General features: G+C 34.8%; 4 protein-coding genes across 14 annotated transcripts; 2 read left to right on the forward strand and 2 right to left on the reverse strand.

Annotated features, from left to right (window-relative positions):
* The first annotated feature begins 1,151 nt into the window (after positions 1 to 1,151).
* Positions 1,152 to 4,112, forward strand: Zw (glucose-6-phosphate 1-dehydrogenase Zw). Its single transcript, XM_089651472.1, has one exon. The coding sequence runs from the start codon at positions 1,467 to 1,469 to the stop codon at positions 2,970 to 2,972; it is 1,506 nt and encodes a 501-aa protein (XP_089507598.1). The 5' UTR covers positions 1,152 to 1,466; the 3' UTR covers positions 2,973 to 4,112.
* A 5,568-nt stretch (positions 4,113 to 9,680) lies between these two features.
* Positions 9,681 to 58,294, reverse strand: LOC149424348 (uncharacterized). Its single transcript, XM_089631061.1, has 20 exons — positions 58,067 to 58,294; positions 57,557 to 57,692; positions 56,360 to 56,537; positions 55,900 to 56,065; positions 55,115 to 55,211; positions 51,883 to 52,020; positions 51,093 to 51,235; positions 40,337 to 40,572; positions 29,436 to 29,571; positions 22,594 to 22,652; positions 16,919 to 17,112; positions 16,144 to 16,424; positions 15,281 to 15,314; positions 15,097 to 15,160; positions 14,322 to 14,413; positions 13,335 to 13,376; positions 12,701 to 12,921; positions 12,222 to 12,293; positions 10,998 to 12,025; positions 9,681 to 10,007 (listed from the first exon to the last, which is right to left on the reverse strand). Exons 1-20 carry the CDS (start codon positions 58,213 to 58,215, stop codon positions 9,829 to 9,831), a joined length of 3,645 nt encoding a protein of 1,214 aa, XP_089487187.1. The 5' UTR covers positions 58,216 to 58,294; the 3' UTR covers positions 9,681 to 9,828.
* A 1,541-nt stretch (positions 58,295 to 59,835) lies between these two features.
* On the forward strand, positions 59,836 to 93,937 carry usp (retinoid X receptor ultraspiracle). Of its 11 annotated transcripts, none has more exons than XM_089651476.1 (7): positions 80,506 to 80,751; positions 83,643 to 83,946; positions 86,697 to 87,436; positions 89,049 to 89,142; positions 89,805 to 89,954; positions 90,135 to 90,184; positions 90,270 to 93,937. In XM_089651476.1, exons 2-7 carry the CDS (start codon positions 83,844 to 83,846, stop codon positions 90,474 to 90,476), a joined length of 1,344 nt encoding a protein of 447 aa, XP_089507602.1. In that variant the 5' UTR covers positions 80,506 to 80,751; positions 83,643 to 83,843; the 3' UTR covers positions 90,477 to 93,937. The 11 variants fall into 11 exon arrangements, with proteins under 11 accessions (XP_089507611.1, XP_089507602.1, XP_089507600.1 ...); XM_089651474.1 differs by having other exon boundaries at positions 83,673 to 83,946; XM_089651475.1 differs by having other exon boundaries at positions 83,676 to 83,946.
* LOC149424350 (uncharacterized protein C05D11.1-like) lies at positions 93,933 to 119,426 on the reverse strand. The gene is made up of 15 exons (XM_089651473.1): positions 119,224 to 119,426; positions 115,239 to 115,687; positions 114,888 to 115,010; positions 112,407 to 112,667; positions 108,588 to 108,857; positions 105,613 to 105,755; positions 105,412 to 105,520; positions 105,122 to 105,292; positions 101,289 to 101,525; positions 100,362 to 100,542; positions 98,617 to 98,842; positions 97,682 to 98,021; positions 97,253 to 97,413; positions 96,693 to 96,845; positions 93,933 to 94,263 (listed from the first exon to the last, which is right to left on the reverse strand). The coding sequence occupies exons 1-15, from the start codon at positions 119,360 to 119,362 to the stop codon at positions 94,155 to 94,157; spliced, it is 3,072 nt and encodes a 1,023-aa protein (XP_089507599.1). The 5' UTR covers positions 119,363 to 119,426; the 3' UTR covers positions 93,933 to 94,154.
* Between the last annotated feature and the right edge of the window lie 305 nt (positions 119,427 to 119,731).

Consider the following 119,731-nt stretch of genomic DNA (forward strand, 5'->3'; position numbering starts at 1 on the left):
TTGAACCCAGGACCAAAGCCTAGCAAGGCCTCACCTCAGGATGTTTTATTCCAAGATTGATGAAATTTTGCACACTTCAAAACAAGAGGAAGATGACTGTCACCAACGTCGCCAGGCGTGACGTTGGTGACAGTGACAGCGACGCGCCGCCGAATTGACGAATAAAAACGATCATATCGTTTAGGCGGCAAATAGAAAATAGCACATTTTAAATCGAATGGCAAATTTATTCGTCAATATAAAAAAAATCCTTCCTTAATTTTTTTCGAGAATTAAAAAAAAAACATGAAAATACCATACTATTAATTATGGTTGTAATTAATATTGGAAATCTCTGACCGTCCCAAGATTTTAAATTAAAGGCACCTTATCTTTATCTCATTATTGCTTTTCTGTGCATGTTTCGCAACGTTCTTGTTTTTCAGTGTCACCATTAGGTTGACGTAAAACACGATACACTCACGATCTGATAATCAGTATCTAGATGAGGCGATACCAGCGTTAAAAAAACTTTTGATGTAAGTATTAGGTATGCAGGGGCGGCCCTGAGCCAAACGGCGCCAGACGCGCGAAAATTTTGGCGCCCCTTGTCAAGACCAGTTAACGCCTAGACCCTATATAATCAAAAATAGTCGGATGATGTATGTTTTTGTGTAGCGTTGTTTTAATAAAAAATAATCTAAAGGGCGGTGTGTTAGAACTGTTAGGTGTTAGGTATTATCAGCGCCATTAGGGCCGGCCCTGTAAGTATGGTATAAGCAGGTACCTACCCGAGGATCTCCACCGCAATAGATAAACACACGCGGAATATGTATTTCCAAGTATTTTTATTCCCTCCAGTAGGTCTTTTATGATATTAGTATGATTATTATTTTTTTACAAAATATATAGGTATGTTTTTGTCGAAATCATATAAAATGGAAAAAATTCTTTATTCTCACACTTTGAAGGACGATTTACGAAGCGCGCAAAGTTTGCACACATCATGCTGTAAGTAGGTACTATGCAAGTACATACCCATAAGGTGGAATGCGCGTCACACATCTAATATCACGAGGTACGAATTTATAATAGTTATAAACAGGTAGGTCCAGGTAGTTCCCAATCCCTACACCATTCTTAGGTGTACCTTATCGTCCTTATCTATTTAATTTAGTCGATACGTACTTCAAAACAGTAAATAATGTGGATAACGATAATGGGCAATGACACGATTAGATGAGAGAGTGTGACTTGTAATTTTCAAGGCTGGGTTGTATTTGGTTGTATTGGAGTTGAAGTTAAATTATTATTGAGTCGTTGAGTGGAGTTGTTGAGTCAAGTGTTCGGCCATGCTCGTTCGCCTCGAATGCTCGTGTCCTCTGACAGTTCGTTAAGTGAATCGGCTTTTCACGTTTTCAGTTGACTTTTGGCCGTGGTGGACTGTGTTTCTGACGTACATTTTTTGTTGTTTTTTTTTGTTTACGATGGAAAGTGTACCGCAAGTTTTAGATGCGAAACATCCACACACGTTTGTTATACTCGGAGCTTCGGGAGATTTAGCGCGAAAAAAAATATACCCCACTCTTTGGTACCTGTATCGCGACAATCACCTACCTCCAGAGACGGCCTTCGTAGGTTATGCTCGCAGTAATCTCTCCATTAATGAGCTCAGGAATAAATGCAGGGTGCATCTCAAACTGAGGCCAGGGGAAGATGAAAAGTTTGATAGGTTCTGGCATAAACACAGTTATATCGCAGGAAGCTACGATAGTCAAAGTGATTTCGAGAAATTAAATCAGGAAATATCTAAACATGAGCATGGGCCGGTCGCAAACCGCCTGTTCTACCTCGCGCTCCCTCCATCTGTCTTTGAGAAGGCCACAGTGAACATCCGCACCGTCTGCATGGGTCAGAAAGGATGGACGAGGGTCATCATCGAAAAGCCCTTTGGCCGGGATGCAGAATCCTCGCAGCGCCTCAGTGACCACCTCGCCAAGCTCTTCAGCGAGGAACAGATGTACCGTATTGACCACTATCTCGGTAAAGAGATGGTGCAAAATCTCATGACTATTCGCTTTGGCAACCGACTGTTTGGACCCTCCTGGAATAGGGAGAACATCGCCTCCGTTCTAATCACCTTCAAGGAGCCCTTTGGCACTCAGGGCCGAGGTGGCTACTTCGACGACTTCGGCATCATCAGAGACGTGATGCAAAATCACATCCTGCAGATTCTGTGCCTTGTGGCCATGGAGAAACCCACCTCTATCGACCCCGATGACATCCGAGATGAAAAAGTGAAGGTGTTACGCTGCATCAATCCTCTAGAGCTCGACGATACGGTGCTGGGTCAATACGTGGGAGATCCGGCGGGACGGGGAGATGCCACCGAGGGTTATCTCGATGACCACACGGTGCCCCCGGGCTCCATCACTCCTACCTATGCCATGGCCGTGATGAAGATTAATAATGAACGTTGGGACGGAGTGCCGTTCATCCTGCGCTGCGGGAAGGCCCTCAACGAGCGAAAGGCCGAGGTGCGCATCCAGTACCACGATGTGGCAGGAGACATCTTCAGCGGACAGGCCAAGCGCAATGAGCTGGTGATCCGCGTACAGCCTGGGGAGGCTCTCTATGTAAAGATGATGTGCAAGACCCCGGGCAGGACCTTCGACCTCGTGGAAACAGAGTTAGATCTCACCTACAGTTCGCGCTACCACGCAGTGGCCCTACCTGACGCCTATGAGAGACTCATCCAGGATGTGTTCATGGGCTCACAGATGAACTTCGTCCGCAGTGATGAACTTCGTGAGGCCTGGAGGATCTTCACTCCCCTTCTGCAGCGCATGGAGACTGAGAAAGTAGCACCTGTACCCTACCTATACGGTACACGAGGTCCCAAGGAAGCTGACGACAAATTGGTTAAAAACAATTTCAAATATTCAGGTTCTTATAAGTGGCATAACCATAAGGCAAATCATGCAATTCACTAATTATTAAGAGCCAGTTTTATTTGTCGATATGCCCCCTTTGCGCCAAATCAAACTTGTTTCAGTAACTCCATTATTTTAGTGACACTACTATTTCAGCCAATTGAAATTTTCTGCTTTACAAAAAGCAGAATGGTGTCAAACCGGGAGTGGTGAATAAAGAATGAACACTGGTTAAACGTTAAACCAATCAGAAGAAAAAACTAACAACTAATCCATGGGGGCTAACCCGAGGGACCAAATATTATTTCTTATCATTTATTTCAATAATATTTTGTAATTTTTTATTCTATTTTAATGACGGGCCTTATGTTAATAGTATATCTCCCAAATCAGTTACTTTACCAGAGTGAATATTGTTTAATTTTGTAGAAAACTTCATATATTGTTTATAAAGTAAGAGATTTGCAGATAAACTACGTTATACATGCTCGTCAATATATTATTATCTATCAATAGACACATTTTCTAAAGATGGGTTCGTATAGACGCATTTGCTCTATAAACTGTGACAAAACTTTATGTTGAATGAATGTCTACCGTCCTTAAGAATAGCGTCTTCTTATTAGGATAAAATGAAATTTTTTTAACTGTCGAACAAAGAATATTAAAAATATGCAAGAACAATCATTTTAGAATAAGATGTGATTCTTGTTGGATTTGTACACTTATCAGAATCAAGAGTTCTAATAGGAGTAGTATTATGTGCAGTCTTCAATTCTATCACATTTCAAGCACGTTCCGTATGTGCCAAGTTTTGTTATTTGTTAAATATTTGGTACTTACCTCTTTTGGGTATTTGGTTTTAATTCTTTATATGGGTTAGACATGGTTTTATGGTGAAAATTAACAATAATTGTTATAAATTAAGGTACCTATTTAATATTAGTGATGTGCAATTTGTAAAGTGTATTACAAATTCCAACCTACTCAATTTATTATGATGAAATTGTTAAAAAATGTAAAACATTTGACTATTAAATGATGAATTTAATTATTTTCTACAACAAAGTATACTGTATATATTATTATATACCCGCAGCACAGACGAAGGGATCAATGCTTGCTCACCATTCCGTACTCATTATTGACTAAGGTTTTGTGATATTTGCTTTTTTATATATCTTTACAATTAAATTGTTTATTAAAGAAAATACTTTACTTGATTGTTTTCTTTTCCCTCCGATGTTTATTATACACACATTTCCTATAATCACATGTGCTTGAGGTTATCAAGTGCTATTTGCATTAGAGAATATGTACCAAATAGGTTACATATATTTATATATTATGCATATACTCAAGTTCATAGGACTTTTTGTAGGGGAATCTATTTAAAAATATCCTTATCTTTTTTCCCATCATGCGTTTTTATCTTTTATTTATATTTATGTTGCACTATTACTGAAATCCTGATATTGGGAAACATTGTGATATGAACGGAATGTCTAAATGGAAAATGAAGCTTGAGAGAATCTAGCAATTCAAATCTGATAAAACAACAGCCATAAGGAATGTTTGAATGCAAAATGCTAGTTAATGATGATAATACAGAATTCACTATTTCATTTGGAGATTCTGATTTACGCTAAACAGAAGTAATATGAAGAATATTTTGGAGTGCCTAGCTAGCTTTGATCACCACCATAGACATCTAAATTGATAGACTTGCCCTAACATGAAATCTGGGTATCGTTTCGACGAGCTGGAGGCAAACCATGTGACCATATTTTTGGCGCAAGGAGGGTTAGAGAATGCTTTGAATAATCTACGACATCAGTCGTACGTTGAAATAACCAGACCCTGTGCAGAAAAGTACAGCCAACACTGCAGCGCAGTCCATTGTGTTAAATTTTCGAAATGGTTAAAAAACCAAACCGTCTTCAAATCGAGTTGCGAAGCGATGCTATAAATCAGTGCTCCGCAACCGGTGTGCCGTGGCACACTGGTGTGCCGTGAGCCCGACACAGGTGTGCCGCGGGAAAATTCAATGTATTTGACATTTTACAATATTTCATTATGTATTTAATACACAATGACAAAATATTTTTCATAATATTGTCTATTTTTCATTGTCTGCAGATACTGTTAAAAGACGTATTCACAATATATTATAAACACTGATTAGAAAACTGTTATTGGCTGCACTTCAGATCAACGAAACAACCGATATTAAAAATAAAGCACAGTTGATAGCTATTGTACTTTTAGTTGACGAGGACATTATTAAAGAACATTATTTATTTTGTAAGGAGGTTCCAGAGCAAACTACCAGTGAAGAATTTTTTTAAGTAACCGATGATTTCTTCAAAATATATAATATTAAATGCAGCAATTGCATTGTTGTTTGCACGGATGGCGCTGCGGCAATAACGGGTAGTAAAAAGGGTTTTGTCTCTTGTGTAAAACAAAAAAATCCAACGTTAAAATTTACACACTGCTGCATACATCGAGAAGCATTGATGGTCAAAAATTTACCGGATGAACTTTTAAACACGATGAATGAATGCATTAAAATTGTAAACATAATTAAATCAACAGCCCTAAACTCGCGAATCTACTGGAATACTCTGTGCAGAAATGGGAGCCGAATATGAATCCTTATTGTTTTATACTTAAATTCGTTGGCTATCCCGAGGCAAACTTTTGGCTAGATTGTTTGAGCTTCGTCACGAGGTGTCTGAGTTTCTTTTAAATCAAAATATTCCCAAACTATATCAGCACCTAGATGATAATTACTGGATAGCCAAACTTGCATACAAGGCTGATATATTCGAGCATTTGAATGAACTTAATAACGAACTTTGGCAGAAAGAGCTGCAAAAAGGATGTTTGGAAATGTACCAAAGGATCAATCATAGTACAATTGAAAACAAACAATTTACTGTGGATCTGGCCCAACTACATTTAAGTATGCTTCAGCAGAAATTTGGTCAGTATTTTTATTCCATTAATTACAAGAACTTCGGGTTGCGCTGTCAAAAATCGAGCCGAATATAAAACTTGTGTTCATTGAAACAAGCGCAGGATAATTTAACAATTAATCGCTCATTAATTTATTATTATTTTATAATAATTATTAAGATTGCGTAAAAATAAATATGTAATATTTATATGTATGTATGTATACTTTTCAAATAAAAAACAAGAAATTATTGTAAAATTTGTGTATCAACTCAATATCTAATTTTAGCTTTTGGTGTGCCGCGGAATTCTAGGAAGCAATTTGGTGTGTCGTAGGTGAGAAAAGGTTGCGGAGCACTGCTATAAATGACTGAGGTGGGTAAATTAAAAAACTTTTGTAAAAGTGTCTAAATAAATAGAGTAACAAAATATTCAGTTTTGGAAACACGCCCAAACTTTTACTATCCGAATTAAGGATTTGTAGTTAAGTTTTTTACGCAGTCAGAAATTTGCGCTCCATTGTATAAAGGACTAGTAATTCTTAAGCAGATTTTATTTTCTTGGACTAAATGGTTATATTACCATGCGAGTTGCCTACATACTGTCAGATTCATTTATTGACAAATTACAGAAAGGGAGACGGTCACGCTCCCTCCGCGAATTTAGTTTTTTCCCCTTTCACATAAAATTCTACATGTACTACGCATTTTTGTGCTGCAAATGGAATCAAACCTACAATATAATATCCAAGGAAATTGCACTAACTTCGGGATGATAGTACAATTAAAAAAGATAAATAACTTTTAAATTACAACATTTTAAGTTAGTGTTTAGGTTAAAAAGTTGAATTATTTGTATGGAAATATAAATATTTTCTTTAAAAAAAAAATGGAAAAAAAAAACGTAACGTAACGTTATTTATCTTTTCTTCTACCCTCATGTAGAATCCTGGACACCCTGTAGTTGTAATTTCCTTAACCTTTTAAATGCCAGTAGGTAGAAGTGTAGCTGTGCACAGCAGGCCGTGAATTTTTAATCAAAATAAATCATTTTTAAATCTCATTTTTATAAATTAAAAACATTACACCTTGAAAGGATATTTAAATGACTTACCAAATTTATTCAATATTCGACGTTTTTGGTTCCCTTCACTTAGATAAACATATTTAAAAAAAAACGGGACATAATATGTATGATACAGAGGCTCAAAGAAGAGCGAGTAAACTCGCTATTTTTCTATGGCTGGCCTGCTGGGCACGGCCAAGAATGCGAGTAAACTCGCTCTTGGCACAGAAGCGGTTAATAAGAGCCATCCTAGGCAAATGTAAATGAATTTACGAAAACTATTATCTAAAAAATATTAAGCCCAAAGCATAACAAAAAAAATATAATAGAGTGTTACAATAGGTACTATCCCGATGACAGGCATTTTGTTTATCTGCCAAAGATAAAGATTTTATATCAGATAAAAGATTAAAAAAAAATGACATAAACAAACAATGATGACATAAAACCCACGATACAAAAACCTTTTTTTGCTACGCTTCTTTAATAGCTTTAGTTTCTTTTGACAGGTGACTGTTTTTTTCCCCCTTTTCTTCAGTATCATAGTTTTTACGCATTTAAATGTTGCTTATATGAAATTTATAAAATTCTGATAGAAAACATTCAAATTGAACTCAAATAAACAATTTGCAAATAGACAGCCTTGCTAAAAAACATGGCGTAAATATTATGCGGCACATAAGGTCAAAACAGTGAAAAACTTGACTTATTTCTATGGTGTTTGTTTGGTTAAAACTGTCTTAAATCAGGCTCGACGCCGGCATTACCACACCAACATTGAACGGGCGTGTAAGAATTTAATTAGTAAGACTGAATATTTAAAAAGTAAATACTACACTGTTTTTTAATATGATAGCTATTAATGATAACTCATTATGTTTACAAGAGCGGCCCTGTCTGTACAGTGGAGAAACAATAGAATTAGAATTTTTTATTTCAATACCGCATAAGAGTCCCAACTGCCAGTGAGACTATGGCATCCCTGATTAGGGTATGTTGTGAGGCTGATGGTAGTGGGGAGGAGTAGGAGATGAGGAAGAGAAAGATGGCGAAGTACCTGGCTATTCAGGACTGATCGTCAAACATGCTAACGCCATCTAATCAACATTTCAATTCAGAATGGTGGACCAGGGCAATACTGAGAATATCTTCCGCTCTGGGGCGTGCCACAAATACATTATTTTAAAATGAATTAATTATGAAACAACGCAAATTAATCAGATAAAATTTACTTGCGCAAACCAGGATTTGAACCAGCGACCTCCGGATACTCGACCCTTGCTTTATGGCTCCTTGAAAATTAAGATTAATTAAAAATGAAACAGTAGTGGCAGGCTTCCAGAGAATTTATGGGAAATTTGAAAGCATTTCTACAATAGGAAAAATATTATAATTATAAGTAATGTTTTCATGGAAAATGCGGATCTCTTTGCAAAAGGATGCATTAGTAAAAAAGTTTAACTTGTTTGTTGCTGCCATTAAACAAATAATTACTTAGTAAACTATGTCCCAAAACTCCTACTGTGAATCTTCATCACTTAGGACGGGTTATTTCGGAGAATTTGAACAATTCTTCAAATTTCAAAGTTAATTTTCAAGTTCTGTGAAAGTTCTTTTTAAGTTCTGTTATTATTTCAGTTTTGTCAAGCAACTAGCCTATAATGATACAATAACAGAATTTGAATAGGACTTTCACAGAAATCGAAAATGAAGGTTGAAATTGTTCAAATTCTCCGAAACAACCCGTCCTTAGAGAACTTCCTTTTTTATAATCTGAGCATATAACATATTTTTTAAATTTTTTTCAGCAATCTAAATATATACATAGACCTGGGAAAAGAAAAAATATATATTTCATGAAATATTAAAAAATTTGTTTTACAGAAATTTACAGTAAGATAGGTTTTATTAATTTATTTAAATTATTCAAATTTCAACGTTCATTTGCGAATTCTGTGCATCTCCTATTCATTTTCTGTTATTATATCATTATGTATAAGCCAGTTACTTGATAGAACTGAAATAATAACAGACGAATTGAACAATTCATCAAATTTCAAAGTTGATTTCCAAGTTCTGTGAAGGTTCTATTCAAGTTCTGTTATTATTTCAGTTTTGTGAAACAACTGGCCGATAATGATATACTAACAGAACTTAAATAGAACCTTAACAGAACTTGAAAATGAACATCGAAATTTGAGGAATTGTTCAAATTCTCTGAAACAACCCATCGTTAATGATTAACCTTTTCGGTAACTGGACAAATCAGAACACATTTGAAAAGTGATGGGAAAGTGTGTGTTCTGATTTGTCATAGAACCAACCAGTCATATATCAGATATGCTGTATTTTCATGCACCAGAGGAATGCAAAGACTTCTTCGCTATTTTCACAGCATCATGTTTTGGTTGGTATTGTGCAGAATTTTTTTTTCACATTTTTCATGGGAAAAGTCACCACTCCATTGCCACACATTCGTTACGAGCCCATAATAATGTTTTTTTTATGAAATGTGGTGGAAACTGATCTTTGAGCTTGAACCACTATGCTACCATGTCTAATATTCAATAATATTTTTGTTATTACTGTAGTGAGATCATTTCAAAACTTAACGAAGCAATATTCAGAAAATGGACATTGATTAGTTATGAAAATTGATATTCAATAAAGTATAATGTCCAGATATTTTCAAAAGATAGTTTAATTATTTATTTACATGGTAATATTATAAATAATGTTAAATAAACCGAAATATTATTTTATGAAAAATGCAGTTTTAATTATGTACATAATTTATTAATAAAATCGTATAAAAATAAAATATAAATTTAAAAGGTGATGGTGGTTGGATGGTTGTGTGATCAGTTGGTTGGTGGCATATCTAGTACTACTACTGAGTGATGTTGCCGCGCACCTGGCGCAGGAGCGAGGCTGTCTTGTGGATCTGGTGGCAGATGGCGCGCTCCTGGTGACCCTGGTAACTCCGGTTGGCTTGTATGCGTGCCATGGCCAATTTCAGCTGCGCCTCCACGCAAGTCAGGCGCTTGCACAAGAATGCGTTCTCTTCCCCTGGAAAGAGATCATGTGATAATGAGATATTTAGGAGGGTCACAGTGTCTCTGGCAAAATAATATTAAACTTGGAAACCTACAGTTTTATTTATTATCTTCCATTAAAAATACATTTTGGTACCTATGGGGTAGTGAACCAAAAATGGCTTAAGCCATTTCAAGCAATGTTTCAATTCTGAATGGTAGTCTTACACCAGGGCGATACTGAGAGTATCTTCCACTCTGGAACGTGCCACAAGTATACTACATATTATTTTAAATTCCCAAAAATGAATAAATAAATGAATAAATTATGAAATTACACAAATACATAGTAGATAGCGTCTAATGATTACTAAATACATACTAATATTAACCCCTTAACTGTTATCCATTACATGTAGTTTGAGGTTTTTTGTTTACAATTACTGCAATAACAAATTATACAATAACAATATTAACTGTCAGTTTGACAGCGATTAAAAAAAAAGATGTAATCTTTGTTGCTGCTACTGCTGCTGTGTAGAAAGTGTAAAATTACAGAAAGGTTTCCAAGAGAAGCAAGAAGATGAACTTATAGATCATAAAACATTTTTACGCAAGCCAAAACAATTGTATAACTTTCACAGGAAGCCATAAATTTGTAGTTAGGCATAATAATAATAATGTGAATAAAATACTTTTCGAACTTCACTTATTGAATATATAAACCAACCGGTTTCGGTTCAGCCTGAACCTTCCGCAGGGTCGTATAAATGTGTACATATGTACTGTATTTAAACGAAACATAGGAGTTGAAATTTAGAAGAGGGGGAGAGAACATCACTTGATGAGATAGGAGAAAGAGAGAAGGCAAACTAAAAATTTTAAGGATGCAAACAAAAGAAATTGGTAAAATTGATTATGACAAAAAAAGGAATATTTTTGTCAAACAATGACTAACTGATGGATAAATGGAAACATGTGGCAGTACAAATAGTTTCATTAAGTAAATTAGTTATGTACTTACTGAGTGACATTGGTTGGGAATGGTCCAGGCTTGAAAGGCGGTCACTGTCGATTCCTTGGTCTGGAGATGCACAGCGCTGTAGTTGTGCTCCCTGACCCTCCTCCTCCTCTTGTAGCCCTGCATCTCCGGCAGCCAGTTGTTGCTCCTGCCACTCCAACAACTCCAACCGCTGTCTTTGTTCCTCTTCTATTACCTTTGTCATTTCCGAAATGCGAATTTCAGACTTTTCTACTTCCTGCTTTAGTAAACTTTTGTCCATCTCCAACCTCTCAATATCTTTTTGATTCCTTGCTGCAGACTCGCACGAGTCTGCTTTCATTTCTTTAATGGTTTTAGTGAGGGCGCTAATTTCACCTTGCTGTTCTTTTATTTTTACCATGTACTGGCTTATGTTGGATTCCAAATCTTTCTGCAGCTGTAGAATGCGAGCTTTAGAATCTTCTAGGAGAGATTGCAACCTTTGCTTCTCCCGTGCGAGGTGATGAATAGTGGAGTCTTCCTGAGAGGGGCAGGACATGCGCGCCAGGGACACGCTGCGGTCGGGCTCCGACCAGCCCTCAGATTCTTCCACAGATTGCTCCCCATTGCCTCCTTGAGAACCTCGGATGGACTTTTTCTTCGAGTGTAACTTGATTAAATCTGAGGATTTTTTATCACTCAGGGTTAACTTATCCAAATCCTCGGTAGAAGAACTCAGACATATGCAGCGAGTGTGGTAATTCTTTAACTGATTTTTGAGTTGCTCAATGAGTATCTCTTGTTGTTGTACAGTATCTGACTGGCTAAGTTTCCTTTCGGGCTTCTTCCTAGGCTGAGGAAGGGTGGTGTCATGGTGGCCTAGGAGAGTGGTGATGTCCTCGAGACGGAAGGTGTGCGAAAGGCGAGACAGGCCGCCGAAGGACTGGTCCATGAATGAGTCTTCTAAGAGACGTGATGCTGAAGGGTCGAACTTTAACCCGACAGGTAATTCCAGTGATTGTTCCAATAAATGTTCCACTTTTTTGCGTTTCTCTTCTCCCAGTATACACCTAAAAATAAAATTAAAAAATTGTTAACGATATCTCAATGAATGATGTTATGAAAATGCTTGAAAATAACAAATAGTACCCAACAGATCTACAGTAACCACCCAGAAATAATTTTAATCAGGTTTAAAAACATTAAAACAGTTCTATTTACAGCATGTGCTAATATTTTAAGCAATATTTTTATAGAATTATATACCTGTGAGAGAGCAGGGAATCCAAAAAATAAGCCATCTCTTGAAGTCGACTAGAGAGCATCTCTTCAATGTTTCTGAAAATAAAATATTAATGTGGTTAGTATCAGGTACACAGATAAAAAGTAATAAACATTGATTGAAGGTTGTAACAGTATACAAATTACCAAAGATAGCATTGAGACATTACCGAGATTTGAGAAAAACATATGCTATTCACCCAATATTACATAAATAGATTATTTTATAAATATTTCCAAAAATATGTTTATTTCTAATAATAAAATACGAAAGCATTTTCATCATTTTACAAAAACAGTTTTATTTTTCGGATACATTTAGAAATATTCCATTTATTTGGAATTTATTGCAAAACAGAAATACTCCGCCATCACACCTTCTGACAAGGCTGAAGCTTGAAGAGTATGTAGGTATGGACTCATAGAGCTTGAAATGTTCACCGTTTATAGATAATGGTACATACTTGTTGTCCTGATTGCCATTCGCCACCGACTCCTTAAAGCTGGTCAACTTATTACAAAGGTGTACTTTGGAATAGTTCAACTCATTATCTGTGACCCTACTCGAACTCCTATCCTTTTGGCTGGTTAAATTCACAACTTCCTCTTCCAAGTCCTTAATTTGGCTGTCTTTGGTTTCCAAAATCTGCTTGAGCTGCTGCACCAGTAGATCGGATCCTTTTTGCTGAAAATAGATTTATGTAAACAACACGCACAAAACATAGCTTTAATAAATTGATATTACATATATATAGATACAATTTTATTTCTTGATAAAAAATAAAATTGTTGTAATTGCCAATGATAAGGTGTTTACTCAGTCAATGACCACCCTGTTATTGAATGTTGAGTGTTTTGAAAGGAGTGATAACCACTTGACACGAGAGAACAATAAAATGTCAGGTCGTGGCACACAGATAAAACTCCTGACAGGAGTTATTGTTAGAAAGTCTCATTATATCTATTAAATTAAAAATGACATCAGAGCCATCTATTTAATTATTACAATAATTATATTTTTTTATTGTTGTGAAAAAATAAATTTTATTGATAAAAAATATAATGGTAGATTTTACAACAGAATTATAAGATATTTACCTCAGTCTGAGCTAGCTGTTGTTCGGCTTGTCTCACGTGACACTAAAAATAATAAAAAGCCATTAAAATTATATAATTAAAAATAATAAACACTTTGTTTTAACAACTTAAGTTGTATACCGCAGGTTCATATTACGGGGATTTATTGCTTTTCATGTCAGTGAGGAATTGCAGTCCTTTTTATTTTTTTTTTATCAATAATGGCCTTCTAACCTAAATACCTCATATTTTTTACTGTTGTAGTTACTTTTAGTAGTTAAAATAATTTTGAAGTTTTAATTTTTCGGGTCTCCAAAAAACAGATAGAATCTATGGACTTTACCCGTGATGTCACCGATGACTAGTCTTAAAAAGCCTTTGCATGAGAGTTGAGATGTTTTTTATTCCAAAGATTACCCGCTTTTAATATCAAAGAAAACTAGGAAACAGTGAAAAAATGCATCCACGACTGCACCTGATAAACAATTCAAATGTGAATGTGGACCAGAGTTGCCAATGCATATGTTCTAAAATACCCACACGAGATGAAGAAATTTTTAAATTCCCCACAATTTCCTTTACCTCCAAAATGAAATAAAATTCTATTTAAATTATTAGTAATAACCATGTCGAACAAGACAAGTTTTTACCACAAATATTTACTTTGAGTGAGATTAGATGGTTTGCAAACATTTCGTGATAGATTTACAATTTATTGAAAACTGACCATTTATAAACAGTTAAGTTACACTTTTTTTTAAATATTTGATTAAACTGAGTAAGAGAGAGGATGCATTGATCTAATATTTTTTTGTTAGTGCTTTATTATTTTTATGTGACGATTTATAAATTCTAAATATAATAATATGCGATAAAACTTCTACATTCAGAATCAGCATTTGTTGATTTGAATATATATTTTTTTTAAGCTGTAATATTTTTCGATGCAGTTCCTTATTTCAAGAATTTTTTTAATTGAGAAATAAATACAGTATTAAAATAAATTACCTGTAGTTTGGCAACTCTCTCTTCCTTCCTTTGCAAACTGGCCCTTAATTTTTCATTGTCTTTTTCCATTTGCGATATACGCTTCAAGCAGCCTGTAATAAGAAATAATTATTTAAATCAAAATTAGTTTTTGAGTCAATAAATATCTGGTCTTTTCATTAACCCTTCCCTTGCGGTGCTAGAAACTCCTTCGAGCTCCAGTGCTACACCGGGTACACATTTAGAATATTGTAATTTTTACGTTTAGTAAAAATGATTTTAATTTACATTTATTACCTATCTAAAATATGTTATTAATAGTTTGTATGGACATAGGCTTAAGTTAAATATTATTAATTAGTGCTGAAAATGAGGTAAATAACATTGGTCATGCATAAAACGCATGATACGTCTATTACAGCCGTCTGGCAGATCGCCGGCTGCTACTGACAATTACGCATCGTGGCAAGGAGAGCAGAACCCCATACCTCTCCCACTGCATGCACCCACCAAGTTATCAAACTTATATATTTGTATTTATTTATAAATACTTACATATTTTAATTATTTTATCTAATACATTATGTACCTAAAGGTTTGCTTCATTGCTTTCACATTAATTTGTTGCTCGGCTGCATAAAATATGAATTCTCTGTTTAATATGTATACAGAGATGAGTTAAATAATAATTATAGACAGTCAAATTACATGTCAAATCAGACGACAGCACCGACAAGGAAGGGTTAAATAAACAATGGCTGCAATAATCCAAAAGCATTTCGTAATATATACAAACCTTGAACCATCTGGCAAGCTTTGGTGTTTTCATTTTTCAGTTGTTCCAATTGTAGCTTTTCTTCCTGAAATTACAAAATAGAATAAGTTTTCATTGGTCACTTTGACTGGTTTGTCGCTGCAGGTAATTAAAATGTAAAGTATAAGTTAATATTTGAAAAACAATTTATAAGAAATATACTTACAGATGCTATCTCGGATTTTTTATCATCGCATAGGCTAGAAAAAAAAAACAATATTAATTTATTATAAACGAAACACTTAATTTTTAGAAAAAAAAATAAAAATGCTGAACAGTTTGTTTGCAAACGCAACATCTCAAAGGCAAGAAAAAATAAAAAATGTAATAAATATTTTGACAGCCGCCGAATGGAATGAAATTTAAAATTTTTTTAGAAAAACTGAATCTGTTCTAAATATTTTTTTATAACATGATATTTTAAAATTAAGTACTAACTCAAAAAATTATTATATCCTAAAATTATCCCTGTAGACATTACGTTTGCATCAAAACTAGTCGGCAAAATAAATTATTTCAAAATATTAAAAAAAAAAATAAAAACACTTTTACATCATTTTTACTTGTACATTTTTTTGCTTTAACAAGTTAGTATTTAATTTATAATGATAAAAAATTATTACACACATAAAAATATCCTAGTAGGTACATAATTGAAATTTAATTGGCTCCGATGCAAAGTCATTCAATACAACTAATGAAGAGCTATGTGCATTATTTTTCATAATTGTTATGAAATCAATTTAGTATCTATGTGAGCTGAATGGATGCCAGAGGACTTGCCTTGATCTTTGTTGCGATTTTCGCAATTTTCTAAATTAGAAAGTTCTTGGATTGGTATTTAAATGAGCCCAAACATTTTAAGGGGTTAAAAAATCTTCTTTCTGAGAGAATAAAAAAATATCTTTACGCAGATGTTTTAACCAATTTTTAAAAATATTGATTTTCAAATCGTTTTTCGTATTTGTCGAAATTTGTAGATTTAAAATTTAGCTCTCCATGATGGGATGTCACCTGAAGAAAATATACCTAGTTGAGTATTCATGAGGATCAGCGAGAACGGCAGCCACCTCAGGTTTCTTAGGAGGGGGCGGCAGATTGAAGGCAGCAGCGTAAAGAGCCACGCTGTCTTCTCCCGGTGCGATGGACTCCTCGGGGTAATGGCTTCCACGCTGCAGGGCTTCCACCTGCGCTAGGAGCTCAGCCTCGCGCTTGGCGGCGGCAGTCTCAACCAGCTCCAGGGCACTGGCGGCTATGCAGAGCAGCTCCTTGCGCTCTGTGACCTCTCGACGCAGATTTTCATTGCTCACCTGGGGGCGAATAAAATTGGTTTAAAAAAAGGACAATGATCTACAGATTTTAGATATAAGCTTTTAAAGAGTATATATACCAACAGAAAAAGAAAATCTATATACAGTGGATGCGTGTTACAATATGAGATTTGGCAGTTTAGCTCTTTTAGGCGATTAGCTCTTTTAAAAATATTACTTAATTAATCTTAAATAACAATCTTAACAAATAAATCAAGCTAGTGCAAGTATTTTTAAATGAGTAGGTACAGCTAATATGTAAATATTTAATGAAATCGAAATAAAAAAAAAATTTCATTACAATGGTAACACTGAGTAACAGCAACATTAGAACAAATAATAGTAGATTCAAATGTGACTATGATTGACTCACAAAAATTACATTGACAAGAAAAATTGCATAATTGTTAAAAATGCTTGTTTCTTCTGCAAAGTTTGAAATTTTGATTTAAATGGCTTCTTCAATGTGAAATTACAAAAATGAAGGTAGGTACCTTGAGTTCAATATTCTGCATGGTCAGGTTCTGCTGCGTCTGGGTGCTGTGCGGAGCGGAGGCCTCCAGGCGCTCCTCGAGGAAGTAGACGCGCAGCTTCAGGTTGAAGTTGTCCTTGCGCAGAGCGGCCACCTGCTCCTCATACTCCTTCATGGTGCGGGAGCTGGAGGGCACCACGCCAGGGTCAGACCTACCTGGTAATATAAGTACATCTTTAGAATGGTTGGAAGAAACTCATGAAAATAAAGTCATTTCTGTTTTTACACCTCTTTTGAAATGACATGATCCAAAGAGTATTGGTAGAGACACCCATTCATAGCATTAACAATATTATCGCGAATTAAAGCGATAAATGTATTATAAATGGCTTGCACCAACATAGCATTAACAATATTATCGCGAATTAAAGCGATAAATGTCTTATAAATGGCTTGCACCAACATAGCATTAACAATATTATCGCGAATTAAAGCGATATATGTCTTATAAATGGCTTGCACCAACATCCAAATCTGTTGATGACAGTAAATTCCTGGAAGTTAACAGCTAATTCAAAAACAGCTTGTACAGCAAGTGAGGGATGGAGTCACTGTAGACATAATTTAGCTACTCTTTGCTGTAAAGCTCTGTTGTTCACAGAGAATTTGCTGAGGCAGCTCTGATGACTGTGGGCCCCTGTGAATAGTGCCATAATCTTGTATTGACAGATCGTAGAACGAATATGACACACTCTACTGTAGAAACATGTGCCATGTTTAATTTCAATCAATAATACAATAAACATATTTCGAGTGATTTTGCTAATTTAATTGTTTTCCCCTCTTGGCGACTCCCATTCCTCGATGTTGTCTTATTTAGATATAAACGCTATGAAAACACGAAATTAAAGCTATAAAAGCTATTTTTTCAATAATTAAAGCTACATTTCTTAAAAATTAAAGCTATGAATGGGTGTCTCTAAGTATTGGTAATATGTATCCGTCCTTAGAAGTGAGTAAGAATAGAATTAAATCGAGTTAAAATAATTTCACAAATGATTTTATTGTAAGACAGTGAAATAAAGATTATTCAATAGAACTTATCTCTAATTTTCAAATACATAATGTAGTTAGTGTCTTTTTTTCCACAGTATTCTGTGTGCCTACTCGAGTAAAAATAGATATAGTAAGACATTTACGGAAACTGACACTGATTTTGTTTTTTTATTGTTTCTTCACATGGTATGTACATATCATTGTTTACATTTCGATTTTTAACCTCTCTAGGAGTAGCCTGTGTTGAGGTTAATAATTTTATAAAATAACACAAAGTAAAATATTGAAAAAATATTTTTAAAATTTTAATTAGTTATACACTAACTGATGTGTACCTGGCGTTACTCGACTTCTCTCTACTTTCTATATATATAATATGCAAGTATTATATTTATAAACCTTCCGGAAGAAATTCTCTAAATGATAGTGAAAACCCTATGTGAACTAAGCGCACAAACAGACAGGTGCGGATAGCAACTCTGTTTTATACTATTTAAAGATAATAAACATATAAAGTGAAGCGAAAGAGAAAAAAACGAATATGAATAACTAATACACTAAATAATAGTATTTGAAAAGTAATGTGACATAAAGTGATGCTAATAATTAGATTTATTTATTTATTTATTTAAGGAACATAAACAGTCTTAGTAATACAATATGCATAAGAGGATAACAAAAAAACAGACCAATTATTAATGTTCACAGATAGATATTCAGAAACATAAAACTAACCTGTAAACTGGAATATTTAATAAACATAGAAAAAAAAACAGAATAAAGCATCAAATAAGAAAAATAATAATACGAATGTAAATTCAACAAACGATAAACCTGTAATATGCCTACAATAAACAGCAATAAAATAAATGTGATTATAATTATACTTAAATAGACTTGGGTTGGAACGGGAAATGGGAGGAGAGGGATAAGGAAAAGTTGCCACGCAAGTAATATTAAAATATTAGGTACAATCAATTTAACAGTCGTGAATATGAGTTAGAATGTGATACAATGAAATTCTGTAGTGATAGTAACTAGCAGTGAATATGTCAGCACGAGTGTCTATATTTGCAAATTTATTATTATAGTAGTTACATGTCCTTTGCATATTGCTTTGGTATTGCATTTATCAATGTAGAAAAGGATATTTTGTCTGCTATATCGAATTGGCGCATACATATATAAATTATTTAAGGTAATATTATTTATTTTATTTTTATATTTATTATAATCGGGTTCTAATCTCAGCTCTGCCGCTAGTTGATTAAACCACACCACTCTAGTGTATGTTTATGTATAGTATTGTTGTGCAAAAATAGTTTGCACTAATGGAGTGATTAATTGCAAGTTAAATTAATTAATTGCACTTCGCCAGGATTTGACCATGCAATATCTGCAGAGCCATTGCTCTTACCACCCTGCCACAGAGCTTGTTGCTTTTTTATGCGAGTACCTCATATAATCCCTACTGCTCCCAACCGTCTTCAGATGGCTCCAGCCAGTGAGACTAGCATCCCCAATTGGGGTATTTTGTGGGGCTGAATGTAATGAGGGGAAGAAGACGAGGCAGAGGAAGAAGAAAAATTAAATAGATTCAGCTATTTTGGAAAATTAGATCTAATTAGGCAGATATTTCCCAGCCTAACCGTTTCACTCTCTTCCACAATTTTGAAGATGCCATAGGCCCAGTGGCTTTGGAGAGGGAAACTGTTGTGTTTCATAAAAATATATAGCACCTTTGTAAACTTCCGCTTTTTAATTTAAATATGTATTTTTATATTGTATCCTGTCCCATAATATGTCCAACTAACAATAAATACCATTCAATTATTGCAAAAATATTCTATGTTTTTATGGTCATATTAGCCCCGAATGGAGGGCAAGCTGCAAACCTAAATCAGACTTGAAAAGTAACTTAAAATTTTTATTTATTAATTTTTTTTTTCTATTTTTTAATAATTATTACTACAACAAAATAAATAATGATAAACTTGTCGAATTCCGCTACACGCTTAATAGCACTTGGTTTCAACGTCATTACTACAAAAAATAACTATTTATGTGGTGAGAGATGGTAAAAAATGCAATAAAGTTCCATTTCTTCTCAATCAAAGTTATGTTTTAAGTTTAGGAAATAAGCAAAAAATTAATATTAAATAACCCTAAAAACCTATTTAGTGCATGTGCGACTCAAACCCCCGACTTAAATAGTCTTAGTCTCTAGTCTCTATTAGATATTTAAGTTAAAATCAAGTGTTGTTTAAGTTAAAATCAAGAGCCTTTGCATGCAGACGAATTCGACAAATTTACCTAAGATTTAATATCTTGTGTTTACGAGGTAGAGCAGTTTTGCATTGTCAAACTGACATTAACAACCGAAATAAATATATTGTTTAGTATTATATCAAATAATAAACAATGATTAAATCAAATAATAAACTATTGAGATACAAAGATGGGAAAAATTGTAAAAAGTAACCCTTTACAAACAACCGTATCATATTTTTATGGTAGATTAAGAAATAGAATAAAAAATTAAAATAGCACCCAACCAACCGGCCATTCAACTTTCTACTGAATATGCTTCTTTCAACACTGTCAACCTAACTCCGAAACACAGTCATTGACACAACTTCCGAAAAATGTGTTTCCGGACTTCGAAAGACGCGGAACGAAAGTAAAGGGCAGAGGACGCCGAGAGGAAGCGTCGCGACGAAGCGTCGCGACTAGGACGCCGGCACGTGACTGCGTCTATCGCGATTGTGCGATGTCAGAACCGGTGAATCATGGTTTCCTGTGGGTGTTCCCTTCGCTCCCTCCCGCTGTCGGGAGGAGGAACTAGTGACACTCAACTCCAGCTGACGTACCTAAAGACGAGCTGCTCGAGAAGTCTGAGAGTCCAGAACTGGACGCTCTGAAGGCATTCATACCACCACCCTAGTAGCAAGGCACCACCGATGTTTACACTATTTGCCAACTGATTTCCACTCACTGTATCAACTAATTTCAAATTAAATCACCCCCAAATACGAAAGAAAACAGTTTTAAACCCATCGTCATTGCATCACTCAAAACAATAGCGCAAATTACTGACACTGAGTTAATTTAAAAATAGAATTTTCCGCATCAAATGCCGTTCTATTCCGTTGCGGACCTCGTGCTGGCCACTATGAGTCTGGCCACTGAGCTACTACCTGCCAGTGACGCGCCAACTACTGCGTATGTTTGTAGAATGAATGCGTTAAATAAAGATTCGTCCTCGGCCCTAATTCCCGAGTTTCCTCTAAAGGAATATTTGAAAGTTTAAATAAATACCAAGCTTCCAATTCATTTGTGGCGGAGGCGAACGCAATTGCAAATACGCGAAGATCCTAAAAAGATAACTGTGGCCCTGACTTGCAAAATTATGGAATATGAACGAATTTGTTACCCCAATGTTTGCGCCAGCTCCCTAGAACCGGCCCGGAAGAAAATAACACAGAACTGCGACATCAATAGGTCATAGTCATAATAAGATTTAGTAATGGTTGAATGGCGCACGATCGACCGATATAATGCTCGCATCAAACATGAAACGGGCCACGCTCGGGTGAAGGCACTCCCATATTCCCAGGAGCGGTTTGCGCTACTCAAGGTTCTTCTGCCATAAGTCATCATTCAAACTTCCTCAAATCATAAAATGTATCATGTACTGCGATCCTGCGATGCACCCGGCCCTGTTCCCGTGATATTAGTAATAGTTTTACTATAAGTACGTATTGTAATACTGATTTATTTTTAATACCTACTAATAGTTTATAGTAGGTATTAAAAAATTACCCTGTTTATACTTATTTGATTATACTATTATGCTGCGTATAGACTTGAGAAAAAACGCGAGAGCCGAACCACGAATAATGTCTAAGACACATTACGGTATACGCGCCAACACTTATTTGGGCGTGGCCTATACAGATTATAAGTTAGGGTGTCACACTTAATTATATGTTGAGATGTCACACATATATGTTGAGGTGTCACACATATATGTTGAGATGTCACACATATATGTTGAGATGTCACATATATATATGTTGAGATGTCGCACATATATGTCGAGGTGTCACAGATTGTATGTTGAGGTGTCACAGAAGAAAATTATGCGAAAAAATACAGTATTCATCATGGATGCACTATGGATTCTAGAATAACAAATAGGTTTGAAAACGGCCAAACTTATTCTGATGCCCGAATAGAACGTACAATAGAATCGGACAATAACAAAAAATAGCTTACACTGTGCATCTAGCTTACAGTATATAATTGAGTGCCTACCTGGAAGTCGGAATGCATGCTCTGGATTCTGAAGTAACGAATTGGTCAGAATATTTTTTTGGAGTCCGCTAAACTGATTCTGGTGCCAAAACAGAAAAGAAATACCTAAAGTACTAACAAATACTTAGTCGTAAGTGGTACAAAATAAAATTAGCTTGCAATGTTCGTGTAAGATAGTGTTACATGGATATCAGAAAGCATTCTCTGGATTCTGGGGTGACGAATGGGAAACCATTAGCCATTCGACCATGGTGCACTCAGGGACAAAATAGAAATAAGAATATTATTATATTATGTAGTAATTTATAGTCGAGACGGACTTACTTGTTAAATCCGCGAAGCAATGGTCCATGGTCAACTGCTGCAGTTGACTCGGGCTGGTGCTGTAAAAGGAATTAAAAAATCAGTTGATTGAACTAATTTATCGACGTAAACAATAAACTAGTGTCTGCTGTCTGTGGATTGAAACAATTAATTGGGATATTTTACGCGATCTATTAGTACCTACCTAAATTATTATTATTTTACAAAGAAAAGCGCAGCTTTGTGACGCTTTCATTTTAGGCAGATTTGAAAAACTGCCAGATTGCACATTACGAGTGAAGTGTGGATTTCCTTTAAAATATTGATTTAATTGACATGACGGCATTGTTATCTTTTGGTTCTGATTTTTCGACATAATTATATTATGTCAATTACATAACTTTACAACTTTAAATCTTAAGTTTACCGAGATAGATACAGTACATCATTGGAGTAAAGTGTCGATTTTCTTTGATCATGAATTATAATTTATATAAATTGTTTAGTTCTAACAAAGTCTTGATAAAATAAGATAAGTCTCTGTCGTCAACACGTGATAGAAGGCAGATTTAAATTGATATGAAAATGTTATGAATGCGGCTATTTAAGAATTTAATTGCCTGCGGGGACTTCACAAAAAAGTATGAAAAGCGCGGTCCGGTCAAGGGCCCGTTTTCCAAAGCAAACATAATGAAAATGACAATTACATTGCTAAAAAGCCAAACAGGATGAAAATATGAAAAATACGATTTTATATTTTAAAATTCCTGTAACTTCTCAGTTCCACGTAATAGTTTTTTTTTGGCATATGCATCTAAATGATAATTTATAAATGAAAAGTTATAAATGAAAATTTAAAAGTGAAAAGTTATAAATGATAATTTATAAGTGAAAAATTATAAATGATAATTTATAAGTGAAAAATTATAAATGATAATTTATAAGTGAAAAATTATAAATGATAATTTATAAGTGAAGAGATATAAATGATAATTTATAAGTGAAAAATTATAAATGATAATTTGCGCTTTGATCCAGAGTTGAATATCAATAATATGTATATTGCTAATCACTGAAGAGTAAACCGATATAAATGTGATGTCAGTATGTCCGGAGCAAGCTATTTTTTTCCGTACTTTTAATGTAATTGATCAAACATATACAAATACATGTATATTTCTTATGTAAATCTTTGACAAAAGTTCTTTCAAATCGGTAGATATAAAGGGAGAAAAATGTGTATTGCTAATTTATTTATTACGAATCTCCTCAAATTATTTCTGGCCGTTTCCTGAAAAACTTTTAGTGAATTCGTAATAATATCGAAACATGCGTTCATGCACCTACGTCTTGATTATATATGAGGCCGAAATGCGAAAATGTTTATGAACACGTGTTCCGACATCGTGATAACACATTGGTATTTTATTAAAAATTTAACAGGAAACTTATCAATTCACTATTTAAGGGACTGCAATCATGTTTTTAACCGGATAACGAATAATTTGAAGAAATTCTACATAAATTATGAATATTTTTTTATCAGTAATTTTTCCCCGTGTAAATAAATACTTCCAGGGATTCTCAATTTGTTTAGTAACATCGATAGCATAAAGTAAAAATAATTATATTACGATGTCATATTGTTGACATTGTTTAGTAACATCATTAGTGAACATGCACTAAGTGTGTTTTTAGGATGTTAGTTTGGGTTATTTTAATAATTTATGCGTATTTCCTAACTCTCAAACTTAACTTCGATTGAGAAAAATGGAATTTGAATGCATCTTTTACCATCTCCCCCGACATAAATAGTTATTTCTTGTAGAATTAAGTTGAAACCAAGTGCTATTTATATTTTTTTCGTATTATGTATTATTATTTAGTAAAACATTGACAGCGTAAAGTAAAAATAATTATATTATGCCATATTACAATATAACTTTTCCTAAAGTCTATGGATGTAACACTATTTAGTAACATCGATTCCTAGCGTAAAGTGAAAATTACAATATTATTGTAGAAAGCAATCACTTTGTGGTTTGACATATTTAATAAAATAAAATACTTTTTTGTTTTAAAACCACGATATTGTGTTTCTAAATATCGTGGTTTTAAAACAAAAAAGTATTTTATTTTATTGAAAATTACAATATAATTGACTTCATTAATAATTTCAAATTCACTTTGTGGCGTCATTTTAAATAAAATAAATAACTCGTTGGCTCCCTTACTGTTGTGGTGAGAAATATGATCTAAACGGCGTTAGAAAGAGAATACACCACGCTTTGTATTCAAATCTAGACGATAACCACAGAAGAATTAAAATGTGCACCTTTATGAAACCAAAGGTTCCGACTGCAATTAGAAAAAAAAGAGACTTGTGATTTTTTTTATAAATTATTTTTATATTAAACAACAAAAAGTGAGATGACATTAACAAAAAACATTAATAAAATAAAAGTACGTTTTTATATATTTTTGCATTAAAGGTAATTTTTATTACAAAAAATGTTAAGTGGGCCATTTTAATTTTATGTTCGCATTCAAAATTTAAATAAAACAAATATATATTTTTATTTATAATGATACAATTTGAAAGCATATTTTATCACCTTTCAAAATCGGTTTTTAGTTTTTGGATAAGTTCAGAAATATTCCATTATTTGATTTTATTGCAAAACGGAAATACTATGACATTCTGACAATACCCCCGAGGCCTCAAAACCAATCAATGGTTTCTTCGTCAGGATAAACCTAAAATGATAATTAACAAATGTAAGAACTAAGAATAGACAAACATATTAAAATGAGCGGTGATTAATAAAACAATTATATAATATTATAATTAATTAGATAATTCATTATACGTCTAATCTTATATTTGTTAACTTTCATTATTATACATTTATCCTCTCGAACAAACCATTGTTTTGTGGTGTACCTGTACAAAGTTATTTATTTAATTTAAATATAATATTAAGTTCAGATGACCGAAGAGCGGGCTGCGTTGAAGAGTTTATACTGCAGCCGTTAATCAAGGTGATTAGTGATTACGCTATATTGCCGGCTACATGTATGATCCTGCCGGCAATAGCTCCATTATGACCTCCCTTTCTGTTACATGCGATGATCACTAGAAAGACGGAGAAGTTACAAGCTATCAGCGGCGCACAGTGGGCTGAAAATCGCCTTTCATGGACATAGAGACTTGAATTTTTAAGGGTATTTTTTGGCTAGAAATGGATTCTGCTGATCATTACTATGCTATAAAATTTCTATGAAGCAATTGCGTGTATAAATGAAGGAGTTATCATTTTTTTAAGAAAAAAATGTATGGCACTGACATTAATAATGAGGCTATCTCTGGAATCATAAGGTTGGCCATTATATCCTTACACACAGATATACTACTATTTATTTGTATTTTTTGACATACTTCGTATTGTGGCGCAACTTGCGATTTTTTTTAAATCACTTTTATATAAAAATCTACACTATCTATATATATATATATATATAAAGTGTAGATTTTATATATATCTTCACTAACCCAATGAGGTCATTAACTATTAACTAATGATGATAATGACGAGGACTTGACCATTAGAAGAGATTACATTCAAAAGTGAATTCATAATTACCAAGTCATTTAAATTTAGTAAAACTAACTTTTAAATGAGTCATAGCAGTAACGTCATTATAAATCCATTAAAAAACCCTAACATTTAGTGTTGGGGGAAAAGATTCTGAACCCCACATAATAACTCACTGAATTAGTGTCCTTGCAAATCGGTTTAACCGGTAATAAATTCAATTTAGATACTATTGACATTTAAAATCCTATAATCGTCTGATTGTTGCTTAACCACAGTTTGAGAATGACCTTACAAGTCGAAACAGCTGTAACTAAAATACAAAATAAAATACTTGCAGAACTTGAAAATAACTTATTAGTATTAATTTTAATTAAATTTTTCAAAAATAAATGGAGTTCTACGAATTAAACACAAAAACAATAAATAAAAAAACTAACTTTTGTGATTTCTTAAACTGTTTTGGCTTGCAGTGTAAATAAAATATTGTAAACTAGACAAAGCATACTCATATTTAAAGCATTTAAGCATTAAAATGAATCATCAACATAAAAAGTTTTTTTTTCAACTTTGAGGATTTAAAAAAAAATCGCAAGTTGCGCCACAATACGAAGTATGTCAAAAAAATACAAATAAATAGTAGTATATCTGTGTGTAAGGATATAATGGCCAACCTTATGATTCCAGAGATAGCCTCATTATTAATGTCAGTGCCATACATTTTTTTTCCATTCACACGAAATTTTATAGCATAGTAATGATCGGCAATATCCATTTCTAGCCCAAAAAAAGACCCTTGAAAATTCAAGTCTCTATATCTATGAAAGGCGATTTTCAGCCCACTGTGCGGCGTACCTCTTACGTCGCAGCTTGTAGCTATGCAAGGGAGCTTTGGCCAGTACAATCATTTGATTAAACTACCATTAAAACCTTGGAAGAATATATTATTCCTCCAAGAGTAAACCAGTGGCATTAAAACCACCTCGACCCAGGCCAGGACACTGAATCAAATCTGCCTCTTATTAACTGAGCGTAGCGAAGTTCTGTTTTAACTCGTCTGTCTGGTTAATCCTGTCAAGATGGTGGTAGCCGTGTTGGATAGTACCTTTTAGTGCGTCAGAGTTCGCGTAAGCGTTACGAGCTGTCAAATCGGAATAATCAACATTACGCGATGTCTACTGTTCACATAACTACTAGTTTATATAAGATCCTCGAATATTATTAAAGCCATTCGGCATTGTATAACTATAATAGTTATCAGTTAGAATAGCGTATAACATAATAATTAACTCCAGACCATTATGTTAATTTCTTTCCGATTTTAAAATCAATATTGAAAAAAAATACATGGTAATTATTACATTACAAGCCATTTTATTCGAACTGATATAAACACAACTATACTGCCGCGTGTGAAACTCTCGAGGAAGACACTGTGTTTTTACTTACCGCGGCAGTAGTTATATAAGTTGGAATGGCTTATCTTATGACAATCGTAAATTTGAGATAATCTAATTATAAATAAGAGGCAGATTAGTAAAACCATTTATAGGCGGTTCGATTCTAAATATTCGCTATAAAAGAGACTAATTATAAATTAATTTATTACATAATATCTAAATAAAGCGGTCACAGTATCTGCACATTCTTGTAAAAGAGTAAAGTAACGTAGAAGAGAAAATTGAAGTATCTAGATTTAACGTATATTTCAAAGCCCCATAGTTAATGGTGATAATGTAGTTGCGAACTGAAAATAGTAAACCCAGAAAATAGAGAGAAAAGACTAAGAAGACGAGAAACGACTAGATTTATTCGCGGGTTCAAATCCTGACGCGTGCAAGATTGTTTTTAAATTATTTAATATTTGTATTTTTAACAATAAATATACAATGTTTATATGTCATTTGATTAATTCGCATTATTTCACGGTATATACTAAAAATTATATATATAGAGTGGAAGATACTATTATCGCCCTGGTGTAAAATGACCATTCAGATATGAAATGTTGCTTGCAATGGCTTTGGCCGTGTTTGGTGACCAGATCTGATTAGCCAGGTACTTCCCGACCTCCTTTCCCTCCCCACTATCTTAAACCTCACAATATATCCAATCGGGGATGACATAGTCTCACAGGTTCCAGATGGTTGGGAGCAGTTGGGACTTGTGCTTTTTCACATAAAAGTAAAATAAATCATAAGATAGGCGGCCGAACAAACTGATGATATAATATTGTGTGCAAGATGCGAGCATCCATATGATTGGCTATCATTATCGCGTGAACCTTGACCCTTGAAGTTCATTTAAGTGGGAGCTGCGGACGAGATTCTCCTGTTGAGTGTTCCATAAATATTGTCCAGACAGATATTCAGACGAATCTCCCTTCTTCCGTTTTCGTACAACAAAATAAATATTCTTGCGACGCCAAGAATAGACGCTGCTCAAATGCAAACAGATTATAAAATAGGCGCCGCGCAGACATTTTTACAAAATCATTAGACGGTGGTGATTAGAAGGTGCGTTGTTCTATATCAGTGTTCGCAACCTTTAATGTAATGTTTTGTAGTGTCAAGTTGTGTACGGCGATGTAAAAGGGGGGCAATCTATAAATAGAGCGCATCCCGGATGGACCACAACTCTCATTGAGACGATAGTTGCATAACCATGAATTACTTACTGAATGCAAATATAATCATTTAGTTTACTCGCCGGTGTATAAATCTAAAGTACGAATACTGCGGTTTGTATATGTGCGCTTATGCAGTATGCACGGGCGGCCGTTGCAACGTTGTATGACAACGCGGGTCAAGAGTTAACCACAGGTCCGAAACGGGAATCGAAAATGCTTAAATCCCAAGTAACTAAACTAACATTCAATAACAATATAAGCAAATTATTTTATTTAAACCGATCGATCAATCAATTAAAAAACTTCAAATAACTTCCCCGCAAGGGTGGTTAAAAGATACGAGTGGTATTTGAAAGCGCAATTAACCCACTTACAGTAGCGGTAAATAATACTCGTTGCATTCCCCTAACGAAGCTAAGCACAAAAGATAACACCACACGATAATAATTCAGAAGTGGTGATGCCACCACCCACAACGGGAAGATACGGCACCAATGTTTACAAACAGAACTGCATAGTGTTAATCAGATATCAACTGGTGTTTAGGACAGGTTGGGGGCAGATAAATGGGGTTCAGAGAGAACAATAAAATATCAGCTGGTGTTAGGGACAGGTAGATATAGGTGTTTTGGTGAGACCTGAAGGCCTGCGTGGGCCCGCCGTGGTGCCGGGGCCTGGGGGGCGTGCGCCACCCGTGGGACGCCACTTTGGACCAGGAGAGGAGACGCGGCTCGTAGCACCGGCGGCGAACGACTGCTTCTCCCGCGGGAACATCTGACAATAATAAAATAATGCTCTCATTTCGTCGCTCACCAACTCACGGTGCAGCTGCTACTGCTACTTTGTGGAGCGGGAACCAACTAAATGTAGGTACCTAGACAATTTCGTTAGTGTATCAACTTTTTATTGGGTTCTCGGTAAAAATAATGTATGCATAATTGTAGCAGCTTATGAGTATTTCTCAAAATAAATGTACGTAACGAAAATGTAGTTACGAAATAGTGTTACGAAATAGTCATAATACGTAACTAAATAGTAAACATAAGGCTTGTTTACACAATGGCAAATTTTATTTTACTTTTTTTATTATTTATTCAATTTAATTAGTTGTCGTCTTTTTTAAATGTAAGTAATTATCCTTTACTTTTTTATTTATTGTACATACTACAAACATACATAAACTCACGACCCAAATATTTGTATTTTGTTATACCAAAGGGGTTTAAAAAAAAACAAGGGAGTATAAATAAATGTTTTTTAATCAAATTATCAGCTCCCAAATTGAAGTACCTAACACAACATACAACAAATCTTAAGAAATTAAAGAACAGGCACTGTTTAAACTATTAAAAATTTAATAACATACAATTATTTAGTTTGAATCACTATCCATTAGCGTTTTATAAATTTCTTCCTCATCTTTATAATAATTGAAATCTTTCCGAGACAAATTTGGTCAGTTTTTCAGTCTTTGGTTTATCACTCCGCTTTGGCGCATGAATATAGTCATTTAGTGATAGAAATTTAGAGATAAGGCCCTTACAAACCACTTTCTTTTTTGTATGTATATTTTCCAGTTTTTCGTTTTTAAGATAGTCACTCCACATGGTTTATCTTTGATTTTGTTAGAATCTTCATTTTCACTATTCATATTTTCAATATCAGTGTTATTTTCTATGGCATTATTATTTACTATTATAACATCTCCGATTTATTATATAATCCAGTTTCAATGGGAATAGCATCATTATTAGTCTTAGTTTGTTTATGCAATAATATTTTCAGAATATTCACTTGCCTTTTCATCCGATTACAGCACTGTCTTAAATTCTTATTTCGACTTTTTAATCGAGTATTTTCTTCAGTCAGCTTTTGTAGTCTTTCCTTTAGGATTTTTTTATTATTTTTTCTACGTTAAAATGTATTATTGTCTTGTGTCGTAGGATTAGCCTATTTCTTTCTTTCAGCTTTTTTATCATTGGCTTGTCTCCACTTTGCCCGTAGCTCTTCTTTTTCTTCTTCTGTAAGAATTTCTTTTTTTATTTTTGATATTTTCTATAACTTTTTTTAAATGTTTAATTCGGATTTCCTCATATTTATTTGTATTTTCCCTTTTCAGTCTTTCTCTGTAAGCGTTTTGCCTTTTGGCATTGGTTTTTGGGGGCATTCCTAAAAAAAAATTATGCTGTAGTTATGGTTTTATCAGAGTAAATAAAAATAAATTTATATTTAAAAAAGCTTTTATAAAAAACTTAAGGCACTTATAAATATTGTATAGAGCGCCTGTAGAAAGGATAGTGTGTATGAGTGCCTCAAGCTTATTTAAAATAAAACCAGTATTGGACGGCTCAGCTTGATCTTCAAGTACTTGTCATTATGTATAATGCCATATAATCGCGATGATAAAACATACAAGTCCGACGACACCTGCTCTGCCATTGACCATCAGGAATTTCCAGCGCATCCTATGTATTACAACCTACCTATTTTCCAGCGCCATCAACAGATCTGCTCTATGGTATAATAAATTTTATGTTTTTCCTATTATATCTAAATACATATGTATATTTGTGCATTGTGCATAATATATTACATTATTACTAAACTTACATAAGACTTTCATAAAAATGCTAGACACACTTACAATATACTTACTTTTCTTAATCACGTTGTAACTGTGTACACTCAGCTTTACATTGAACTTTTTCGTTACGTTACGAAATTCATAACAAACGTTACGAAATTGTAATAAGAATTTATGTTATAAAAAGTCAATGGTTTGATAAAATTTAAAAGTGTTAATATGTAAGCTTAGCAATGTTCGTACCGCACATGTTACAAAAAGATAAGTAGAAAAAGACTTACCGTTTTGTGAAAAAAGGCTAAAATATTTTCTGTTACGAAATAGTGGTCCCACTAAAGAAACACGTTATTACTGATTTTAACAATTAATGTTATGGCGGAGAAGTCAGACCAACAATTAATCAGAAAGAGGCTAGTGTTGCCCATGTTAAATTTTACAAATGGGTTAAAAAATTACGGTGGAAGTACTAATAAAACGTAACTAAAGAGTAGTTACTAAAAAGTAAATGGTGATGTCTCACTTTGTTTTTTGTGCATAAATTATTAATTTATTATGAAACCCCATAGAAAATTACCCTTTTACAGAAACTACATTTAATTAAGACCCTAAAACTTACAAAAAATCACATATTATAACGTTATTATCGCATTTTATGAAGTATAAACAAATGAGGTGGGTAGGGTGGCAATTTTATTTTGTATGGAAGGTAAAAATCGATATTTAAAAAAAAATTAAAATATTTGTGAATTAATACGATTGTAATGTTTATTTTTCGATATTTTAAAGCCTAATATTTATTCTACAAAATGGTGCATATTTTTTTTGTATGATTAATTAAAAACATGTGAAATTTTTGAACTGTTTGTAGGCACACTTTATTTTTCCAAAATGTACACTTTTTTTGAGAAATACTCTTATACGCCCTTCACAAGTCAAGTCAAATTAAAGAATATGTTTTTATTAGGCGTTTATTTTTTTTGTAATTAATTTTACGTCCGTAGGGCTATTTGTCATTATAATTTATTTCGTTTGGGTCAAAAGTACTCCGGATTGGCTGATGGTGACACGTTAATATTTACTCTATACGAGCAACAATCAAAAAATTGAGCATAAATACTCAATTTATTATACACACAACCCAATTTAGTAAGAAAAAATATAACATTTGACTTGTTTAATTTTCAGCGACATTTCCATAATCAAAATATTATCGAGGATATAATGGTAAGCATACATACGCGAGCCGAACTGCCGAACTGAACCTCAACTTATGGGAAAGGAACAAAGCAACCGCAAGGGGCGCGAAACGCCGCTTGCAGTTGCTCCGTTCCTTTCCCGTAATTCGTTGCTCGGTTCGTTCGCATGTTTACATGCCATGTTTTTTGCAGAAAGAAATTCATAATATACCACGTAAGTAAGTTACCGCGTTTTAAAACTTTTCCTACTAAAAAGACATTTTTGTTGTGTATCTTTTCGTCTTAAAGACGCTCGATTGCGAGATGAATTGTGTTTTTAAAATTCGCGTCGAATACATGTTAACATGCGAGTTCGTAAATTTAAAAACAAAAACAAAAAATCCAAACTAACATTTGCTTAAATTTATTTTATTCCTAAGTATCTTTAAATCAAAGGCGTTGAAAGTTATCTACACAAGCGAGGCTTTTTCTCAAAACACACAGTTCAGTGTTCACACGGACCACTTTACTAGACCTCAAACAACTCAATAGGAAAATACTATTGTGAGAGATAAAAAGTTATGGTGAAAAAGTTACTGGCTAAAAAATTAATAAAATGGCTCCCGAACACATTAAATTTACAGGGACTTAACATGCAAGTATGTATCACAAACATAATAATAAATTAAAATTATCCAAAACGAATTAAAAGTGGGTATATACCTTGAGAAGAATAAGAATTCATTTGAAAGAACTTTGAAGATTTTACTCTGTCACAGATATAAATACCCTCCAAAATTGTAACTTTGATTATAATATTCTAATAAATAACAACTTCACAAAAACACACGATGCACTACGTAAGGAACGAAGTTCACAGGCGAGCGTTCTAAACCAGACTGAAGTCTACTGAAAATATTAGGGGTTGATCGGTTGCAAATTATTTTACTAATTTGCTAAAGCTATTAAAATGTTTTCCAAATATTAATTGCCATACTTATGAGTCATGATAATAATTAGTTGTAATGCAAATGTCATTGTCGTTAGGGTGATTCCAAGAATCAGGGATTATACCTTATACCTGATGTGTCTTTAGTTCGGGATCGGGATTTCCAGGATTAGGCCATTAAATTACTCAAGACGGTGTAAAAAGGGAAAGTTTCGATAAGCACGTAGCAACACCGCATTATGCGTTAAATGCCTCTAATCATCAGAAATATATTTTTTTTGATTCCATAGTTCAGCTGATGAGAGGAATGGCAGGAGTCACAAAATGGGATAGTGAGAAAAAATAAAATGTTAGAAGTTGCCCTTTGCTGTTGCTTCGTTCCTTTCCCATAATTCGAAGCTCGGTTCGCGTTCCGGATCGGATATGTATACGCAGCATTATAGAGGCGACGCCCCCCGACCCGTAACGGACAAGATAACAAAAATAACAATAGGAAAAACTAGAAATATTTAAATGTATTTTGAATTTTAATGTTTTCTTAATTTAATTTTGTGGACAATGAATAGTACTAAATTACAAAGCATAAACAATACGCTACATGATGGTATCGCGATATTCATAATATTATCTTCCTTTGTGAAGCCCTCCCCATACCTTCAGCCTCACAACATGCCATAATCTCACTGGCTCCGATTAGCAGGGAGTAGTTGGAAGTTGGGACTAGCAGTGCGGTATTTACACACAAATAAAAATATAATATCTATTTTACGACAAAACCTAAAAAAGTTTGTCGACCCCTGTTCTAGTACCTACCTATGATGTTCCAATCGGACGCTCGAGCGTCACGATGATTTTTTCATGGAACTGATTATTAAATAATCACTTTATTATTAATTTCATTTATAAATTACTAACAAAACTTATTTTCGATTTTCAAGAACCGAATGTTCGATTTTTTAGTTGAAAATGACAATGAAATACGTAATATTAATAGCCATCAATTTGATTTCTTTGGAAAATGTGGCCCTTGAATAAATCTGGACGGGGTAACAAATGTGACACAAGAGTCCCAACTGTCCGACGCTGGTGGGATTATGGTATCTGGCATCCCAATTGGAGTATGTTATGTTGCGAGTCCGAAGAGAGTGGGGAGGGGAAGTAGATGGGGTAGAGAATGGTGGGATTCAGATCTGGTCACCAAGCACAGCGAAAGCCATTTAAAGCAAGTCTTTTCCAGGGATACACTAGAATTTCTGCCACGCTCACTGGTGATTATTGTACATCCTAAAATAATAAGTTGTAATCATAGATTACCTATTTAAATTTAGTAGTAGGATAGATTCCTGAAAAAAATGTACAGCCACCTTGGGGTGATTTTAAAATTTCTGTACAAATCATCAAAATATTATTATTATCAAATAGTAGAATCGTCTGTTTCAAATCGGTGAAAGAAAACGTATTTTTTGGATTAAAAAAATAATATGTACCTATAATGTTATATATAATGGGGCTGACATACTTGCGCTACATTCTCTACATTCCCAATGGGAAATATGCTGAAAAAGGCCAAGCCACGAGAATATAGCGCGCATATACATGGCGCGGTCTGTCACACACATTATGTTTTCGAATGACCGATTTTTACTAAACCATTTTTTTAAAAACGTAAATTGGCCTGCTCTTAATCGATAAAGTCTAAATCCACATTTAATTAGAAAAACAATATGTTGACTGGTAATTAATAGTTATCAACTATTTGACGACACACCTCAAATGCAAACAAATAAGTTTAATAAATAAATGCAATGAGTTTACATATTCACTCGAGTCACTCAATCATCCACACTTACAACCTGAACCATGTTCCTCTTCAAAGAGTGTAGAATAAATAAGAGACCTTGGAGTATTACTTGACTCTAAATTAGGTACTATTTAAAGAACATATTGAACGCATCTTAGAAAAGCCTACAAACAAATGGGCTTCATTCTACGCACCACAAAACCATTCAATAAACCTTGTACACGTGAACTCTATATATATATGGCGTACGTAAGATCTCATCTCGAATTTGCATCTGTCATTTGGAATCCTCAATACCAAACTTATATTGCCCAATTGAAAATATTCAAACAAATTTTGTGAAGCACCTGTCGTATCGTTTTGAAAATCATCAGTGTAACCCTATTACTCTTTACAGACATAGACATTGTTTTGATATACCGTTTCTGTATAAGCTTATTACTGCCTTATTGAGTCACCAACTGTATAAGAAATGATTGTACAGGGTTTTTCAATCAGAGGTGTTATTTTGATATTCAATCGTAAAAGATCAATGGTTTCGTTGCTTGTGTGGCACGTAGCGCCGTCTTGTTGAAAGTAAACGTTGTCCAGATCAATACCATCCAATTCCGGCCATAAAAAATCATTAATCATCTCTCGATAGCGCAATCCATTCACCGTAACTGTTGCTCCAGCCTCATTTTCGAAAAAGTAAGGTCCAATGACTTGCTTGTCGACGAAGCCACCGAGGTGGAAATGGGCCTCATCACTCAAGATGATTTGCATTTGATTCACTCAAGTGAATTTTAATAATTTCAATGCGTTGTTGAAGCGTGTATCGTTCCATTTTTATTAATGGCGTAGTTTCTACTTGTCAAATGTCAAAAAATGACAGCTTCAAAAGTAACATCTATCGAAATAGCGGGCTATTCAAAATAACACCTCATATTGGAAAACCCTGTATTTCGTTCCCTGAACAACATGTTGTCAATTATTTAACCAAAAACTTTCTGAACAAAGCAAAAATCTAACTAGGAATATATTGGTAATGTTTACTTCCGTAAAAATATTTATACAATTTATTTGCCTTGATAAATCTTCACACTTGTTTATATACTATTGCCGCCTATTAAAATATTATTCAATATGGGTGATTTGAACGTAGATTTTGACACCTCTGAAATCGCTTATGAACGCACACAAAGTTTTGAGAACTGGATTATCAAAAAACATGTTTCGGGAAATAATAATTTAACTGCAATCAACTTAAACATTCGATCCTTATCAAAATATTGGGATACGTTTCTTGTCGTTATCTCTAGCTCTCTAACTAATATTGATATAATCACGCTTTGTGAAACGTCGATTAATGAAAATAATATACATCTATACAAAATATTGGGTTTTACTTCTCATTACTTTTGTCGAAAAAACAAATCGGGAGGCGGGATTATTTTATATGTGAAAGATCACCTAACGTTTGAACAAATTAACATAATGCCAACTAAATTTGAATGTGTCTACGGAACTATTTCGGTCAAAAAACATAAACGTCTACATATATTGGCAATATACAGACCACCTAATTCAAATAAAAAAATATTTCTCGAAGAGCTAGATGTAATATTGGGAAATATTGAAATTAAAGAATCCGTTATGGTACTTGGGGATACGAACATAAACTTATTAAATTATCAGGAACCAATTGTAATGCAATACGAAAACATTATGGCTAAATTTGGATTTTTAAAATGTATTAATGACGTTACCCGTGAAGCCATACTGACTAACTATGTAACGGCTACATGTCTAGACCATATCTATGTAAGAGAGAGAGAGACAAATGAAATCAGCTCATGTGTATGTGAAACTATAATAGCGGATCACTACCTTATTGCAACAACGATGCGTTTCTCTACCTATGAGGCAGGTACCACCAATAAATCGCACCATACAAAATATACTGTAATATCGGAAAAAAAAGTCGACCTACTTATTGAAATCACTGATTGGAATGAAATACTAAACATAACGGAACCTTACTTAATTTATGAAGAAATTAAATCGAAATTCAAATATATTTACGAAAAAAGTACTGAAACAAAATCAAATACAAATAAACAGCGTAATAACCAAAAGGGCTGGATAAATTATAATCTCATTGAAAATATACAACTACGTGACACATTATGGAGGAAATGGAAAAACACGCCTAACAATAAAATATATGAAATCGAATTCAAGAAATACAGAAATAAACTAAATAAAAAAATATTAAACACAAAAAAAATATACTATAATAACAAATTTAAACATTGTTTCAAGGACATTAAAAAAACATGGAATGAAGTAAATCAAGTATTGGGTAGGAAAAATAAATCCGATTGTGATGAAGTAATATCTAAATATTTCTTAAATTCCCAAACTGCGGATGTGGTGGCAGAAAACTTTGCAAAATTCTTTGACGAAGGTGTAAATCAGTTATTGCACGAATGCAATGTTCGAGCGTCTGAGTTGAAGCAAGAACATTTGCAACATTCAATGTACCTACCAAGAGCTAATACAGAACAAACTGAATGCATTATCGGAAGAATGAAAAATTCAAAGACACCGGGCGTCGATCTAATTCGCATGTATGATCTAAAAAAACATGTTAAATTATTTAGTCCTATAATTACTCACCTAATTAACAGAATTATTGACACAAGTCACATTCCAGCTGAACTAAAATGCAGCATCATAAGGCCCATTTTTAAAAATGGAGATCACACCGTAATAAATAATTATAGGCCTATTTCCTTATTACCCGCATTAGAAAAAATATTAGAAAAATATATATCTATAAATTTGGATAAATATTTAAATAATTTGGGCATTATTGATGAATGTCAGTATGGCTTCCAAAAACAAAAAAGCTGTGATAAACTGCTCGAAAAATTTTCCAATTATATAAATTCAGAGCTTAACTCAAAAAAACATGTACTAGTATTATTTATTGATTTCTCAAAAGCTTTCGATACACTCAGCCATACACAATTAATCAAGGTACTCGAAATCATAGGAATCCGTGGTAAACTCCTATCATTTTTCAAAAACTATTTAACAAATAGAAAAATGTATGTAAAGATTTTGAATGTAATGAGTAATTTTAGATTTATTAAATCAGGGGTGCCACAAGGGTCAATTTTAGGACCAAAATTATACATTATATATGTAATTGCCATGTCTAAACTTTTTAAAATAGCCCGTAGATTTATTTTTGCTGATGATACTGCACTAGTTGTCTCTAATGAAAACCCTGAAATAGCTATTCAAGAATTACAAATTGACTTTAACGAGCTACTTAAATGGTCTCATGATGTAGGATTAATTATTAATGTCAAAAAAACTAAATGCATGTATATAAGATCACCGAGCTTGAAAATGTGGAACTTACCTAAAATAACTGCACATAATTTTGATTGTATACATAAAAAAATGGATAATATTTGCTGCTGTGAAAAAATTGATTTTGCAAACGAATATACTTACCTTGGCATAATCGTAGACAATAACTTTAAATGGGACAAAAGTGTGATCAAAATTTGTAACCAGCTCCGATGTTTGGCGAGTAATTTTTATAAATTAATATTTGTATTGCCTAGATGTACTCTCAAACTTATATATCATTCTATGGTCGAATCAATACTTAGATATGGAATTCGAACTTGGGGACACTCGAGTAATATTAATATTAAATACATTCAAAATCTACAAACTGCTATAATTAAAAAAATTGTTAAACCTAGCATTTACAAACAAAGAAACAACTTAAAATTACTGTATGGCTCTGAGGGCCTACTCCCAATTAAAGGGCTTCTCTGGTTTATTATAATTATGGATAATGCGGGAGAAAATGCGTACAAAAAGCCATTGGTGCATAGTCACAAAACAAGATTTACTGAAAAAAAAGGCCTAAAAATTCCACTAATATCAAATAAGTATGGTAGCAGAACACTTGACTATTTGATACCTGTGATTTATAACAAATTTAACGAAAACTTTAACTTGAAAAATAATGAGGAACCTTGCCCTAAACTGACAAAAAAGTGGTTAATAAATGAACAAAACGTTTATCTATCCTAAACATTATATTTGGTATTTATATTTAAACTTAAGCTAATGTGTATTATGTTATAACATTAAATGGTAGAACCTACAGACAAGCTGATTGTCACAGCTTTGTGGGACTACCCATATCTTATATTGTATAAAATGTAACTATATTAAATTTAATAAAAAAATAAAAATAAAAACGCGATTCCAGATGTACTATTTCTGTATAAAGCTGCTGCCACACGCAAAGCTCACATCAACAGATAATATAAAGCACAATAGCGCTCGCCATACAATCCCATACAGACCCGACACACGTAAAAAGATAACGCGCTATAAGTGTGGTTCTGAACTTCGCTAACCGAATTTATTTTACGTAACCGCTCCCGACGCGATATTTGAAAAGTTATGCGTCCCCCTCTCCGCCGTAAAAAGGAGAGGGGGTCATTTTAATTGCGGAGCTACCGACTAAGTTCCGTGTTCCCTTTGACAGCCATGACATAAGCAGCCTAATAATGCATTTCTTATTTATTATGTTAGCTCATATCGTCATGTGTGCTAGTAAATTTAGAAACATAAAAAAAACTTTATTTGGCAAATATACTTAACATATACAGTGGTGCCTCACACAACGAACTTAATTCGTTCCAGGAGCAAGTTCGTTATGCGAAAAGTTCGTTATGTGAAACGCGTTTTCCCATAACAATACATGTTAAAAAAAAATAATTCGTTCTGTAGCATAAAATATGGTAAGATGACATAAAAAAAAGATAAATTTTTTGTTATTATTTTTATTTAGATACATCTAAAAACATAATGAAAAAAACACACATTTTTTAATTTTAAGAAATAATCGAATCTTGCACATCTTCATCCATTTTCCGCCGATGGTGCAGTGAAAAACCTGTCCAAAGTCGTTTGTTTCTCTCTTTTCTTCAACATCTGCCGGAAATAACGGACAAGAGTATCGGAGTACAGGTCGTTGATCCTGTTTGCTTCAGCGGAATCCGGATAGTGGGCATTGGTAAACTCCTGAACTGCTTTCCATTTGACCAGGATGTTCTTGATGTCAGCAGTTGGAATTGGTTGATTGTTTGATTGTTGCTCCTCGTTATCAGATGACGCTTCCCTTTGAGCATTGTCCTGTTGTTGGGCCAGAAGTGTTTGGAACTCTTCTGCTCTTTGCGCTGTCCTTAATCCAAATCGCTAATAGCCTCTCCATTTCCTCGTGGATTGAAGATCTATGTTTTTAATTAAATAGTTTTGATACTCCTTTGGCTACTTTGGCTGATTTTATTGCATCCTTGTTTTTCAAAATGGTGGTCTTGTTGAGGCCAAACTCTTTGACGAGGTCACACTGTTTTACCCCACATTCACTCCTTCTAATTATTTCCTGTTTCATTTCAAGAGAAATCACCTTCCTGCTTTTTTTAGAACCCATCATATAAAAAAAATGTTGAGTTTATCTTAAAAGGACGACTGCCGTGATACGTGTGCGATTTAATTCGTAATGAAGAACGATTGCTGCGATACGTGCGTAAGTTAAGCGTACTACGCAGTGACTAACGAGTCTAACGACTGCCTGCGCGGGAGGATGCAATTAATCGGCAGTGATCGTAGAAGATCGGGCGACTTCGTTGTGTGAAGCGAAGTTCGTTGTATGAATCGTGAAATGAACGAAAAGGAAGTTCGTTGTGTGCAGCATTCGCTGTGCGAGGCGTTCGTTGTGTGAGGCACCACTGTATTTAAAATATAAATATAATCAATATTAGAATTTGAAGTAAACAAATTTTCGCCCTTTCAAAATTAATCATATTTTTAACTCAGTATGTTTATATGGTAATATCATTCGGTTTTTTGATAAAGTTGGGCGGCCTGATACCTACATAGAGAAGCTTCTAGTTTGTTCGTTTGTTGATTGTTTTCAATTGTTTTCAATTGTTTTCCTGGGTAATCTGGTTTGCTCTCGTCAGCTCTCGTGCTCTCTTCTCGTTCCCTGCCCTGGTGTTGGTCCTTGCCGCCTTTGCCTTCGACATTTTTGGAAATCGACTTGAGCTTATTTTACAATAATTTATTATATGTCGCTTTGACGGAGAGGTTATGTCAGGTTATGTGAAAATGCGCTATTTACGCGCAGATTGTTTAAAATCTAAAAAGTTTATAAATAGCATTTATAATTATATAGTTGGCGGCATCATCATCTGAGGATGAGCTGTCCAACAGATCCAGCAATAGGCGACAAGTATCATCCATTTCGAAAACGTGCTCAAGCTGTCAGTAAGTAAAGTTGTCACTTTGACAGATGAAATTATGTTCCTCGGCCGCTCTCGAATTCAACTGACCCCCTCTCCTACCATAGGAAGAAATATTTGATAGCGTCGTGTGTCGGTAGAAAAGATGATGCGCTGTACATTAACTTTTGATGTGAGCTTTGCGTGTGGCAGCAGCTTAAGATTGTTACTGCCTTATTGACTCGCCAGATCTGTTACAAATGATTGCATTTCATTGCTCTGAACCAAAGATATTAGAAGAACAAGATATGCTATGTTGGCCGCCGGAACGTAGGCGGAGTACTACCTAATTAGGGTACTTTGAACGGTATCGGGACGTGTACGCACAGAAATCTGTTCTATGTATTAGTGCGGATACCTTAGCGTAAGCGAAGGTTTGCAGTAGTATTGGTGAACAAAACCGGCGACACTGGGCAAAACAATTCCACACAGTATGAACTGCTCACAGCACATCTCGTTCTTCTAATATCTTTGCTCTGAACGCAATACCAGATGTACTGTTTCTGTATAATATTGTTACTGCCTTATTGACTCACCAGCTCTGTTAGAGAGGATTGCATTTCGTTGCTCAGAACACAATACCAGATGTACTGTTTCTGTATAAGATTGTTACTGACTTATGGACTTGCCAGCTCTATTAGAAAGAATTGCATTTCTTTGCTCTGAACGTGCTCTGAACGCAATACCAGATCGAATACTTTTATATGTATAATAACTAGAGGATCTCGCAATGCTTCGATATTGCTGTATTTCTCGGGCGCCTCCGACTTCTTTCACCATTTACTACTGTATACCACAATGTTACTGTTAAACAACTACATTACATAGGGTTGCCATCTCTAAAATTTGGCAACCAGGACAAGAGGCGTGAAAACCCCGGATTTTAGAGCCCATAACCCGGACATTTCAACAGGTTTTTTTAAGCACAATCAGTGTAATAAAAACAGTTTAAAATGTCATAAATCACCTTTTTATTTATTTTCAGACCTTAAAATTGAATTTTGTCATCTTTTATCATCATTTTAAATGTACCTATCAAAAAAGAATCTTATTACAGTTTGTTACACATTGTTTTCACAATCAGTTAGAATTTTTTCATTCTTAAAATAAAACAAAAATTATTAATATACTGTAATGAAAACTAAGCCTTATTAAAATATTAAACTTAACAAAATTCAATTAAATTTTTAAACAAAAATCATAAAAATATTGAGATCATTTTAGTATTCAGTCTTACAATTTTTGAGGTAACTCTTTTAACTGAATAATAATTATCTTCTTTAAATTTGTATCAGCAGCCATTTACACAACAAAATACCTCTTAACATAATATGAACTAAATTCAGTCTTCTTAAATCTTAAGTAACAAAACTGACCCTTTTTAGAGTTTAGACTTACTGGAATGTAAGTTACATTGTTAATTATTTAAAACATATAATATCCAAAACTATTCTCATTTATATCACCTTAAATTTTAATCAACAGCCATATTACCTTAACACGGGCATTAGCCTAGTATGGTTGTAAAAAAAACATAACAATTGTAATTTCAAGAAATCTATGAAATAATAAAAAATTAAAATTCTACATTTCTTTTACGTAATAAAAACAATCATTACTTTAACTACAAAAATGAATAGAAATTATAGCACTTGTAAGTACATTATTTGATTATCCAGCTATTAAAGATTTTTCCTCAGCCTCTTGCCTTTTTACTTTTCAGTTTTTTTGTATTTATCACTCTTTCCGATAGCTTTTAGAATATCTCCCCTTTTTAAAAGGAATTTGTAAAAATCAATGCAGCTGTATTCTTGGAAATTGAATTTAATTTTAATTACTGGCGAGATTGTTTCTACGTTTAGTAAATTTCTTTCTTAGGTCCATTGTTGTGAAATCAATGAGAATATTCTCTCCACGTTGGCAAACCATTGGCAAACCCGGACTACAAATGAAACCCCGCCCGGACGCTCCCCGGACGCCTTCTAAACTAGAACAAATCCGGGGAAACCCGGACGGATGGCAACCCTAACATTACATCGACTTTAATTCCACTCCGTATCTCATTCCGGCGCAGAGATATTGCGTTAAGTATTTCTCGGGCGTCCCCAACTCCTTCTACCATTTAAACATCTCTAAACAGTCGGCACTAATAACAAATTTAAAAAAATTCAGCGATATCGGTAGACTACTTTTCGAGTTTTGCGAGCACAAATATGCGCAGGGTGATTTTTTAATATATTAAGATTAGAAACCAGTTAGAATTTTACTAAACCACAATATAAGACGTTTCCTGCCACAGACCGCCTTCTATATAGGGAAGTTAAAATCTGTGGTTTAATGTATTTTTTGTATGAAAAAACTGGAATTTTTATTTTTTTATTTATTTTTTTATTTATTTTTTAGATCTCGACAACAACGCCACTTATCGGGTCCAAAACTATCCCATATTTCAAGCTGGAACCCACCATACATATTCACAAAATTTCATTGAAATCGGTTGGGCGGTTTCGGAGATTAGCGTGTACGAACACAGTGACACGTGATTTAAAGATAAAAATATAAGTGTTTTATTAACTTCCTTTTTGTAACAAATAGACAAATATATCCTCACTGGGATCTCCCGTGCTGAGGATTTCATTTACATATTATATAATTTAGTAATTTCTGATCTCCCTATGTTTTGTATCCAGCTTTTTATTTGAAATAAATGCTAAATATTGTTGTGCATTTTGAATGAGAGTGGGATATTGTTGTAGAGTTTAGTTTAGTAGTTTGAGAAGCTTTTTTGCCCAAATGTTGTATGTTGTAGTTGCTTGTTGGATATGTTTTTGACCAAGAGATCTAGTGTTTCTAATATATGTGTTAGTTGTATAATTATTTACAACATTACGCACAAAACTCTTTACTCTGACGTATCGGCAAATCTTATAATACCCTAACATTGATTTTTCCACTGTAGGTACCCTTAAAATGTTAAAAATTTAAATAACCATACAATGTACTTAAATCAAAACTAGTATTTCTTTATCGTTTGTTTATTATTTTTTGCTTATACTATGTAAAATTATAACTTTTAATAGCTACTTTCTTCTTAATCTGTAACCATAACAAAAATTATTGTAAATGGAACTTTAACAGTTTTTTTTATATTCACCATTAAATATTGTATATAATTAATGTAAATAAATTAAATATAATTGAATGTTTCCTGAATAAACCTTAATAAATAAAAATAAAAACATTAAAAATATATATATTTCTTTTTTATTATATATATATATATATATATATATATTTTTTTTTGTATTACAAGCATTACAAATGATAACAATACGCAGACTTATATTTTTTTTTCGTTATTATTCTACTACTCCATAAGTTGAGCTTCAGGAGCTCTTGTTTATGGGAGGAGTAATTTACCTTTAAAGTAAAATAATGTTCTAATGTATATACATGATGTCCGGAAACTCGTAGTACAAGCGGGAAACTATTTCTCATAATAAATCATAAAATATTTCTGCTCTGCAGGGTTAAAACATCTGTTGTTCAACCCTAAACACCAGAAAAAACTTTAACCCTAAAATAGCCGAAAAATATATTTTTTTGGTTTTTTTTTTTTTTTTTGTGAAAATGCTCAAATCAAAAAACTTTATGTTTATTTGGGTTCCCCGTGTGGTGTAGATTCTCCAGTTTCCCGCTTGTACTACGAGTTTCCGGACACCGTATATATATGTAAGTACTATGTAAGATACAAGGCTACAAAGATTTACCAAATTTAAAAAGATAAAAATTGCAGGCGGTGGTGGAAATCGAGTCAATGAAGCGGGACTCTTTCAAGACTCAAAAGGATTTCTCTTTTGAATCTCTCCTCACTGATGCAAAATGTGTCTATATCAGAAATTTTGTTCGGGAGCAATATACTCCTCCCTATAGGAGGTACCACTGGCAAGTTGGTCCTACAGGCAGGATGACACTGTTTTAGATAACTCATTAGCTAAACCACAAGAATGTGTTAAAAAATAATATTCTTAGTAGGGGTTAACCTGTTGTAGGATGTTGTCAGAACCAAAAGTATAGTAATACGTGGTGATGGCCTCAGTAATGGTCCATTTAATTGACATTGTGGATTGTTTGATTCACAGCGCAGCTAAACAGTACATTGGCTAAGATTTTTTCTGATGATTATTTGGACGGTCCCGAAGCACAACGTTGGATGTGAAAATTTGTAGTTTTGCAGTAGACCTATTTAAAGTTTTGTTTCTGCGTTTTCAATGTTTTTGAGATCAAGAAATACAGTGATGTTTTACATTTTTCACTGACACCTATTTATTTAATTAAAGAAATATACTATCAAAAACAGTAAAAATGCAAAAAAACAAACCGTTGAACAGCTCTACTGCAAAACTACAAAACTGCACATCCGACATTGTTCTTCAGGACCGTCGATATTATGTGGGCTCCTGTCATTCTAGGTGTGGGGAAGTTTTTGAATGCTGATGGCCCTTACAAAATTTGCTTTATAGCTTTTGAGATGTAATCACCACTGAGAATAATTCAGTTAATTTATTTCATTTTGGCATATCTTGGTGACGGAGTGTTATAATAAAAAAATTGTATATTCTCATATAAATAATTAGAAAAAGAGAAGAAAAAAATCCTAATTGAAATCAGCAAAATAGGTAAAGCATATAATATTTATATAGTTAATTTTGTGAAACAATACAAAGAGCCCCAGTGGCCAAAGCCAGTATCTGCGAGATATGAGTAAATGGGGAAAAAGGAGATTGGTGGGCCTCTGGTTATTTGTATTTCAGATCTGATATCTAAACACAGCAAAGGCCATTTTAAACAATATTTCAATTCTGAGTGAAGGTTCCTCACAAGGCAAAGCATAATATGAATTATGGATTGTCAATCAACTCAAAGAGAATTTTACTCGGGGAAATGATAAGAGGAAACCATCAATAAAATATCATGTGAGGAACATGTTAACATTGTGTCAAAATTTCAGAAAATATCAGCTTTTACTAATTGTACCCTTTTGACTGTTGTCAGATGGTATTTATGCAATTACTAATGCAATTAACTAAATAAAAAATGTGCCTATTTAACACATAAAATTAATATTAAACATAGTAAATCTCTACTATTTAGTTGGGAATTTGATAGTTTTTAGTAAAAAGGAAAAGCTACTCTCTTAAAAACTCTCCGTTAACTTAGCACAATTTGTATGTTGAAAAAAACTGATAAAAATTGAGGGTTTTTTGTAAATTTCTAACCTAAACGATTGTCAACGGATGACATCATTTCAACGTAAACATAAAACTAGCTTTATTATAATTTATAAAGAAACAAAAACACTAATATTTTGGAACTAAAATCTACCGACCGACATAATGTTATTGTTGATAATTGCAATAATATGAAAACATAAATGCATTACCGAGGTAGAATTTAGCGTATCAACACAGAGCAGCTGTATTTATAATAGAGATAAAGGGGTTTACTTACGGGTCGCCACATTTCTCAGCCACATCAAGACTAAAATCGCTACGATTCTCCATTTCAACGTTCAGCCTGGTGAACTATTTGTTTAGGTCAGTAATGCACTCACAGTAATCTAAAGAGTTATAGTTATTAATATCGCCAACCCGCGAACGGTAAGTTTTAAATATTTTCGATGGAATCCCGATTTCCGTTGACTTTGAAAAAACTGACATTTGAAAACTTACGAGCGGCTCGAACTTTCAACAGCTCTGGCGTGTGTGCACGTGTGTGTATCACATAAATAAACCATAATGTTAAATGTTAACAGTACTTACTTAATGTATGTAAATGTTTTCTGTTTGATAATTTCTTTAAAACGCTCGATTAGTGAATGTAAATATTTTTTTTCTATTTGATAATTTCTTTAAAACGCTCCACAAACCAATCTTTAAAAATTGATAAAATATTATCGGCGATGCACTACGTCGTGTAATATTTTAAATTGAGCCGCTATCAATAATAACCCTTAATTAAATGGCGATAAGGTTTAAATTCCCGCATAATACCATCCGCTTGTTTTGATTTGTGCAAGAAAAAAACATGGCCAAAAGTGCCTTTTATTTTATTTTGTGGATATTCATTGTTCAGGCATAAATATTTAATTTTTTTTCAATCATTTTATAAATAACTTAATTTGCCACATTATACAATAAAATCATAACCGAAAATGGGTTCGTAAGTAGGAGATTTTGAACTTTAAAGCGGTTTTCATAGGACTTATACCTACATTATTTTTTCTTGGCTTATAAAAAGACTTATCTAAAAAATACTCGATTTTTTTCAAAGGCCAAGATGTATTCTACTCGCAGTATGTAATTGAAACATTTCTAGGCGACCAAATTTTCAAACCAAAAATACATGATTTTGCATTACCACATATGGCATCGCCTTAATGTGTTATCCGAGTCTCAAGGCTTGCATTGACAAATCCTTTCCTCTAGGCCTCCAGCCATAAATAAATGCCTCACATCACGTTTCCCAGTAAGGCTTGCATTGACAAATCCTTTCCTCCAGGCCTCCAGCCATAAATAAATGCCACACATTACGTTTCCCAGTATATAATTATTGGTTGGTTCGTGAATGGGTTTTTTATGATCGGTTCCATGATAACTCAACACAGTGACAATTTAACACACCTAAAAAGAGATATAAAATCATTAAAAGCGATGAAAAAAACTGACATATAAACCTTACCTACGTGAACTTTTTAACCCCTGTTTTTGTTTCAGTACTTTTCATGACTTAATATCTTTTTTTAAAGGTGGGTTGAATTGTCATTTTGATGAGTTGTGCGGTCAACTTATTAGTCATGAACCTTAAGAGCCCTTTTTAGGTTCATGCGATTAGTTCCCCGTATATAGGTCAGTGCAATTAGCACAAAAAATGGGTTGTGATCGTAATTATTCAGGTAGTTCCAATTTTTTAATATGTTTTACAGACTGGTTCCCTGATGTAAAATCCAAGTTTCCGACCTTGGCGCACCTGTGCTATCGCCGTCATTTTGAAAAACCAGCCCAATTTGCGCCAAAATCTAGTTTGTCCCAATATCTCGTTTCCATTGCAAATTTCGGCTAAAATGAATGAACAAATTCAGAAGAATATTATATTGGATATTGAGCGACAGAGAAGATCACTGTGCATCAGAGCAAACATGATTTTTAGACAATTTGATAAGTGTAGCCCAAAACCAAAAAGGCAACTTTTTAACACATACTGCACGAGCCTATATACCTCGGAGCTGTGGACGAACTTCAACAAAGCAACCCTAAAAAGAATGGAAGTATAGTACAACAATTCATACCGAATACTTTTTGGGCTGTCCAGTACGTAGTGCCACTGAGATGTTTGTAGAAGGGCATGCTACCGGATTCCTAGCACTAATGAAAAAACGGATCACCAGATTTCCAACGCGACTAGCTACTAGCTGCTCTTGTGATGGCAGCACTGCATTTCTGGCAGGGACCTATTTACAAGCGACGGAGCCAATTCCTCATGTCATAGATTAAAAAAATATGTACATATATATTTTTTCTTTTTAAAAAACTTTAGTCTCATTATGTTTTTTGTATTATTATTATTTTATTTTGTTTTCGTTTTGTGTATGTATTATCTTACAATATATTTTTTTATATTTACTTCATAAAATTGATTCCAGTGCAATTTTGTGAAAAATTTACTGTTATAAAAATAGAATGAAATATATATATGTTATGGAAACAATATACTAAAAAAAAAACCAAACCTAAGCTAACATCACTCCCTTTTTTCCGCAGGGGTAGGCAGAGAGGACGGACCGCCAAACAACTCGGTCTTGGCACACACTCCTTGCCTCATTCACATTCATATATCGTCTCATACATACTCTTCTATTCTGACTCTTGACATGGCCCGACTCAAGTATCTGATTCACTTGGTCGTGCCATGTCTTCCTCGGACGTCCCCGACTTCTGCTACCATTCACATTTGCATTGTATATTCTCCTTACACTTCTTTCTTCGCTCATTCGTTCTACATGCCCAAACCATCTAAGCGTCCCTTTCTTGATCATACTCATTACGCTTACATCAGCCTTGCACTCTTTGCGGATCTCCACATTTCTCACCAAAAACCAAACCTAATCGTGCAATTTACTTCTTTTGTAAACTTATACACATTTTTACGACTTTATATCTCGACACTTATTAGAGATAGAAGAAAATTGTTTGAACACAAGTTGGAGAAAATTTTATGTTCTACTAAATTTGCTTTGCTACTTTTGCCAAAATTTTCATTAAAAACGAGGTATTTCAGCTGTTTTTTTTTCTTCAAAATAGCGGCGTTAACACAGGGGAACAGTCTCTGAAACAAAATGGGGTGACCGGATAATTACGATCACGGATGACTAATTGCACTGGCCTAATAATAGACAGTGCAAAACGACGTGAATGGTATATCTATTGTCTTTGTATAAACTGGACAAAATTTTCCGCGAGCCAAGCTACGAATTACAGGAAAGCCACGAATTATGGGCGTGTCGCGTCTTTTGCGGTTGCTTCGTTCCATTCCCATAATTCACAGTTTGGCTTGCAGAAATTTTGATCAGTTTATATGCAGCGTATGGCCTGTACATGCATTGTAGACAGGGGTGCTGTGAGTGATTTATTCATGGGGGCGCTCTTGTGAAATGTCACATAAACCAGATAAATATATTTGATTACTCTTTATTATCATGCACTTACAACTGTTATTTTAATGTTGTTCTTCCATTAAGTTTTTATGGGTTAGGAAAATTATTGTTATACACTTGGATAATATTATTTCAAAGCTTATTTCCTGGATGCATGGGGCTCATTTAATTATTCTTATGTAGCTGTTCAAGTTTTTCTTTAATTAAGGTTTTCAAAAATAAAACATTTTTAATAGACTTAATAATTTATTTATTTGAAAAGTACAAAACATTTACTTCATATTTTTATAGGCCTATTGCATTCTAATTAATGACGATCATAATAAAAAAAAACCTAAGTTAATATCCCTTTTTATTATTTATAAGCTATTCAGCTTATCGGTGGTCGAACTATATTTGTGATTGTACACATTTTCCATCATTACCAGCAGCATTTTTCTTTCCACGATTGTCAAAATTTGTTGGACTGTTTAAAAATAAAAAATTAATTTAGTTTTACACAAAATGCAGGTTTCCAATGTAAAGAATAATTTTATATGATCAGTATTGATGTTACCATTAATAAAATTAAAAAATATATGATCAATATTGGCGTTAACATTAATTACAATAAAAAATATATAATCAGTATTGATGTTAACATTAATTGCATTAAAAATATATTTTTTGATTTAACATGTTCTAGGTTTGAATAATGAAACCACTCACACTACAGACCACGGGGAAGGTTGACTGGCTATGCTCAACTGACGAGGTGGGATATTATCACACAATAAGTAGTCACAACTCTGGCCCAGGAGAGAAGGTATCTGACTCTTTAAGTCATTCATGAAGTTATCAATTATGCGTTTCTGAGGACATAAAAATTAAGTAAATATTTTAAAATAATACTATGTACTAAGGTAATTTTAATTTTGTACTATAATTCACACAAACGGCAAATAAGGCTAACTAACTAACATCACACCTTTCTCAATTCGGGTTGGCTCAGAGGATAGACCAATATACAACTATGTCTCGACAAACACTCCTTGCATCAGTCACATTCATATATGTAGGTATTCCTCTGTTATTCCGGCTTTTTTTACCTATAACGTTCTTTTAACACTCTAACGACGAAAGACCGGAAACTACCGAATCCGGTCCCAGTGCATGATATTTCGCGTGCTAACAGTGGAACACATTTTATGCAACAGCGCCTCTTATTGTATCTCTGTCTTCCTCTTTTGAGGCAATGATATTATGTATTATACTTTGGGCCTCAACAGCGGTATAATTTGTTTAAACATATGCGTTATGTATTAGCAGATCCCTGCAGGTGTGAAAGGTTCTTTAGTTAGCTGAAGGTACCAGCAGTAATCCCAGGCCAAATTGAAATATCTAACTAACTAACGATCACGCCGTTTCCCCACAGGGGGGAAGGCATAGAGGACGGACCGCCAAATAACTCTGTCTCGGCACTCTTAAAAAATTGTTGGATTATGGGGGCAGTATTTACCTGATCCGGTGGAAGGGTTAGAAGGGGCTCATGAGGACGCAGGCAGCACATGGGGTATGTGTAGAGGTGGGCCTGGGGTCGGAAGTGGATCTCGCAGTACAGCTGCCCTTCGCCATTCTCAGGGATACGATAACCATACTACCACAAATGTTACATTATTTTCTATACATGGTTTTGTTACTGGCAGTTCAACCATAACCAATCTTCTATTATTATTTTTTTATTTTTTTTATTCAAGAAATAAGGTAACTACATATAAAATAGTATTTACATTGTGTTTGTGCATATTATGAAATTTGAATACATACTACTCTTCCATGGAAGTGTTAGCTTGTGGTTGGAAGGGGAGTGTACAGTACATAACTGTAGTTATTTATAAGTAATTAATAATATGGTAAGTACATGTATTTTGAGATGTACTTAGTACATTACAGTGAAATAGTAAAAAATAATTATATTACATATTTGTTAAATGTGATATAAATGTAGGTAGCTAAAACGCATCTAAAATAATGTAAATATCAATAAAAATATTACTCACTTAAATATTGGTACTGTTTTCACTTAAATATTGGTACTTGTCTTTTTATTTTATGAATTGAACTATTGAATTTTTAATATATAGATTTTTAAAAGAAGATAGTCAAAATTCTTCGAAAAAGCGATCTGTTGGATAGTCGTTGGATTTTTTGAATATGATTTTAATTATTATTCTCTGTACGAATCCTATTGGAATAAGGTGAGTTTTAAATGCGGATCCCCAACCAATCATAGCATATTGTCAAGTTGAATTAATTTTCAATTTTTTTTTAATACTGACATATTTGTTCTTGCCATTTCAGATGTTTATCGATAATTACTCCTAGATATTTGATTGTGTTTGATGTTTTAAATATTTTGCAGATTGAGAAAAAGTGTTGAATGTATTCAGCGGCTGTTTAATGTTTTCCCAAGACTATTTTTTTATTATTAGCACTGTATCGTTGGCGTATGAAGTAATTTGTCTATGTAGTGATTGAAAGAAAATGTCGTTAAAACCACTGGAGCGTTCTGCTATGTAATCAATTTCATCTTTGAGCACTCCGAAATTTTTAAGTGTTTTTACAAATTTTGAATTTTAATATGGAGACATATAAAGTGCATAAAGTGCTAGAGAACCATTGAATGCACCTACATTGGATTATTTAGTGCATATTTTTAGGATTCATGAAAAAGTTATTGAAAAATTGTTAAATTAATGAAGCGTGAATTGTGCTTATTATTTACTTTAAAATTGCCGTTTTTATTACCTACTTCGAGCAATATTAAATATTATGACTTATGTATGTTGTCTATGGCTTAGTTGACAAACACTGCTATAAGTTTAAATTCTAACATGCTTTTTTTATATATAACACATGATCAATGATTTGTGATAAATAATATTTCAATAATTTCAGTTCGTCGAGTGTCTATTAACAAATAAGTCGGAAGAGATTTTTATTTTTAATTTTATTTATTAATTTTTCGGGAAATCGACAGTTTACATTAAATCAGTTTGTACATAAGTATTATATGACCAAAATAAAACCAAATATGGATTTCCTCCTTGTGACTTTACCTCTACTGAGACAGCATGCGAGACATCTTTTGTTAGAGTGTGAAACTACTAAGTTAGCTTTATGATTAATCGAAGATTCCAACGCGCTGGAATAATTCCAATCATTTTTTTAAATATCTCTTCAAATTGCCCACATTTTGGCCAGTGTGAGATCGCGGGCGTTTACAAATTGGCTAAAATGCGGCCAAATAGGGTCCAGTGGTTAACATATTATATGGAAAAAGAATTGGTCCAAACACTGTACCTTGTGGGATTCCAAAGTTTGACATTTCTTTAACGCTATTAACCTGAATGATTTTTACTACTTGCGGGGGATTTTTTAAGTAGTTGGAAATCCATTTAATCGTGTTGTCTTTAATGTCAATATTATTCAATTTTCTCAGTAGAATTTCACGAAATATGCTATCATAATCCATTCTGAGATCAATAAATAAACCTGCACATTTTTTTCCCTTATCTAATGACTCGTCAATGTGTGACGTTACATTAGCAATAGCATCTTGTGAACAGTATATTTGTCTAGCTTCCATGTTTGTTACACAAGTAGATTCAAAGTACACTGATTTCTCAAAAGCCTTTGACAAAGTAAATATGTACTAAAATTCCTTCTCGCGAAACTAAAAGCTCTTGGTATACATGGATCATTACTAAACTGGCTGAATAGTTACCTCTGTAACCCCGAACTCATGGTAAAAATGAATGATAACATTTCGGTATAAGTACTTAAATTTAAAGTAACATCCGGAGTGCCTCAGGGCTCTCATTGGGGCCCACTACTTTTCATTATATTTATTATATTATAATATTTTAAACTCATTTTACCTTATAATGTTCGACATGTATTATTTTGTAAAAGCCCTATCGGGGGCTTAGGATCACAGGTGTCTAACTACAAAAAACTGGTGTTTTGAGTTAAGCTTGATTTCGGTAATGGGGCCGTTCAAGTATTACGTGAGCAGATTTATTACAATTATTTACCCCCTCTTCCCCCTTGTCACCAAAAGTAAGCAAAGCTCTTACCCCCCCCCCCCCCCCTCCCATGCTTATGTAAAAATTGGTACCTATATGCATTTTTCTGTTAATGTATTCTGTTTTTTAAGCGAGTACCTAAATGTATTAATTATTTGTGGGAATCCCCGAATATGTATTCGGTTTTCAAACATAGACAATGTGTGGGTTGCCAATGTGTAAAAAATAAATAACTACTGCTGAGCAGTGCTGACGTAATCACTATCTCGACCCACCCACCCCCCCATGTCATCAAAAATAAGCAAAGCAAAGACCCCCCTGCCCCCCTATAGTGCTTACATAATACTTGAACGGCCCCAATGCCATAATCATATTTATAAGTGACATGAAGCTCTATCTCATACATATAGCCATTTAAGAGATACAGTTGGGCATATGAGCATGACAATCTCTGTTTGCGTTTATCTCAAAACTATGGTTTTTGTAGAAACAAAATCCCTGTGATCCTAAACCCCCTCTACGTGCATTCAACATACAAAAAAAAAATAATTCATAATATATTATGTAAGTTGGATGATTACAACCATGATTTGTATAATACATCAATGCCTGGTGAGCAACATGTTAGAAACTGCATAAAGTACCTACAAATAAATAACTTACAATGTTTTTCCAGTGTCTCCTCAAGTCTTTATATGAGTTGAAAGCTGAAGACTTTGGCATCTTCTTGTGTATATTTATGATGCGTCCTCTTTTTAAACTGTAGATTTAGAGGAATATGCCATAAGTTCAATGAAGATATTCATAATACAAATATATGTAATGTTGCATAAGATTTCATAGCATTTCATCGCCAGCCGAGGGTCCTACTTACCAAACTATCAACCAACTCATTGTGAACAAATGCCCGTAGTCAGTATGACACCTCTAACACATTTTGAGCAAAGTTGTAAGGTAGAAATAAATCATGTGGGAAAATGAAGGTTGGTAGAATCTGGTCTATAAATATTATATATACTGAAAGTTGGTGAAAGTGTAAATGTTTTATGGAGGTATCAAACTTTACACATCTTACTAATTATATTCTTCTTACACGCCGGTCCAACTGGTGTGGTAAACTGTTGTTCGAACTGGTTCGGTTGGTGGGGTAAAGCCGGCCTTGAGCCTGGTTTAAGACCGTTTTAACCAAACAAACGCCATGGTAATAAGTCAAGTTTTTCACTGTTCTGACCTTACGAGCTGCATAATATTTACATCGCGTTTATAAGGAATATGTTATGAATAGCGTTATGAATAACCCCCTTAACCCCCTGATCGGCTAGTGTTATTTGAAAATAGTCAAGTGCAATAGTAACCCCATGATGTATTAATAAGTTTCATATATTAAGGTGTGAAAAATGTCAGATTGAGGTTCAAATGTGAAAAAAAATATCATGATGAAAAAATACCTTGGTAGAACATGAAGCCATTGATCAAGCAAGGAGGTCTCTGTGAGAATTGCATCATGAGTATTGGTGAAGTCTTCCAGGACCTTGGGAGACAGTCCCAGGTCCCCCAAGTGGATGACGCCCAGACGGGCCTTGTGACACTTTATATCCAATGTTATAACATCATCTACAAACGGAAAATATAGAATTGTTTTAAAAATTATGTATGTATGGCAACGATGGAAAGGATACTAACCAATATTTTAACTGCAATCCCGTCACAGCAGGGATAGGCAGAACCACTTTACAACTATGTAGGTAAGGACTTCTTGCTTCATTCACATTCATACATATTCTAGTGTGTTTTACCACTTAGTGAATTGTGATATTGGAACATGATCTATCCGAAACTAGGTTCTATTTATTAGTAGTAGAGCATAAATCAATAATTCAGTGTATCAATCAGTTGGAGAATACTTACCAGCCACGTGTACGCCAAAGGTGACAGCGTCAATTGGAACATCTGCTGTGAGGAAGTTCCTCCCGGCCAGCAGAGTGTTTGTTCCCACCAAGTTCCACTGCGGGGCGAGACGAGCGCCCAGACTATACTTGTAGCAAGCCTCTAGGCTGGCCGCACTAGTTTCTTTGGAACGTAGTACCTAAAGGAACGAAACTAATGAGATTGGTAATATGTTATAATGGCAGTGGTTTGTGAAAAATTAATTTCATCCCCATTCAATTAAAAGTCACCCCCCCACAACCACTTTTGAGATATTTCCCAGGCGCACAAGTGCAACTTTAGTTGTGGCGACTGTTTGCAATTATTTCAAAAACCATACAAATTCAAACAAGTTTTCGTAGTATCGCATTGCCTTGTATGCAACTTTCCGTAATATACCGTAATGGATTTTGATGCATGCAACTGTTGTGACACAACTATTGCCGCAACTATAGTTGCTCAACATGTGAGTGGTTTATTTATGCTCAACATTCACATTTCGATACGTCAAAACTTATGTTAGGACGGGTTGTTTCGGAGTATTTGAACAATTCATCAAATTTCAACGTTCATTTTCAAGTTCTGTGAAAGATTTTTTCAAGTTCTGTTTTTATTTCAGTTTTGTCAAGCAACTAGCCTATAATGATATAATAACAGAACTTGAATTGGACTTTCACAGATCCCAGAAATGAACGTTGAAATTTGATGAATTGTTCAAATACTCCGAAACAACCCGTTCTTAGTGATTTAGTCTATTCCGAAATTCAAAAAAGTCTCCCAACTAAAGTCTTTGTGTACGCACATCCAAATATTGTAATTGTTTTTATGCCCGCAACTGTCTCAACATCTTTCTAAAGCAGGGCGCAATTGGAGCAGTCCATTCCGGGCACCGAACTGCCAAGACGTCAACAGTCCTAACACATCATCTTTGAGACTATTTTTTTACAATAACGGTGATACAAAAATACAAATCATCCGAATATTATTGATTACAGTGATCTAATAGCCCAGCCGTCTAATAGTTTTGACAAGGGGTGACAAAATTTTACTTGCACCAGGCGCTGTTTGCCTCAAGGCCGGCCCTGCTCTAAGGTAAAGTGAATGTATATACCTGAATCGTGAAAATGATGCAATTATGATTCTTGCATAAATATATCACTTGAAATTTTTGATAGATACCTTTACGTTGAATTTCTGCAGTGTTGTGCGAAATTTTTGGATATCCAAATCTGTCTTTTGAAAGAGAATATTTATCTGACTGCTATCATGCGCATCGGGAGAAACTAATAATTGGGGCACCGAGAATATGAGCATTCTGAAAGAAATCAAAAGAAATGTAAGCAAATTAAAAAGTTTGAACAGTTAAATTTTTTTTTATTATAACAATTCTAGAAATATTCTTCGGAAAAAAGTTATTTCATCCGAATCATCTTTTTTAGAGTGATTTTTAAAAATGTAGACACAGAAGACCGAAATAAGAATGAAAGTGGAAAACTTACTATCAAAAAAGACTATATTTTTTTAATGATTTTTCTTGAAAACATATGAACTGAAATTTTCTTTTACCTTTAAAACTATAAACGATATCAACACCTTCATGTGACGGATAACAGGATTAATCATGGTAATGCATCCCTGAGGAAGACATTGAAAGAGTTTTTAAATATTGTTCATAAATTTCAATTTTACCTGCACTTCAATATTTGCAAATGAAAGTCAGAAATGGCACTGATATCCTGATTTACATTTCTATTTAGCGAGCAAACTAAATAAGTAAGGTTTCGGAGCGGAGGAGTGCTCAAATAAATAATGTGCCGGCCCTGGTGCCGTGACGCCATTGAAATATTATTTAGTAAATTTCGAACAAGCAAGTCACAAACTACAACTTTAACAAGGTGTTGTGCATAAATATAATATGGTTTTGTGTTTTTACACTTTCCCGCCCAGAAAAGTATCATAGAGAAAATTGTGCCATCAGCAAGGGCTGTTTTCGCATGAATTTTTGCAGCCAGGTGCCGCAATTTTCATCCGGGCTCTTTGGTGATAGGAATTTCTAAAATTTACAAGAATTGTGTTTTTGCGGGTAGAACCTATTTGTGAGGAAAGTGCGGAGATTTTAGGCATTTCTAAACTACCCAACCATATTGAAAAATAATATACAATATTAAAAAGAAAAAAAATATATAAATAAGGTACTATATTTTGTTTTCTTTCGCAGAAATGATAAAAAATACTATTTTAAAGCCTGAACGAAAAAAAAATCCTTAAAAAATAAATGCTAATTTTAATAGAGTTTTGTTTCATTTTGTAGGTAAAGGAACTTGTGGGGATTTGAGGGGAATTTTGACATCTCTTCATCTCTAGTTGGTATTTTAGAACATATTATGCTTGGAAACACTAATGCACATTCTCATTTCAAAAGATAAAAATGTTGTAATGCATGATCTCAAATTCCCTGTAAGTAGTGTTTTTCAACGTTAAAATTTATTTGACGCGTTTTCGGGAGACCCGAAAAATTATAAATTTGAAAATTATTTTGACCATTTAAACTATATATTTCATTTATGTAAGAATGTCATTATAGATTAAACACTGTTCCTCATTCTATCTGATGTAACCATTAGGCTGTTTCAACGTATAGGTAGGTAGTTGGGAGGAACCACCAACAACCTTGTTGGTATTGTCTCACACTCTTTGCTACATTAACATTCGTATACATAACTGACTTCGGTTGTAATCCGTGTTCTCTAATTTTCATTTTGTTACGAAATTCTTAAAATGATAATTTCTTTATGCTAGTCGTATTTAGTTATCAAAAAGACGAGAGGTTGCCATAGGCGCCCGCAGAAAATTTTCTAGGGGGGCAAAATATTTTAAGTAATGTTTTAATGTAGTTTTAATTTATTGTAGCGTATTTGTGTGGTAGTAATGAAGGGCATTCTGTAGCTTTTTTTACTAACAAATTAATAAAAGTAACATTATTTGACTATTTTCAATCAATCCAGGGAGGGGCAAGTACCCCCCTTGCCCCCCCCCCCTGTAGGCGCCCATGGAGGGAGCAAACTAAATTTTTACCGCAATACTTTTCAACATTTATTTTGTATGCGCGCTGATTGAAAATAATTCCCACTACCCGATGGTAATGAGGGAAATATCTCTGTCGATGTACGATCCAAAAAATGATATATTATATACATACATTGATTTGCAATTTTTTTTTTGTTATTATTTTTTTTAATCTGTATATTGTTTCACATAAATTGTAAAGTTGCTCGTCTCGATATACGAATGCCCTAGTGAGATGAGTGGTTTGTATTTTTGGTTTCTTTTTCTGTACAATTTCGTGAAAAAATAATTAAATACAGAAAATTTCTTCATTTTATGTTGGTAAGATATTTTGTCTTTGGTTTTCCATACTCACTGCAAACTGCAAGTTTTCTATTAGTTTTCTATGTTGATGTCCGAGTTTGTTGTCTTTGAAATTTTATTTCTGTTGTATAGATTCAATTTATAAATGAAAGAATATCTGACATTGTGCAAAACGTGAAGTTCTTCGTAATTATCAATAGTTTATTTATGTTTTACGTGCTGTCTGTGAAGTTTCATTAGGCCTAAAGAGTTTCTCTCTCGGCATCAGTTTTGTCAGTTCAATGACCTTGGTACTGTCAGTTGTACGGCCATATTTGAGGTGATGTGGGTGAACGGTTTATATTCTAAATACTATTTGCCGAATTATCAATGTTTACAGTATTAGATTAACTATAGTAGTTTCTTAATCTACGTAAAATGGATTCTGGAGACCGGGGTGAGTCAAAATGTAAGCTAAACCTTTTATTATTTCGTGACCTGTTTAACAATGAATGTGTTTTGTTTGCTAGCTGATGCACTATTGAATTGTCTATTACTGGTAGAATATGTGAAATCAGGGAAATATTAAGTTCTATCTTGTGTACTTTAGTTGTGCATTATTGTATCCACATATATTTCTCACTTCCTGGTTGTACGTTTCCCAGATGCCATTTTTTCTAACCAAACATTAGCTACATAATAAAATATATTCCTATATAATTACATGTTCTATGATCCATTTCTGTATGGTTTTAGCTGAAGTGAACTTCGATGTTGAAGTTATATATTTACAATAATAAGAATTAATAAAGTTTTTGTTTTCATCTAAGTGGGCTGACTTATCTGTCAACATAATAAACATCTCAGTAGTCCCCCCTATGTCGTAAGACTGGACTGATACTCTCTTACCTCAAGTAATTGCTCATTTGATGTAGTTCCATCAATATTGTTACTTGATTTGTTTTGATTATAGCTATAATATTTATGTGCCCCATGCAAAGTACTATATCTGACAATCTGAAACATTACAGGAACGAATCTAGATTTTTTTTATAGATTTGACATAAATTATCATTAAACTAGTATTGCTGGTGGTAAAAATGGTATAATATATTTTTTATTAAATTTAACCGGCAGTAAATGAAATCTCCAAGGTGTATTTGTAGTAAAACTTTGTATGACCGTGTTAAAAAATGTAGAGGTCCGGAAAGAATGCAAGACTGAAAATACTGACTGTAAGAGTAATAGTTAAGATTAAGAAAGGGACACATACATAGTTTGGGCATGCATATCGAATGAATGAAGAAAAAGGTATAAAGAGAATATATGACCTGGAAGTTAATGGAAGAATTAGGGGACATTAGAGAAAGTCATGGCACCATCAAGTGAATCTAGTACTAGAGTCGGGTCATGTTAAGAGTCGGAATAACAGAAGAGTATGAAATGATATGTGGATGTGAATAAAGCAATAGGTGTGTACCGAGTCACAGTTTTGTGGCCTGTCTATCCTCTATCACTCTATGAGAACCCCACAAAAAAACTTCTCATCTTGAGTGAAGTATTCGGATACCTATATAAGATATTGTAAATTTAGTAATAAAGCCTCAACAAAATGATATACACCTTTTTATACTCTTCGTTATCTAAGTAGGTTCTTTATTTTGATCTGTCAAAAGTTGACATTTTGTCACAGGTAAGAATGAATTGCAATAAACTGCAATGCATCATGGCAATTTATTTAGCAACAGTGCAAAATGGACATTTTTTATAAAGTAATTCTTATTTTTATGTACTGGAAAAATGACTATAGTCGTAATCTATACTATTGTATTATGTATCTTAAAATGTAAACACTTTACTTATAACAACTAAAAAATATATATATTTTTTTAAATTATATTTATTCAATAAAAAAAATTACAATGTGTGATATACATATATACATATATTTCACTAGTAATAAGATAAAAGATATTATGGTATGATTAATATTTATTATTTTTCAATGTTCTCCCATAATATAATGCAATCATATACATTATGCTATTATATTATATAAATATTATGTTATTATATTTTTATATTCTACTGTATTCTTCCATACTTCCTTTTACATTATTTTATGTTCTTAAATATTACATTTACATTATTTTATGTTCTTAAATATTCTTTACTTTTAAGCTGTCGTACCGTTAAATTAAATATACCTTCCAATCCTAAGAGAAAGTCCAGTTATATTCAATTTTTCAATTAAGTCCTAAATCCTGTATCTAAATTTCGCCAATAAACAATTAGATAATGTTAATTAAGTGTTAATCTCAAGTGACCTACCAGGTAAGTATTGTACTGTATATTTTCTCCATAAATAGTTAAGTAATAACATAGATCACTGTAGAAATGTATTATAAGTTTGTACAGCGCCCTTGAGGTGTTTTTGCACAAAAACGGCGCTATACAAGTCATCTAAGTATTATTATTATTATTAATAATATGTTATTTTATATTCTCTCACATTCTTTATGTTAATGTATAGAAAATCGACCACCATAACACGGGCATGTGCCTAGCATGGTGGTCGAAAAATTCCTCAATAACTAATAATTTCATTGAATAAAGAAAACAGGATTTAACACCTGGCTCCCGTAGTGTAACATAATAGGTATTACAATTATTCAGAAATGATGGGACGATTGGCAGAGTGGGTTAAGGCCTGCATTAATCACAAAACCTCTTTTAACCCTGACCCGACACTGAATGCCAAACAATGCAGGCAGTTAGATTCAAATATCTCTGTGAATTGGGCGAATACTAAGGATTCTTCTGTTTTTGTTTAAGAGATTACTTTCAAAAGTTATGTATATAAGTGTTCCATCTACTTTAGTACATGAAGCTAGTATGTATGTACTATATCATACCCAGAGATGTGCAAAATGGGTACCCAAAACCATTTGAAATGCAAAATGGAAATGGGTCAAAACTTTTCCATTTGAAAATGCAAAATGCAAAATGGTTTTTAGAAAAGCATTTCAAATGCAAAATACCCATTTTCAAAATGCATTGAAAATGCAAAATGGTTTCTCAGGTCAAACAATTAAAATAATTATAGAATTTTTAAACAATTTTTTCATTTAATAATGGACATCAATGTAAAACAAACATATTACATGATGGTTAATCCAAAAACACCACGACTACAGATTATGAAACCACAAAAAAATTGCGAGGGACTAATGTTGCCAACTTAAAAACATAGAAACTGCTATCTAACATTTAATATTACAGCGTCATGGCCCCATGTTCAGTACCTATTTTAATCAGTATTTTTGTAATGGTATCACTCAATTGCAGTGGCGGCCAGCTAATATGTGCTCCCGAGCGCCGAACAACCAACAAGATTTCCGACATGGCTAATCACAATACGAAACTCGGTTCGGTTATAATATCTCATTCAAAAGGTACCTACTTATTAAGCGCGCTTAACTTGCAGACCGACTTTGACTTGTGCCTATGTTCGTAGCAGTTCGTTTTCGATTGCGATCCAAAATTTAACTGCTTTGTCGCATATTCTGTGGAACAGTCGAAAGCGTGGGTCCATACCATTACATACTATTCTTTGCAAATAATACCATATCAAGAACGGCGTTCGGAGTTTTACCACCACATCAGAAGGAACGGTTTATTCAGTAGAAAGTTAAACTAAAACGCGTATGTTTGATATTATTGTCGATATCGTTGTTTCAATTTACCATCTGCTATTTTTCAGCGAATGTTACGCTTCTTCGATACAAGCATACAGGATAAAACTTGTCATTAAGAGATAAGTGATGGTCAGATTACTTATTATCAGTTCAGTCAGTACTCGCCGTTGCCAGGCATTGTCTCTTGAATTTAAAACTTTTCTTACTCTGAGAAAGTTTTGAAGTTTAATTGCAGGTTATATCGATCTTGTATATCAATTATTAATAAGGCATATCAATTGCATGTTATACTAATTTATGATTACTTTTGTGTTTGTTCAACGTATAAATTAAGAATGAGTTTGAATGTGGAATACATTAAGAATAATAGGTCGAGTTTTGAAAACAAAGTGATAATAAAAAATGCCGGTCCACCTAAAACCTGAACTGATAATAAAATAAGAGTGCAAATCTGGATCGAAGAAGTTTACTCGATCATTTAACAAAACAATGTATAACAAAGCTTGTAGCTCTGTGCATGTGATCAATTGAATAGTTTATTTTGTTTTACGTGTTTAATTTACGATGTTGATTCAGTTTGGACAATCAGCGGTGTTACTGATGTAACTCACCTTTCTGAAAAAATCAAAAAACATAATTCTTATCATTTACATTTACAAAAAGTTTTGAGCTTAAAGGTTTTAGGAAAAGTTGACATCAGAATGCAATTGGATTCAGGCTACCGTGCCTAAGGTAAACACCATAATGAGCTATTTAATAAAAATCGATACAGGTCAAATTTCCCAGAACATGATTTCAATGTGACGCTTAAAACGTATGACTTCCTAAATAAAGTTCAGTACCTAAAAGGTAAACTCTGTGCAATTTACGCCCGCGACGATTTTTCAAAAGCTAACGGCGCTTTATCAATTTTACAACTTTTTTATAGTACTTGTTTATTAGAAGACTTTCCCGAGACTGTGAAATTACTAAAACTTTTGTGCACCATTCGTGACCTTTGGAATGACCTCAGTTGAAAGCTAAAGATGTTTCTCAACGTTAAAAAGAATACAATCTTTTAACACGTTGAGCCAGGACAGACTGAACGCACTATCAGTGTTAAGCATTGATAGAGGTCTTTGCTAAACAAAATGAACAGAGAATAGAACTTCTTTATAAATAGGTATGTACCTTTATTTAATTTATTTTATGACTTAATGTTGTAATCCGGTGAACCCCCACATATTTTGACCACCGGCCGCCACTGCTCAATTGCCAGGGCTTCTACCAGGGAGCAACTTGACAAATGTAAATTATCTCTCATAGCGAGGTTGAGGACCGACTGATATTTGGGGCTTATGAAAAAAAGATGAGTGGAGATAGTAGGAAGAATGTTGCAAAAAAGCGTTTAAAATGGAAAATGCATTGAGAAAAGCATTTAAAATGCAAAATGGTTTTTAGAAAAGCATTTAAAATGCAAAATGGAAAATACCCATTTTGCATTTTGCATTTGCATTTGAAATGGATTTATTTGAAATAAAGCACATCTCTGATCATACCATATAAGAGACTTAAGTTACGTTGTAGGATGACTTGATAGATTTCTCTATTCTGTTTCAAACAGCTACAATATGGAAGTAGCTGTTTTTTTTAAATATTTTATGTTGGTCATTTTATAGTTTTACATATTTTAATAATTTGCTTTGATTTTTTTTATTTTTTTTATTAATAAAAAAAGATACACGAATTAAATTACACAATATAATAAAGTTTTTAATTACAAAATATAATATAAGTATTTGGTGTACCCCCATAAATAAGCAAGGCTTTTGTGTGTATGGGGGTGATATTTGAACACTATAAATTCAAAATGGGCTTTTGAATTTTTATGTTTTTTTAATACCATTCATTTTTTTTACTTCAATTATTTACTTTCTTTGACTTATCACAGTTTTGGCAAAAAAAATCTCTTAAATATTTTTTTTTCCAGTTCCCTTAGTTTTTATAAAAAATCATATACCTATGTGTTTTCATAAAAAGATTGTTTTTCAATTTCCCTTGGATAAAAGCCTATTTTCAATGCATAAGATTTTTACTATAATGTGTATACCTAAAAAGTTTACTATAATACATCTCAAAAGTTTTGACTAAGTATTGAACCTTCCCACCCAGGAATTCGATTTGACTACTCAACTTTGCCAAATGCTGATCACATTGATGTATTGTACGCTGATCAGGTAGAACCGACATTTATTTTGTATATTAACCGCTGTAATGTCTTTCTATCTCAGAGAAATGCATATATATCCGCATTTATATGCATGATTGCCACCAAAAATTGATAGAATATCGACAACGAATCTATGTACCGAGTTTCAGCTCGATCGAATGTCGGGAAGTGGGTTAATTTCCGATTTAACGTTTTAATTTAATTTAAAATGCCAAGATTTGCATTCATTCATTTCCGTAAACAAAAGTGATATTCAAATAGGTAGATAGATGTATTGAAAAATGAACATTATCAACGCTCCGAATGAAAATTCTCATTTACTTATTATTGTGCAAAAAATGCATTTCGTTTTAAAATTTATGCTCTTTTCTATAATTAAGACGGTTAATCACAGATGTCGTCAATGTCGAATATTCCTTTTTTAAAATAGTGAAAATTTTAGGCTAGTTTTGTTTTCACAACTTTTAATGACTATCACTTTTCAAAAGTGTTCTTATTTGACATGGAACCTTCAAAATATAAGCACTCTCGCCTCGTATTCATGTGTCATAAAAAAATGTTTTTCATTTCGCTCTCCTGCGACCATTTCCACAAACATTAACCACAAATGGGGGCGTGGCCGTTCACATTTTTGTTTGCAGACGCAATGTTTGTGCTTTCCGTGGCTGATGGAAAACATTCGGGGAAGGCAGGGAAGGGATCATTTCATTTTTTGACGACCACCGCGTGGTGCATTCAATCACGCAGCATAATTCTCACTAGTTTTAAGGTTATGTGCACTAAGCGAGCTAATTATAAGTCGTTTAAGTATAATAATTGTACTTTTGAGATTCTTAAATGGTACATTTAGCTCGTCCACGAATGGCTAGTTGCCATACATCGTATGCCATTTGCGTTTGCGCGTGTCGTACAGAGATGTGCAAAATGGGTACCCAAACCAATTTGAAATGCAAAATGGAAATGGGTCAAAACTTTTCCATTTGAAAATGCAAAATGGTTTTTAGAAAAGCATTTCAAATGCAAAATGCAAAATACCTATTTTCAAAATGCATTAAAAATGCAAAATGGTTTCTCAGGTCAAACAATCAAAATAATTATAGAATTTTTAAACAGTTTTGTCATTTAATAATGGACATCAATGTAGAACAAACATATTACATGATGGTAAATCAAAAAATGCCACGACTACGGATTATGAACCACAAAAAATTTGCGCGGGACAAATGTTGCCAACGTAAAAACATAGAAACTGCTATCTAACATTTAATATTACAGCGTCATGGCCCCATGTTCAGTATTTGAATCAGTATTTTTTGTAATGGTAACACTCAATTGCCAGGGCTCCTACCAGGGAGCAACGTGATAAATGTAAATTATCTCTCATAGCGAGGTTGAGGACCGACTGATATTTGGAGCTTATGAAAAAAAGATGAGTGGAGATAGTAAGAAGAATGTTGCAAAAAAGCATTTAAAATGGAAATGCATTGAGAAAAGCATTTAAAATGCAAAATGGAAAATACCCATTTGGCATTTTGCATTTCCATTTGAAATGGATTTATTTGAAATAAAGTACATCTCTGGTGTCGTATAATTAAAAAATCGGTTTTAGAGACACGGAAGAAATTGCCCAGTACAAATCGGTATTATATTTTTAATTCTTTAAACCTAAAAAAAAATCGAGGTAGTAAGTACGGTCTAACTCTAAATCTGTGTTTTCTCTCTGATGTAGCGTCTACAATCTTATCGCTAAAACCATAAGCATCTCTTTCTCATCGTAAGCATCTACCCGATCGGCATTTGGTGTGGTTGGTAGAATTGTCGACTTCAGTCTCTAGGAAGGAACGTTAAATCCACTGTCAAACAAAAAAAATCTTTAAAATTTCCTACTTGCCGGATCAAGAGATGGCGCAACGAGGTCGAAATTGAAAATAGATGTTTTATAGTAAAAAAAACTCTTTTTAATAATAATTAATAATAAGTGTTGCTACATCAAATATTTCTACGGTTCACTGTTTCTGTTTAGGTACCTACTTGATATTACACAATGAAATAATTGGAATGCAGAAGCTGTGTTCTTGGGAAACGGGAGCAAGGCAATGTGTGTTGGGTTAGGGGCGCCCTTGACACGAATCCTTCCCGGACCTATCCCAGGTCCCTAGGATAAGGCTGTAAAACCTTGCAATGTATGCAATAGAAATACAAATATTATGCAATAAAATTATCAAGACTATGTTAGGCGTTTGCTTCTGATGTGTTTTTATAAATAAAAATAATGTGACGCCATAACTACTGGCTCCGATGATTCAGACTTCCTAGGTGAGGATTAGCGATGGGCATCGGCAAAACGAAATCTGAAACATTTGAACAATTACTGTTTCGAATTGTTCTATTGTTAAGGTTCCTCTCGACGAAAATTTCAAATTATATTTTATTTATTTTAAAGCATCAGAATCAATGGCCTAAGAAAATCTTATAATATTTCCAATGCATATATTTACAAGGTTTTACACAGTCTTATCCTAGGGAAACGAAATATGAAACAGAAAAAAATCGTTTAGATTTATTAATATTATCTTCTGGGTGGGGAACCTTTTCGCCGTCTTTAATTAAAACTACCTACATCCAAAACACAAAAATGGTTTCCTGGAAAATGGAAAATAGTTTGCAGACGCTAAATATTGGAGGAAATTAAAAACAAAAAATTGCATCCGGCTGAGCGTAAAACCAATAAAAACAAAAAATCCCGTTACTGCAACTAGAATTTTATTTTATTTTATTTTATTTTTTTATTACAAAATGATCACAAAGTAATAATGTATTATTCCCAATGAGTTTATAAAACTCATTTCGGGAAAGACAACATTAGAAAGGACAAGGCAAATAAATAAAATACATTAAAATAAATAAACACAGATGTTATTATGGAGTTCCAGAGAAAGATTTTGTTAGTCATTAATGAAACTGCTAAGGAAATAGCTTTTATGAGCTTTTGTCAATGTTTTTTTGTTCGTTGCCGAAAGTTTTAAATTACTAGGTAATGCGTTATATTGTTTATGTGCAATGTATTGTAAGGAGTTAATTCCAAATTTGGTCGTGTAAGTAGATGACGATAAATGTATTTGATTTTGTGATCGTGTTTTGTGCTGGTGTATGTCAGAATTAAAGACTGGTTTAGTGTTGGTGCGTGAGGAGTGTTGAATTATTTTTAGAATGGCAGTTGTGATGTTATACTTTGGCAGGACTGTAAAAGGAAGTATTTGTGTCTGTGAGTATATATCTTTGACATGTGTATCCCATGGCAGATTATATATATTACGTACGGCTCTATTTTGAATTACTTGTATTTCGGAACTTTTTTTTTTGGTAATGGTGCCCCAGATACTAACTAGATAACTCAGGTGGGAATGGATCATAGCATAATATGTTGCACGCAGTAAAGATGTGGGGAGCACACCTTGGAGTCGATAAAGTGCACCGGTTATCGGGGAAAATTTGGATTTTACATTCTCAACATGGGAGTTCCACGAGAGGTTAGAGTCTATGAGTAACCCCAAATATTTCGTTACTTGAACATGTTGTAGCTTTTCATTTCCAAGAATGATATTCATACCCATGTTATCTTTTTTTTCCGAAAGTAAGGTAATGGGTTTTTTTTAACATTGAGGCTTAATTTGTTTAATCGAAGCCATTTAGCCAGCTTTGCGAGATCTTTATTCATTAGAGCTTCAAGTTCCTTCAGATTTTTACAATGGTAGTAAATCACAGTATCATCAGCGTAAAGTTGAAGTTTTCCCGAGATGCCACATTTAGTTATATCATTGATGTATAGTAAGAAAAGTAGAGGTCCAAGAATCGAGCCCTGTGGCACTCCACATGTGATTTTTCCAACGCCGCTTAGGTTCCCTCCGTTATCGACAAGGCAAAATCTATCAGCTAGGTAACTTCGGAGCAAATTTAAAGATTTCCCGACTATTCCCAAATGTTCCATTTTTTGTAGAAGTATTTCATGATCTACCCATCGAAGGCTTTTTTTCAGATCTATAAATATAGCTGCCACGTATTCGCCCTGGTCTATGTACTGCTGAATGTTAGAAATGAAATCGAAGGTGGCACATTGGGTATTGGAGTTTTTCCGAAAGCCATATTGCTGTGGTGTTAGGATATCGTTGCTAGAGATGTATTTTATCAGTCTATCCTTGATAATTGACTCGAACACCTTTGAAAATACCGATAAAATCGATATTGGACGATAGTTAGAAATACACTTCTTTAAAAATTGGTAAAATTTTTGCTAGCTTTAACTGGTTTGGAAATATTCCCGAGCCTATGGAGAAGTTGATAAGTTGGGTTAGGTGCCCCGCTAGTTCTTCTTTACAGGTTTTAAGAATGCACGGTGTTACTCCATCGATTCCTGCCGCTGCATTCGACCTAAGTTTCGAGATGACCTTTATTACCTCATCCTTATTCGTCCTAGTCATATATAAGGATTGTCGTGCCTTTGGTTCTACAATTATTGTATTACAGTCATCCGGGAATGATGGAATGGCAGCTGCCAATTTTTCTCCAACTGACAGGAAAAACTCATTAAATGCCAACGCTATTTCACGGGGTTCCCTAATTTCACAATTATTTACGATGAGAGATTCAATTGTGTTGGTGGGTTTATGTACACGGTTAGACAGAATTGAGTTAATGGTTTTCCAAGTTTTTCTTGGGTTAGTTAGGCTTTGTTGAAAGCTATTGATGTAATATTTGTTTTTCAGACTTATCCTATAATTAGTTATTATGTTTCTTAGTTTATTTTTACGTGTTGCAAGAGTAATATTACCTGGGTCTTGTTTCCACTGCTTGTGAAGCTGGTTTCGTTCCTTGATTAGAAAATTCAGTTTAGAATCAAACCAAGGTGTATTTAGATGTTGCCGCCTTCCTGTTTTTACGTTTGGTGTAGTTTTACCTGCTTCTAATGCATTTTTGACATAATCATTAAAATCTTTGTAACCGTCTTCGGGTTTGGTTGAGTTGATAGCAAATTTGTTAGTCGCAATATAAGATTTTACCGCCATACTGTTGATGATAGGTTTAGTAAAGCGTGGTTTAGTTCTATTATTAAACCATTTTTTTAAAATTATTCTTAAAGTCAACAATTAGTATATTATGGTCACTAAGCGGGTCATCTATATTCGATATGGTTGTTAAAATGTTTTGTCTGTTTGATATAACGTGATCTATAATAGTGCTGCTTGTATCAGTGACTCTCGTGGGATATGATTTATTTTTACATCTGAAAATTCTGACAGTCACAGACATATATATATATATATAATGGAGTTATGCTTGTTAGTGCGATCATCTACAGACAAGTTCCCACTAAAAAACTCAACACATAAATACGCTACAAGGCTCACAGAAAACTTACTTATACCAAAAGCAAACAAAACAATATTCCAAAAAGGACCATACTACATGGCCATTAAAGTATATATATAACAACCTTCCACATAACATTAAACAAATACAAGATACACACAAATTCAAATCGTTACTAAACACTTTCCTTGTTAATAAATGTCACTATACGTTGAGTGAATACCTCACGTAAATGAAACGCCTATTTTTATTGGTATATATATGTATTTGTATTTTTTTTCATTGGTATATTGTTATTTTATCTGTATAAACATTGTAATTATTATAATAAAACAAATAATATTATATAAACATTGTAATTAAATAAATGTGGTTAGCTGGAAGAAATGGGGTCTACCCATAAGCTACACCTTTTGTAATTTTTATTTTACAATAAATAATTTTTGATTTGATTTGATTTGATTTGTATTGAGAAATTATAGCTATGTTAATAAGGTGTTGATAAAATTTAAAGAAGAAGGTGTGTTTATGGAAGTGTCAATGTTGAAATCTCCGAGTATTAAGGTATCTTGTCTGCTTTTGTTCAGTATTTTTTCAAAATGTGTTAGGAAATCGTGCACGTTGTTTGAAAAACTGAAACTTGTTGTAAAACTGAACTTCAAATACGCGAATGGTATCCTTAATTTTTCTCTCTATTAATCCACAACTATAATTGTTTCTGTAAACGATTCCCCAGTTAATTAGCATTACACCTATACTTTCCTATCACACATTTATTTTCTAATCAGTAAAATAATAAGATATTTAAATTAAATTAAAGCGGGATGTTAGATCGTCCATTTATTTACGTCTAAACTGCTCTCTAGTAACGTACTACGTTAGCTATGTTAGAATACTCTTTTGTGGTCCGCAAGCCGCACCGAAAGTGCTCGCGGGCCGCAGGTTCCCCACCCCTGATCTCTCTGAACGAAATTTTTGTTCTGTTTCATGTTTCGTTTATTAGTATTTGCTTTTTCTTCTATGATATATTTTATACGATTGTATTTGGAACATGTCCATCATTTTGAAACTATTTAAAAATCTAAAGGCGATTGATTTCATACGGGTATCTCGCACATCGCTAGTTAAACTGAAATTTCTTCACAGCAAAATGAATGTATCTCACAGACATAGGAATTAATAGACGAGAAGATCATGGCGAGGGGTAAAATCAACTGTTGAAGAACGAAGGGAGTGAAGCTGACTGTGATTCGTCAATAAATCAATCTGACAGTAAATAGGCATCTCGCATTATAATATCACCATTTACTTCTTAAAAGTAAAATCTGCTTTGAATGAATAGACATTTTTACATGGGAGCGCAAATTACTCGCCACGTTATGAACAAATTTGCGAAGTCCAAATTCGGCAAAGTAAGGCAGCTTCTATTTTCAGAGTCGTAGTTAGTTTCAGAGTATTTAGTTAAGACACTTTTATAAATGTTCATAATTTACTTCCCAGCAACCAACCAGCTTTGTGTTTCGCGTCCAGACGTTTCTCGATGTGATAGTAACAACTGATTCATATTATACGATGTGAATATGCTTAAAATAAAGTAAAATAATGCTTATATATGGAATGTAATACGACAATTGGGTTTATTCTCGTTTTTCACATCTATTTTTACCAGTTTTCATAGTACAAGTCAACATTTTGCCGTGTTATTTCGTAAAATGAACCGATGATGCCTCGACCATAGTTCGCACAAGAATGATGACGTCACGTTTTCAAATTTCACTTGAGGCCATATGCGAGCCCAGCCGGCTCAATGGAACCGGTATGGGGAGTGGGGATAATACGCTTTTAATCACTTAGGGCAGGTCTACTAATATTCATATGTCTATGATGTATCTCTATTTTTATCCGGGTGGGGTTGTTGCAAACACGATCTGACAGGGCTGCAGATGGCCTTCTAAATATACCTGACGTTCGTTTTCAGAACAGCAGAAGATGATACTCTCATGTTTCAAGACATAAATATATGTATAATATTAAAATAATTTGCCCCGAAGGCAACGTGACGTATTGTAACGTGATCAATTGCAACATACCTACTCGCTAGCATACTTACCTACCCTTTCCAAAATATAATATTTGCTTATGGTAAAAAAGTCCGCAAAGGATTTTTACCATTCGTGAGAGGAGATGGCAATGAGAATATTTTCTACGAGAGTTTTGTCGCCAGATTGCGGTAAGGAGGTACGGAGTACGCGGGGCCTGTGGGCGTATTTAAAATTGTCACGCCTATCCATCTAGCGGTTCCATCCATCTACCGGCAAAACATTTAGCCAACTAATAATGGCGTTAATTAAAATAGAAATAAGATTTAAACTTTGAATAAACCTATTTATGACATGTTACAAAATAAATTAAGAATATTGTTTTTTAAATAATAATCTTTTTCAAGCCAGGCGACGTATATTACGTAATAAAAAATGTGTTGTCATTGTGAATGCCATCTAGCAACACTAAAAATAAACAATTGACCCTTTGGAATAACAATGTTCCATCTGACAAACCAATGCTTTGCGATTTTAAGCACTAAGGTAACATTCTTCAAAGCCCATTATCGCATAACTTCGCTACCATGCACTGCGGAGATTTCCGCTACGTGCAACGCGTGCCAGAAGCACGTGACGTAAACGAGTACTTTATTATAAAAACAAAACAACAGTAAAAAATTAACACTTGCAAGTGAAAAGTAATGCCTAGTTTCCTGGATAGTTTTTAGAAATCTCACGCTGCACTTCATCGTTTAAAGGTAACAAACTCACTTTATAGTTTTGAACGAACAGTCTGCTCACGCCACGCCCATTTGAGCACGGTTGAGTTTACTTTACGTGTTGTGCCCGGTTGCCCTAGTGCCAACTCCTCTCCTTTCGTACCTCCATGTTTTTACACTTACAGTCATTCACACACACGCTTACCTTACACTCGGCAACAAGTGACATTTTTGTGTGGTAGGCAGGGGTAAATGATATTATTTTTTATCATTAATCTGAGATTGGGGTGTTTCACAATAATTATAACCATCTAATCAATGACCAGCGCCATTGTGTATTTATGAAATTTGAACGGGGAAGACGCCGATTTTTATGTCTCAGCTTAGTAAAATTGTGTCACACGGCGCTATATTCTCAAAGCGTTTTTTGGGCGTGGCCTATATACCATACCATATCGCTCGCCATACAATCTTTTTTTATTTATTTTTTATTATTGAATTTTTTTTTATACATACATGGTTACATAAAATATTGAAAAATATATAAAAAATATTGAAATAAATGTACATAATTTAAAAAAATCCCACGAAGGCGAAGCCTGAGTGTGGTATTATAAGTATTTTTATCTTATTTATATGGTTTAAGTAGAGATACAATATCAAATATAAATTTAAGTTATTTTAAAAGAGTTACTGTAGAGATGCAATACAAGAAACTAAATCATGAAATATGCAAAAGTTTTATAATAACACAAAAAATAAGGTAAATACTAGTTTTTAAAGAAGACATCTTAAAAAGTGAATTAGCAGCATACATACTTGTCACACTAGTCAGATAGTATGCATACGTATGGGCGTGGCCTAGATGATGAGCCGTGATCTGCTAGCCGAGCTATATTTGAAAATGATGTTACCCCTCTTCTGCCATAGGCCTGAATTAGGGAGCTGCCGTGGTTATGCGACTGTCAGCTCTTCTGTCAAGATGACAGATCCCGTAAAAAATGATATTCCGTGTTCTCCCACTCAGGCCCTATAAAATTCTAGGGGCGGGGGGGAATGAGAGTATTATAACTTCCGTGCGACACTACGCAATATAATCTGTATAGGCCACTCCCAAAATACGTTTGAGCGTATAGCATCGTTCGAAAGTAGCACCACGGCCATGTTATGCTTGTCAGCTGATCACAATTTGATCAAAAGCTAAAATGAGTGAGTGACCGTCCAAATTTCTAAAATTCGATTCGACGACTCGATGACTCGATAGAAATAAATTTAAGTATTGAAAAGGGGATTAATATTTTGCTGACGACTCGATGGAAATAAATGAATGAATTTAAGTATTGAATAAAGGATTAAACTATTGCTAAATTGAGTTATGCTTGTTGCGTTATATGCGATGTTATTTTTCTTGAAATACTTGTCGTCGGGTGACACAATCGTGGGATTACTGCCAAAAGTTGGTAACTCTGTTTTTTAGTTTTTTGAGTTAGCGATGATTTTAATATTTATGTATTATAATCTGTGCCTGGAATAAGTTTGGGTCCCCTCTTTTGTCGTAAGTAGGCTTTTAGCTACTGTTGTTTTTTTTATAAAACTTTGTAACTTCATTTTTTAAATGGACAAGTAAATATTGTGAAAGCAATTAAAAAGCATGTTTGTTTAAAAAAAACACTAATGATTTTTTAAAAATTTACATTATATGCCGAAACCTTGACTTTATAATAAACTTTGAAATTGAGTTTACTCCAAAACATGTTTTTGTAAGTTACCAACTTTTGGCAGTAGCCCCACGAAATGACAGTATTCTACAAGCACCTTTGTTCGCTGTTTTGCTATCCCGTCCTAGCCCCTGTGATCCGTCAGACGCGGGCCGCCCATCGCCTGCAGCCGCCCTCGCCCCGCACCAGTTCCCCCTGTCAGGCCACGCTGCCATAGACATCGATATATCGACCGCCGGAACCTTCTGTTGTCCTAGTCTCGCCCACGCCGATAGCGTCTCCGTTGATAAACAAACAAACTGTGTATTAAAACAAACACAAAAATATAATTTCATATTTATTTATAATTAGAAATGTTTTAAATTGTAGTTCACCATATTGCTTTTTGATCGTTTTTTTTAATAATATCCAATAGGTAGTAACATCACAACAATTGTTGATAAATATAAAACAATCAATTTTGCGTCTTAAACGGATTCTTTAAAGCTTTTACTTTTGCAAAGAAATTAGGTACGTTGGAGGCTGAAAATAGTTGAGCTTGAGAATTTCTGACAGAAAAAGCTGTGGAATTTTCGTGACAGCGGAGCTCAATATTCTAGTTTTTGCTGCTTCAGTAAACAGATCTCTGCTTGTATTTTATAAATGTTTGCGGAAAACTCGACGTCGATGATCAAGACGTCCCAATTTCTCACTGGGGTTTCAGATTTTCACTTGTACCTAGATTACATGCAGTTGGGAATACCTTCGCAGAAATTGTAGATGTGTTCAACTGCGCAGAATGGAGGCTATAGTAACATACCTCAATAATATTAATAACTAAGCTAAACATAATACCTACTATTCATCTGAATTTCTATATAACTAATAGCCAATTTTTATTTCTTAATTACTGTTGCACCAAACTTTTATGTAAATCCAATGTTTGTAAAAGCCCGTATGGGCGTAGGTAGAATATATATAAATAAATATATAAAAAAGCTGAGGATATGGCATCCGGATGTAGGTACTCTAAGTCTTATGGGGGCTTGATGCTAGTAAAGATAGCGGGCCTGACGGAATACCTTCTAGGGTATTGCAGAGGTGCGCTGAAATAGCTCCAATTTTTACGAAACTTTTTAAAATGTCCCTGAAGTCTGGTTCTGTTCCCTCTGGATGGAAAAAAGCGGCCATTCGTCCTATTCCAAAGAAGGGTGACCGCTCCAACCCGGCCAACTACCGCCCCATAGCGATCACATCTTTTTTATCCTAGGTGATGGAACATGTGATCAACGACAAACTGCTCACATACCTCAAGAAGAACCGCTCGTGCGGTGATCTTCTCGCGTATGTGACGTATGTTTGGGGACGGTGCCTGGAACGTTACGGTGAGACCCAAACAGTTATACTGGACATTTCCAAGGCCTTTGCAGCGCCCTTGAGGTGATTTTGCACAAAAACGGCGCTATACAAATCATCCAAATATTCATCATCATTATTATTATTATTATTATTTACGGACTTACCGCATATACGTGACTTGCCGAGTTTTTGAGGGAAAGATCGATTCAGGCGGTTGCTGATGGTTTCACCTCTTCCTAACATTAATAAATACTGATAAATAATGTCCTTTGTTCAACTCTGCTATCTCATGCGTCCTGTGAAGAGATAAGGATGATCACCACTATTAAAATAATTACTCCCATGTGGGAAATGTATAATTTGGCACAATAGAGAAGTAACTAGTACAAGCAGTCAAGTCACTCCTCAATCTACAGTACTCGAGAAAAGTAATTCATTGTATTATTAAATATATTCATACAACTCCTAAAAAGCTTCTGCCGCTATTACAAGCTGGACTCTACCTGAACAACTTATGGATCAATGGTGTCGATTAGTGTCCACGCGTGCCGGTGTCCTGTCGAATTTATAGTATTTGTGCGGCCTCCACTGTCACATACAAACATATAACATTAAAAATTTGAAAAGGATAGAGGTTTTTTTTACTTCAAAAACTACTTACACGGCCAATGTTATTTCTTTCCGCTGACCCTTCATATTATTAAATAATTTTTAAAAAACTTAGTCGCTTTGTTACTGTGAAGCAAATATAATGTGTTCACGTACTTAGTAAAAAGTAGGGTAAAAAGTGAAGATATGTTGATCAATAGATAATCTCATTATAAAAAATATATATGTACATTATAGTCAAAACACTGATACATATTTTTTTAAAGTCCATACAATACAAAAACACATATTTATCACCTCTGAACACAATTGTCAATTCTGTATTAACCTGTACTTTATTTATCAATGCTATCGATTATTTTCTAATCATCCAACTATATTATAAACTTATAAACTACCCTTCCCATTTTTTCTACCTTACAACTCCTGTGGTGATATGTCTTTTTATTACTACTATCTGGCTGTTATTTACTTTACCGGTTTTGTTTTATATTAAGTGCTAAATTATAATATGAACTAAACTTGTCAATTTGACTGGCCTAAAACAGGATCCATTCCTAGTTGGCTAGTCAAAGTTTCCGCATGTTTTATTGTATGATTTTTATGTGAAATAAATTTATTATTATTATTACTTATCATGTATTTAGGGGTAGGTATTTGTAAATAATAACCATAATAACTTTAAATTTAAACATCACATTGAAAATCTTGCAAAAAGGTTAGAAAACTAATGTATACATGATTTCTGCTGAAATGTTTTGAATAGAATAAGTTAAAGAACATTTGTTTTCGGCTGTGTGTATGTGTGTATGTAAGTATGTATGTAACTCCATCCTAACGTACGGTATTGGTGGGATCAGGAACAACATTAATTGATTACACAGAAAGCAGTAATCAGAGTCATCAGTAGGAAACATTTCAGGTATCCCAGTGAATTGCTCTATAAAGATTTTAATGATCTGGACATGTAACAAAGTTTCATTAAAAAGGTCATTACAAATGTACACAAATAAAATCTTGTAAAATCGAACACACAAATCAAACCAAAAGCCGTAGGTAGTAGAAACAATTTGACAATCCTAATGAGCTGCAAATTGTCGCCGTCGACAAAAAAAAATACCAAACTGGCTTATTGATCTAGCAGTCTCAGATTTTGTTTTACGTTTACTCCGCACGGGAGGCCCTGAGTAAAATAATTTCCCTCAGTACTTGTCATCTTTGGGGATGCTGGGTGGAGGGTCTTTTTAAGGTAAAGAAGTTCTGGGAAGGAAAAGGGTATGAGGGGTGGGTAGGAATCTGGGGGTCAGTATGTCCAGGAGTGATCCCTCCACCGGCCTCACCCGATCCCACCGGTCACGCAGTTGGTGGGCAGATGCATCCGCCATCAAGACCTTGACAAACCTCATCCCATAAACCCGGGCACCCCTGCTAAATCACCAAACGTCGCGAACCACTTGTGGTGACCAATGGCAGAGATGTTGGTTTTCCAATAAATGGCTCCCGGGGCTGCGGTATTCATTCCCGCCGACCAAATTGAAACTGTTACAAATATTACTTTTTTCCTAAGCTGACATTAAGTACAATTTCGGAACCCACTGAATAGTTACAAAAAAACACGTTACAACTAAATAGCCTAGTGTTCACGGGCGAGCGATGAGCATTTCATGCAGAAATGCTCATCGCTCGGCCCGTGACGTCACGCTCGCCCGGACATGCTCCACCGTGAATACTAGGCTAAATACCAACCCCATAATAAAATCCTTAGAACGAGCAATATTCTTGTCTAGCTAGGAATTAATATCGACCAGTCACACATAATGCCACCTTCAACTCACGTGTATCTGGATATTACAATAAATAATTATGTTTACAAATACTACAAATATAATGTCCATGTAAATAAATGAAAATAACTCATTTTATATCAGAAAAACAACTCGCAATTTCGACTATGAATTTATAATAATTTTCCTGATTTCTCGACCCCCGATATTCATTGCCAATAAACATAGTTTAAATTAATACAGGTATACACATTCTTCATATTAATAATAAATGAAAACGACTAGATAGCTTAGAAGCCTTAGAAATAATAAAAAAATCTTATAATAATAAGTCCATTATCACTAAAAAAAATGTATTACCTTACGTCCCATCTGTCCCCTTTCACCTGACGTTCCATCCACCCCCCACTCCTCACTAATCACAAGTCACGCCCAATTAATACATTTTGTTTCACCATTGTTTTGTAATGTTAAATTAGTATATATTTTGCCCTAAGGAAGGAACAGTTGTTCCGAAACCGGTCGGCGTTTATAAAAAAAATATATATAGTAGTTCAAGCAAAGTTAGATAGTTTCATTTATTCATAAATAAAATAACACCTCCTATTTCCTAAATCTGCGACAGCTTGTTTACCTGTTTTTTAAACTATGGAAACTATGAAAATAGGTAGGTATACTGCGGTTTCTGATAGTGTCCAAAAAAACTGCATAAAATGCATCGTGTGAATCTGTCTGAAAATATCCCAATAATAGTATAAAAGTACGTCATATTCTAGGAATAGGTTCGCTGTATTTTCTCACGGTTAATTATAATTGTTCAATAGGTAATCAATCCATCAAAGCAATTACAAACTTGCATAGGTTGGACTATACGAGTACTACTTTAAATAATATGTTCTTATGATATCATCTAGGGGTCGCACTAGGGCTGCAGTTTATAGCAAACGATAGATATTTTATGCTGGCTTATCACTTTTACTTTATAAGATAAGGCGTGTGTGTACTGTACTGACAGTGCTAACTATCTAGGGTGCCGGGTGCTGGCTGGCAGTTGTTGATGTGTGGGTTTGAGCAGACATTGAGCATCAGGCTCCAGGCAAACAGTTGGTTGAGTGATGCAGGCGCGCCTTCCGGGAAGGAGGGTCGGTGCAGGCGCTTGCTTATCTTATCCACGCCACCAGATGCGCTCGCGCTTTGTGTTTCGCGCTCCCGCAAGGTCAAGGAGAGCGCTGATTGCCGCCCCCGCCGCCCTCCGCCCTCCCCGCCCTCCCAGTCCCGCCCTCCGCGCCCCCGCCTTCTCCGCCCAGTGCAGAGGAGCCGCGTGCTCCGGAGCGGTAGTGTCCGTGGTCAGTTCGCGAGCGAGCCGAGTGTTTGTCAGTATGGAAATAGATTTGCATTCGCGTATCGTTATTGTGTTTTTTCAAGTGCATCGCGAGGTCATTCTGAATGTTCGTCGTGACCGGTAATCATCTCGGGCGGCAGACGAGTTTACTGCGTTTATTCGGCGTCTCGCGAAAATTCTCGTGTTTTCATTTTTCTCCGGTAATGTAATTAATTGACGTAGAAAATTTAATTGGATTCCGTTAAATGCATTTTTTTATGTTTTTACGATAACGGGGCGCCCAAAGTGAATCGATTCCTTTGTTGACACGAGTGACGTTAATCGAAAGTATTCCTGGGCGCAGTAGTTGCACTGTGTTATCAGTAACAATATTTTCGTTGTTGGCGATGTTTTTTCTTTGTCTCCTGCCACAGTTCGGTCGTTCGGAATATTGTTTATTTTTCAATGCAAATTGAAATAAACGCGACGTCACTTTCGTTACAAACATACAGTGTATGTAGTTGGTGCGACAGTGTGTGTGAGAGCCGGCCTATGCACATACAGTTTGCACACTGCACACCGCCTCGCACATGCACCAGTGTATTGTGTTCCGTTCATTGGGCTACCACTACTCGGCCAGCTCTAGGTCAGGGGGACTACGTCGTCATCTTCCCTGACATCCTCACTCCGCCCCTCCTCAAACGAACTCCCTCCCACCTCGGGACTCACCATCATCCTCATACTGCATACACCTACTAATTAAAAGAGCCCCGCACAGCACTATTGGTAGAATATGTGTGAAACACGTTGATATTACATTCCGTGTGAATACTCATTGCTCAGAATTATTTTTTGGAAATATATTTTAGGCACATAGAATGGAACAATATGATATCTTGGTGGTCTTAGACTAGAGATTTCACTGCATTAGTATTGATGAAAATATTACCAGTGTTGATATAAAGCTAGTTTCCAAGGGTTTCCGGAAATCATTTGTTTTTTTTTGATAAATTTAATGTCAATAAATAAAATTTCGTTCGCTAGAAATTTGTTTTATCTATGATGCATAGAATACAGGTATAGTTGAATAAAAAAATATTTTAAACTTTTATTGGAAACCCGTTGTTACGAAAATTAGATAATACTATAAATTAATGTAGTACTACACAGAAAAGTTAGTTTACGGCATTATGTGGTTTCAGCCGGGCACAGCCCTGGCAACAGTGGCAGCTCGTCGTGCAAACAATGCACGTAGAGACCTGATACAGTCAACACTGGTGCAAGGTCACTGCGACGCAATCTTCGGCTCGCCCTGTCGTTTATTATTTATATAGCTGAATAAACAATGTTACCATGACAATATTTAGCTATTCTAGGTGAAATAGTAAAACTACTAAAATTAACAAATAAAATGGTTACTTCCCATTTACACGAATTACTTGTTAGCGTTAACCGTTATTTTACTGTGGGTCTTGTTGAATATAGATACGGGCTTAATTCCTTATAGATGTTGGCTTGCCCATTTAGAATTACCTATTCAAAAGCAATTTAAAGAATTGAAACAAAAACACGTTGTTGGCTGCATAGCTTTTGTGCGTTTTCAGCCTTCCGTGCCATTCATTCCAGTTTTTTTTTTACTTCAGCCAACAAATATGGCGCGCAACTTCATAGCTACTCAAAACGCATTAGGCTGTTTCATCAATTATTTAATTTACTTTGCTTTTGAGTTAATTTTCCGCATTTTTTGGGTTCATTTTCCATATCACATATGAGAAGTTAAGTGGAATTGGTGGCATCCTGAGAATCTCTTGTGTTTATTTGTTTGCTTGTGGGAATTTTTTGTTATTTCCAAGCGTTCTTTATTAATTCATCTCAATAAAAACTGTCATCATTTTCCACCCCGTCTTCATTCAAACAACCACGTCGTTTTCTATTCCGCCTTTATTCAGGTAGCCAGTCTTATAATTTTCTATATGTATTTCTACCTGTATTTAGACAACTACTCCTATAATTTTCTGTCCCAAGGCATTTATTCTGAGAAGCACTATTCTGTATTTGTATTTTCCGATAACAACTCTTTCTTGGCCCGAAATTTCAGTTGCTCTTTATGATCGCTAAGGCTAAATTTCAGTTTCTCTTTATGATCGCTAAGGCTAAATTTCAGTTTCTCTTTAAGCTCCCTTACGGACCGACATGAACAGTGGTCTGCGCTGCAGACCGTTACCTTACTTTAGCGTACTTTACTTTTCTGTGCAGGACTTGCCACTCAGTTGGTCGTTTCCTTACTGGCCCACGAGGGAGTCGTCTAAGAGAGATATTTGGACATTTTTGACAAAGTTTGTTCATTGCGTTGTCCCACGATTTTTATTGGATTTTTCTTAGTCATGTGTTATGGAATATTAAAATGTTATATATTTTTAACAAGCAAATTGATTAATTTACATTATTTAGTCAGTTAAATACAACTGATCTGATTTTGAGAATAATTTTATGTGTAAAGTTTGTGCTATTTTAAAATAGCTCACAGTTTTTACGTAAATTTGGACCAACATTGAAAAAAATCACCTTTGAATCTGATTTAGAACACGTTAGTTCTAATACGTATATATATAAATGGCGAAAATGCCCGTTTACGTGCGTCAAGTTGGTGTAAAGCCCTGGCAAAATAAGCCCAGGAGACCATAATTAAAAATTACTTAAATATGCCAGTGGCCCTATGACAAGTGTGTATGTAACTTCTTTACCCACCCACTAAATCAGTCCTTAAGAAGTTCTATGGCACCAACATTTTAGATCTTCCCAAAACATAGATTATATATCCAATCCAATGATTATTGTGTTAACTGTTGTTAATATTATACATTAATACGAGTTACTAGAGTTATGGTGTTCGTGGTTCTTCCATGGCCACCTTCCGTGGCGCATTCACAATAAAGAAGAATGTTCATCAATTCACACGATCTTTCCGAAAACCTCTCATTTCATAATTTATATCGTCAATTCATTCCAAAAACCACTTCTCTCCTCATTTATATTATAATACTTTACGGAAATCACTCTTTGTAATATATTCTTCACCCGTGATTTATTTCGGTTTGTCTGTGTCTTCTAGTATTTTTCCACTATAATAATCATTTAACAGAAGCTCTAGGACATTGAAGCGGTAGATTCAAACAAATGTAATAAGTTACGACCCAACGTTGGCAGTTAATTCATTTGTACGATCAACAATCCAGTGCTTTTCGTATCAGTTGCGTAGCAGTGGTTAGTTTGTAGTGGTGTCCGGGATGCTCTGCTGGCCAGTGACAGAGCCATGATGAAGAAGGAGAAACCGATGATGTCGGTGACCGCCATCATCCAGGGCGCGCAGGCGCAGCAGTGGGCGAGGGGCATCGCAGGTTGGAGCTCCGAGCCATGTAACTATACCTTATTTGATGGACCATTTCCCTTAGATAAGTTGTACCAGATATGTGGGAACCAGAACATAAATACGCATTTAAAGATCCAAAAACAATCGTTGTATTCGAACGATGCTACTTTTCGGTAAAAGAGTTACGTCAAGGGTTTCCGGAAACCAGTTTATTAAATATTAATAAATATACTTTAGCTTCCCTGTAATGTGTTTTGGATTTATTGGCATTGGAGTGTTTTTGAGATAAGATAAATGTAAGGTAAATGTCCTCCAAGTGTGAAGGGCACTACTCGTTATTTGGGCAATTCACTTGTATAGGTTTTAAGCAACAGCAAAAAAACCTTGTTTTCTTGGGACATAATGGGGGCTTCTTCATTATACATATCTTGAATTTTCATTCGTTAATTTATTATAATCTTATTTCATGTCGTCGTAGATTTTTTGTCGGAAATCTATTGATACGGAAATTAGTCTATCGATAATCGATTTTAGAAATGCAACAGCTGAAAGATGAGAACCTCGTCAGTTTCTCTGCTCGCTCTCATTCCTACCGTAATAATATGTTTATTTTAAAATGCCAATTGAATACAATGTTAACTTGTATATTCAAATTTCAGTAAATTCGCACACAGATGTTGGACAACTGTCACACGCAAAAATAATCTTACCCAACTGAATTACAATATTAAACAGTATTATTATTATGATCATCTATCATGCTAGGTATTCATTAGAAATTAATTCAAAATACAGCAATTTGTATTCCTAATATCAATAAAAAAATCCTAAAACTGAGGTTTCCATTTGTTCCACCTACTCCTATCATTATTTTAGGAAAAAAACGATTTATGCCTGTTATGCTTTAAAATACTAAGATGAATTGTTTGTTTAATAAATAGTTTTATCCGTATAAAAAATTAATTCTTTCAAGAAAGGTATACAAATACAATATTGGATTGAATCGCCGATATATATTTGTATACCTTTCTTGAAAGAATTGAGTTGTATACGGACAAAAGCCTTAAACTCATTACGCTACATTATGCGCGTATAATTTGGGCGTGGCATGTACATATCATATGTTGGGGTGACACATTACGCTATAATCTTCCTCAGGAGAGGGGGTTTGATCAATTGGGAGACTGCCGTGGAATATCATTTATTTGTATGGGATCTGTCACTCTGACAGATGACAGCCGTAAATTATTCTCATAATTTTCAAATATAGCCTGGCTAGCAGATTACAGCGTATATCGTCGCGACGCCAACACTTATAACACATCATCTTTTTAGATGTGACAGGTCTGTATGGGATTGTATGGCGAGCAATATGGAGTTATACAAAACGCTTTGAACTTATAGCGTAATCTGTCACCCCCTTAAATTGCAGATAGTGTTTTTTCCTAAAATAATTAAACTAGCGCCATCTATGAAATATCATATTATGATTTTTTTAAGTATACCCTTGAATGAATAGATTTGAATAGAACAGTGAAAACTATAAACCAAAGTGTTGGTGCTCTTTTGAGTCAAGTACTACTTCATACAATGAGTCCATTTTCTCGGCTACACACATCGTTACATTGTTAATTTGTGAGTTTTCGTTCGCCTAAGAACATGTCATCGATACGTATTATTATAGTACTAACCTATCCCTCGCTGAAAATGTTTGCGGCAGTTTTTTTTTAAAGTACCTACGCGAGATAATAAAGATCGTTGTTTGGGTTTCGTTTTCATTTCATTACACATTGAATGTTTACATGAACACTACTGGCATTGCAATATGTTTTATGTTTAATTATTATTATCGCTTTTACTATAAAGTTATTTAGAAAATAGCTTAAATAACTAAATACGCCGTCATCGTGGATTATAATATTATTATCAAAGGGTTACGGTGAGATATGAAAAATACATCGTCAGGGAATTGAAAAAAAGTGGAGTTTTATTTTTTTTATTTTTTATTCAGTGAATTTTATGAATTACAATTTTTGTGTACTTAATAACTACCACACTAGACTTATGCCCTTGTTGTGGTAGTCATAATGCTATAAATTACAATAAAACCATATGTTGTAGTAAGAAAAAATAAAACAATATGGAAGAAAAAAAAAAAAAAAATATGGAAGAAAAAAAAAATAAACATATTTAAGGAAAATATAAAACAAAATATATGTTTTTTATACATGCAAACATACATACATACACATATATAGATGCTCAGATATATATATACATATACATACATACACAGACATACATACATGCATATATAAATACATTCATACACATCTATATTATGAACACACACAAACGTAATGTGTATTCACATATATACATAAATATACAGATACATGTTTAATTTTATTATAAGTCAATTTTATAATAAGTCAATGTTATATTGTAATGGAGAATAATAATTAGGGTCGGTTCATGGAAACACATTTTTTAACCCCTGATTGGCAGATGATCTGTCCAAAAACGTCTGGTTATAATATTCGTATTCTATTCCCGATTTTATCCAGGGATTCTCAACATTTCACCTGAGCGTACATTGTAAGATATAGTCGTAAGTTCATTATTTGGAACATACTTTTGAGGACAATAATAAATAATGACGACACGAAAGGCGACACGCTTAATACGAAACAAATGAATGATTTGAAAATGATATGTAAAATGTAATTCGATTCGGTTTGGTGGATGAGTGTTGGTAAGTCGGGTGGTAATGTGTGTGATGTTTGTTTGCTGCAGGGCTAAGCCTCGACGGCAGTCTGATGGGGCCCCTCTCGCCCGTGGAGCTGAAGCCCGACACTGCGCTGCTGGACGGTCTGGGCGGGCTGGGGGGCGCGGGCGGCGCGGGGCTGGGCGGTGCGGGTCCGCCTTCACCCAAACCCTATCCACCCAACCACCCGCTGTCTGGCTCCAAGCACCTGTGCTCCATCTGCGGGGACCGCGCCTCGGGAAAGCACTACGGCGTCTACAGCTGCGAGGGTTGCAAAGGATTCTTCAAGCGCACGGTGCGCAAGGACCTTTCGTATGCCTGCCGGGAAGAACGCGCCTGCCTGATCGACAAGCGACAACGCAACCGCTGCCAGTATTGCCGGTATCAGAAGTGTCTGGCGTGCGGGATGAAGCGTGAAGCCGTGCAAGAGGAGCGGCAGCGCGCCGCGAAGGCGCAAGACGAAGCACACCCGTCCAGTTCGGTACAGGAACTCAGTATCGAGCGGTTAGTGGAGGTTGAAGGAGGCGGGATGGACGCCGCGGCGGAGCTTGCCTACCTGCGCGTGTCGACGGGGTCGCTGGTGCCGGCGCGATACCGCGGTCCCGTGTCCTCGCTGTGCCAGATCGGTAACCGGCAGCTGCGCGGCCTGGTGCACTGGGCACGCTCCCTGCCTCACTTCCCACGCCTGCAGCTCTCCGACCAGGTCACGCTGCTGAAGGCCTCCTGGAACGAGCTGCTCATCATGGCCATCGCGTGGCGCTCCATTGAGGTAAACTTTTAATATTTCTACATCTTCGTTTTGTACAGTAAAAATCCTAATTTTTGCGATTAAGTTTTTCTACAGAGGAAATTTTTTATTTTTGACACTTTTTAATTGCTGTTTCTTTTCTTCCCATCTGACTAAAATTTGACCACTAGAATACAGGATGCGGCATAGCAGACAGTGCAAAAACGGTGCAGTTTTGAAGGGCTATTAACCCCTTCAGTAATCATTTAAAAATTAAAAATGGAAAAAATAACACCTTTTTTTTATCAATGAATTTTATTTACTCAAAATATATATCCTCATATAAAACCCATTATATAAACCCAAAATGGGACTGAATATTGATGTTGTGGTGCATAGTGTGAAAAAATAATGAAAATTTTTCTTTAGTATGAATTCCGAATTCTGGCACATAATAGCCGCCCGAGTATACTCGGGCGTGGTCCTTAACCTCTCAGAAAAGGACTTTTATTTACTTTGTGTTCCTTTGCGAACTGTCAAAACGCGAAAATTTTTGTGTTATTCACGAGTTTTGTTAAAAGATTCATAACTCACGTTTTGGGAAACGTAGCCTCATTCTAAAAAATGTTTTGGAAAGATTATGAAATTCACTATCGTATTGTTTTGTTATACGTAAATATTTGCGTGTCTAAATATACATTTTCTGAAAACGTCAAAAATATGTAAAAATCGCTGACCATTATTTCAAAGCTGTGAAAAATGTACTTTTTTCTGAGTATCATAAAGAAATAACACTTTATATATTGAAGAAATATAATTAAAAACTATTAGTCACCTCAAAATATTAACCGTCCAAACTAAAATATTTTTAATAAATTATTTAAAAACGCAATAAATTATGAACGATCAAGATGACAGATTCAATCGACTCAGATAATGCACCTCAACATTCCATAGATATTCTTGAATGCAGACGCGTAGCGTTATTCATTATCGATACTCTGTTTTTTAAATCATGGCAATCCGTATACTAGTGATGGAAATAAATCGATTTTTGTAAAATCTCGCGCGTTTACGTGAAAAGACGTACTAATGTCTTGACCGCTATTATCATATTTACGTCTTTTGACGTTCTAATGTTCCGAGTGGTTAAGAGGTTAAACAAAAACGAAATGGGGTTTATTTTATTCATGATGCTGTTTCATTCATCAAGTCCTGAAGATGACATCAGAAAGATGATGGTCTCCAGCAGCGATATATTGATGAAGGCGATTTCTGATGTTTTGGCACATCTCTACGGCAATTTCCTCCCGAATTCGATCCGTGAGTTCTTCTAAGGTGTGAGACCAATGTTTAAAAACATTTGCCTTCAGGTAGCCCCACAGGAAGAAGTCGCAAATTGCAGCCGGAAGGCCCGCTGGGTGGCGATGGAAAAACAGCCATTTTTAAGAAACATGGACGGCAAAGCTCCAGTGTTGTCCGGACCAAACCATGATAACAACTGAAAACGACACGACCCTTCCAGGTTCCTACCCCCACAACACGAAATGTACTGGCCCGTCAAAACTGCACTGTCTGTTTTGCTGCACCATGTATTCTGTTCTGTACTCAATCTATCCAACTAACTGACAGAGTTTGTTTTCAATTATTTCAGTATTTAGAAGGAGAGCGAGACAACGGCAACACAAATGACAAAGGCAACAACAAGACACCGGCACCTCCTCCTCAACTGATGTGCCTTATGCCCGGTTAGTACCTACTACCAATTAAATACACAGATCACTCAATACTTTGAAATGCACTCATACAGCGGTGGCAGCAACTAGTATTGAAGTGCACCCATCATGCAGCGGTGGCAGTAATTAGTATTGAAATGCACCCATGCAGCAGTGGCAGTAACTAGTATTGAAGTGCACCCATGCAGCGGTGGCAGTAACTAGTATCAAATAATTCCAGGGTTGAGTTTGTTTATCTTTTTTGATTTAAGCCATTTTTTAACTATTTTTCATTGGCGGTTATCCTTGTACGCGGATGTTGCATACGTGATTGTAATTGTGGAACTTTCTATGAAATAGATCTCACTCTAACCACATAAGAGTAGTACCCAATTTAAGCGTATTATTTTTATAAATTTTAATTAATTAAAAATTTAAAGATTTTTTGAAAATACTTTATTTTTGGATTCATTGGCTTTTACTGCAGTAAACAGTTCTAATGTTTCAGTATTAATATTTGGAGGTATGATATTAATTAAATCAATTGCCAAACCGAAAACTGAACACCCTGAAATCTCCATCGCTCAAGTGCCAAAAAGAAGACAGTCAATATATATTGTGATACAATATGAAAGATTTTTAGAAGTTTTCACTAGGTTTAGATTGATCATAATCAACCGTTTGGTTCTCCGCAGGTATGACGCTGCACCGCAATTCCGCCTTGCAGGCCGGGGTGGGAGCCATGTTTGACCGTGTCTTATCAGAGCTGTCTCTGAAGATGCGCCACATGCAGATGGACCAGGCCGAACTCGCCTGCCTCAAGGCCATCATCCTTTTCAATGCAGGTCAGTTGATCACCTCATCAAATTAAACCTACTAGATGCTATCATGTTTTATTTGATGCAAGATTTCAAGCACTGCATGGACTATGAAATTCAACTTTTGTAAGTTGTAACTGAAATGTTTTACTGTGGTTCCAACCACTCACCAGTCACAAAATTAACCAAAACCATTTATAATTTCAGACATCAGAGGGCTGAAGAATCGTCAGGAAGTAGACGTCTTGCGGGAGAAGGTAAGATGGACTAATTAGCATGAAGTAGAATACTGGTATGCTATTTGTATGGTGAAGTACTGACTGTTGGAGTGTTTGTGTGCAGGTGTACGCGTGCCTGGAGGAGCGGTGTCGCAGTGCGCGTGCGGGGGAAGAGGGGCGCTTCGCTGCACTGCTGCTGCGCCTGCCCGCGCTGCGCTCCATCTCCCTCAAGTGCTTCGAGCACCTATTCTTCTTCCGCCTCGTGGGGGATGTGCCCCTGGAGACTTGCCTCCTCGAGGCCCTCCAGCAGCCCATGGAACCCATCCTCTAATACCATACTGACCCTCTGTGCTTCGGAAATTGTTAAGTTTTATTTTTCGTTTGTACAAAAATTTTTAAACACCATTCGGTATGTTTTGGATTTCCGTACTGTAGCTATCTCGTTACATACTGATGTATTAGTCGTTCTGCAATAAGTACGTTAAACCTGTCGGTAAGTGGCAGAAATAAAATTTTAAGCTTTTATTATAACATTAGAATCGTCTTGGGCGATGAGAGAAGTGTATGGAACGAGTCTTTAAATAAAAATTCTATAAAATTACGTCCCACTTGCTTCACAATGTTTATAAAAATATTACGGATTATTTTATAATTTGGACTGGTTTATAATGAAATTAGTGAAACATTAGTTTCAATACGATCAGCTCAGTGATCTGTCCTCTGCCCTCTGAGGCAATGCGGCTCGGCCACTCTGTTCCTGTTTGGTGCATAATTTATAGAAATAATGCTAGTTAGTCCCCAGCGTCCATATTCATTACATATTATATACGTGTGTATATATTAGTGCGTAAAGCCTGTAAAGTGTTGAAGAGATGTTATGGACAGTGAGAAACGCCCAGTTATTGTTAATGTATACAACTAAGGATAATATAAATAAATAAATATATATATATATTATTATGGACTAATGTAGCATTTTAGAGAAGCAGTCGGGAGCCCAACTTCTGGATCCATTTGTTATATTATTATTATAAACATAGTAACGTATCACCCAAGTGGTAAACTAGACCCATGAGCTTTTATCATGGCTGGGTTACGTATTATCTTTTAAAATACCAACTTCACTAAATTATTAAAACTTGTATAATATATAGTACATGATATAACAGAAGTGTACCAAGACTCATTTTTCAATTTTTATTTGAAATATATTTTTCATTTCCGATATCTGTAAAGAGCATTATCTCCTTCCAGAAAGTATATCTAGAGTAAAAACACCAACAAAAACTTTTGAAAAAGTCTTGGCACGAATTTGCAACATTCCAGGGGTATCTGATTGAAAATGAGTCTGGGGCAGTAAAAGAAGCTGATTTAAAAAAAAAAAATTTTTTTGCAATGTAATCTTTTTGAATGTCAATGCATTTCTCACAGAAATTTCACAATATTTGCTGTAGTGAAACAGCCCCAGACAGCAGCCGTCTTCTCACCTTTATCAGTAACTCTTACATCTGTCGTGTTTTAAAAAAAAATTATAAATTAGTCGGGGCCAAATCTAGGACATAGGCGGGGTGAACAATTTCATTCATGCCTGTCACCCTAAAAGCACATTTCTGAAATAACATCACACCGCGCCTCAACTTCACCCTTCTTTTCTGCTTGATGTTTTCCCGCTGCTGAGCAATAAGTTTTGCATAATAGACCTCAGTTATCCTAGTCATTTTTGGTAGAAAGTCTTTAGAACTCCCCTCACTGTCCCAAATTATAGAGGTCATGATTTTAGTGGCGGCGCACTAGCTTTGAATTTTCTGGGAGCTGTTTCCCATATCCTACCCAATGTATAGATTTGTATAGACTCTGGATTACAGGTTAAAATTGCCGACACACAATTCGTCCCCACTCTTGTCGCACGGCTTGAAAAATGCACAAAGTTTCCACTCATCGCTGTCAATCAAATGGTGTTAACGTTCTGGGCCCTCAAAACTCGCATACCTATCTCATGTTTAAATAGTTATGGAGATCTCAACTATTTCTGTACAAATTTTTACTTCATTGGCTATCCGCTGAATACAAACTACCTTCCTTGTTTTTATACACTCAAGTCCATCTTTTAACTGTCACATAAGATGGAGAAGACTTAACAATTTAACTACTGTGAATATTTTTTGACCAGTTCGGAGATGCTGTATGAGCGATGCGAGTAATGCGTTGTCATTCGAAATTGATAACGTTGAAATATAAAAAATAAATTTTTGAAATCGGTTGACTTTCACTACCCTATGCTCATTTTCCATCAAGACTCCCCTTGTAGCATTTTTGATCAGTTGAATAACCTGTACCACTACATACAAATAAAAATGCTTCAGAAGGAAAAAGGTTAATGCGGCAACTATAGTAGAAGACAGTACCTGTTTTTATTTTTGACACACTTGTATAAAATTCTGTAGAATGTGTTCCAATACTGGCAGAAAGACATTATTCTAAAATCATGGACATGCAAATTAGACCACGGGTCACTCAAAACGAAATGAGCAAGTAATAATGTTCCTCTGATTTCAATCACTTGATTTTGGATGTCCAGATTTAACTAGTTCTCGTTGAGACTTTTTTTTTCATCTCTATTGGCAGATATCAATTTAATTACCTCTACAGAACAATCTGTCGAGGTTTAGATATTAAACATGCGTACATAATCATATGTATTTGACAATTTTTTTGTTGTTTTAATAATCATTAATATAAAAGTACTGTGGTGAAACATTGTAATATTAATGACAATGTGGATTGTTAAACAGCGTGAGCGCATCATGGTTAGGAGGGGCTCCTAAATGTTCAACTAAGTTTGTTGTTTTTATTTATTGAAAGATATACCCAAATGAATCTTTATTTATCAAGTTTCCTGCAGAAGCCTGAGGCCATCAAACCCCATATTGAATAAAATATATCAGATGCGAATCCATCTTTGCGTATGGTCCTGCCGATGAATCCATAAATTCTCCATCTTTCTCATAAACGACGCATGTAACCGAAGGAGCTCTCGGTGATTTTTTTTTGACATTTTTTTCTGACCATTTTTCAGGAGAAACTAAAATCTAGCTACAGCTAATCCAGTGGTGATATTCAGACCATTCCTGTACATTGCTGCTCTTAGACAGCATTTCAGGATGAGTTACAAGGTGACGGATTTGCAGTGATGATATCTGAAACTTGATTGCAGCTTTCAGCTCACGACTGAGCGATAATTCCTCTCAAGAGAAAGTGCCAAGTTAAGTGAATACCACACTCATTTCTGTGCAAACATATTTTGTATGTAGCTTTTAACTGGAGAATCTGAAACTTGATTGCAGCTTTCAGCTCACGACTGAGCGATAATTCCTCTCAAGAGAAAGTGCCAAGTTAAGTGAATACCACACTCATTTCTGTGCAAACATATTTTGTATGTAGCTTTTAACTGGAGAATGATTTGACAATGGACAATCACACGGCTCTGTCTCCACTCCCGTTATATTAATCTCCGGTCACATTCCATTTGTATTAAAGTGCAGCAGTCGATGTTGATGATTTGGGAAAGTTTTAATATATTTTGTTAAAAGAAAGTCTAAATTGGAAGGGATAGAGAAGAATATTGCCTGTTAGAAATGTTAAAAATTAAAGAGGTTGTGAAGTATGTAATTTTATATACATGTGTTATGCAAAATGTTTGTCACTTGAATTTATAATTATATATTTACTGTAATCAAGCTCATGTAAATATCAGAAAATTGATGAAATGAAATAAAATACGTTTTGAATAAACAGTGTTTTAATTACATAATGAATATTAATCAATATAAAAACTATTTTTAATTATTCTAGGTGTGATTAGAGAGCAATAAATATGTGTACGTATTTAACACAAAGCGTAAGAGAAATAAATGACAATGTTTTGGTGTAGTGTATTTATTGACAAAATAAACTTTGGCTGTCAATACTTCAAATGCATGCAAACATTTTCGAATTTGACTTAGACGATTCATCTGGACTCGTTTGACTCCTCATCTGACCAGGACCAGTCACTTGACTTGCAATCATTCAAGCGACTCTCTTCTGGTGAACTGTAGGTGCTGAGGTTATGGCCCATTCTGTAAATAGAAATTTTCTTTAAGTCATATCAGTATGCAAAATTCTTTTGAAGGCCATCCAAAGTAAGCTGATATGCTCGGGCGTGCTTTTTTATGCGATATACATAATCTACAAATAAATTCAAACTGTGAGCCAGCCAAATGTTATTATAGAAACTGGTTGTTCACATCTGATTTATATAAATAAAAATGTAATTGTTCATTTGTTCAAAATCTTAAATCTTTGAAAGTTCCTCAGCGATTGCTTGGAAATGTTTACACAACATTGCATTGGAATACGCATGTGTTTTTATACACCTATATTATACGGGGCGTCCCAGGGTAAAAGGGACAAACTTTGGGGGGTGATTCTACATAAAATTAGAAGTAGAAAATATAAGTAATTTTTTCGAAATTCCTTCGTTTTAAGGTAGTTTTGTAGGTAAAAAAAATTCAATTGTTTGTATGGGAAAATAAATATTCTACTATGAAAAAATATTTTGGTATGGGAAAAATAAAGTTGAATTTTGAAAAAAGTTATTTATCTTTTTAACTTTCTACCATGTAACGCACTTTACCCCCGGACACCCTGTATAGATGTCACCTTTGACAGGTAAAAACATAATTTTTTAAAAACAGCGCCATCTGTTGGATTTAAAAGTAAACACGCGCTATTGTTTCTCTATCTGCACATACAGACTGCGGGACAGACCACAGCAAGGTGTAGCGGGGTACAGCTAGTTCTAAATATGTATGCTTCTATCGAAATATATATAAATCTGTACCGATCAAACATTTAAGCATTGCTTATATTAATGAGATCACCGCATAACAGGTTTGTTTCTTTTTAATAACTTGTTTTCTTTTTTCTTGTTAATTTTTTTTTAATGTGAAACCGCACAAGGGTCTCAACTGCTCCTAACTGTCTGGAGCCAGTGAGACTATGGCATCCCCAATTGGGGTGTGTTGTGAGACAAAAGGTAGTGGGATAGGGGAAAGAGATGGGGGGAGAGGAAGTTTGGGAAGCACCTCTCAGACAAGTCACCAAACACGGCCAACGCCATTTTAAGCAAAATTTCAATTCTAAATGGTGGTCTTACACCAGGGTGATGCTGACAGTATCTTCCACTCTGGAACGTGCCGCAAATATACAACTTAACCACGCCGGGATTCCAACCCGCAACCTCCAGCTTGCTAGCCGAAAGCCTTACCCCTCGACCACGGAGGATATAATCTTATAATTTTTCCTTTCTTTCCATATTGTACTATGACTGTCAATAACTTTCATGCGTGTATATGATTGATTCTAAATAAATATTATGTATATCCGGGGCGCTTCTCTTATAGGTGCAACGTGTGAAGGGCACACTGACGGTCAAGCGTCTGGAGCGGCCAGGGGCACCCACCGAACCTATCTTATTTTAAAAAGTGGCTGCTGATATCTGCACACATGCTCATTGTTTATTTTATTATTTTTATCTGTGCCGGCTACTGATTAGACAATACACACCAGAAATGCCTTCCATGTAGATTGGAATGGAAACCGATGCGGCGTCTGACTTAGTACCTTTTGGTTCTAGCCAATTTAGCACACACTGTCTCTCTTACACTACTCTCGCCATTCTATTTTATCGAAATTTAAATTTCACATTGGTGATGAAACCAATTTTTATATTAGTAATTTAAGCAAAGGTCAGACTTTTTCATCTCAAAACATGCCCACATCGCATTTCTTGTATTCTTTATTCTACTATGTCATATTACTGTACTCTGTTTTTTATTTTTTAAAGTCCATTGCATGGAAGATATGTCGTGCCTGTCTCACTAAGAACTTCTGTGTTGAGAGCAAGCTTAGTTTATAACAGTTTGCGTATCTCTTCTTGATATTCGATGAAATATTATTCGCTCTATGATTATCAAATTCTTGAAAAGTAATGTTGAAACGTCCATTTTAATCAAAGAGGGTTGTTTATGTATTTTCCAAACAATCTGTTAAGTAAAGTAGTGCGTACGTACAACGTTCTCAGCACAAATTACATCAATTAACACATTTTTTTGTAGAATCATGATACTCGTGAGCAGGCAGCTAATTGCATCAATAAAATAGTTGCTAACCCTTGTATTTGACTATTTTACATATCACATAAGTACATTTTACTGTCCTTTTATTTAGAGCTATGCTATATTTTTTTATTTCTTCATATGAAGCGATTACTTTGTGATGTGACATTATAATTTAAAATTAAACAATAACTTAGTAAACATCACTTATAGATGATAAGTGATGTTTACTAAGTTATTGTTTAATTTTAAATTATATCTTTTTACATGACTATTACATAATAATGGTTAATCTGTTGTATCGACAAAAGAATGAAAGATCTCCCGGCCACAGGAAGGCAATTGCGTAAAAGTTAAGTCGTAAATCTGCATTAACACAGGTGACTTACTGCGTAAACTGTGTGGCGATCTCTTGCACCCTGGTGGGGTGGCACACGATGGACACGGTGGACTGTGCGGGTGCGTAGAGAGCGGGCAACCAGCGCTCCGCCGCCTTGCGTGCTTCCTGTTCGGTCACCGCACACACCGAACACACCAGCTGCCTGCAAATAACAAACAACACTAATAAAATACAATGTAATAAACTGTGCGGAATCTCGCACCCTGGTCATGTGGCACACGGTTGGATGTGCTGGCGCCTAAAGAGCGGGCGACTGGCGCTCGGCTTGGGCTTAGCTTGCATGCTTCCCGTTCGGTCACCACACACCGAACATCCCGACGGATTTGTCCACCAAATACTATCAGATTTTACTATTTAGATGGTCGAGATAGTGATAGTATTATAAATGGGATAGTGAAATTGTAACTCACCTCATGTAGCTGTCGTCCACTTGGCGCAAGTATTTATTGTAACTTATTCATGTATCTGTTGTCCACTTGGTGTAAGTATTTATTATAACTCACCTCATGTAGATGTCGTCCACTTGTCCAAGTATTTATTGTAACTCACCTCATGTAGCTGTCGTCCACTTGGTGTAAGTATTTATTGAGGGATTCCTTGACGAGTTTTGAAGGAGTCTTCTCTCTTTCCACTATCTCAAACACAAGTGAACTCTTTGCGCAGGCAAACAGGTTTTCATCCCAATCTCCTGCCGATTCCAAAAATGTTTTCTGAAATTGATAAAATTTTAGGTTTAAAACTAGGACTGTATCAAAATATAACTAGTCATTGGAAGTAATAACTAGGCGCTGTCAACACCCAACACTAATTAAGTAAATTAGTGTCAATAATATTATGCTACGCAACGTTATTATGCTACATACGAATATTATGCGATGCAACGTGGTCAACGCATCAACTGGGTGTACCTATTGATTTTTATACAAGTCAAAATTAGTTCCGATTTTATCATCAACGTATCAAAAAAAGATGACTTACAAAGATTTTGATGGTCTGCTGGTACGCTTCAGTGGGATTGGTCGCCTTGTACAGCATCAGTCGCAGCAGTCCCTCTCCAGGCAAGGGGAGTACCAGGAACCCATAGGCCAGGCCGGCACCCCTCACCAGCCGCCACATGGGCCCCTCCAGCTGCGTGAAGTACTGCAGCGCCACCAGCAGCGCCGGCAGCTCTGGGTGCTGCAGTCCAAGGGGCCCCGGACTCGTCTGCTCTAGGAAACACGATTCCAGGCCGCCCACGCCCACGATGCAGCCTTTGCCCAAGCGCTTGTCGGCAGAGCGGAGGAGATGGCTGTCCGCTGCAATGTCACCCCTACGCACGCTGGTGGGTTAAACAAACACATGGGAATAATTAAATATAGTATCACAAGACTTGAAATGAGAACCGCTGGGAATTACTCATATAATCACTAATAACGCCCAAATTCAATATTATTTAATCAGGAAAACCTTCCTGGACCTAACACCAGACAATACAGAGAGTACAGAGGCAATTTATAAAAATACCAAGGGCTTTGAAAGACCGGCAATATAAAGATAGACTCAAGGAACTAAGATTACCAATGTTAAAAGAGAAAGGGGTGCCTTGTTTGAGACTTTCAAAAGTTTATCTGGGTATTATAGTCACCCTGGCATCCAAGAAATTTTCACCATAGATAACACCATAAATAATAATAATCTTAATAATAATTCTGGCATCCAAGAAATTTTCACCATAGATAACACCACAAATAATAATAATCTGGTGTTATTTGATTCTCACAGCCCCAATATCACAATATTGTGATTTGGAGTATTTTGCTGTATCGGGCTTCCTCCTTCTTTTATAAATGTTTTAGACAGCCTTCCAGCGTCCATCATCAGTTCAGATGTATAGATTGTGGTGAAAAGTATCTTTATTTGTCTAGAAGTAATACCATGTTGCGGGTGTGGTGGCGAATTTCTGCCAGGGCTCTGCGGTCAGGGGATGCGCCTGGAGGTCTGCTGCCAGCTGCACCCACAGGTTCCCGGGAGCCAGCAGGCGCGCCAGGACCTGCTGCAGCTTCAGCACCACCCCAGGAGCGCCCTCGCCCTCCAGGCGCTGCAGCACTGAGCGCAGGAAGGACTGCTGACGGAGCATGCTGCAACTGTAGACATTACTCTCTGGAAATTTTAATGACACATATTATAATATATCCAGCGCACCGGAGTGAATCAGGACGCATCTGATATGACTTTAACCAGCGATTTTTTAACATATTTGAAGTAAAAAATATAGACATCCTTTTGCTGCCTGGTGACACTGATTTATCAACTAACCCATTAGCCCCAAACCCCGGCTACGAGACGGGTGTGCGTCTCGAGTACGTAACCCCAAACCCCGGCTGTAGGACATCTTGTAGTAGGTCGGCCTAAAAACCAGTCACTAATCATACCAGTTACATCTGAGAATAAAATTTTTAATGTCAATCGTTCTGGAGATAATGAAGCTTTCTTTTCGTAGTATTGACAATAAGGTCTGTAATATTTTTACCTTGATATTTTTATTTATTTTATATATACAATCGAACATATAATGAACTTATAATGATTACGGCAATAGCCAGCATACAGCTATAATGAGCAATTACTAAACGATATTGTTTTCAGGCTTATCTTCATATAATTGTTGGCTGTTATAACGAGGTTTATTCCTGATATACATAAGATGCAAATAATTTTGTCAACACAATTTCTGAATACTTAATGGATCGTTGGGTAGAAACAAAAACCAACAAAGGGGTGGAATAGCGCGGCGGTTAGCTGCCCGGCGACCAATGGCGGCTGGTGGGAATTTCCTCTCCCGTTAGGGACAGATTCATATTTTTATGGCACTGTATAAGATTGTCGGCTATGTGAAATATTGCTATCCATCGAACACTATGTAAAATTGGCATAAAATCTGCATAAGGAATGCGAAATTTATTTCCTTTTTACGTCTTCTTTTGTAATACAACTCATTGACAATTTTGTTTTAAAACCAATAAATATGCTTATGAAGGTACCTAGTTGAGTACCTACATCCCTGCAAGGGGTGAATTTATGATAGTGAAGCACAACTTTTCAGCAGAAGGGCCGCCACTTTGCCTATTTTTCAAACAGCCCGTGACCTACAAATGGATTTTTTTTTTTTGAGGGGGATGGGGTTAACAGCGAAATTCAAGATTTAAGGTTTCTGTAGATTTTTTAGAATTTGGTGTTATGCAAACCGGTTCTTCAAATTTAATTCCATTTAGGACATGCAGTGTAAATTAACCAAAGCAAAAAATGTTCTGAGCCAGGGTATTCAAGAATTACCCCAAACATTTTGATTTTTCTCTTAGCCAAGTGGGCCGTATGAAATTGGATGCGGGCTGCGGGTTAAGTCAAATTTTACAGCCGAAAACCATAACAATCCTTCTTTTTTTGTTACTTTTTATAAATAAAAATGATAAAAAGTATTTTTTAGACATATAAATATATATTTTTTTTTTATATTCCAAATATTTTTTTGCAAATTTGAAATCAATATATTTAAACTTATGGTTTAAAAGTTATAATATTAGATTTAATACACCAATGGAGATTTCCAATTTCAAGTACAAAATAAACTGTCAAGCTTCAGTGAGTCAATTTGCATTTAAATATATAGTATGGTGTTTACTGTCAGAGTAGTTGAGGTCCCGGAGCAGGTCCACGACAAGGCGCTCCCCATCCCGGCGGAGTGTGGCTACTTCCTGCACCATGCGCTGCGCCACCACCACCAGCCGCTCCTTCACCAGCTGCGTGGCCATCAGCACCTCCCACAGCAGCGTCACCACGCGGCCATACCGTTCTGGTTCACACTGACAACAACACATATAAGTTTAATATGAACATTCTGTGTTCTGGATATGAAGGTGGTGTCGGCAAGGTGGTTGAATGGTGACTGACTGGTTATAGCTTAAGATGGTACACTGTACAATACATTACTACTGTTACATGAATAACAATGTGCGATGGTTGCCTAATTAATTAGAGACTATCAGATATTTAAAATTCGAATGAACACCGTTAGTAAAATTAAAGTGATTTATTTTTGGGGTATTATGCCGTTTTGCGCTGACTCATTCTATAGCTAACTTTTCGGCCAGCATTACGGACAGATGTATCCTGATGATGGACACTGAAGTGAGGTCTGAAATGTTCTCTAAAAAAGGAGTTAGTGCAACACGGCTTAATACCCCAAAAATAAATCACTATTATGTAATATTTTTGGCTGTGAAAATAATCATTCAAATTTAGATCTGTTAAAAATAAATACACATTTCAAACATAGAATTATTATTACAATTTATTTAAATTAAATAATTTTGAAACCTCGTCGTAAGTTCCAATTCTGAAAATTAAAGGTTCATTGAACTCGAATAATTTAATGCATTTGCAGGAATATGAAGAAATATGTATTTCACATCATCCATGCACCGACAACCGAAATCAGTATGTTTAATTAATGGTAATTGTAAAAGAGCATTATATATTATCTTGCCTTTGTAAATGAAATTTGATTTAATCACTCGACAAATAATTAAGACACCATGTATTTATTTACCTGTGTGGAAAGAATGGCAATCTGGCTAAACTCTCCGGGAGAGAATCTCTTAGCTTTCCTGATACCGAGGTCCAACTTGATATCGTTAGTCAGGTCCTCAATGTCGGAGAGCAAGGTGGTGTGAGGGAGCAGCTCCCCGTTCCTCTTCACCGGACTTTCCATCAGCACGGCCAGCAAGAGCGGCAGCCATTTGGCTTCCTTGGTAGTCAGGCTGCTCGTGTCTATCACCACGGATATCTGGAAGCAGAAAAAAAAAGTTAATGGTAGTGAAAACATACAAAGAGAGTTTGGATGCTGTGTAATTAGAAGTCATGTTGGGAAACTTCCTTAGTTGGGAAAAAGTAGCGTAAATCGCCCTATGATGAGATACGCTGAGGACTCGGAAGAGGTTTACCTCCAAAGCCGGAAGCCTTAAGGCCTTTGAAGAAGAAACATTTCAACAATAAATTGAACAAAACACATTTACATCCAATCCTAGGAAACACTTCCTTACAAACAGAGTAGTAGAAGCAAACGAACTTACACAACATGTTGATGCTACAAATATAAATCAATTTAAAGCTCGATTGGATTCTCATTTGTAGAGAAGAAAATTTACAATTTATATGAGTTCAACTGCTGAAAGCCAGTGAGACTATGGCATCTCTAATTTAACCTGATTCATGCGGCTGTCACTAATGTGACCCATTAGGCGGCTATTCCTGCACAATGTCCCATATGATTCAAGAAGTTTCACTAAAATACATTCACTGCAAGCACGGTCCCTTCATACATTGCTTTGTGGGCAGCGCTTCACAAAAAACAAACATTTTAATTGTTAGAAGAAGTGTTCTGATAAGATAAGCGATGAACAAAGAATAGTTAATTTTAGGAGACTTTGGGGTTTAGAAATTCATGGTAACTTTGATTAGTAAACAAAAGAAGCACAGATACGGAATCCAGGCATAAATTACAATGTTGAGATTGATCAAGAGCTCATTTATGTCTCTAAGAATATATTCCTGGGTACATTTTCTGTAAGCGAACAATTTGTGTACATAAATGTTGTGTTTTATGAATGACAAAAAAAACATTACTTAACTGGTCTCACTATGCCTGATCTTCAAGGGAAACATCAAAACCACTCATACTGTCATACCACTCATACTGATGACATTAAAAACAGAGTGTTTGCATAAAATCTATTGTGCAACATCACATTTTACAAAAGTAGAATCTGATAAACTGTATTCTGACAATGACTTGAATTTTTGTCATTTGTGTACTTCAATTGAAATCATTGTTTTACATCTAAAAAATGTCGGACAGAGAGATATATCAGAATTTAGTTAATGAAAACTTATATCTGGGATTTTACGATTTTATCTAAAAAGATCAGTATGATCAATGACCCATTTTTGTCAATTTGGCCAATCATTCAATCGTACATTCACGAAATATACATGCATAATGAGATTGTTTCTCGCTGTTGAAGGCCAGAGCATAAAACAGAAAAATATTAGTGGAACCTGACGTTTTATTAGCCCAAAGGATGCTGATTTTCTTTATCATACATTTTCAGAGCATTAAGGTCAAAATCGCATCACAAATTATTCTAATAAGGATCATATTAGAATGCCCGCATGTTTTACAGAGACCCATCGGCGTTCCACTGATTAAAGGTCTCTGAGCAAAAAGCAGGAAGCCAAATTAATCACCTAATGGTAAAGTCGCAAGTGCTTCATTTGATTCAAAAATTCTTAATGTACCTCACCAGCAATGAAGTATGTATTATCGTAAGCTCTAGTTGCCTGTGTGTATTTTACCATTTTCGATCTTGATGAAAGGGAAGGCACTTGTTACATTTAGGGCGAAGCTAAATGCAATGGAAAAGAAATCTCAAGTTGTTTTCTTGATTTCAAATTAAAACAACATGAAATGGTAAGCAAAATTTTCAAATTTGTCAAAATTAAAACTGCATTGTTTGTGCACTTTATATGTATAGAATCTACTGTATGGTTGGATGGGCTACAATAGTTTGTAAACCATATAAAGTAGTATATAATATAAGAAGCATACGGTGACCGGATAAATCATCACAATGATAATTCACCACATCTTTAAAACGTTATATAAAGTCATGGAAAGTGATGAAACAAAAACTTTATTAAGTGGGTTAAGTAGGTTAGGTTAGGTTAAAAAAAAAATTTATTTCATCGTTTCTAAATAATTTATATCACTTTTTAAAGTGTGTTGAATTGTCACTGTGTTGAGTTATCATGGAACAGAAGCATACGGACCACTTTTGGAGGGGTACAACTAAGCAAAAATTATCATTATGTTTTAATTCTAATGAATTATTGAAAATAAATTACAAATACGATTTATCTAGTAGTAACTACTTTACTTTAGGAGTAAAAATCAACACATTGGTCGCCAAAAACTGATCCCTTTTCAAATAGATAGTCTACCAATTCAAAAAGCTAAGAGATAAATATGGCGTAACAGTGGCATTATTTCTAATTCTTATACATAGTACATTTTTTTAAATATTTTTCCATTAATTTGAAGAATAATTACGAAAATCATACTGAGTTTTAACTACTTAAATGTGTTAATTTCTCTGATTTTGACATTTTTTTATATTTTTAATTTTCTTTTTATCCATCAATATTACGAAATTGAATAAATTTATGATGCTTATCAAATAACTTAATTTCAATTGATATTAAAAAACTTACTTACTATATTTTCAATCCCCAAAGTATAAAAGAATAGACACACAAAATAAAATACCAGTTAGACAAGCGTACAAAGAAAACATAAAAACTCCGACAGTAAATTCAAGCTTTGGACAAAGACACTACCAATACCATGCTATAAAAGCTTTCAACAGTGTAAAACTTAAAATTAAAATTGAGGAAAATAAAAATAAATTCACACACAAAATTACAAAATGGATTAAAGAACAAAAAAGACAATATTACCTAAATGTCATAGCATAAAATAAAAATAAAACCTACACGTAACACACAAAACCAATATAAACACACATCACTCACAAACACACAAGATTATATTTTAAATATAGTACATATTTACTCTTTATATGTATTATGTAGATTATATTTTCATATTATAAAATGAAGGCCTCAGCACGGGCAAGTCACCCAGTGAGGCCAACATTAATGAAAAACTTTGAAATGTAAAAAATATTGTACCAAATAAAAAAAATAAAAAAATAAAATTATTTGCACAAACCCCACGTAAATTATGATACCTAATACTTTCAATGAAACTATTTGACCTTCACGCACGTGTATCTTTTAGTCCTGCCTGTCAAAGTCTTTGAATGTTGTAAACGCAATTGTTGACAGCATCCAGCGCACAGAAAACGACTTTAATGCTTATTGGTATACAATGTTATACCGATAATACTGTGCATTACCTACATAATATTATGAATACCTACATATTGTATACCTACATAATATTACGAATCAAGTGCTTTGTTTTTTAAATATATTGAATAATGAATTGAATATTATTGAATATTTTCCGATTACTACCTATTTAATTTTGGATCTGTAATTGATGTTGCGGATCGTAAAAGATCTACAGAGCTAATTTGGCATACTATTTTTGTCAATAATTGCATCTTGTTCATGAGTTAGTCTATAGATTAGTACATTATTTGACAGTCAGTATTTACACATTGATCAGCATCCCTTCTACAAAAAGTCACAGACAGCAACCGATAACACTGTGTCAAAATGTACTGGAATAGATTGTGATGGAACATCCGGAGTTGTAAAAAGATGGGGAAGGGGAAGCTTAGGAAGTATAGAACATACGTAGACAAAGAGAGATGGGACGTGGTGGATGCGCGTGTAAAAGGGCATGTGCTGCAAAGGGAAGTGGGGGCATGGTGCACCCCCGCTGGCCCAGGTCTCCAGGGTGTGGAAGCGGATCCCATCGCACTGTGCCACGCCCATACTGGTCAGCACTTCGGCCGGCACCTCGCGCTGCAACCATACAAGAGATATTTATAAGTATAACATCCGCTTCAAATCAGATCCCTGTGGCAGGTGAAATTAGATAGAGTTAAGTTAAAATAGATTAGAAAGAGTGGAATGTGACAAACCCCATTGTGCTCCATGGCCTTGTTGAGTAGCTGCTCCTTCTCTTGTAAGCCTTTAGGTCCGAGTGTCTTGATTTGTTCCTGGACACGCAACTCTTCCTCGTGAGCCATTCTACAAAAAAACATTCAGATGTCAACGTTATTTCTACATTATTTATAGAGCGTCAGAAAGGATCAAAGAAGATTTACCGTATTTTCACTTACTTTTCCATGAGGTCCGTGCTGGGGATGCCAATGACGGCCTTGTGGTCTCCACACAGCCACTCTTGGCAAAGACTGCGCCACCACTCCACGTCCTTCTCCTCCAGTTTTCGGAGGATCCTCTGCTTGTTGAGTCTCTCTTCCATCTATCATAATATTAATACATAATCATTATTTACTTGCCTGAAAACCTGCTTCAAAATGTTTGTAATTAATAAAACTCAAATAAAGGCATAATGCTGACGTTATTACGTATTCATCTTTTTTATGAAATAATTAGAAATGTATAAAATCACAACATTGTATCCAAAAAAATAATTGGTTATATTTCACAAATAATAATTAAAGTATTCCTTGAATAACAATTTCACATTTAAATCAAGTGGTCTAAAAATTCCAATATTCAAAATTAATACTTCAGCATAATATTATGCGAATACGATTGTAAAAACTACATTTACAAAAAATACAATTTGTAGAACTTATTTTAACAACTTCAGTGGTAAAAATCCACCATTTTCACATTCTTGTTTGCTTTCCAATGATTCATTTATTGAAAAAGTCATTTTTCTACCCCGTGCTGACAATTCAGATTCAATGTTACGAGTTTAGAAATATAGGGTTTTCCAATAAGAGGTGTTATTTTGATATTCAATAGTAAAAGATCAATGGTTTCGTTGCTTGTGTGGCACGTAGCGCTGTCTTGTTGAAAGTAAACGTTGTCCAGATCAATACCATCCAATTCCGGCCATAAAAAATCATTAATCATCTCTCGATAGCGCAATCCATTCACCGTAACTGTTGCTCCAGCCTCATTTTCGAAAAAGTAAGGTCCAATGACTCCGCCAGACCATAAACTGCACCAAACAGTCACACGTTGAGGATAGAGAGGCTTTTCAACAATTACTCTTGGGTTTTCCGAGCCCCAGATGCGACAATTTTGCTTGTCGACGAAGCCACCGAGGTGGAAATGGGCCTCATCACTCAAGATGATTTGCATTTGATTCACTCAAGTGAATTTTAATAATTTCAATGCGTTGTTCAAGCGTGTATCGTTCCATTTTTATTAATGGCGTAGTTTCTATATAGTTTCTTATTGGAAAACCCTGTATCTCGAAAGTTCTCAGACAAGAACGGTAGATAATAATGTTTATAACGATAATACGACATAATGTGTATGGTAAAATGATTATCAAATAAGTGTGCGTATAATGTGTAATTTCCACCTTTTCTTTTCAAATTTATTACTGTTGTGTGCATTTTATGAATTAGATTTTTTTAATGTTTTTGAGAACTGGAATACCATAATAGTTTTACAATTCGAAAGAAACATACATTCGCGTAATGTCCATGGGAATATGATTAAAGACCTTCGACATTCTGGCAATGTATACCACAAAAAGTTGCTTGCGTGTAAGTTGAATGAGGTTTTAGTTAGCAGAAGAATAGAACTTACGACCATTGGGTGGTGACATTTGTCCACTCAGCTACTAACTAGTCAATTTAATACTAACTAAAAAGCGCTGTATGTATTTGTAAATTGTTAATATTATTACTGTTACTTTTAACCACTCAGAACATTAGAACGTCAAAAGACGTCAATATGATAATAGCGGTCAAGACATTAGAACGTCTTTTCACGTAAACGCGCGAGATTTTACAAAAATCGATTTATTTCCATCACTAGTATACGGATTGCCATGATTTAAAAAACAGAGTATCGATAATGAATAACGTATGTAATGTAATGTAACAATGTCTGTATTCGAGAATATCTATGGAACGTAGAGTTGCATTATCTAAGCCGATTGAATCTGTCATCTTGTTCGTTCATAATTTAATGCGTTTCTAAATAATTTATTAAAAATATTTTAGTTTGAACGGTTAATATTTTGAGGTGACTAATAGTTTTTAATTATATTTCTTCAATATATAAAGTGTTATTTCTTTATGATACTCAGAAAAAAGTACATTTTTCAAAGCTTTGAAATAATTCTAAGCGATTTTTACATATTTTTGACGTTTTCATAAAATGTATATTTAGAAACGCAAATATTTACGTATTACAACACAATGCGATAGTGGATTTCATAATCTTTCCAAAATATTTTTTAGAATGAGGCTACGTTTCCCAAAACGTGAGTTATGAAGCTTTTAGCAAAACTCGTAAATAACACAAAAATTATCACGTTTTGACAGTTCTCAAAGGAACACATAGTAGATAAAAGTCTTTGTCTGGTTAAATGGCAAATAATAATTTCTGTGTTTTATCAAGATCGTTACATTGACAACAAATTATCTGTGACAGGTAAAGGTACTTACAGTAGGTCAAGTTGGGAGCAGTGGCGGCTCGTGACTTTTGGGTGTACTAGAGTGCTAATATTATAAAAAACGACATTTCTGATGTTGTTATAGCTGAAAACGATTTTTTATTTTTTTTTTAAAAAACGATTTTTTGTATGAAGATTTTCAGGAAATTTCAGTATAGCCGTGCGCCGCACGGAATTCCTGAAAATCTTCATACAAAAAATCAATTTAAAAAAAAAAAATTAAAATTAATTTCAGCTACAACAAAATCAATTAAGCTATTTTTTGTAATACTAGCACTCTAGTAACCCAAAAGTCACGAGCCGCCACTGGTTGGGAGGGTACGACGAATCCTCAGGCGGAATTGTTTCACTTGTTCATTAAGAATCAATAGATTCCACCATGAAATAATTGCTATGTAATTAGTGCGTTTTTATACAGAAGTAATAATAATAATATTTGGATGATTTGTATAGCGTCGTTGTTGTGAAAAATCACTCCAAGGGCGCTGCGTAAACTGCATTCCACGGTGACCGATTGCGAACTGTCACCCGGGGGAGAAAATGGAGAGAGAGGGACGGGAACAAGGAATAATTTATTGCCAAACCAAAATCTCGATTCCCGATAAACAAAAGCAATTTGCCTTCATTGGCGCACACAATTACTTTTACCTGCTTCTCATCAGTAGAATGCAGCATGTCGGCGATGCACATGAAGGTGATAGTCTGGTGAGGGCTGGTCTCCGTGTGCGCCAGGGCCTCACGGTGCTGCAGCCTGAGCAGGCGGTGCAGCCGCTCCAACTCCAGGGGCTCCTTGCCGCTGCCCACGCGCTGAAGTTCCCCCAGCACCACGGGGAGGGCGAGATTAAGACGCGACATCTCCACATTCTCCAGCATGACACACATCATGGAGGCGGAGTTCTCTACCATATTGTGCACTACCTGGAATTATAGACAAGATTTTACAAACCATCTTAATTACAGTGAAACTCTCTTATAAGGTTTTTCAAGGCAAAAAAAACTTCTGAGAAAACCTTATACATAAATTATGTGGGATTATTTGGGCCATTTTTAAAAATTCAGTCTTCAAGGGACCAAAAACAAAACTTCTTCACCTGAAGCCAGACCCCCTGCATAAGCAATGTTGAAGAATCGTGCCCACGGTAAAAAGCCCTCCAATTGCAGGGTCGGTGTGTATATACTTTTGTCATCAAATATTGTACTAGTTAATTAAAGACAAAAGTAAAAATGTCACCTTATCAAGAATAGTACTTTTACGAATTTATCTTTTCATCAAAAGTTTAATTTAAACAGATATTTATGTAAGATGTGGATAATCTAAATATCGACTAGATGAAAATATTTTTATACTAATGTTCTGTATAATACCCAATCTGGCATTATAAAGGTTTGCTAAATACTAACATGTCTTACAATAAACATTTTATATTTATTGTACTAACATCAACAATGCTAAATATTGTTCTGCTACTACTTTCATAGTACCTTAAGTACCTATCTTGTACTTTTATTATTATATATTATTTATTGAACAATTATACTTGAATGTACATCAACTCTCGATGATAACTTGTATAGTACCTGCTTATATTGTCCGTACTCGGCCTATTATGCTATGTAATATACACTCATTATTGTACTCCTGATCAGCTTACCTTAAACATTGTATGTACATGTAAAAGCCTTCATGGTGTGAATGAATAAATAAATAAATAATAACAAAAACAAGGTTACATATTAATGTTCATCATATATTTTGTCCTAATACGGTAAAACCCCGATAAATCGAAAAAACGCGTAATTTGAAATTTTCGCCAAAAAAATATCCCAGAAATTTTTTTTCATACAAAATGGTTTTTTAATTCGAAATTTATTTTTGTCTGCGCACGAAAACTTGTTAGTGCAATTCGAAAAATATCGATGATTCACGCACGAAAATTTGATGGTGTAATTCGAAAAAATTAATCATAAAATTTCATAAATTTGAATATAAAAGATTGTGGCGTGGTTATTCATCGTCGTAGTTAGTATTATTATTTTGTAAATCTGAATCAATTTACACTGAATTATCGTATTTTTGAAGGGTCGAGAAAATTCGTTTTACGCAGAAATATGTCGTAGTTTTACGAATTCACACCAAATATCTGAATTTAAAGGGCCGGCTGAGACGAAAATCGTACGTGAAAATTTGATATACGCGGAAATGTGTGGTATTTTTACCATTTTACTTTGAATAACTGAAGTTGAAGGGCCGACCGCGGCGGTAATCGGCTGCGAAAATTCGATTTACACGGTAATAATTCGTATTTTTACGAATTTACTCCAAAGATACCCGAATTTGAAGGGGCGGCCGAGGAACTAGATTTTCGGCATCTTTTTTTTCTCACGAAATTTCGAATTATGTGGGAATTCGTTAATTCTAAATTTGATTGTTGATGTCTGTATCATACGTATCCAGACCTCCAGAATATTTCAAGAGAATTCATATTTACGCCAAAATCACAAAAACACTTCAACCCCGAAACCGCTCGATACCGTGGAACACATTTGGAAAACTTTACATCAAAATAACTCAATCAAATGATGTATTATATGTGATTAATCAAGATAATTACATAGGAATATAATAGCAGAACCTGAAAAACATCTGAAAATAATCATCCAGCACCTCCTAAGCAGCGTCCTCGTGTGGAGTCCAGAAGCCTCCAGTCAGTTTGTAAGGCTGATCGGCTTGTGTAGGCTTCTTTCGTATCACGACAAGGATTGGCTTGCCGTTGAGATAGATGGAGGTTCGCTTCTCATTAAAAACACTTGTGTTTTTGGTTAATATGTTTAATATGTAACACAGAAGAGGGTAGACATTAAACCGAGAGAGAGAAGCGAGAGTTGGATGATACTGGTAATGTAAAATTGAATGCTAATGTAGAATAAAACAAAAGATCTCGATCACAACAAACTATATAAAACAAAACACTAATATTTGACGTGAATACAGACACAAGATATTATAGATGCGAAATTAATGACAATATTACACTATGACGTGCCATAGACAAAAAGATTTAATATAAAAGGTGGCACAGACAGAAAAAGATAATGTAAAAGGCTCTACACATCGAGATTATAAAATGAAAAAGTGAAAGAGTTTAGGCTTGAATAAAGTTAAATAAAAAAGGACAATCACAAGATACGACACGCAACACCTCCCTCGGACACACCAACCCACGAAGTGACCACGGCTAGGAAGGCTACTCAGTATTTACGTAGGACCCCCTCCACTACTCCCCGGATGGAATTCCATGATGGCCGCCGTCTCCAACCAATCACAGCCCGGCATATCACCTTGACTTTCTTATCAAACACTGATAACAGATTCAAATGTGATTAATTGTGATATCATCAGACTGGATTTACGGGAAAAAGATGCAAGATATAACTACGAAATAAATATCAACATCAAGAAATGATTATATACTAATATATTTGCATGAATAATTATATCTAACTATATTTGTTACCCTTTGGGAAATGTTCAAACCAAAGATATTTAACTTCAAACCCAATATGAAAACTTGTATAATTATTTATAAAATAAATAAACGGGACTGCGGGAGATGGTTTTGGTAGATTGAACTGACTTGGTGAAAGGTATCATATTAAAATATAACTTTCCTCTCAACAAGATAATTGCAGAGGGGAAAAATACCTAACCACTTTACTCCTCACGAAAGAGGATAGAACACCTCCGAGAGGGTTCGATTTGAAAACGTTCTATAAATAGAGAATCGAATTCCATACAAAGTCAGTTCAACAACTACCTCTGAAAGAGAATCCTCTCTCCTGAAGAACCATCTCCAAGTCTCCAAAAGTCTCAAGAAATATTTTCAAGTGTTTTATTCAGTAGTAAATTCAGTTTTTGCCCAGTATTAAATTCTTTTCGTCAGTTCAGATCTGGAAATAAATTCCTCTCTGATCGTGGCTTTAAACTCTACCACGAACTTCTACAACATCTACAACCTCTACCAAGACTGAGAACGCTGACAAGTGTACCCAGCTACCCTCGTATCTACAGTTATTGTACGGACAGTATATTGTTTCGTACAATGTCTATTTTGATTAACGAGGTTCTACTGCAATAGTAGTTTAATAACAATTAATTTTTTACAGTAGTGTCGCGAATCTCAAAGTTTTTTCCCGACTGCTACAGGTTAAGCATGAAATTTCTTGAGTACTTTATGAGTGGGTTTGACTGTATTTTGATGTTTATTCGATTGATTGAATTATGATTTAGAATTGAAATTATTACTTTTTGGATGTATATTAAAATTGGTAGATAACCGGATAAAACAGAGAACAATAGAATTATAGCTTTAATTACGTAAGGTATTTTTTTTTAAATAACTTTTTTAAATTATCTTCAATATTCTGTTTTGTCAAGGAACCATTAAAATAATATAAGAAATGACTTACGTTGCTAGCGTAGGGGTGCTCCACCTCAGTCAGCACCTTCTGCAGCGGAGCTGCAGGGGTGTCGCAGAGGTAGCGCAGCAGCACCGACAGCGCTGTGAAGGTGCTGAGCCCCCCGGGCTGCAGCAGGTCGGGGCCCCGCCAGCCCAGCAGCACCAGGCCACAGTCCTCCTGGTCAGCGGGGTAGGGCAGGTGCTCCACCAGCGTGGGGCCGCATTTGGGGACGGAGCCCTGCCAAGGACGCTCAAATGGAGGACGCTCACCCTAAAACATATCATCGTAACCAAAGATATTAGAATACAAGGAGATGTGCTGTGAGGTATGCCCGACCATCGGCGGATCAGGGTCTATTGAGCGTGATGTTAATATGGAAAGAATTCGTTAATTTAGTTGCTCTTATGTTGTCAATGAGCATAGTTCGTCCTCGTTTTATTCAAAATGCTTTCTTGTTCAGTGCAAATTTGTAAAAATGCGACGAAATGAGTATCCTTTCACCAGTGAGTACAAAATTAGAATTCAATATCAACTTTTAATGATTTTTCAAAGTTTTAATTGAAGTAAGCCCGCGTACGCTGGCTGCTAAGCTATCATGGCCAGTACATCAAAGCTAATGATGGGACGTGATTATGTTTCAATACAGACTATCGATATTTCATAATACAATTTTTTTTAAATGTACTATTTTTGTTAATAATTATTAATAGTGGTAGAAAAAAAGGAAATGTTTTTCCTTTCAAATACCAAATATTATTACCTATGTTTACCTATGAACTTTGATTGGAAAAATGGAATTTAAATGCATCTTTTACCATCTCCCGACGTAAATACATAGTTGTTTCTTGTAGTAATTAAGTTGAAAGAAAGTGTTGTTTAAATAATTTGTGCGAGTTAAGAAGAAAGCTGAGTAAGGAAACTTTGCCCCATTAAGCCTCATAACATACAATTGAGGGCCAGAATCTCACTGTCTCCAGATGGTTGGGAGCAATTACTCTTTTGCAGTTTTCACATGAAAAGTGCTTATTTATTTTTGTTTGGTAAAGTAACCCCTGGACAACATGTATATCTCAGTTTTTATGTGTCGTAAATTATACTTATATATGTAATTAAATTACACATCTGCCCTGATGAAGGACACCGCAACACCGCATAATACCCCAAAAACAAATCACTCTAAGAACTAATCATTTATCATTTAATGTCTGTTTCTTTTTAAAATTATATGAAATCTTATCTAGTGAAAAAAAAAAGGGTGCCTGTTGATTTTTTTTTTAAATTTCTTGTTATGCAACGGGTTCTTCAAATTTATTTCCATTTAGGACATGCAGCGTAAATTAACCAAAACTCTATAAAAACATATCCTCAGCCAGGGTTTTCTAGAATTATACCAAACATTTTGATGTTTCTCTAGAGCCAAGTGGGCAGTATTTATTTATTTACTATAAAAGTAAAGTATAAAATTGAAAAGCAAGCCGCAAGAATTGGCAGCGGGTTGTGCACCATTGGTTTGTGAAAAGTAAAATTAGTTATCTAGTTATTTATGACAAGTGAGATTTTTACAAACGGTACAATACGCTAGTGAGCTATATGATCTAAAAGGTGTTGGAAAGAAAAAATACTATGTTTTATATTCAAATCTGGAAGTTAACCAAAGAAGAATTAAAATGTGCACCTTTATGAATCCAAAGGTTCCGCCAGTAATTTGAAAAAAAGTGATGAAACTAATTATTTTTATGAAATGACAAAAAAGGTGAAGTGACATCAACATTCGTTATATATTTGTTTAATAAAATAAGTGTGTTTTTATATAATATTTTATATAGCATTATTAGTAATTTTTTGTTACAAAAATGTTTGCATTCAAAATTTTAATATTTCAAAAAACATATGTTTATTTCTAATAATAAAATTTTCATCATTCAGAAATATTTCATTTGTGAATTTGAATTTTATTGCAAAGCGGAAATACTCCAAACTTCTGACAGAATATGGCTGAGGCCTGAGTTTAAAGAAAGACAAACTTTCCCAGGTTACAAGTAATATATTTTTTTAATAATTTATATTAACAACGGCCGGCATAGTCCAGTGGTAACGCATTGGACTGCCATTCCGAAGGTCGCGGGTTCGAACCCGGCGTGCGCAAATAAATTTTATTTGATTAATTTGTGTTATTTCACAATTAATTAATTAAAAATAATATATAGTATATTTGCGGCACGTTCCAGAGTGGAAGATACTACCAGTATCACCCTGGTGTAAGACCACCATTCAGAATTGAAACGTTGCTCCAAATGGCTTTAGCCGTGTTTAGTGACTAGATCTGAATAGCCAGGTACTTCCCCACCTTCCTCTTTCCCTTCCCCACTTACCTTCAGCCTCACAACATCCCCCAACTGGGGATGCCATAGTCTCACTGGCTCCAGACGGGAGCAGTTGGGACTCTTGTGAGGTATTCACTATAAAAAAAAAAAAAAAAAAAAAACAAACCTTGGATACTACTTTATCCTCAACAGGCTGCAGCGCTTTGAACACATCCTCAGGTTCAACTTGTCCAGCAATAATCAGCGTAATATTTTCTGGTCTATAAAACTTCTTGTGGTAGTCTTTCACCTAAAACACAAAACATAATAAGATTTTCACAACCAAAAGCTATGAAGACGGACACTGCAAGGCTCTCCGAAACATTGGCTCAAGGAAGATTAACAAGGCTTATTATTTTTTAACCGTTACCGGTTTCGGCCTATTATGGTCAGTCTGAAGATGGCCATAACGGCTTATTATTATTTGTAAAATGTATTCAAATTCTGGTAGATCAATTGTGGAATATTGAAAATTTACCTTCTCGTTGGTAGTTGAAGTTCTCAAGTTGTGCAGCTTACCCCCAGTCTCGGAGGAGTATCCAGAGTCGGGGTACAGCATCTGCTGCAGCCGGTTGTAGCAGCGAGACTCCGCAGAGTTCTCCCGCCCCTGCATCTCGCAATACACCACCCCCGCGTCCAGTCCCTGCTGCGAGACATGGTGCACCTCCGTGAGGAAGGCAAAGTCCGTGAGTAGCGGGCTCAGGATATGGTCAAGGTACACGGGGAGCAGCGCTAAAGCTCCCGAAGCACCTGCTGTGTGGAGCGAGTAGGCGGTGTGGTCCACGTCAGTCCAAGCATTCGTTCCTGAGGCCAGGCAGCGGTTAGCCAGGAGGTCCAGCAGACCTTTGTAGGGGTAAATCTCCGAGCCAAGGAATATCAAATGTTCCAGGGTGTGCGGAAGACCATCGTCATCGTGGGCCTCAGTTGCTAATTTAAGAAAATTTGTATTAAATAACCTATGTAGGACTTAAACAGTGAGATATTATCTCGATTACACAATTTGTAATAATGTGTGAATAATGAATATTAACTCTTTAAACATGTGACGTTTCAATGCTAGTTACTCCTGTATATGGTCCCTTTACATTGCTATTTAACCCATAGCCATATAAATATAAGAGTTAAAAATAATCTGATTAGTTGAATATGATGATTTAGAAACAATGATTATCATTTCATACCAAAAGAGTCCAAACTTGTCTATTTATGACAATTAAAAGAAATCTCATCTGAAATCTTTCACTGGCACATTCGAACCTAAACTTGAGGAAGGTGCTGAGGGGGGAGGTTGCTGCAGCAAATGGCGCATGAGTATCGAAAGAAAAAAAATCAACATGGGTCCAACGGGGCAAGGACGCCAGTTTAGAGTTTATATCAATAAACAAGAGTTATGCATTCACATAATCGACGCACAGACTTCTAGGTAAGAACTTGGTGGAGCCACTGCACAGCTCAAATTGCAGGGAGATTGGAGGGAAGTTTTAAATGTTTACAAGAAAAGAATCTTTATCACTGGCCACGGATATCACGATTTGAGAACATACATTAATAGAGCGTTATTTTCAAAATCTTATACAGATATCACTAGCATAATGTATGAAGATTCGTGTGAAGACTTTACAAAAAGTAATATAGACCACATGACTTTGACTTTATCGATACCAAAAGTGTTCAGGATAACTAATGTGATGACGGCATATGGGGCACGGCCCGTTCACAACCCAGCTGCTGTATGGTCCGTAAAATCTCTCTCCAACCTTCTTTGGTGACTTTTCCAAATGATTATTCATCTTTGAGTTCAAGGTTAGAGTTAAAAAATATGTTTCACGCACTTGATGCTATTTTACAATAATCTAAACATTTAAAAATAAAATAATTCATAAAAAGCTGTTCATTTCATAAATATGGTGACAGATAAGACAGACAGTAAAAAAAACATACTTGCAGATAAGTAGAGGGCCCCAAACAAATAATATTGAACATCGGTAAATATTGTCCGAAAACCAGACAGTACGAACAAACATATTTGGGAAACCAACTTTTAAAGCTGACTGATAAATTGAAATATTTATACACTAACACACTTCGTGCGGGCGAAAATAAGGGTCCAATTTGAGAAAATGGATTTTGTTTTAAACAGCTATATCTTTAAAAGTAATACATGATTTGAATGAATTTTTTTGAAGACAGTTTTAGGCAATACGACTCAGTATAGTAAAGTTACAGTCAGTGTTGGGCAATACAACTCTGTATACTGAAGTTACAGTCAGTGTTCGGCAATATGACTCTGTATACTGAAGTTACAGTCAGTGTTGGGCAATACAACTCTGTATACTGAAGTTACAGACAGTGTTGGGCAATACAACTCTGTATACTGAAGTTACAGTCAGTGTTCAGCAATATGACTCTGTATACTGAAGTTAGTCAGTGTTGGGCAATATGACTGTATCCTGAAGTTACAGTCAGTGTTGGGCTATACGACTTGTATACTAAAGTTACAGTCAGTGTTCAGCAATATGACTCTGTATATTGAAGTTACAGTCAGTGTTGGGCAATATGACTGTATCCTGAAGTTACAGTCAGTGTTGGGCTATACGACTTGTATACTAAAGTTACAGTCAGTGTTCAGCAATATGACTCTGTATATTGAAGTTACAGTCAGTGTTGGGCAATATGACTGTATCCTGAAGTTACAGTCAGTGTTGGGCTATACAACTTGTATACTAAAGTTACAGTCAGTGTTGAGCAATTTAGTGATGTTTTATGTGTAAAAGATGTATGTACATTACATTTTTTTTTTCTGGTTCACACAAATCATTGCAAAAAAAAAAACAAATAACTTTGATACAATACTTCGGTGCGATAAGTGTAAGGATGTATTACCGCTTCTAGGGGTTTAAATACAGTTTCCTTTTGGTCAAATAATCTTCCACACAATAGACAAGAATTTGAAGATCGGGAAGCCTTGGTTCACATTTTTAAATACATATACATGTAGTTGGGACCCCTTCCAAAGAGATTCATATAAAATTATAGAAATAAATAAATAATTATAAATTTTCTGCCATTCAAGTACAACCGGCATAAAAGGTAGAACTATCCTTCTGGCCATAAAACCATTTATGCCCTTTTGCTTTGTTTCAATTTGGTGAAATTATCTTAACAATATACCTGCATTCAAAATCTTTAGTACATGTTGCATAGCTTAATTTATTTTAATATTTATTTATATACCCACCTACTTAAAATATTGGGTAAATATACAGAAAATAGGGGCACGGTAATGCGCACATTTTATTTAAAAAATACTTTGTAATAGATAATAATGAGAAGTATTTCAGTTTTCAGAAATGGAAATATAGCATTATAATATTTATTTCGTTAAAATTAAAACCGATTGTTACTTCGCGGCTATTGTTATTGATGAAGTATTAAAGTTAGTTTTTTTTATCTCTTATTTAAACCAAAATATGAACCTTTGACCCTAAAGAAGGTTCTTAGATTGTCAGTTTGGGTTTAATTAAAGCATAAATATAATTAAAATAAGCTAGCATAAAAAGAAACAATTTAAAATTATCTTTTTATTGATTATCAATTTATATTATGTCAAAACATGCCGTGAAGAGAATACGTCAAATTATCTGTTTTTTACGAAATAACTACTAAAATGCATTATTATCAATTTTCGGATACTGAAAAACTTAATTCTCATTGTTATCTAACTGATACGCAGTGGTTTTTCCATTAAAAATGCCTAGTAACCGTGTCCCTATTTTCTGTACAATTACTGCATATTGTAAGTTGCATTGCTTATATTATTATTTACTTAAAAATAAATATAAATGTATATATCTAAATATTAAATATCTAATGGAGACAACGATTTAAGTCGGGGGTATAAGTAATGATGCACAAAATAGGTTTTTAGGGTGTTAGTTTGGGTTATTTTAATAATTTATGCGTATTTCCTAACCTTCAAACTATACTTCGATTGTGAAAAATGGAACTTTAATGTATCTATAGTAATTAAGTTGAAGCCAAGTGCTATTTATAATTTTAATGTGAATTGCGTGAAGCGGAAGTCGATAAGTTTATCAGATTATCTATCTGTACTTACTGTGCAATATAGTTTGAGCTAATAGAGTTAAGCATAGTAAATTGCACTATTTATAATAATTTGTTATCATTATTAAGTGTTAGCGCCGAGTAGGATGAGCTGGTTTTAGATAGATAATAGTATAACACAAAAAACAACTAGATGCACACGGTGGAAAAGGAAGCCAAGAGTAAAGAACTGTTACTATGATCTGTCAGTACGGAGAAAAACATACATATTGGAAAAAAAATTGTTCGAGATGTAGTGAAAACTTTTACACGGATGTTCATTGAACCTAGAGGGATGTAAATACTATTTTAATATAAATATTCCACGAGACAGTTTTTAGATACTATGAATTGCTTACCTAGGCATATGAACGCACTGACGATAGGGCCTTCGACTTCTGCTATCACCACTGTCAAACCGGTGGCCTCAGACTTGTATTTGTGAACAGGAGTTACGTCTGTCGCTTTGGTTGAAAATATTTTTGTAAAATTAGACATTTTCGAAAAAATAGTTTTTCAAAACTCATTCAGCCGCCAACTAGGTGACTTTTCGAGTTTTTGTTTTTCCTTGTCTATGGTTATAAAACTGCTGTCAGATTGAATTCAGAGTGATATTCAGGGTTGCCAATTCGTGGGGAATTCCCCAAACAGCGCGGAATTTTAATAATTTTCAAGTATTGGGTATTTTGCGGGGAGAACTTTCTGGGCATTCCTTGATTAACTTTACATTTTGAAAAAAATATTCACAATATTTGTGAGAATGTACTACAATTTCGTTTTCTTTACCAGCAAATTTTCATATACATTTATATTTTTAAAGCCTGAACGAATGATAATTCGAAAATGACTAGATTATAAAAAAAAAAT

The sequence above is a fragment of the Hesperophylax consimilis genome, chromosome 4, assembly GCF_061612785.1.
Source record: "Hesperophylax consimilis isolate HC1 chromosome 4, BYU_Hcon_1.0, whole genome shotgun sequence".
Classification (NCBI taxonomy): domain Eukaryota; kingdom Metazoa; phylum Arthropoda; class Insecta; order Trichoptera; family Limnephilidae; genus Hesperophylax; species Hesperophylax consimilis.

Excerpts from the sequence above, each read along its gene's own strand:
- Zw (XM_089651472.1), top strand. The coding sequence starts at position 1,467 with ATGGAAAGTGTACCGCAAGTTTTAGATGCGAAACATCCACACACGTTT.
- LOC149424348 (XM_089631061.1), bottom strand. The coding sequence starts at position 58,215 with ATGGCGTCACGGCACCAGGGCCGGCACATTATTTATTTGAGCACTCCT. Across the intron at positions 40,573-51,092 it reads CCTTCCCCGTGGTCTGTAGT|GACAGCGCAAAGAGCAGAAG; the intron begins GTGAGTGGTTTC and ends ATTTGGATTAAG. Across the intron at positions 29,572-40,336 it reads GTACTCCGATACTCTTGTCC|ATGTTCCCGCGGGAGAAGCA; the intron begins GTTATTTCCGGC and ends TATTATTGTCAG.
- usp (XM_089651476.1), top strand. The coding sequence starts at position 83,844 with ATGATGAAGAAGGAGAAACCGATGATGTCGGTGACCGCCATCATCCAG. Across the intron at positions 89,955-90,134 it reads CATCATCCTTTTCAATGCAG|ACATCAGAGGGCTGAAGAAT; the intron begins GTCAGTTGATCA and ends TTATAATTTCAG. Across the intron at positions 90,185-90,269 it reads TAGACGTCTTGCGGGAGAAG|GTGTACGCGTGCCTGGAGGA; the intron begins GTAAGATGGACT and ends GTTTGTGTGCAG.
- LOC149424350 (XM_089651473.1), bottom strand. The coding sequence starts at position 119,362 with ATGTCTAATTTTACAAAAATATTTTCAACCAAAGCGACAGACGTAACT. Across the intron at positions 108,858-112,406 it reads AGCACCCCTACGCTAGCAAC|GTAGTGCACAATATGGTAGA; the intron begins GTAAGTCATTTC and ends CTATAATTCCAG. Across the intron at positions 105,521-105,612 it reads AGCACGGACCTCATGGAAAA|AATGGCTCACGAGGAAGAGT; the intron begins GTAAGTGAAAAT and ends GTTTTTTTGTAG.